At 55.7% G+C, this 120,449-nt stretch overlaps 26 protein-coding genes across 26 annotated transcripts; 15 read left to right on the forward strand and 11 right to left on the reverse strand.

Annotated features, from left to right (window-relative positions):
- Nucleotides 1-2,212: 2,212 nt before the first annotated feature.
- CMQ_2822 (DNA repair protein sae2/ctip) lies at nt 2,213-4,664 on the forward strand (the record flags this gene model as incomplete). Its single annotated transcript, XM_014316900.1, has 4 exons — nt 2,213-2,217; nt 2,288-2,388; nt 2,446-2,895; nt 3,184-4,664. 4 exons carry the CDS (start codon nt 2,213-2,215, stop codon nt 4,662-4,664), a joined length of 2,037 nt encoding a protein of 678 aa, XP_014172375.1.
- Nucleotides 4,665-5,525: 861 nt separating this feature from the next.
- Nucleotides 5,526-8,917, forward strand: CMQ_2530 (ubiquitin c-terminal hydrolase; the record flags this gene model as incomplete). Its single annotated transcript, XM_014316608.1, has 5 exons — nt 5,526-6,136; nt 6,419-6,542; nt 6,630-7,475; nt 7,656-7,745; nt 7,808-8,917. 5 exons carry the CDS (start codon nt 5,526-5,528, stop codon nt 8,915-8,917), a joined length of 2,781 nt encoding a protein of 926 aa, XP_014172083.1.
- Nucleotides 8,918-9,870: 953 nt separating this feature from the next.
- On the forward strand, nt 9,871-15,996 carry CMQ_2705 (vitamin h transporter 1; the record flags this gene model as incomplete). The annotated part of the gene is made up of 5 exons (XM_014316783.1): nt 9,871-13,653; nt 13,834-13,895; nt 13,970-13,992; nt 14,329-14,458; nt 14,508-15,996. 5 exons carry the CDS (start codon nt 9,871-9,873, stop codon nt 15,994-15,996), a joined length of 5,487 nt encoding a protein of 1,828 aa, XP_014172258.1.
- An 873-nt stretch (nt 15,997-16,869) lies between these two features.
- On the forward strand, nt 16,870-22,393 carry CMQ_2993 (miro-2-like, mitochondrial GTPase; the record flags this gene model as incomplete). Its single annotated transcript, XM_014317071.1, has 9 exons — nt 16,870-16,882; nt 16,939-19,027; nt 19,974-20,024; nt 20,103-20,907; nt 20,962-21,129; nt 21,180-21,538; nt 21,610-22,138; nt 22,198-22,273; nt 22,326-22,393. 9 exons carry the CDS (start codon nt 16,870-16,872, stop codon nt 22,391-22,393), a joined length of 4,158 nt encoding a protein of 1,385 aa, XP_014172546.1.
- Nucleotides 22,394-25,943: 3,550 nt separating this feature from the next.
- On the forward strand, nt 25,944-28,162 carry CMQ_2891 (carbon catabolite repression protein; the record flags this gene model as incomplete). The annotated part of the gene is made up of 4 exons (XM_014316969.1): nt 25,944-26,005; nt 26,081-26,224; nt 26,300-27,077; nt 27,143-28,162. The coding sequence occupies 4 exons, from the start codon at nt 25,944-25,946 to the stop codon at nt 28,160-28,162; spliced, it is 2,004 nt and encodes a 667-aa protein (XP_014172444.1).
- Nucleotides 28,163-29,189: 1,027 nt separating this feature from the next.
- On the forward strand, nt 29,190-30,832 carry CMQ_3254 (PH domain containing protein; the record flags this gene model as incomplete). The annotated part of the gene is made up of 2 exons (XM_014317332.1): nt 29,190-29,297; nt 29,411-30,832. The coding sequence occupies 2 exons, from the start codon at nt 29,190-29,192 to the stop codon at nt 30,830-30,832; spliced, it is 1,530 nt and encodes a 509-aa protein (XP_014172807.1).
- Nucleotides 30,833-36,195: 5,363 nt separating this feature from the next.
- CMQ_2513 (3-demethylubiquinone-9 3-methyltransferase) lies at nt 36,196-37,170 on the reverse strand (the record flags this gene model as incomplete). Its single annotated transcript, XM_014316591.1, has 1 exon — nt 36,196-37,170. The coding sequence occupies one exon, from the start codon at nt 37,168-37,170 to the stop codon at nt 36,196-36,198; it is 975 nt and encodes a 324-aa protein (XP_014172066.1).
- Nucleotides 37,171-38,141: 971 nt separating this feature from the next.
- Nucleotides 38,142-42,206, reverse strand: CMQ_2585 (kinesin light chain; the record flags this gene model as incomplete). Its single annotated transcript, XM_014316663.1, has 4 exons — nt 38,142-38,182; nt 39,691-39,759; nt 39,817-41,386; nt 42,048-42,206. 4 exons carry the CDS (start codon nt 42,204-42,206, stop codon nt 38,142-38,144), a joined length of 1,839 nt encoding a protein of 612 aa, XP_014172138.1.
- A 3,119-nt stretch (nt 42,207-45,325) lies between these two features.
- CMQ_3264 (dihydroxy-2-butanone 4-phosphate synthase) lies at nt 45,326-46,140 on the forward strand (the record flags this gene model as incomplete). Its single annotated transcript, XM_014317342.1, has 2 exons — nt 45,326-45,386; nt 45,473-46,140. The coding sequence occupies 2 exons, from the start codon at nt 45,326-45,328 to the stop codon at nt 46,138-46,140; spliced, it is 729 nt and encodes a 242-aa protein (XP_014172817.1).
- A 505-nt stretch (nt 46,141-46,645) lies between these two features.
- On the forward strand, nt 46,646-47,368 carry CMQ_3208 (pre-rRNA processing protein; the record flags this gene model as incomplete). Its single annotated transcript, XM_014317286.1, has 2 exons — nt 46,646-46,682; nt 46,755-47,368. 2 exons carry the CDS (start codon nt 46,646-46,648, stop codon nt 47,366-47,368), a joined length of 651 nt encoding a protein of 216 aa, XP_014172761.1.
- Nucleotides 47,369-47,683: 315 nt separating this feature from the next.
- Nucleotides 47,684-49,330, reverse strand: CMQ_3069 (bsd domain containing protein; the record flags this gene model as incomplete). Its single annotated transcript, XM_014317147.1, has 2 exons — nt 47,684-49,072; nt 49,139-49,330. 2 exons carry the CDS (start codon nt 49,328-49,330, stop codon nt 47,684-47,686), a joined length of 1,581 nt encoding a protein of 526 aa, XP_014172622.1.
- Nucleotides 49,331-51,018: 1,688 nt separating this feature from the next.
- CMQ_2600 (ap-1-like, bzip transcription factor) lies at nt 51,019-52,974 on the forward strand (the record flags this gene model as incomplete). Its single annotated transcript, XM_014316678.1, has 3 exons — nt 51,019-51,480; nt 51,553-52,697; nt 52,770-52,974. The coding sequence occupies 3 exons, from the start codon at nt 51,019-51,021 to the stop codon at nt 52,972-52,974; spliced, it is 1,812 nt and encodes a 603-aa protein (XP_014172153.1).
- A 1,170-nt stretch (nt 52,975-54,144) lies between these two features.
- CMQ_2750 (serine/threonine-protein kinase-like protein) lies at nt 54,145-56,335 on the reverse strand (the record flags this gene model as incomplete). Its single annotated transcript, XM_014316828.1, has 7 exons — nt 54,145-54,817; nt 54,887-55,338; nt 55,390-55,545; nt 55,740-55,815; nt 55,893-56,004; nt 56,090-56,212; nt 56,293-56,335. The coding sequence occupies 7 exons, from the start codon at nt 56,333-56,335 to the stop codon at nt 54,145-54,147; spliced, it is 1,635 nt and encodes a 544-aa protein (XP_014172303.1).
- A 2,857-nt stretch (nt 56,336-59,192) lies between these two features.
- On the reverse strand, nt 59,193-59,890 carry CMQ_3180 (uncharacterized protein; the record flags this gene model as incomplete). The annotated part of the gene is made up of 2 exons (XM_014317258.1): nt 59,193-59,779; nt 59,872-59,890. The coding sequence occupies 2 exons, from the start codon at nt 59,888-59,890 to the stop codon at nt 59,193-59,195; spliced, it is 606 nt and encodes a 201-aa protein (XP_014172733.1).
- Nucleotides 59,891-60,270: 380 nt separating this feature from the next.
- On the forward strand, nt 60,271-61,023 carry CMQ_2684 (NAD dependent epimerase dehydratase family protein; the record flags this gene model as incomplete). Its single annotated transcript, XM_014316762.1, has 1 exon — nt 60,271-61,023. One exon carries the CDS (start codon nt 60,271-60,273, stop codon nt 61,021-61,023), a length of 753 nt encoding a protein of 250 aa, XP_014172237.1.
- A 681-nt stretch (nt 61,024-61,704) lies between these two features.
- CMQ_2892 (uncharacterized protein) lies at nt 61,705-62,214 on the forward strand (the record flags this gene model as incomplete). Its single annotated transcript, XM_014316970.1, has 1 exon — nt 61,705-62,214. The coding sequence occupies one exon, from the start codon at nt 61,705-61,707 to the stop codon at nt 62,212-62,214; it is 510 nt and encodes a 169-aa protein (XP_014172445.1).
- Nucleotides 62,215-63,487: 1,273 nt separating this feature from the next.
- CMQ_2820 (fungal transcriptional regulatory protein) lies at nt 63,488-65,651 on the reverse strand (the record flags this gene model as incomplete). Its single annotated transcript, XM_014316898.1, has 5 exons — nt 63,488-63,916; nt 64,000-64,158; nt 64,225-64,383; nt 64,445-65,155; nt 65,592-65,651. 5 exons carry the CDS (start codon nt 65,649-65,651, stop codon nt 63,488-63,490), a joined length of 1,518 nt encoding a protein of 505 aa, XP_014172373.1.
- Nucleotides 65,652-69,145: 3,494 nt separating this feature from the next.
- CMQ_2553 (eukaryotic translation initiation factor subunit) lies at nt 69,146-74,275 on the forward strand (the record flags this gene model as incomplete). The annotated part of the gene is made up of 3 exons (XM_014316631.1): nt 69,146-69,781; nt 69,934-74,090; nt 74,170-74,275. The coding sequence occupies 3 exons, from the start codon at nt 69,146-69,148 to the stop codon at nt 74,273-74,275; spliced, it is 4,899 nt and encodes a 1,632-aa protein (XP_014172106.1).
- Nucleotides 74,276-75,117: 842 nt separating this feature from the next.
- CMQ_3036 (DNA polymerase alpha catalytic) lies at nt 75,118-79,846 on the reverse strand (the record flags this gene model as incomplete). The annotated part of the gene is made up of 4 exons (XM_014317114.1): nt 75,118-76,962; nt 77,030-79,318; nt 79,385-79,488; nt 79,552-79,846. 4 exons carry the CDS (start codon nt 79,844-79,846, stop codon nt 75,118-75,120), a joined length of 4,533 nt encoding a protein of 1,510 aa, XP_014172589.1.
- Nucleotides 79,847-80,317: 471 nt separating this feature from the next.
- Nucleotides 80,318-85,858, forward strand: CMQ_3132 (pentatricopeptide repeat protein; the record flags this gene model as incomplete). The annotated part of the gene is made up of 10 exons (XM_014317210.1): nt 80,318-80,395; nt 80,514-80,813; nt 80,882-82,536; nt 82,904-83,019; nt 83,101-83,234; nt 83,447-83,546; nt 83,662-84,122; nt 84,603-84,679; nt 85,013-85,382; nt 85,436-85,858. The coding sequence occupies 10 exons, from the start codon at nt 80,318-80,320 to the stop codon at nt 85,856-85,858; spliced, it is 3,714 nt and encodes a 1,237-aa protein (XP_014172685.1).
- A 569-nt stretch (nt 85,859-86,427) lies between these two features.
- On the reverse strand, nt 86,428-87,477 carry CMQ_2827 (small nuclear ribonucleoprotein a; the record flags this gene model as incomplete). The annotated part of the gene is made up of 5 exons (XM_014316905.1): nt 86,428-86,685; nt 86,819-86,878; nt 86,937-87,197; nt 87,257-87,297; nt 87,399-87,477. The coding sequence occupies 5 exons, from the start codon at nt 87,475-87,477 to the stop codon at nt 86,428-86,430; spliced, it is 699 nt and encodes a 232-aa protein (XP_014172380.1).
- A 553-nt stretch (nt 87,478-88,030) lies between these two features.
- Nucleotides 88,031-91,919, reverse strand: CMQ_3175 (homeobox and c2h2 transcription factor; the record flags this gene model as incomplete). The annotated part of the gene is made up of 3 exons (XM_014317253.1): nt 88,031-88,790; nt 88,858-88,969; nt 89,078-91,919. 3 exons carry the CDS (start codon nt 91,917-91,919, stop codon nt 88,031-88,033), a joined length of 3,714 nt encoding a protein of 1,237 aa, XP_014172728.1.
- A 1,878-nt stretch (nt 91,920-93,797) lies between these two features.
- Nucleotides 93,798-95,728, forward strand: CMQ_2635 (methylenetetrahydrofolate reductase 2; the record flags this gene model as incomplete). The annotated part of the gene is made up of 2 exons (XM_014316713.1): nt 93,798-95,511; nt 95,583-95,728. The coding sequence occupies 2 exons, from the start codon at nt 93,798-93,800 to the stop codon at nt 95,726-95,728; spliced, it is 1,860 nt and encodes a 619-aa protein (XP_014172188.1).
- Nucleotides 95,729-96,377: 649 nt separating this feature from the next.
- Nucleotides 96,378-102,969, reverse strand: CMQ_2911 (elongation factor 2; the record flags this gene model as incomplete). Its single annotated transcript, XM_014316989.1, has 6 exons — nt 96,378-96,896; nt 96,996-99,201; nt 99,283-99,368; nt 100,147-101,922; nt 101,984-102,716; nt 102,962-102,969. The coding sequence occupies 6 exons, from the start codon at nt 102,967-102,969 to the stop codon at nt 96,378-96,380; spliced, it is 5,328 nt and encodes a 1,775-aa protein (XP_014172464.1).
- Nucleotides 102,970-103,824: 855 nt separating this feature from the next.
- On the reverse strand, nt 103,825-114,270 carry CMQ_2540 (fermentation associated protein; the record flags this gene model as incomplete). Its single annotated transcript, XM_014316618.1, has 3 exons — nt 103,825-114,004; nt 114,102-114,137; nt 114,221-114,270. 3 exons carry the CDS (start codon nt 114,268-114,270, stop codon nt 103,825-103,827), a joined length of 10,266 nt encoding a protein of 3,421 aa, XP_014172093.1.
- A 747-nt stretch (nt 114,271-115,017) lies between these two features.
- Nucleotides 115,018-117,105, forward strand: CMQ_2884 (duf300 domain containing protein; the record flags this gene model as incomplete). The annotated part of the gene is made up of 6 exons (XM_014316962.1): nt 115,018-115,106; nt 115,179-115,196; nt 115,268-115,305; nt 115,424-115,458; nt 115,523-116,554; nt 116,614-117,105. 6 exons carry the CDS (start codon nt 115,018-115,020, stop codon nt 117,103-117,105), a joined length of 1,704 nt encoding a protein of 567 aa, XP_014172437.1.
- Between the last annotated feature and the right edge of the window lie 3,344 nt (nt 117,106-120,449).

The following is a 120,449-nucleotide window of genomic DNA, read 5'->3' on the forward strand; positions in this document are numbered from 1 at the left end:
GCGGGTGAAAAAAAAACAGTCAAGACTCACCAAAATCTGAAAATGTGAGTTTTGTTGGTGTGGGAAGTAAGTTGAGGACGAGTAGATCGAAAATGGGAAGTGTGATTTTGATGAGGGGCAGGTCCAGATTTTATTGTTTGGTAAGATATTTTATTTATCTTTTTTTTTTTCGGGGCTAGTGGCGGCTTTTCAGTTTTGTCTGGTCAAGACAACTTTTTAGGGCTTTCCTCTTTTGTTCAGTAGTGATCGTTCAGGTGGCAGGAGCGAGTGAGGGATTCTGCTGGTGAGATAGATAAGGATATGGGGAAAGGCTAGGAACTACGGAGTATCTTACGTCGTATGGAGAGACGGAGACAAGAGGAAGGAACAAGCCTGGGAGCTGGGGGTGGGCTTATAGGTCGATTCGTGCCTTGCCAAATAAGTGGATCCACCGTCGGTATGAAAACGAATGCGCCCGGCAAAATAAAAACCAAATAACGGATGTAGTAGACCCGAATTAGGACTTGGAATGTGGTCATATAAATCACTTGTATTTTCCGCTGGATACATACACAAGCATCGGCTTGCCAACAAACAAATGGCGCAGATCTCCATAAGAAAAACATATCGAGAGACGGGCTCGGAAAAAAGGGTGGCATAGGCATGGCCGATTAGAATGTGACTTAGGAGTTGCAGCATGTAAGCGTTCCCCTGGCACCGTCTTTCTGGGTACGCTCGTACCCGTATTCTAAAACAGTGCGTCTTGTGATCACTCTTACTTGGAGCCGCACCAACCTCTGTGACTCAGCTATGTAGTAAAAAGAAAAGAAGCCCTAGCAGGCAACATGCAGCTCCAGTATGAAGTCCGTCACAAACTCTGCGTCTATACGGAGTACCTGACCTCAGAAACTAGACAGGTGGTCAGCGGATGCATAGTCCTATCTTTTTTTTGTGCCTTGGTGTGATGGGTCGCTCCGGAGCCTGAGACTCTAACGGTTCCCAATTGTGTAAGATACTGTGCTCTGCTGCGAGAATTACGCTCGAGTACAGGTCATCGTTTCCGCCAGTGCAATGGTTATTTGGCATTCAAATCTTCTAAATTTGGACTCTTCCCCAAACGCTCGTCCCGAAACACTTCATTATCATCTTCTTCTATCCAAATAGGTCATCCCGGCTGTCTATTGTCGGGTATTTTCTCTGCTTGCACTGTCAACTTGTGACTCAAAACGTATGTCTTATTGAAGACAGTGATCATTGGTGGTTGAACAAGAACAGGTTACACAAGATTGTAGATATCACCGCCTTTCCCAATATACGAAACGAAGATCAAAGGCTCTCGAAGCCCGGGCAGTAATCACACTCGACAACACTTCGTCGGAAAGCGGTGATGAGCATGCAGTTTTAAAAAATTTACAACTGAAATAGTAAGGCGCTTCAAAGACTTATTTACGTTACCATTGTCTGTTGCTTGCCCTGGTTAGACCATAAGCTGGACCTGATCACCATAAATCGACTAGATCTTATTCTTGAACAAGAAAAATTCAATGTGTGACGTCGTTCACCCATAGCAGTATACTGGCTGCTTCTTTCATGTAGAGGCTAACGCAGCAATCTTCGTTGCTAGCAGCCTTGGAACTGCGGTTGGCTGGAACAGTCTTGCAGGGCTGCCCTTATATGCCACCACGAAGATATTATTTACGGTCGTTTCTTCCGGTTAGACACAATGCTACCGTATTTCTGTGCTTTGCGTTTATTCAGCCATCAGATCGCCCATTCAATTGCTCACCTTTCACAAGTTGTTTGTGGTATTAGTTTGAAGAGCTGAGTTGAAGAAGCCGACAAAGACGGCAAACGGGATGAAGATGAGCCAGAACTCGACCGACCTACTCTGCACGGTGTCTGCTAGGAGTGATACGTCGGGACGGGTCTACAGATGAAGGTGGCTACAAATTTCGTGGATTCAACCCGCTTTCGCCTGCTATCAGTCAACAAAAAAGAGCGCTAAAAATGGAGTGTTAGAGTGAGTTGTTGTATGAAGTACTCCTTATACAGAGTAGCATCACCAAAAGGCTGATGTGGAGAGCGATGAAAGAGAAACACGTGACGTGGCGCGTAAAGTCGCGCCGACGTCCGTGTATTGATATCGAACGCGTCAAAATCAATTTGACCCTGGACACCGATAACGAAGGCACATCTCATATTCAAGCCTTGCGAATCTACAAAGCCACCTGAAATGGCGTGAATCCGAAAACTGATACTTGAGAGACGGGACATTGGGAAGGCCAGGCTCCTGCCTATATGCTACCAGGGGCGACGACATGGCATACAATTGGTTCGCAGCGGAGCGGGCGTCAATGTTTCTGGCCCTTGACGAAGCTTGCGAACAGATGGAAAGGCGTGCTCGTGAAGGTGCGTAAGAATAACAACGGTATTCCCCGTTATTTATCCTGCGCACTTGTCTGATAGTCGTGACTGTAGATGCCACCAGACAGGGGCTGCTATTCAAGAAACAACTTGACGACTCTAAAGCCGAAGATGCCAAGAAACAGCTACAACTTCAGGCTGAAATCAGAGCGCTGAAAGACCAAGTAGTCTCCTTAACATCTGTCATCAAAAAAGCCGAGGCGGAACAGAATGTGCCTGCCGACGCGAATACTAAGCCGACGGGCATTAGTGGCGATGGGCAAGACATAGAGATTGATCCTGCCGAGCTTCAGCGTGACTTAGAGATCTCCCAGTCTCGATATCGAGCCGTCAAGAAGCAGTTTGAAATCGCAGTGGCGTTGGCTAGGAAGAGAAAAACCGAGGCGCTGAACTGGGTCAAATATGCGGACAGCTTGGAACTGAAAATCAAGAAGCTGGAGAAGAAAAAGGCAGTCAAAAGTCTTGCAAATCCCGCCACGGTGGATGCAGCGAGTAAGTCATCCACTCTTGCTGATGTCTCGGCGACCGAGCTGCCCGTCCCAGAAAGACCTCAACCAGAACGGCCATTGACAGATGCCCTGGCCGATGTCCTCAAAGACGTTGGGCATGGGTCCTCTCGGTCGAAATCTGGTGCAAGTTTTACGTCAGCCACTGCCTTTTTGGACAGTTTTGGTTCACATGGAGACAAGGGCATAGGAGACGCCAGTGACGCAGATGATGATGCACAACTACCTGTCAGGAAAGCAAAATCGTCACTACCCAATCAACTAAACGCTACAGATACGGCCAACGAGGCAATACTTGGCTCGACACAAGGTGACCCGTCTTCGGATGACGGGATTGAGCCGCAGCTTCCGGTAGTCTTTCCCTATGCTAAGGAGGCCAAAGACGATGTTGTCGTTAAGAAAGAACCATCGTCAGACGGCCCGGAGGTGGTCTGGGAGCGACCAGCGAAGAGAGCGAGGCGGGACGCTGAAGCTGAGAACACACGACCACACACACCAAAGTTGTACGCGACAATAAAAAAAGAATCGTCAGACTATATCTGTCATGGGTCTGGATTGCCTATTCCTGCGTCCCAAGAGAGCTTGGACCTTGACGAGGGCCAGCTTGCCATGCCAACTCCAAGAAAGCGACAGCTGGTGTATCACGATATTCCTTCCTCAGAGGCAGATGATACCCCGACACTGGACAGGAATACATTGCAGAGTCTAGACGAGACTGACAAAACCCCACGCCCAGCTGCCCAAGCTGCTGCCCTGACGCCGCTATCTGTTAATATGCGCCGCACTACGAAAGGTACTGGACAAGATAAGCAGCAGTTGAAGCGTGGAGTAGACACCATAACCGAAGACAACGGAGGACGACCTATGACTGGTGGGCAGATGAACCCACCCAGCACTTCAAAATCTGCCAAGCTACACTCGCTGCTTAATTCGCGGCCGGTTCAGCCAAGTCCGATTTTGTCGGTACCGCGGGCGGTAGTCCAGGCAAAAAACATGGACAGTCTTATATCAGGAGGCTTTGGGGAGCCGCCGCCGGTGCGCACCCTGCCACAGAAGCACGATGTGACACCTTCATCCAGGGCCCCCAAGGGCGTGAGAACGGACACTGGAACGACGAGCTCTGTTACGACGACGCCAAAAGCTCGCGAAGCCGGCCGGCGAATAATAACGCCATTGACAGAGGCTCTTAGAGCAGCAGCGGCTGAGCACGCAAGCAAGAAGGGCAGTCTACGAGGCCGAGGAGTTGACCGGCTACAATTGGACGACTTCAAAGTCAACCCCGCCTGGAACGACGGGGAGACCTTCGCCTTCAACGAAGTAGTGCGAAGTCGAACAGACCGTGGAAACTTGGCCGGTTGCACCGATCCACAGTGCTGCGGCAAAGCATTCCGTGCTATGGCCGAGTCAGAGCTGAATGCGTCTGGGCCCAGTCACATGTCACGACCGGACAGTGTGGCAATGATGGAGCGACATTTGGGCGATGAGGCATTTGTGCTGGCAAGAATGCCGCCCGACGAGAAGAAGGAGTTATGGCTGGAGGCCAAGACGAAGCAATTGGCAGACAAATACGGTAAGCATCGGCATCGGTATCACCGACGAGCGTCGCCACCTGGATTTTGGGATGCCGACTTCCCGACAACACAAGAGGAGGTGCACAACCGGGCAGAGTCCAAGAGAGCCGAGCGAACAGCCGTGCAAGAGCGGTATCGGGAAGCGATGCGACCAAACGGCCGCTGGCTTTTCCGTGATGAATGAGTCAGCATAGCGAAGCATAGGTTTGGGCAACAGGCGTTGAAACTCTTGTTTCTTCTGTTTTATTGTAGACGCAATATAATTCGATGGGACTTTTGTGCGCTGCAGAATGCTGCAGACCATGAGCTAAGCTTGAACTTGATGTATGGAACGAATTGCTATTTGCCGTTGGGAACTGTAAGCAATAAGCGGAGTAGAAGCCACATTGTGGCACGTGCGCGACTCAATTGTAATGACTACTATGTAGGCACTAGGCCCTTTTTTGTGGGGGGAAGAGTGACTGACAGAAGACCTGGAAAAAAAGTAGGCAAGTCATGACCATCGCAAATAGCATCTTCGCTTCCCGTCACCATCTCGGCTTCTTACTATCTGGCCTTTTTGCCTTCTGCCAACCGACGCCCCTTTCCCTTCAGTCTCTCCTTTGTATTGAAAATAAAAAGACGGAGAGAACGAGAGAATCGAGGAACTGGGAAGTTGACGAGAAACGACAAGCGGGCATAATTTTTTTATTAATTACTGCGCTCTCTTTTTCTTCGCTATCTCCTCCCCCCTTTTTTTCCCGCTTCGCCCTCAACCATCGTTTCCGCATCTATCAACAGGCTCCCCTTGCCATCACTCTGCGACGCGCTTTTTTCGCCTGCGCCAACCATTGTGTCTGTGTCGATAAAGTCCTACCGCGCTCAGCTTGGCTTGGATAACGCAACGCGTCCTGACGAGCCTGGCCACCGCACCGATCAGCGGTCCCTCGAGCACCCATCTGCTCTTATAGCTCAGACACGTTAGAAAGCTATCCGAAATTGCACTTGCTGCTTGCAGTCGCTGCAGATTGCGAGTAGCATCTCTCTATACATATCCTAAGCCGGCATGATGAGCAACGGTCATCTGCCGGCTGGGCGAGCTGCTCAAGGTGGAGGAGCAGTCGGCGCAAACGCTGTTGATGCTCCGGTCCATGACGACCGGGGTGGAGGCGGACCGGGTGGAGGAATGGGTCCCGGCGGCGGCGGTGGTGGCGGTGCTCGCAATGGCGGCGGACGGCGTGGACGGCAGTACGGCTCGCATTACCAGAACCCCCGGCACAACCAGAACGGGTTTCACAACCAGAACAACCACCACAACCAGTACGGCCACCAGCTCGGGCAGCAACTGGGACAGCAGCTTGGACAGCCAATGTACTCCAGCTACATGGGTCCCTATGTCAACAATCCTTACGCCTATGCCCCAATCCCGCCGCAATATGCACAGAATGGCGCAATGCCAAACGGTTTTGTGCCCTTCCAGCATGCCTATGGCCGACCGATGGCCGGAGGACCCGCCCAATATGCACCTCTGATTCCGCCCGGTGCCTTGCCGATGCCCCAGACGGCTGCTGTGCACCAACCGCCGCATCCGTCTCTTCCTCCGCACCCGCAGCATCTCCAGCACTCCCAGCATCCACAACACCCAGTCCAACACCACATACCACCACCGCCACATCTGTCTCCGTACTCTCGAAATGATCCCGTTATTGTGTCTACCTCCTTGGCTCAGCAGCCACTGCCGTCATCTCTGCCACCGTTACCACCTGCGCATGCTCCGCTACAACCACCCCAAACAGGTCTTCATCAACACATGCCTCTCCTAGCGCGCGCCGACATTCTTCAACCGCCTCCTCATATAATGCAACCGCCTCTACAGCCTCCTGTTCTATCTCCGACCCCTTCATCCACTCTTTCATCACATGCTATCCCCACCCCGCTGTCTCCTGAGACGGCGCAAAGAGATGGTGTCCCTCAAGCACCTAAGGTGGCCATCGACACTACAGCCGTGGGCTCTGAAGCAGCTTTTGCAGCTACGATGGGCATCGCTGCCGTCATCGTGCCCACCGCAGCGTTTCGGCCCCCTGTAAGCGGTTTTGTCAATGTTCAGGATATAACGAAATTCGGCGACATGGCCGTGGACCTGTCTGCTGACATACTCAATGACGTACAGCTTCCTTGGTTGTCCAGACCTGATGTCCCATTCCCTGCTAAGAGCCCAAAGCTGCGCAGGAGAAGGAAAACAATGGGAGATAACGTGGAGCTCCCACAGAACTCTTCCGATACTACTGCAACGACGGTGGCTTCAACCCTGGAAGAGTCTGGCACGACAGAGCCCATCACGCGGACGGAGACGCCTTCCACACAGGACATTCCATTTGAGGACGCGCCTTCCACCTCGCCGACAACGCCGAGCTCTGTTCAGCCCGCTGGACAGGTGCTTTCATCTGTGACCCCAACGCCAACAAAGTCAACCATTGTGAACCCGAAGTCCACCGGCAGCACAACGCGTACGGCTGTTCCTATAATCCCTGCCATTCCTATGCGGTCACCATCCGATAAGGCTTCCGCCACAGAAACAACGGAAGTTGCTATGGCGGTACCTGTGTCGTCGGCTGAAAATGGACAGAAGGCCAGCACTTCTGAGGAGCAATTGGAATCGGTGAAACCGTCTGCGGAACCTACCACAACCACTCCCTCGGTGCCACAGGGACCGAAACTTTGGTCGGGCTTGTTCAACAGAGCAGCGGCCGCGGCCGCAGCCAGCGCACAGGCTGTATCGAACGACTCAGCTGCTGGGGGTGACCAAGCCGCAAATGGCGCCAATAGCACCGGCGCATTCTCCAAGGCCAAGGCGAACTCTTTGGCAGAGGCTCTAGTCGCGTACCGCGTTGATACCTCGAGCAGCGTAGCATTTATTGAACCGCGTGGCCTGATCAACACTGGAAACATGTGTTACATGAATTCGGTTCTTCAAGTGCTTATTTTTTGTACCCCGTTTTACGATTTTCTGGACCAAGTAAGCCGAAAGGCTGCTTATAGCTTTAAGAGCGAGACGCCTCTGCTCGATGCCATGTAGGAATCCCCTTGTCTACGCTCCGAACGGCAAAATACTAATTTATGCTTTAGGATTATGTTTATCCGTGAGTTTAGAGTCATTGATACCGCGGATCCGGTTGATTTGCGCAGACGCTTAAAGAACGACGATTTGGAACGTTATGGTGATGCGTTTACTCCCGAGTTTGTGTACGAGGCGATCAAGCAACTATCTCGCTTCGAGAGCATGAGAGTGAGTGCCCGTATTGTCTGCGCTTCTGGTTGTAGCTGAATACTGACGATGTATTATTTTAGCGTGGCCACCAGCAGGATGCAGAGGAATTCCTTGGCTTTCTACTGGAGTGTCTGAACGAGGAGTGCACAAAAGTGGTACAGGATTCGTCTCGTGCTACAAACCCTTCATCGACACAAGTGACGACACCGACTGCCTCTGTCACGTCTGAAATCCCTGACCTTTCTGGCGGCGACGGTTGGCTCGAGGTTGGCCCGCGCCAACGTGCAGCCATCACTCGCTCCTCGGGCCACACGTCTAGCTCACCAGTCAATAGCATATTTAGTGGCAAACTGCGGTCCGAGTTACGTGTGCCTGGACTGAAAGACTCCGTGACCCTGGAGCCATACCAGTCTCTGCAGCTTGACATCGACTCACCCCAGGTACGAAACATCTTGGATGCCCTGCGTGGCCTCACAAAGCCTGAAGTTCTAAATGGCGACTTTGGCTCTCCGCATGGCAAAGATGTGTCTGTGACGAAGCAGGTGTTTATTGAGACTCTCCCACCGGTTCTCATTCTTCACCTGAAGCGGTTCCAATTTGACTGGCAGGGCAATGGGACTGTGAAAATCTGGAAGAAGATTGGCTATCCTCTGGAGCTGGAAATTCCACGCGAGATCTTTGGCCGCCAGAAACGCAACAAGCTTCTCACGGAACGTCTTCCCAAGTACCGGTTGAATGCGGTGGTGTACCACCACGGGAAACAAGCTAGCGGTGGCCATTACACTGTCGACGTGCTCCGTGAGGATGGACGTGAGTGGATTCGTCTCGACGACACTGTGATTCGTCGCATTCGCAGCGAGGATGTGGCCGAGTCGGGTGCTGAAGAGGCAGTTTCCGGACGCACGGAATCGAATGTGGTGAACGGCAATGGCACGAAGAACGAGGCGGCCTCCTCTGTGGTGGGCAACGGCGTGGGGTCTGCGAACCGATTCGCTGGGATGGGAGATGAAGACGCTGGTGACAACGAAAATGGCTGGCGGCAGGTGACGGCACCTGTGAACGGTGCCAACAAAAAATGGAGCAGCGTGGCCAACGGCTCTTCGAGCCCGGTCAACCAGGCCAAGCAACACAAGGACAGCATCAAAGACAATAAGGTTGCGTATCTGCTGTTTTATCAGCGCGTGAACTAGGCAGGAGGACTGGATTCTGGGACACAAGGCGATGGTGCCTGATCGGGAAAAAGAGGAGGTTGCCGGCAATAAAGTTGCCGATGCGATCACAAAAAAGGAGGAAATTCGGCGGGCTGGCCTGGACATATCGAAGACTCCACGCCTCTTAACGCGAACATGAGAGGTTGACCAGACATATCGGCATGTTCGATGCGATCACGTCTCCGAGCAAGGCTTTGAGCCGACGACACGAGCGGATAGGATAAAAACCGAGAAAATACTACGAGGATACCCGGCCTCTGCTGGATCCGTGCAGCGCGGCAGCGTCTGCTTGCATTGACACAATGCTTCCGTTCTCGGCATCTCGAGTGCTGCCGTGTGTATAATGTGAAGGATATTTCTATGACGGTTGTGTGATGCACACCTGACTGAATACTGGGCAAGGTGCTGTTGGCGTTCGGGAGCTGTCCGTCTCTTGATGCAGAAACTATCCCCCTCGTGTACGGGACAAGGAGGAAAGGAAAAGGCAGGACGATTGGGTTGGTATGGGCGGTTGGAGGTGATGTCTGGTAGGTGATAGAGGGCATCTGCTTTCCGACTGGTACCAGCTGTTCCAGTAGGAGGGGCATGAGAAGTTGATGTCACGTAGAGAAAGAAAAGTATCATATTTAAATTTGCTCGATGTAAAAAGTGGTATATGTTGCGATAGTGGCAAGCGAAAAGGCCGGTCACGTGTGCTGCGCGGTAACCGTGGGGACGTTGGAGTACTTCGTAGCTTAGCTCTTTCCAGGGGATGGGAAAAAATCGCGGTCGCGTTTTACAACTTCCATATCAGTAGCTTCAACCGCTATTTACGCGAAACAGCAAGTCAGCCTCTCCACGGTCAAATGTGCAAAGAGACGCTTCTTCATTCGAAAATCTGCATCTGATACTTTCCGCCTTGTTTGTAATTCGGCCTGTGCCAAGGTGAAGAGATGTCCAACCATTTTTCTTTCCCGGACGACGACGACGACGAGTTCTCATCACCGGCGACGCCGCAGCACAGAACTGGCCGAGGCGCCCGGAGTAAGAATCTCTTCAGCTTTGACGGTGAACACCCATCTACGACACCGGCAGGACCGCCGCCCTCATCGGCAGGCAGCTCGACGCCAGCGGGCGCGCCATCGGCATCGTACTTTGGCAGCTCTGTGATGCGAGGCGGTACGGAGACAGGCCGGTCGACGGTTGAGCCCCGGAATCTATTTACGGGCGGCCAACGCAACAATGGAGGCTTCAGCAATGCCCGCGGGCCCCTCGGGCAGTCGATTCAGGGTGGAAGATCATTTGGGACACGGCAACCGTCTCGGCTAAGCCAGGTTGTGCACGATGAAGGGGATGAAGAAGACGAAGAAGAGGAGGGGACGGAAGAAGGGACGGAGGAGGGGACAGAAGAAGGGACAGAAGAAGAAGAAGAGGAGGAGGAAGAGGAGGACGACGGCGACGAAGAAGAAGAAGAGGAGGGCTCGGAGGAAGACGCAGAAGGAGAAGACGAATACGACGACGACAAGATGCAGGGCAGCGATCCATGGCTCGATCTGGCCAATAGCGGGATGCAGTCGAGACGAACGTTCGGCGGCAGCACAGCGTCGCCGGTGAAGCGTGGGCCGTGGATGTCGACGTTTGGCGCAGACGCCGAGGCGGACGAGACGCTGGGCGACGAGTCGAATTTGCTCATGTTTGCGACGCCGGCAGTCAACAACCGGATTCGCAAAGAGGCCGAAGACATATTCCGGGCGTCGGTGGCGCGCAATGGAGGCCAACGGCCGCCGGGAGAGTGTCGGTACGCGTCAATCGCCAAGGGCATGTACACGCAAATGGGGTACGCGTTGCTTGTGGAGGCGCCAGAGCTGATCCGACAGACGGAGCTGCACATCAGCCGTCTGTACAGCGAGGGTGTGGGTGCAGAGGACGACGCGGGACGGCTGGACCAGGCACTGGCGGACGCATCAGGCCAGCTGGTGTCTCTGTGGCAGGCGTACGCAGACAGTCTGCCACAGGACGAGGAGCAGACGACAGGGATCGGGCCAGGGCCGGGGGCCAGCGCGTTTGAGAAGGCAGCATACGTGGCGACGCTGGCACTTCAGGTGCGACACACACGCAGCACGGCAAGCGATGGGACAAGTGAGCCGGAGCCGCTGACGGAGACGCTGTTCCGATGGATGTCGGAGTACCACAACATGTACCCGGACCAGGTGAACGAAGTGCTCCGGTGCCAGCCAGGGCCGGCATCGCACGGGATGTTCTGGCAGACAGTGTTTGTCAGCCTGCTGCAGGGACGGGTGGACTCGGCGATTGCGCTGCTGCGGGCGGGAGGATGGGAGACGGTGCGGCGGGCAGGCATGGCGGCCTACACGGGACGGGCGCTGGCCAACGTGCAGCGAGCAGTGGGCGAGACGATTGGGATGCTGGAGATGTGTCCGGGCAAAGCGGACAACTGGGACATCTGGAGCAGCGAGTGGACGATGTTCCGGATCCGGGCCAAGGGCACGCTGGATCAGCTGCGGCGATTTGCCGAGGGCCAGAGCAGGACGGAGGACGAGGAGGACGAGTACGAATACGAGGACGAAGACGGCGACAGCTTTGCGGGGTCGCAGCGCAGCGGTGGTGGTGGTGGTGGTGGTGGCAGTGGCAGCAAGCGAGGACGAGGGTCGATGGCCGGGCTGGCACGCAAGGCTGAGAGCCAGGTGCCATGGGACATCTACGAGAGCCTGAACATTGTGTTTGACATTGCGCTGGGATCGCGGGAGCGAATCCTGGCGGTGTCGCAGGACTGGTGTGAAGCAGTGCTGGGGCTGTTTGGCTGGTGGGACGAGACGAAGGTGACAGCAGCAGACCAACGGCTGCAGCAGGGCGGACTGCCGTCGTTCCGACAGAGCGGCGGTGGTGGCGGTCTGCGACCGGCGATGTCGCTGACGATGTCGATGGGGTTTGGGTCCGGTCATGGCTTCCGGACGGTGTCGACGTGGGAGAGCTACCTGGACCGACTGGCGCGAGCATTCCAGGCGACAGGCGAGGCAGGACTGGAGATCAACGCGAACAGCCCGCTGGAGGTGGCGGTGGCGTGCGTGCTGGAAGACAACGCACGTGGACTGGTGGGGATGCTGCGGGCGTGGTCGCTGCCGGTGGCGGCGGCGGTGGCAGAGATCGGGTCACTGGGGGGCTGGCTTCCGGCACAGACGACGGGAGCAGCAGCGATGGCAGCGATGGCCACGGGAATGGGGGCGGGCGGACTGGCGACGGCGTTGGGCGACCTCGACATGGAGGACTTGGAGGTGCTAGGAGTCGACCCGACAGACCCGGACGAGACAGACGGGCTGAAGGACAATACGCTAGTGCAGTATGCACAGGCACTAATCAACGACGTGGAGCTGGCACCGGGAAATGGAGGGATGGGGGAGAGCGGAAAGAGTGGAAAGAGTGGAAAGAGTGGAAAGAGCGGAAGGAATGGAGGGGATAACGACGACATGAGCGAAGACGACAGCAGGGAGGACAGCGACAGCAACGAAGAGACTTCCCCAAGTCAGATGGAGGGCTGGGAGCTGGCAGTGCGGGTGTTGGGCCGGATGAACTCGCCAGAGCGATCAGAGGACACGATTGGCGAGCTGGTGCAGACGATGCTGAAACGACTAGACGTGGACTGTGGCGTGACGATCGACAAGATCTGGCGGCTGCTCAGTGACCTGGACATGGGAACGTTTGCGAAAGAGGTGGCCGAGCACTACGGCGACCTGCTGGTGAACGAATCGCACCGATACGGCGAGTCGGTGTGGTATTACGCCGTGGCCCATCGAGCTGACAAAGTGCGCGAGGTGCTGAACCTGCTGATATCATACTCGCTGCTGCAGTCGGCGGCATATCCGGCCGAGGCGGAGCTGGACGACCGGCTGCGGCAGCTGCTGTGTCGGCGTCGGGCCACACTGGAGCAGTTGGCACGTCGCGATCTAGACGCAGCCGAAATGCTGGGCCGCATGCTGAGCGGCTATGCCACACTGCGCCGGTTCTACGAGCTGCGGGACGACGAGACGGTATCGCTGGCGCGACGGCGGCCGGCAGCAGCAGCTGCGCTGACGGCTGTCATTGCCAGTGCCGACGACAACGTCCGCGGCGGGTTGTACGACAGCTCGCGCGACTCGGTCGTGTCCGAGGACTTTTTGCTGGCGCTGCTAGGCGAGGCTCTGGTGTTTACAGAGGCGTCTTCGGTGTTGGCAGTGAGATCAGTCACGGGACCAGTCACGGGATCAAAATCGAAACCCCTCACCACTGCCGACTTGACGACAGCACCGCCCGTGATGGCAGCCGAGACGATCGATGTACTGCTCAAGGCGGTCGAGGACCTGCAGACGCTGGCGGGCTCGCGCGTGTACGCGGCCTGCGACGAGTTTTTCCAGGTCGTGCTGGCGAGCGTGCCGGGCGGGCTGTGGGGGGCGACGCCGGCCGACCTACTGCGCAAGAGCACGGCCAACCTGTCGGGCAGCGTGTCGTCGTCGTATGTGCTGGCGGGCAGCTCGATGGTGGCGAGCCAGCTGCATCGGGGCTTGGGGGGGGCAGCAGGCCCTGCATCATCCACGGCCGTCCGTCGTGGCTGGGACTGGCGCAGCGACCTGACCGCCAGCACGACGGCAACCGAAGTGCTGCAGCGCATGCGCCAGGGCCTCAGCCGGGCTCTGGCACGGCTATGGGTGGCCGAGGCCGACGGTGCCGCCATCCCGTCGCTGCTGGTGTCCTAGGAGGGCAGCCTCGGGGGGGGGAGGATAAGGCGTGAAGCCAGAGCCAAAAGGGACAGGACCAGGGAGAGGGTCAGAGAAAGAGCTAAGGAGAGAGCCAGGGACAGAGCTAGGAACAGAGCGAGAGCCACGGCCACAACCAGGAACAGGGCCACCCAACTGGACCGCAACCAGGAGAACCAGCACCCGACGGCCGAGCGGCTGCCGCTGTCGACAGGCGGCATCCTGATCGACGTGTAACAAACAGGGAGTTTGAGGCACATGTAGAATGAGAACAAGAACAGAACAAGACGACTGGAGACTGAAGTAGAGCCGAGGTCCACGGCTCACGGCGTAAGAGTGTTGATTACGTAATGCGTTCCAAAAAATTACAGCCACTTCAACGGTTCTCGTCCCGTTTGTTGAGGAAGGATCGGTCGTCCAGAGGGGAGCCACTAAATGAGAATGAGAAAAAAATGAGAAAAAATGAGCTGCCTTAGCTCCATATCTCTCCCCACCAGAGCTCCCTTCAGCCGATTAACAAGCATATATGGGCCGGACTTTTGTCCCCTCTCATTTCTTAGCAGATCGTGATTGCATCCGATTTCGCCGTCTCTTGCGCAGGACAGAGACCAGACTAGCAGGCACCTCCATTGCTCTTCTGGGTCTGGCTTAGCAGGTGTTGTACAGGAGCAGAAAGGATGACCATGGGCGACAACAAGGACGTGACTGTGAGCGGGACAGCCGAGACGGAGGCGTTGGGGACTGCTGAGCAGGAGATTGTCGAGTATGACATTGCCCGGGTCGAGCAGGTGTACCGGTGAGTTTGGCTGAAGGCGACGTGCATCATTCTTTGCTAAGGCCAGCAGGAAACTCGACAGACGGATCATTCCAGCCTTCTGGGTGCTCTACTTTCTCTGCTCGGCGATCCGGTCCAACATTGGGATCGCCCAGACGATGAACGAAAGCGCGGGCCACGATCTCAAGACGAAGCTCAAGCTGACGGCCAACGACACGTCGACGGCCCTGACGCTCTTCTACGTCTCGTACGTCCTCTTCGACTTCCCGTCCAACCTGGTGATGAGCCGGCTGAGCCCACGGATCTGGATGGCACGCATCGTCTTTGCCGTCGGCGTGATCGGCACCTGCTTCACAGCCGTGGGCGCCGCCTGGAGCCTCAAGCTGCTGCGCTTCCTGTTGGGCGTCGTCGTGGCCGGCATGTGGCCGGGCATGGCCTTTTACCTCACTCTCTTCTACCCGCCGTCACGCACGGGCAAGCGCATCGGCATGTACTTTACGGCTGCGCAGATGTCGGCCGCCGTCGTCGGACTCGTCTCGGCCGGCTTCCAGCAGATGGACGGCCGCTGCGGCCTGACCGGCTTCCAGTGGATGTTCCTCGTCTACGGCCTGCTGGCCGTTGTGCTGGGCGTCGCCCTGCTCTGGTGGCTGCCTGATCGACCGCTGGTTCCTGGCACCGTGCGACCACCTCCTGCGCACTGGCTTCTTGCTTGGGTGCCGAAGCCGGCCGAAGCACTCGTCGGCGACGACGCCGTCGTGCACTACCACGATCTCCGACGCGTCTACCACGCCCGACCTTGGACGCTGCGCGATCTAGGCCGCGTGCTGCTCGACTGGCGCCTCTGGCCGCTCGTGCTCATGTACTTTGGCGTCGTCGGCGTCGGCATCGGCACCCAGCTCTACGGCTCCGTCATCATCGCCGCCATGAACCCGCATTTTAGCGACATTGTCGTCAGCTTGCTGTTCGCCCCCATTTGGATCATGGACCTGATCGCCATCCTGCTGGTCACCCCCGTTTCCGACCGCTTCCACCGCTACCGCGCCGTCTTCTTCTCGGCCGCCGTGTGCATCCAGATCGCCGGTCTTCTCGTCGTCAGCTTCGCCCCCGCCTCCAAGCCCTACTCTCGCTACGGTGGCATGCTGATGCTCGGCTTCGGCCTCGGCCCCACCGTGCCCATCTGCATGACCTGGACCAACGAGATCTTCCAGCGCCGCCACGGCGAGGTCGGCGTGGCCGCTGCGTCTGCCCTCGTCTCTGGCCTCGGCAATCTTGGCAGCATCACCACCACCTATGCCCTCTACACCGGCTGGCCGGCCGACGCTGCTCCTGGACCCCATCAGTACCGCGACAGCAACCTGGCCATGATCGCGATTCTCTGCGTCAGCATCGCCAGCAGCTTCGCCATGGTCGTCCTGCTGCGCGTCTTTGACGGCAACGCCAACCTTGACCCTGTCGATGGTGCTGCCCGCCGCGAGACCCAGCAGCGTGGCTTCCAGCACATGTGGCGCTGGGGCCGCAAGCCGCAGCAGCCGTCGACGAGGTCGACGACAGTGGGCTAGTATCCCACAGAGCTCAGCCTGTCGCTTTTGGGGAGCCCAGCTTCCTGGCTCTGTCTGCTTCTTCACTACTCCACAACTCGACACGACCGTAACTTTCATTCGATATGCAACCGGCCAGCCACTTTTACCTGTTTCTCGTCGCCGGCGAGCAGAATTGCTTTTATACTTCGTTTGGGCTTCCGCCGTTCTGCTCTTCGCCTGTCATCGGTCCGTTGTGTCATGGTGACAATGCTTCTACGCTATCACTCGACACGTCTCGGATCATGCAGTCGAGAGGGCAGTTCGACTGGATTGGGAGGGCTACTTTGAATCATGGCTGGCCGGTCTTTTGGAGGACTTTTTTTTCTGTTTTTCCTTTGTGTCTTTGCTTTCAGATGATACCCCATTTGTGTTTAGATGCGCTGTCGATCCGAGTTGCGGTTTTGCACTTACTTTTACGACACACATACACTCGACGGCGACAGTGCTTTTACGCCATCGCTGGGACGGCGCATTCAGGCCTGAGACGTCGTGGAGCCTTGCGACAATGCCTTTAGCGCTATCGCAGGACGGTCTCGTGGGTTGGTTTGATATTGGATATTAAGTAGCTGGACTGTCAATCAAGCCGTCTTGCTCTGTACTCCGTACTTTGGTACTCGTGTAAAAGTGCCTGCTCCCGACTAGGAAGTAGGAAGTTCTCCACTTTGCGCCACCGCTTTCTGCTCGCCACCTGCCGTTCTGCCACCTGCCGTTGTGCCACCTGCTTTTCTTCCAACTAGCCCGGAGCTCCTGCCCTACGGCTCTACACCTCAGCTCGTCTGCCTGCATTCTCGCAGCTTGCATTAATCCTGGGCATATGGGTCTCGCCAGCGAAGCCGAAAGCAGCACAGCAAGATGGCTCAAGAAGGTGACACTCTGCTTGCGCGCCCGTCGACGGCGTTCTTACCCGCTAACATGGTACAGTGCGCGTCTGCGTCTGTGGCGACGAGGGCACGGGCAAGTCCAGCCTGATCGCTTCTCTGGTCAAGGACGTGTTCATCACAAACAAGATCCAGGCCGTGCTGCCACAGATTGCGATTCCGCCCAACATCGGCACGCCCGAGAACGTGACGACGACGATTGTGGACACGTCCGCGCGGCCGCAGGACCGGACAGCCCTGCGCAAAGAGATCCGCAAGTGCAACGTGATTCTGCTGGTGTATGCAGACCACTACAGCTACGAGCGGGTGGCACTCTTCTGGATGCCCTACTTCCGCTCCCTCGGCGTTAATGTCCCCGTGGTGCTGTGTGCAAACAAGTCGGACCTGGCAGGGCCAGGGGATGGCGGAGGCGGAGGCGGAGGCGGACGGCCTGGCAGTCCCGGGCGGCCCGGCAGTCCTGGAAGTCCCGGCAGCGGCGACGATGCGACGTTGGCACAGGTGCTGGACGAGGAGATGGTGCCGGTGATGCAGGAGTTTCGCGAGATCGACTCGTGCATCCGGGCCAGCGCGCGCAAGCACCACAACGTCAACGAGGTCTTCTTCCTGTGCCAAAAAGCAGTGACGCACCCAATTGCACCGCTGTTTGACTACAAGGAGGGCGACCTGAAGCCAGCCTGTGTGGCAGCGCTGCGGCGCATCTTTTATCTCTGCGACAAGGACCAGGACGGCTTTCTCAACGACCGCGAGATGCATGCGTTCCAGGAGACGACATTCAACCGGCCGCTGGCCCCTGAGGACCTGGCTAGCATCAAGCTGACGCTGGCCAAGACGGCTCGCAGTGGCGCCAACAATGGCAGCAGCAGCAACAACAGCACGGCTGCTTCCCATCGGCCACCATCCAGCCTCGGCCCGGCCGCAGCACAGCCGCCGCTCGACCGCGGCATCGACCTGGCCGGCTTCCTGCAGCTGAACCGGATCTACGCAGAAAAGGGCCGCCACGAGACGATCTGGGTGATCCTGCGCAAGTTTCGCTACACCGACAGCCTCAGCCTGGCCGACAACTTTCTGCACCCGCGCTTCGAGGTGCCCGAGTACGCGTCGGCCGAGCTGAGCCCAGCAGGCTACCGGTTCTTCATGGACCTGTTCCTGCTGTTCGACCAGGACAACGACGGGGGGCTGAACGACGCGGAGCTGGCGGCACTGTTTGCGCCAACACCCGGGCTGCCAGGCTCGTGGATCGAGGAGGGCTTCCCGGCGTCGACGGTGCGCAACGAGGCCGGCTACATCACGCTGCAGGGCTGGCTGGCGCAGTGGAGCATGACGACGTTCCTGGAGCCGAAGACGACGCTGGAGTATCTGGCCTACCTCGGCTTTGAGGCACCAGCAGGGGCCAAAGAGGCGGCGAGCCCAACGACGGCGGCGCTCAAGGTGACGCGGCCCCGGAAGCGACGGCTGCGGCGGACAGGCCGAGCCGGACGTGTGGACCGCAACGTAGTGCTGTGCTACATTGTGGGAGCGCCGGGTGCCGGCAAGTCGGCGCTGCTGGACGCGTTCCTGGGTCGGCCGTTTGATGGGCTGCACCGGCCGACGATCCGGCCGCGTCGGGCGGTCAACAGCGTCGAGCTGGAGGGGGGCAAGCAGTGCTACCTGATCCTGGAAGAGCTGGGCGAGCTGGAGCCGGCGGTGCTGGAGAACGCGGCCCGGCTGGACGCCTGCGACCTGCTCTGTCTGGCGTACGACTCGTCCGACCCGGACTCGTTTGGCCACCTGGTGGCGCTGCGGGAGCGCGAGCATGGTGGTGGCAGCAGCGGTGGCGACAACGGACTGCATGGCCGACGAATCCTCCTGGACGAGCTGCCGACGGTGTATGCGGCGCTCAAGGCGGACCGCGACAAGACGACGCAGCGCAGCCCGCTGCAGCCGGACGCGTACACGGCGGCGCTGCGGGTCAGCGCGCCGCTGCACGTCAGCGCGACCTGGGAGAGCATCGGCGAGCTGTTTGAGCACCTGGCCGAAGTGGCGACGAATCCCAGCCTCGGCTTCCCCAAAGGTGAGGAGCCGGCGGCCGACCGGACGAGCCTGTACGTGGCGCTGGGAGCAGTGGCCTGCGCAGCGGCAGCGGCATTTATGATGTGAGTTGTTGGGGTTGTTTCTTTTTTTTCTTTTTCTTCTTTCTTCTTTCTTCTTTTCTTCTTTCTTTCGATTCCCGTTTCTTTACCTTTTTCTCGTTCCTTTTCCCCTCCCCTCTTTCCCTCCCCACTAACATCTCAGCTGGCGTAGGTCCACCAGCCAGCCGTAGGACGACCGGCAATGATACCCAACACTAATTTACTGCTCGGCGTTGAGGCGTTGTCGTTTGACAAATTTGGTCTGTAGCATCCATATAGCATAGAGCGTGTAGGATACGAGCTGTATAATAAACGATAGTGTTCTCAAGGCTTCCCCGCTCAATGCCTACCCCACAAAAACCACCACTGGCCCACGCTATTAGCTAATAGCAGTGGAAGTCCCTTAAGCCCGCCACTAGCTCACAAAGCCTCACATTCCCCAGCATTATTGACTGAGCGTCCCGGCCGCCTGAGTCCGTCCATCCTCAAGACGATCTGAAGAAGCAGAACGAAACGCCGTCCAGCCGTGTCCGCCCCCACCGACAAGCACATACACACTCCGGCTCCCCAGCACCTCGCGCAGCGATCTTTCACATTGAGTTCCCCGACAGAGAGTCGGGCTCTCTGGCTGCATTGTCCTCTGGCCATCTTATCTTGGCATTGGATTGCGCGAGATAACAAGCGACCCGCCCTTGTCGTCTTCCCTTCCTCTCAATATTGGAGTCTTGGCCGGCAGCCAGAACGAGAGCTTGCGGGAAGGAGGAGTCTGCAGCAGTAGCAGCTAAGACCACCACCACACCCTCTTGCCTTTGGGCTGAGCGATCGACACGGACAGGCGATCGACCGGCGGAATCGAATCGCACTATAGAGCCAAGCAGAAGAGTAACAGCACAGAGAGAGAGAGAGAGGGAAGAAGATTGTGAGCAGGAGGAGGTGCGAACAGGGCAGGTGCAGACTTGCAAAAGTACAGACCGGCGATACTGCCGAGGACACAGACAAAGCAGAGCACAGCAGCCATGTTGTAAGACCGTCTTCTCCCCATCGTCTCATCGTCTGCCCATCGTGTTGCCATAGCTGACCAGCCACTCCCCCTTCGCAGCGTCCTTCCGCCCCCGCCGCGCTATCCGGTGCAGATGATGTATGGCGGCATGTATCCGGGCGGCCAGGCGATGCCGATGGTCGAGACCAACAACACGCTGACCCATCCGACGGGCCCTGACTGCCGCTTCCTCGTCGGCGAGGGTCTTTATGTTTTGCAGGAGGACCTCTTGCTGGCCACACCGCCGCCTCATCCGTCCGAGTCGCCCGTGGTGAACATCAACCCGCTCGCCACCACGCCGCTTCCCGCTACAGCTGGCACCCGCGTCTCTCTCACCAGCATCGTTGACCCGCCGTCTCCGCCGGCCCTCTCGCTCCTGCTGGCCAGCTCAGCCGCAACAGCAGCAGCAGCAGCAGATCCATCTCCGGCCGCTGCCTTCTCCCCCGTCGAGGAGCACCCGACCGAGAACGACTCGGCCGGGGCGGCTGCCACCGGGAGCAGCAGCCAGCACACCGACTCGGCCACCACCGGCCGGCTCAGCTTCAGCTTTCACACCTCCAGCGACTCGGCCCTGCCAGGACAGACCACTACAGATTCTCCGGCCCCTCCTCCCACCACAACGGCTACCGCCACTGCTGTCGGCCTCGTCGTGGCTGGTCTCGGCGGCGTCACCCCTCGGCCGGTCGGTGGCAAGCTGCGCAAGCCCAAGAACAACGTGACCAAGAGCAACTCGTCCTTCATCTCGCGCGTCATCGTGCACGACGGCCTCACTAAGCGGTTGCAGGAACGGCCGCCCGACGGCCTCTTCGGCTTTGCCAATGTCAACCGCGCCTTCCAGTGGCTCGACCTCGCGTCCGACAAGAAGGTGTGTGTGTGTGTCAAGGCGCTTCGAGGTGCTTCACGGTTGCTGACTGTCTAGGGCGACTACCTCACCAAGATCCTGTTCACAAAGGCTCACTGCCTGTGCCACGATATCAATATGCTGACTAAGTCCACGTCGCACATTGACGTAATCATGGGCTTCTCTACGGGCGAGATCATCTGGTGGGAGCCCATCTCCCAGCGGTACACGCGACTGAACAAGAACGTGCGTCTGTCCGTCTTTGTCTTTCTTTCTGCCCGTGCTGACAGCTGCAGGGCATCATTCGCGGCACGCCCGTATCGGAGATCCGCTGGGTGCCCGGGTCCGAGAACCTGTTCATGGCCGCCTTTATGGACGGCTCGCTCGTCGTCTTCGACAAGGAGAAGGAGGACGCCGCTTTTGCCGTGGACGAGGAAGAGGCCACGCGGCAGCGGGCGTCGCACCAGCACGACGCCCGTACGCACATCCAAGTCGAGCGGTCCATCCACTCGCGCGGCCACAAGGCGAACCCGGTAGCCTTTTGGAAGCTGTCCAACCAGCGGATCAACGCGTTTGCCTTTGCGCCGGGCCAGAGCCTGCTGGCCGTGGTGTCGGAGGACGGCTCGCTGCGCATCATTGACTATCTTCGGGAAGAGTGGGTTTTTTTCTGTTTGTTTTCTGTTTACTGGCTTTCATCCTCCCGCACGACTTACTCACACCAGACAGACTGCTCGGCCTCTTCTACTCATACTACGGTGGCCTTACGTGCGTCTGCTGGTCCCCCGACGACAAGTACGTCGTTACTGGCGGCCAGGACGACCTGTTGTCCATCTGGAGCGTTGCCGACGCCTCGCTCGCTGCCCGCTGTCAGGGCCACCACTCGTGGGTCACCTCGGTCGCCTTTGACCCCTGGCGCTGCGACGAGCGCAACTACCGCTTCGGCAGCGTCGGCGAGGACTGCCGCCTCTGTCTCTGGGACTTTAGCATGGGTATGCTGATCCGCCCCAAGGCTGCCGCCGCCGCTGCTGCTGCTGCTGCTGCTGTCTATGCGTCGTCCATCCGCTACGCGCGCAAGGGATCCGTGGCTTCTCGGCACCTCCGGGCAACGTCGTCCGGTGCTGGCGAGAATGGCGACGGCGCGGATGCGGAGGCTGATGCAGAGGCCGATGCAGACGGAGATGCAGGTGCAGACATGGACGAGCGCGTTCATCTCGTGGAGCCGCGAGCACGCACTGCATTGCTGCCACCAGTCTGCGTGCGTAACCGTCTTTCTTTTTGGTCTATGCGCGTTCCTATCGGACTAACACGTCGCAGTCCCAGGTGGTCAGCAAGGAGCCGCTCTGTTGGCTTGGATTCACGGAGAAGTCTGTTTTGACAGCCAACAAGAAAGGTGCGTTACGTCTAGCCCTAGCACGATCACAGCTTGCTGACATAATACTCAGGTCACATTCGGACGTGGATGAGGCCAACAGACAACACGGCACAGACGGACGAGGGAGCGTCGAGTTAGGCAATGTCAACGGAGTATGATGTGTGTAGATACGAGCGTCTGTACGAGTTGAGACTTCTTCACGTGATCTGATCAATATAAGTAAGGATTTATCGGTGTCATCTTAATACACGGCTTATATGCCTGCACCGTCTACCATGAACATCACTTTATCATGGAAGAAAAGCATGGGATTTTCTGAAAGGAAGCTAAAGCTAGTGGATGCACTGCGGCAGTGAAAAGTCTGCACGTGACCCACAAGGTCACGTGCAACACTTTAGCGTTGCCGTCCCGTTTTTAGACGGCACTGTGAGAATACGGCAGCGCCACACACGGCGCCGAGGTGTTTGTCGATCTCACGCGGACGCCGTTGGGACCCGATCTCGCCTAGCAGACTGGCATGTGAAAGCTGCTGTCTGGCCGCCTCGGAATCGAATCCAACAGCATCTGTTGGGACAGGAAGATGGCGTTGTCGCCAGCTTCGGCTGACGCAATCACTGGCAAATGGCACGGGCAACAAGCAAATGAGAACGCGAGATAAGAAGCGAGCGCACGGAGGACGGACTTCGCAGCGAGTCATTACGATCAAAGAAGAAAAAAACGAAAAAAAAAGCAAGTAAAAAAAACACAGGCCCAGTAAAGATAGAGGTGGAGTTGCTGCATGCAGGGAAAATCCGTAATGCAGTAATTCCGCGAGTCAGAAAAAGAGACTAGACGGGATTTGCCCTGGCTGCTTCATCCACTCAGAGTCGGAGCACATGGTGGGCTGAGCCGTCTGCTCTGTGCTCCATTTCTTGCACGTTTTTTGCGAGAATAGCCTGGAAAAGCAACGTCGCATCGGCCGGCAGCCAATGACGACAGACCACACAGGAATGGTTTAGGTATTGTCTCAGAGTTGCCAAATCGTATTATCTTATTGATTCGAGCATTTGGGCGAAGGTTGTGGAGATGGCGAGCTTACTTTTCTGCACGGAGTACAGAGTACGAGAACTTTGCATTGCTCCGTTGTCACCAAAAGTGGTCCTCTTCAGGAGCTCATACGAGGCTTTGGTGAGTACACATGTGCTATGTAGCACGATACAAGTGCGCATGTACGACGTACGTCGTAGATCCGCAGCCCATTTTGCGACGCAATCTGGAAATGATCTGTCCTGCGGCTGAAGGGGGGAGACCCAGATTTGTACATAGTAATGGCCCGATTAGCTTCGTCGCAGACAGTTACGCCAGTGCCTTGCGTGTCCGTCGGGTTGCCACTTCCTCGCTCGCTCTCGCTCTGGAAAGCTATGCTTGCCTGTACGAATCCTGACTCACTTACCTTGTGGCGACATGTCTCGCGTGCAAGAAAGACCAGAGGCAACAAGTGCAAAAAATACGCATGTCAACAACACACGACTGCAGCCGGTCGGCGAGATTCGGAACGGGCTGTGCTGCTTGCCGTCGCCATGTAACTCCGCCGATTTCCCGTCGTCGTCGGCTTATACCCGTCGCCTCGCCGCATTATTGCCGTGCGGCCAGGTTTTGTCTGTAGGGGTGGCTTTTTTTACTGGTGATAATTTAGGAGGGGAGGGGGGGTTTAAAAACCATTCGCCCGTTTTTGCCTGATCGTACTCCGTACGTGACGTCGCAGCGCAGGATGGCAGGCTGTGTTTTCCGGTTGTCGGAGTTCCGTATTACGAGTTCCGCAATATTGCTCGCTGCTCGCTGCTCGCTGCACCGAAAGACGCCGTCCTGCCCCTACTTAATACACTTCGATGAGGGCCCTTTTTGCCTGCACGTTTGCACCCACCGGCCTGCGTTGCCTCCCGTCTGGACCTGCATTATTACCAGACGCTGAAACAGGCTCCAAAGCCTGAGCAATGGTGTCCTTCTGAACCGTGCAAGAAATCGAACCAGACTGACAGATCAAGACCTGCCCCCCCTTGCTCGAAGCCGGCCTCGCTCGGTTGGCGACCTCCCTACGGAGTACGATTTATCCTATTATCGGAGTCCTCGTTTGTCAGCACTTGGAATGCACGGTCGAGGGGCTGCATGGCCATGGACGTTCTGGGCTTTGGTCCTTTGTTAGATATCCTTTGCTTGATCAAACACACGCCTGACATTGGCCGTCCAGCACTAGCTGCCTGATGTCTGTCTAGAGCAGAGAAGCCTAGGCGTAGTCGCTGCATTTGTCGCGCCTTTTACTATGTAAGATATGATAGGTCTGCTCACGGAAGGCTCTTGTGTAGTCAGTCTGCTAGGCTGCCTACTCGTAAACATATCCCCTCGTGGCTCTCGGAAGTGCCCTAAATGGCCTGACCCTCTCACCTCTGGCGCAACTTTCCCTCTGTTCCTATTGGACCGTGTCGCAGGACGCCAGCACACGCCGTCCCACTGTTGCTGGTCAGTCCACCGGCCGATGCCGACAGTAAGCGAGGCCAAGGCGGGAGAAGTTACGGCAGAATGTGCATAGGCAAGACAGCATGAGCACGCAAGGGGTTATGCCCCCACGCCCATCGTATCTCATACTGCTACTCCGTAATTACTATGTAAGATATCTTACAACCACTATCGCAAGGCAGGACTTTTGTGTCTAGGCCACTCTGAGCCTAAGCGGTCAGTGGTGTGAGACCATGCTCAGCACAGCAACTCCGACTCCAGACCTCCTTGCCGCGATTACTCCTGGCCGTGAAAGGAGGATCATCGCAATTCGGCGTCTGGCGGAGAATGTCCTTGTCCGGTACCCTTTGCTGCAAATTCCGCAGCGCAATGACAAGGCCTTGACAGAGTCCCTCTAGCGTCTCTCCGACCCTCTCCGATTTGGAAGCCCTGCCACGAAACGCCGTCCTGACCGGTATGAGAGGACCGCTTTGTCCTGTTCGTCACTGATAACCATGCTAAAAAATAGAAAGGCAAAAAAAAGAAAACCTTAAACTAAGAGGATCCCCTTTGTCTTTTTCTACTCGTACTCTTAGTCGCCGCCTAGTCGTAGACGTTACCGCCTATCGCCCCGCGATCCTGTCCTCAAAGCCTTCCTTTTTTACCCTTGCGTCGCCTCTCCTCTTCCTTCCCAACTGGGAGGCATCACGCAAAGCTGCACAGCTGCACCTTCTTCTCTGCCGTCTTCACCACTCACAGCACATCACGTTGTCATTCGCATGTCCACACCACCCCCGGCTAATCATTTAATCCAATTTATCCCGTCTGGCATGTGCCTGGCTCGCTCCTGCCCCTCGTACCCGCGGTGACGTTGGCAACCCGTCCCGACAAGTCGACCGCTTTCGCCCCAACAGCGCTGTCTTCCTCGGCGTAAACTCTGCCACCCATAGCCAACAGGCAACAGGCCAGCTTGGCTGCATTGCAGCACTGTGCAGAAACCTTCCACATCTTGACGCTCGTACAGATCCAGAGTAAAAACCGGGCCCCGATACCACTTCATGGCCAGCTAGACTGATTATCAGTCGCCGCTTCCTACACACCTTCTCTCCCGTCTCTCGTCTTCTCTTGCAAGGCCTTCTAGCTTTTTCCTTGCAAAACACATCCCCTTCCGTCGAATCGCAATTACGGCTACACATCTATTGCATCCGACAGAGACATGCCCTTCAACCCATTTACCTCGGTGACCGGTCGCAATGCCCTCACTCTCTTCGACATCCGGTAGGCTTGGAACGCTCGACAGCCCTGGGCGTCGCCTTTCTTGTCTGCCACACTTGCTAACCATGCTGCTGCCAGGCTGGAGACCGACTTCCTGGTATTCCGTGGAAACGAGCACGAGGCCAGCGGCCAGATGCTAAAGGGCGTCCTGGCCATCTGCGTCCCGGCACCGATCAAGATCGAAGACATCCACCTACGCCTGACAGGCGTGCAACGTTTGGCGTGAGTGTTACCCGAGATGCTATGCTGCGAGACAGACGAAGACTAGAAAAGCTGACTGTCAACTTATGCCTCCAGATGGAACGACCCGAGATCAACGCCTTCAACCGGTCTGTCCTCATCCAAAATAGACCGCTCAAACGTCATCTTGCAGCACCAATGGGCTCCGTTTTGGGGTACTCCTGGCAAGAGCGCCATTCTCGAAAAGGGCAACTATGAGTTTCCTTTTGACCTGTTACTCCCTGGCGACACGTCCGAGAGCGTTGAGGGTCTGCACGAGGCCAGCATCACGTATAAGCTTAAGGCCACCATCGCCCGCGGCAAGCTCGCCTACGACCTCCATGCGTACAAGCACGTCCGCTTCGTACGCACCATGGAGTCCTCGGCCCTAGAGTTCCTCCACGCTATGAGCGTCGAGAACGTCTGGCCCAACAAGATTGAGTACTCCATTGTCGTTCCCCGCAAAGCCATCGTCTTTGGCAGCGCCATTCCTCTCGAGACCCGCTTCAGCCCTTTGCTCAAGGGCCTCGAACTCGGCGATATCACCATCCGCCTTTTCGAGATCCACGAGTTCGTGTCCATGCCCATGGGCTCTTCCAACATTGTCATGACCGGCCTGCGCGAGTACAAGAACGAGCGCGTCGTTGCATCATGGGTGCTGAGCGTCAACAACGAGGACCACTGGAACGACATGATTGAGGACACCGGCCAGGAAGGCTGGGTGTTGAACACCTCCCTCGACCTCCCGCACAAGCTGGGCCCGTGCATCCAAGACGTCAACGTGCACGGCATCAAGGTTCGCCACAAGCTCAAGATGGTCGTTGCTCTCAAGAATCCTGACGGGCACGTCTCCGAGGTAAGTCTATCGCATAATGCGCCCGCCTGCATGCTTGGTTGGCATCGCTGACTCTCAACGCACAGCTGCGCGCCACCCTACCCCTGACCTTGTTCATCTCGCCAAACATCCCCCTCGACGAACAGGGCAACCTGACATGCCCGGCCCGAATCTCGGCGAGTCCGCAGGAAGCCGCCACACAGGCCACGATTGCACCGCCCGGCTACGGCGAGCACATCTTGGACCAGCTCTACGACGAGATGGACGTCCACAACCTGCAGACGCCGGCCCCCATGTCGGCGATGCACAGTCCGCTGTACGGGCTTTCGCGTGCCGGATCTAGCGAAAACTTGGCATCAATGGCCGCGGCCGCCAGCATACCGGTGCCACCCGCAGCTCTCACATCACGGCTGCAGGATGTCTCGTTGCGCGAGGCGACGATCCGGAGAAACCGCAGTTCCACGCATATCACTCCTCCCATCTCCGGTGTCAGCACGCCGTATTCGCCCGTCCACGGGCACCTCTACTACCAGCACATGCAGCAAGTGCAGAACCAACAGCTGCAGCAGGCTCTCAATAGCGCAGACAGCAACAGCGGGACAGACTCGCTGTCAAGACGCAACAGTGGCGAGTCGCACCACACCGAACACAGCGACCCTGAACACGTCGACTTTTCCGACATGTCAGAGCTCTGCAAGGTCCCATCCTACGGTACGGCCATGAAGAACACGCGGGTGGCAGCCATTGCCATTGGTGACAGCGCACTGCAGCTTCCCGACTACCGCACGGCAGCTGCCTCGGGTAGCATGTCGCTGTCGTCCTCCCCCGTCATGAGGCCCGCCTTGATGTCGTCTTATACCGGAACCTCTCTCATAAACGAGCCGCTTTCCCTGATCGCCGAGACACCGCAGGATGCTGCCGACAGTGTGGGCATGCGTCCGCGGAATGCCAGCTACCACAGCGAGACCAACCTTGTCGGCAGTCGGCGGCGCCATCAGTCGGGAAGTACCACGCCATCGAGCAGTCGGCAGAACACGCAGGGCGGCGACTCGGACGAGCGCAGCTGGCTGCACCTGCGGCAATCACGCAACCGTGTAGCCACATGAGGCCACCGACGTGCACTGGGCACGCGTACTATACGACGTACTCATACACCTCGGGAGTGCTCCACCGGGGCTGTGCCCGTTTCTGCTTCATTTGTTTTCGTTCACGCATGCACGCACGCATTCTCGTTATATACATAGACATGGGTTACAAGGACACAACGGCTTGGGATACTGGATGAGGCGTTTAGATGGATAGGACACAGATCAGGATAATGCCACATAGCACGCAGCAGAATACCCTCATTTTCTCTTTTCACACAGACACAAGTGAGATACGGACTTCATGTCGATGCATCCCAATGCCGTCCAAGTCAGGTGGCAGGCACTACGAGACAGATCGTATTCGGGCAGCTTGAGAACCGAATGTCCGTGTACCGGATAAGATGCGTCTTATAGCCCCCGCGTGATGACTGACGTCACTGCAGCCAGAAGCCTTGGACGCCTAAATCGTCAGATGATTTTTCCTTCGTGCCTGCCGTATTAATAGTCGGAGTTTCCCAACAGAGGAAGGAAGCATTGGCAATGACGACGATGGTCGATAAGGGGCAGCCGCACTCTGCAGGATTGCCCACTCTGGACAACGTGACTTTTGCGTACGTCCATACCTCTTCCTGATCTCAATATCTGATCCAAAGCAGTTTTGCCGATCAAGACAATCATCTGCCTGGCATCTCAAGCTGTTACGGTGATCAACTGCGGCTGCACCCACGCTAGCCCATACTGGCAAAGTTAGCTGCCCTTGCTGCTCGTTATTTTCTACTTCCAATCTTGCCATTGCTTCCAACCCCGCTCTTCCCAGCGGATCCGAGGTCCTGATCCCGAAGTCTGCTGCCTTCTTCTCTGCAGCGCCACACGCCCCCTTTTCGATCAAGCCTCCTGAGCCAGCGCTGATTAGCTCCATCGGCGGTTGTTGTGTGCCAAGCGATCTCCTTTTGCTCGCTTTCCTCTCTATCAATCTCCCACCTCCCTGCCAGACTGCCAACACCACCAAACGATCGGCCAGTATCAGTCTACCAGTCTACCAGTCATGGCTACACAGTTCTCCACCCAGCAGCTGCCGTCCCGACAGAGCACCAACCTGACGTCGGCCTCTACGTTCAGCGACGAGGCCGTTCCCGATGCGGACCCCACCAGCGTACGTTGTCGTCCCCCTTCCCTTCTCGATCCTTCTCGATCGTGATTGCGGTGCAGCGTGAGCGGAGCCGTTGGGCCGTTGATGTGACCCAGGCTGACAGCCTACCTCCCTAGACTGCCGGCCTGCTAGCCGAGAGATTGCAGGCATGGAAGCACGTGTGTGGGTTTCTGGAGGAGTACATTGGTGCGGTCGAGAAGTCGCACAAGGAGCAGGCGAAGGAGTATGAGAAGGTGCTCAAGACGATCTCGAAGCCGCTGCGCGAGGGCCAGCACTTCGATCCCAACCTCGGTGGCATCAGCGGGTTCTTTGAGAACATGCGTACTAACACGCAGGCGTTGATCAACACGAACCTGGAGACGGAGAAGAACATCAAGGGCTCTGTCCTGCCCGTTCTCGACCGGCTGCACAAGGAGATCAAGAACAAGGCCAAGGAGCTGCAGCAGGGTGCGCAGAAGGGTGCCAAGGAGGTGGAGAAGGCGCGGCAGACGACGCAGAAGCATATCGAGCTTCTGGGCCATCAGTCGGCCGCGTTCGAGGCCATGGGCGGCAAGATGGGTCCGCAGGAAGACCCGTACGTGCTGCACCGTGGCGTGCTGCACCGGCTGCACCACCAGGTGGTGGAGGAGAACAACCACCGCAACGACCTGCTGTCGGTGCAGTCGAACATGGAGACGTTTGAGGCACACGTGCTCCTGGTGCTGCAGCAAGCGATGGAGGCTTTCCACCAGTATGTGGGCGGCCAGGCTGAGCGGGTCAACGCGTTGTACAGCGACATGTTGAGCACGGTGCAGCAGATCCCGGCCGACTTTGAGTGGAAGGGCTTCTCTGAGCGCAACCGGGACATCCTGGTGGACGCTCGTGATGCGCCGCGCGACGTGGCCCAGATCACGTTCCCGAACCAGAACCACCAGAGCACGAGCCCGGTGATTGAGGGCAGCCTCGAGCGCAAGAGCCGCAACAAGCTCAGTTGGGGCTTCCAGGCCGGCTACTACGTCGTCACGCCGTCGCGCTATCTGCACGAGTTCCGCGACTCGGACAACGTGCGCAAGGATCCGGTGCCTGAACTCAGCATCTACCTCCCCGACGCCACCGTCAGCTCGCCGCAGGGCGACAAGTTCACCATCAAGGGCAAGGACCGCAGCAAGTCTGTCAGCAGCAAGCTGACCGGCACCTCGGAGCTTCACTTCAAGGCCCACAGTCCCGATGACGCCGAAAAGTGGTTCTACATCATCCGCGACATCGCCGCTGCCGGGCCTTCGCACGGCGTCGACAGCATGCCGACCTCGCCCACGCTGGCCTCGCCCACCCCCGGCAACATGTCGCGCATCGCCTCTGGCGGCTCCTTCAAGGCAGCCTCGCCCTCGCCTGCCTCGCCCGCTTCGGTCGTCTCGACGGGCGTCACCGGTGGTGCCCTCGCTTCCAAGGGCCAGGAGGCCGGCGTCACGTCAGGCAGTTCTGCCAAGGCCGCACTCCCGCCAGCCACCGTGGCTGCCCAGACGGCGGTCGAGAATGCAAGCAAAGCCACGTCAGCCTAGGAGTCTGTCTTGGCGTCGTCTGCAGAGCCGGACGGGCCGGCCGTCTTCCTGTCGCCGCGGCTGGGCTTCTGAGATGGAGCTAGCGAAGCCCTGCTTTTCATCGCAGTTGCTGTTTTTTTCTTCATTTTGCAGCGGGACCACGACGGAGGGATCAGGTTGGCACCGGACGGTACGAAAAGCAAGGCGAGTCGCCAAGAACGAGAGCGGAGACAGAAACCTGAGGCTCAATCGATCAGGAGGAGGGGCTGAGCTGGGTCAACTGCTCCTGCTTTCCTCTGCCTCTGCATGCGTTGGCCACTGGCATGTGGCAAGAGTGTTATTGGCCGAATGCAGACACCATTATAGAGCGAACGAGCGAGCAAGTGAGCGAGCGCGAGGTGGGAGATTTGGGATTCCATATCATGGACTTGTCGCTGTAATAGGTGTCTACTAATGTCTGTTTTGCTCTCTCGTTGGCTTCTAGGGGGTGACGAGTCTAGAGAGAAGCTAGAGCTCGTGTTCGTGATCGTTTCGTTCTTGTTTCACTACCTGTTTTATCTGATATTCAGTCGTCCTTCAACCCTGGTTTGGAGCCCATCTCTCATCTGCACTGATCCCATCGGGATCTACAGAGGGTACAGACGCGGTGTGCATGGCGTAGTCAAGGCTGAGGCTGTCAATGTAACATGCCGTCTGATAAAAAGACACAATTGCGTACTACTCACGCCCACCACGTGTCACCTCTCTGCTCTGTACGAAGGTATGTTGTTGGATCGGCCGGCATACATAGTACATCACATATGTCCCGTATGTTGCCTGACCTATTCGCAGAAACAAGCTTTCTTTCCCCCTCCCATTTAGGCTGTGCTTGCTGTCTACCATTCTTGCCTGGCTGCGCACACCGACTCTTGGTCTTGCAGGCCACGACCTCGCGTCTTTTCGGCCCCTTGTCGGTGGTGACAGCCATGGCAAGCCAGAGCAAAGATAGCTGGCCGGAAGTGCGGAGCGGCACAGCCGATCCAATTGTTGTCGCTCTTATGGGCTCGTATAACACGTGCACTAGTTGGGACTGCATGAGACGTTGCGTAGGCCAAGCTTCACCTCGGGAGGACAGATCGAGTATGGCGCGATTCTGTCGCAAGTCGGAAGTCGGCACTCGGCACTCGGTTCGGTAGTCGGCATAGACCGTTTGGCAAACAGGGACACGCAGCGCATTGGCAGCTCCGTAGATAAAACAAGGCGGCATGTAAGACTGGCGTTGGAGCTGAATAGGGCCGTTTCCCATGGCAATGGCAGTTGGCCTCTGTGAATGCGAATTGGGCATGCAGCAGCCACACAGATTTCCATCTGGGCGAAAGGGATTAAAGCAAGATACAACGTGACATGTTCTCTAGAAGACCAGAGCACAATGCTACCATGATCGCAGTCGTTGCATTGCGCGCATGTCATTGCCACCTGCCAACGCGATGGCATATTGCGCCTAAAGTTGTGCGGACATCATGCAGGCGTTTGCGGCCAGTCCAATCACCCGACAGCTGCCGTCGAGGAATTGTCCAGTCTGCGGCCAAGCTTGGCCCAGTCGACTTTATGTCGTAGGATTCGAGTCGGCGTGGCCAACCGTTCGCCTCGGGCGGCCCAAAGCTGCAGCGTTGGCTCGGTCTTGACCGAAGCACAAGGCCAGCGGTCTGTCACCGTAAGGCACACACACAAACAGGTGCCCCTGCATGGCGGCCACCTCAGGAAGATGTCCATCAGCGCCAGCGCATGTCCTGTTTGCTTTTGACATGCCACCACCACACAACGTAGGGTGCCTGTTGTCGCCAGCCAGGCATCTCACTGCATCGGGCATACGGGTTGCCTTATGCCTGTCAGCGTCTGCACGTCTGATTGGCCGGTCTCTATTGTCTTAGCCCACTCGGACTTACACAGTTTTCATCCCACACCAAGAAGGAGTTCAACTGAAGAGACCAGTCATGTCATGCCAGCGGTTGAGCCGCAACAGCTTCCCACGAGCACACGCTCCACAATCAGTGATCGGGTACAGCACCCGTGACGTGCTCTGCTGAATTCTGGCGCTCCTTCTGCTTGCTTTTCCGTGGCAATTGCGGTCGCGTGGGTTCTCAAGTTTGAGACTCAGCCTTGTGCTTTGTTTGTCCACTTATGACGACCACAGCTTTTCCCCGCCCCTTCAATGATGTCGACGCTGCTCTTCCGCGAAGTCAGCATGAGGTTACGCGTTGGTAGCAGCAGGGGTGAGGGGTAGCTGATGGCTGGCCAATGAAGCTGGAAATTGAAGAAACTGGGCACGCTTGACCGCCTCGCTCTCCTCTCACCGGTTGAGAAAGTTTTTTTCGCGGTATGCTGTTCTTATCTCATCACTGCCAGTATACATAGCTCGCTGGGTGTCTACCCTACAGCGCGCTTGACAGATGCATGCACCCAAGTCTGACTTTCTCGCCGCGTTTGCTGCCCTTTGACTGCCACACTTCGAGGCCCGAACTCGGCGTGCTGTTTCGAGTGCGTGTCAGCAAACGCGCCGTGAAGGCTCCCGGAAAAGCAAGGAGATATACAGACAGTAGGGCGTCAGTGCGGAACGTCCGTTTCCGTTTGGGGGGAGACGAGTGTCCGCCTGATTGGGCGCCTCACTTTGACGCCCCGTCAAGGGAAGATGCCCCATGTTCGTACAGATTCTTAAACTTTTCCAGACGAGAAACAGGGATTGACGGTGATAGAGATCTCTCCTACGAGAGAGCAGCCAGCTCCGTCCAGTCTCTCGGAAAAATGTACATAGAATTCCGCAAACAGATGATCACAAGAGAAGGGTAAAGAAGGTGGGATGGATGCCTGAAGGCTGTGCTCTCCTCTACATACTGCATTGCATATATTCAGTCCGCCTTCCGTATTCTTTCTGCCTTGCGCTCAAATAAGTCTTGCAGCCCGGTTGTTCTGCCCTCTTGGGTTAAAGACTGCACACCTTCCGCAGTTGCTTTAGTCCTTTCAACAATCGCTCCTTCCTTTTTCTACGCTCATTCATACTGGTTGTATTCTCACTTTCTGAAAAGTAGCATCCACAGTTGTGTACCTTTTCAACCTTTTCAGCCCTTACACCAGATCCCTTCAAACTTGCTACCGAGTGCCTCTCATTTCTTGGAGTCGTATCTACCATTATCGATCTAAGCGCCTTTTTCCCTCCTTTGCTTCTTCGTGTCTGTTTTCCGTTTGCTCGGCCTGGGCTGTATTCTGTTTTCACACCACTCCCTCCGTGAAGGGAGCGTTTTTCTTCGTACTTGGTTTCGAGCTTGACGCAACTGGAACATACCTTGTTGCCAAATTTGGATATCCCGGGGATCTGGTTTCGACATCCGTTTCATCGTGTATGCGTATTGACGAGTTGTCAAGATGACAAAAGACTGGTTACCACACAGGGACACTATCATCCGCCTCTACAAAACAGAGGGAAATGCACTAGACCGCGTACAGAAGATCATGCACGAGGATTACGCATTCGACGCATCGTGAGTCATTACTTCCGTCTGCTTAGAGCTCATGATTCCATGCTGCGTCTTCTTTACAATCAGCAGCAAGCATTAAACTGATTGGTTGAAAGAATCCGAGCGTTTCGAAGCTGGCTGAAAAAATGGGGTGTCACCAAGTACAATCGGAGTGCGCGAAAACGATGGGGAAGCATCGAGCCGCCCCCAAGACCCCCCTGCGAAGGGGCGAAGATGATAAAGACAGAAGAAGTTCCCGGTCCGATTCTTCACTCCCGTCCCCGGTCGGTCCCGGTGAAGCGTGAGCCAATGGAGCCTTGCCTGTATCCTCCATCACCCGATGCTCAGAAGTCCTTGCCGGGACACGGGGCGATGCCTTACCCACAGAACACGAATGGGCTACCAACACCTCCTGCGCGCTACATTGACCATCGTGAAAGCCCTTGCAGTGCCCCGGGCGACAGCAGCGGCGTGTATTATGGTCCGAATGGCGAGAACATTATCAGAGGCCATGGTTTATTTTCCGAAAGCCATCAGAAGTAAGCCAAATATTTCGCCTTGTGTCGATTGGCTTTCAAGCAAGCTTTGGTTCTCCTATGTCATGATAAGGATCATTGCATGCCTGCGCATCCTCTCGGGAAGTCCGCGTTGGCTGACTTTAACTAACATGCGACAAGTGGTGGGATGCAGACAGCACCTTTCCCCATAAGGTCGTCATTCGGAGGCCCGCCTCAATGCGCCTATCCCAACAGTCCCCTATTGATGCCACCCCAAAATGTATACCACAATTACGAGAGCCAATACACGCATAGGGAAAGAGGCCGGCCATATATGGACTGTTTTCCACAAGGACCTGTGACTCCTCCGAAGCAGAGTCAACATTTCACGGCCCAGAAGAAGTCTCCTACAATGCCGTCTATGATGCATTCGCACATGCCTAGCGGCTTCATCTCCAGCAGCTACCTATACTCCGGGCAGCTTTGAGAACTTTGGTGATTTTCCAAGAAGATGCCGCCAGGAGACCAATCATGAACAGAGGCTCTCCTACGAATGGCACCATGGCAGCATTCTCCGACAGAGCGACAGTCTCTGGTCTGGTACATGATCCTACACGTTGGAACCCAGGACTGCACGGAAATGGAAGTTCAGGTTCGCGAAGCCTTATGTCGCTTCCTCGAGTAAGCGAACAGTATTTGGCAAACAATCTATATACGAGCCAGTGCTTGCATCAACAACCCCATACCAGAACAGAAGGCCATTGGGCTATTACCTAAGAGAACTTGGGAGCCCCAACAAGAACAAAAGCAAGTGGTTCCAATACCAGCAACAGTTTCAATTTCTATCCAGGCACAGCAGCAATATGGTCTGCTTCTGGGGCGGGACATTTAGCCGTGCCGAGAAAGCCATTGCGGTCATCCCCAGGAGAGCCAGAATTAGACGCGCGAGGGGTTTCTTTTGTTGAACTAACGTCCAAATCTGGGGATCTGAGCGGAAGTTGATGTCGACGATTATATATGTGCATTTGGGAGAGATGGGCGTGCTTTGATTTCTACGAACTATCCGGCTGTTGTTTTCTTCTTCTTCTTTTCTTTAATGCGTCATGCACATTTATGTATTTTTCCTATTATGTTTTTTTGGATTCACCAGTCTATACTTCTGCCAGGAGCATATTTATTTTTTAGAGCCTTGGGTTTGTTCGGAATTTCTCGGTGCTGAATAATGCCCGGAATACAACAAGAAACAGGGAGAGCATACGAAGAAGGAATGTTGAAAAAGTGCAGATTCGCTTCTTTCAGCCAATGCCGCTTTTGGAAGGCCAGCGGGAGACGGATATTTATTGAATCATTATTTCACAGCTTCTCATTCTTACACATGTGTCTTTCTCTCGGGTCTTTAAGTGCTAGTCGACTCGCTCCGGCCCTTCCGGATGCCAAAGAAGTAGTTTCCAAGCTCCTCGCTGCCAGGGACCACCTGCCAGCCCAGGCCGGGAATATAGGCAACACCCTGGAACGTGAGGGTCTCCCAGGTGGTGCCCTGGGAGCAGGCAGCCCCTGTACCGGGAGCAAAATGGGCAGCAAGCTCGTCTGGGTTGACGTACTTTGCCCAATCGTGAGTGCCGTGGGGGACGATGCCCAAGACGTCCTCGGCGGCGACGATGGTTGTCAGCCAGCTGATCCAGGTGCGGGCCATTGTGCTGCCAATGAGCCAGCCACCAGGCCGCAAGAGCCGGCCACACTGAGCCAGAAAGGCGCCTGGATCTGTGGCGACGTGTTCGACGACCTCAAAGGTAGTGACCATGTCGAAGGGGCCGGTGGTAGAGGACAGAGATGCCGATGAGGGAGAGGCAGCATCTGGAGAGCCGTGGCTTCCCGCAGTCATGTTCTCGATCGAAGCCTGCACATAGTGCAGTTTGTGCTGCAGGACGGGATCGCGTCTGGCATGGGTCCGGGCCACGGCCAGTACCTCGGCCGAGGGGTCGATGGCCGTGACGGCTGTCGTCGACGTCAGCCGTGCGGCGCTCTCGGCAAAGATGCCGCCACCGCAGCCGACGTCGAGAATGCGACCCGGCAGCGGCTCTTCCTGTCCGAGGCAGTGCCGGATGAAGTCGTGCCGCAGCGGATTCATCTGGTGCAGCAGCCGAGAGGAGCCGTGTGGGTCCCACCAGGCCGCAGCGAGGCCGTTGAAGTGGGCCACCTCTTCCGGGCTGACCGATGAGGCTGTTGTCGAGCTCGATGAATGGCTGCGTCTGCTGTCCAGCTTGGCTGTTCTCGATGATTCCACGCAGGCGGCCGCCGTGGTGATGACGCCCGCACGCACGCACCGCTGTGCGCGGCGCAGCACCGGCACGGCTGCTCGCAGCGTCAGCATGGTGTATCGTCAGCGTGCAGCGTACAGCGTTGGCTCTGGCTCCGATTGAGCGGTTGCAGGATGGCCAAGCAGAATTCCCTGGCAGAGGAAGCTATCCTCCCACCTCGATGCCGTTTCTGCCGTTTCTGACCGCCCGGACATCGTAAAGTGGGGCCCGGCCACTAGGAGCTCTTATACGGCCTGGCATTGATTGTAAGGACCTTGTTACCATTTGTGTTAATATGGTTGTTGAAATTATTTTTTTTATATTTTTTTTTTTCAAAAAAGAAATTTCGATTGTCTATTTGTTTGGAACTCTGTAGCTCTTATGCTTCAAGTTAAAGCAGCCAAGTGAATGAGTTACAATCTACCCACTATACGACGAGCTAGATAGTCCATTCTGATCGTGTTGTAAAGGCGAGAGTTAATCAGGAATATAGATTGTCCAGCTTGTCGTAGGCTGAGCGGCTGGCCTCGTTGCTCAGACATGTCCACCTAACAGCTATCATTGGCGAGCGAGTCTGGTAATTGGAAGGCCAGAGCGGTTTATCAGAGGGAGTCAGTCCTCGCCGTGACGCTGGTGTAAGAGCCAAAAAGGGAAGAGGCCTAAAAAATAAACGTACGGCAGCGGGTATTCGCTGGTCGTCACCGACCCAAGTACTAATCCGCCGATTACGCTATTAAATCGTGTGCCGCTGTCCTGAAGGCTAATTCTGGCCTGCCCCGGCGCAAAGTTCCAGCCCCTAAGGCAGCCCCTTTAAGTACATATGGCGAAAATTACAAGTATCTTCAAAAGCGCTCAAAAGTATCTTACGACGTAGTTATCTCCCACGTAAACCAAGCAGAAAGCAAATTGAAAACTGAATCTTGTTTAATGTAAAATTGACGCAATTAACGCCTGGGTTGACTACGCCTGGAAGCTAGAGATTAAGAGAAGCAGCCCATCTTCGCCAGTCCATTATCGACACCCGAAGCAGCATTGCATACAGACGTTACTGATAGATCTCGCCTCTGTCGTGGTACCGGGCATAAACTCCGTGACTGTGCTTAGCCGTCCTGGGGAGGGCGAGCTCTGGGGGTTCTTTGAGCGTGTACTACAGGCCTCATTCTTTGTACGAAGGAAAAGCTTGTACTGGTGGCTTGACCACCAGTCTTCCGTAAACGCTCGGAAGGCTTTAGCCATAGCAGTTCGGACGCCGCTGTAGCTGGGCCCATCGGCCTCCTCCTTGGACCGGCCCAGCGTGGGGTCAGTCCGGCAGCCAGGGGAGAAGTGTGGGGGACTTGGTGTCAGCCGTGGGAAAGTGATGGGTACGCTGCCGGCCAGAAGTTGGATGGGAGTCCTTCTCTTCTCCGGTCGGCCGTGCCCTTTATCTCTCACGCTCAGCTGTATCTTGGTCCTGCGGGCCAGGGGATGAGTCCCCGGAAACTGTGAAAGCCGTAGTGCTTGTCTGATCCGGACTTGTTCCAGTGCAATGGCGGCACTGGATAGACTTACATCTCGAATGACCGCGAGGTTGGGCGTGGTCCTCCAGACTAGAGAGCCGCCCGGGCGGCACTATTGATGACTTTGTCGATCTGCTAGATGTGCCAGTTTTTGCGGGACGAGACTGTCTTGCCCTGACAGCTCCGTCCCCTGGAAGCAGGGGTTTTTTTGTGGTTGGTGTATCACACGTCTGTGCCGTACAGGAGTACCGGGAGGACGCACGTGATTACTGCCTTCAGCTACGTGAACCGTTACATCTTGTTCCTTAAGATTACTCATGTCGAATCAAATGAGCTTTTGGTGCGCCATCGCCAGCCTGAGCCGTTACAGAAGCCACGAAACGACAAGCCCGAGTCGATGATTTTTGTGTACTTCAATGACGTCTTGGCACTTTCCGACACAACGGACTCTTTGGTGGAAGTTTCCTTGTATACGCCGAAGCTGTCTGCACTGATTTATGTCCTCCGTCTCTTTCTCAAACGAGCCCTTCCACATAAGCCGTACGCTACTTGGCTGGCCGAAAAAGCCTACTAAAGACGTCATTTCATAACTTCAAAATATACCGCAGAAGTATGTGGTTCTTGGCATCGAGTCGGTGTTTAACGAGTTTATTAATGTTACGCGCTGTTCTTCGTAAGCATGTACAATGGTCCTAATGTAGTAAATAAGGTTCACAGAATAAAGGGAAATTCACAGGATGCGCAGTGCTTCCGAGATACGTGAAATTCTCGTACTAGAAGCTGGAACTGCACAATTAGTAACATGGGAAAATAGAAGATAAGTTGGTGGTTGTTGTCTAACCAATTCCCAAAGACTCAACTAGTTCTATTATAGGTCTTATGTTTCTAGGCGTAATATTCGGCTTTTCCTTATTTCTAAGCATCGGAGAGAAGAGAGTGTATCAGGATGCGTTAGACCAAGAGCTTGTTAACGACGTTAAACACAACTTTCCATCAGTGTGAAAGCCTCAACGTGTCTATTTTAATAAAACCACGTATAAGCCAGGTTGTTCATGCTAGTCAGCGTGTCGGGATGATCGGCTCCAAGCTTCGACTTACGAGTCTCCATCACCTGCACAAACAGCTTCTCAGCCTCCTCCCACCGGCCCTGGTTCCTGTACGTCGACGCTAGGTTGTTTATGCTAGTCAGCGTGTTAGGATGATCGGCTCCAAGCTTCGTCTTACGAGTCTCCATCACCTGCACAAACAGCTTCTTAGCCTCCTCCCACCGGCCCTGGTTCCTGTACGTCGACGCCAGGTTGTTTATGCTAGTCAGCGTATCGGGATGATCGGCTCCAAGCTTCGCCTTACTCGTCTCCATCACCTCTTTCCTTGCTGCTTCCGCGTCTCGGTATCGCCCATCGTAATAGAGGCATGTCCCGTAAGCCGATAACAGACGCTGTCTGTCTGTGCCATCGCTTTCACGAAGTCCTGTTGTGTGTGACGGTTTTGTCGGCATGGGCTCTGAGGAAATAGGCATCTTCGAAGAGACTAACAATCCATGAAGACACCTTGCATGCGTGGACATGTGGGGGGGTGCCTGAGCCACGTGTAGGCCTTGCGCCCGTGACATCGTGAGCGCATACTGTGCATGAGACATATGCGACCTCCAAATATCACGATGATGGTAATCGGGATTTTGCAAGACATTCGCGAGCCTCGTGACGGCCTTTTGGGTCCAGGGAAGTAGCAGCTGTTCTTTTTGGAGCCAGTTCCTCATTGCCAGGTGCACTAATCGATGCATAGTGAAAGTCGAGCTTGCGCGGTTTTGCGAGATAAAGGAGAAGGCCTTGAGTGTTCCGATCGCATCGGCCTCCTTCTTTCGCCCTAGATCTTGTGCCAGCAGTGACCGCGGAATGTCTTTGGCATCTATGCAAGCCATGAAAGAGAGGAGCTCGGACGCTAGACTATCACGCTTTCGTATTTGCTCAAAAGAGACAAGCCAAGTCGTGGCGATCGGGTTCTTTCCGTCAGAATACCGTCCGTAGTCTAAGAAGTCCTCGCTAAGGAGCTTAATGGCGCCTTCCTCTTGGTCATTCAAAAGCGACAAGTACTCGCTTAGGTCTAATCCAATTTCATTGATGTACATTGCTGCTTGAACGATGGCCAGTGGCAGGTATGTCAACCACTTGAGCAAAGCAGCCGTGTCTTCCTCGTTCTGAAGAAGCTCTTGCTCATGTATGTATTTTCGTAACAGCTTCTTGCCGCCAGCCTCGCCCACATCGGATACGTTCACATTGTTCGGACTAGCAAGTTGCACTGCTAGACCTGTGTCACGCGTCGTAAAGATGATGGACCCGCGGCTACTTTTTGGCAGATGATCGATGAGACGAGACGAGTGCGGATCATTCGCAGGCCTCTCAAGCCACAGAGTCCGGTCGTCGGCGTTGTCGAATACAAGAACCCATTGACCCGCATTTTCGTTGCTAAGATAGGCTTGCACCAGTTTTTTAACGTCGGCCTTTGGATCGTTCCAGCCAGGTATGCCCAGCTTCTCAGCAGCCGCGAGGTATGCTTGTGAGAGGGATTCCTCGCTTGTTGCCGGAATCCAGATGAACGAGCAATGTTTGTATTCAGCCCGCATGCGGTAAAGCAACTCGAGCACGATATTCGTTTTCCCGACGCCGCCAAGGCCCGTGATGGCGACCCTTGCCGTTCGGTCTTTGACGACGAGCATCTGACGGATGGCTTTGAGCTCATCATCGCGGCCGGTAAAGCAAGGATTTCGATCAAACGGCACCGTCCAAACACGTTTCTCTATAAGCAGCCGGGTGTTAGTACGCGGTAGAAGGAAAGGAAGACGGGATCGTACCTTGGTGCAGCAACAAGTCACCACGCTGTATGGACGCAGCAACCTCCTCCTTCAACCTACGAACAGCATTGTTCTTTGTCTCGCCGTAAAGGACCGGCATAGACACGCCAAAAATGCCCAAGAGACAGTACGCCGCATCTTCCTCGCGCGTCGTACGCCTAGACTCGGCCCATCGAAACCGCTCCTCGACGTCGTAACTCGAAAGATCGCTGTTTTGAAGAACCGAAATCGGAATTGTCGTGGTGTCGTGGATCAGTTGTTGGAGAGACCGCTTGTCGCCCAGTCGCCGGCCTTCCATTGTAAAGAACTCGACGGAGGCTGGGGCGATAAGCTCTTGGAGCGTCCAGCCGCGTCTGAACCATTCGTTTGCCCGAAGTGCCGGCTCCCATTCGCGGCGCTCGTTGAGGTTGTAGCGCGTAGCGTCGATGTCTGGCAAGTACACATAACAGCGGGCTGCACGTTTGTACCAGGAAAACATGGACATAATTGACTCTTGCAGCTCGACTTGGTTTGTTTTGTCGATGCAGCACGTGTCCACCCAGAAGTGTAGCAGGTTGTCCTGTTTCGTCTGCCGGGCGCAGAACCGTAGCTTTTCATAACCGACTTTGGTCTCCCCGACGTTGTTGACCAGATCGGCATGTGTGACCTCTTCGTCGTCTAGGCCCCATCTGTGCGACAAGATGGCGTACTCCGGCCACTCTTCGTGAGGACGAAAGTCCTTTGTCAGAGTGAACCCATCGTCGGTACAGCGCAGAAGCCTCATAGTGCTGGAGAGCGTTGTCGAACGGGGGGAAGATGACGGATTTCTTGTTATTAGCCACTGAAGTACGAGTGTTGTTATGTCGGCGATTGTTATAGGAGAAAAGTAAGGGAGGTGATAAAGAAAAAAAGTATTACTGTAGGAATGTAGTTTCGCAAGGCTGGAGCCGGGCTTAGGACTCCGCAGTCGGGCGGGATACTGTAGAAGGTGGCTTGGTACTCCGTAAGGCTGACGACCCCGCAGTCGGGCACCAAGAGCGGGGTCGCGCCCTATGGGTTGATTAACGCTGTAAAGCCGAGCTTTAAGAAGCGGCCCCTTAGTGGATAGTGTGAATTTGCTCTTTTCTGGGGAATTTGCAGCAAGCGTGGCGAACCTGTGAGTACGGTGGGCTCCTGCGGGCACGGGGGGGCATGTTTTCTATTTCCTTGGGGATATTTTACAGGCGTGGCAAACCTGTATTTACTGAGGGCTCCTGCGGATCTACTGAGGGCTCTTGTGTGCAGCAGGGGATATGTTTTCTATTTCTCGGGGACATCTTACAGGCGTGGCAAACCTGTAAAACTCGGGAACGGGCACTGGGGCATCTATTTTATTCGGCTAGATATATGGCGGGCAGTAGGAACAGACTGGGGAATCTATCTGGCACTGGGAGCGGAACAGGCAAAACACAAACACCAAGGGCGAACGACAAAGTAGCGGATGCGAGTAGTGCCTGAAAAGTAGGTCTGTATAAAGCATGTCTTCCACGACAGCTCATACTGGTCCGACTTCTTCATCTAGTGTACCGTACGCATGTTCTCCTGCATACTCAGCACGGACGGTGTACAGAAGTCACAATCGCCTACCAGGCAGCTGTAGCCAGGCTTGATGGGGAGCCCATCGATCGATTTGCAGCCTGCTCGATCGGGGTCTTTCTGCGGGAGTAGCTCGTCTTGCGACCGCAGATCGTACGTCAATACGAGGTCGATCGCAGCCTTTAGAAGTTTACCAGTCAAATAATGCGGCGACTTCCGGAAATGCCGCATTAGACCAGTCTGTGTAGGCACGATACAAGCCTTGCAAGCCCGGCAGAGAACGACGCGGTGCTCGCTGTTATACCGGAACTCGTCTTCTAGTTGCTGTATTTCTCGGGGAAGACAGACGCGCTTGGCTGCTGCTGGTCGAGGTGGCTCCTGTACCTGAACTGGCCCCGCCTCCCAATACACGTCGTCCCGGTCGGCTCGGTCTGTCCGCAGACGCTCTCTTGAAAAGCAAAGCTCGGTCGTTGCGGCAGCTGGTGTAGCCGCCGATGTTGGTCTCAGGTCTTTGCTTGGGAGACGAAAAAACTTATGCCATCGAGACGAGGCCCACTCGTAGTACTCGAGGAGCTGCGGCTGTAGTTCAATGGAAAAGCCTTGTCAAGGCCGTACGTCCTCGCACGCTCATCATTCAGCTTTTCCTGTAACGGTTCACGTAGCAAAGGCTTAGGATGACTCGAAGCGATGGTGCTATATTCAAATAAAAAATCAAGATTAAAGAGAAAGGAAAGAAAGAAAGAAGACACCCAAGTTCCCCTCCGCCATGACATATTACGGGGAAGGTGGATGGGGAGGTCGAGGAGGCTATGCTAGCACATATGCAAACCCACGGCTTTGGCAGCCTACCAAATGCGCGTCAGACAGACAGTACCCAACGCCGACTAAGGCGTCGTTAGATATGTATATACTTTACTTACTATAAATTTTTCTTTTACCAAAACATCGCGATAATCTCGCCTTCTTCTTCATTTCACATTCAACCTGCTTAGTCATAACTGACGCTGAACTGACCAATCACAATCACATATCTAAAATACATGGGTCTGCTGTCCGGACCCACACTTTATTATGCTTAGTTATCCATCCTTGTCAGACGTAATGATTCTATTGGACGTGTACGGAGTACTCCGAATGTGTATGTATGTGTGTACGCCAGAAAGGTCAGCCCAAACTAGGGGCTACTATAGGGGTCCCATATAGAGGGCATTTACGGACCTCTGATTAGTTCTCTGGACCTCATGAAATATAGGTCAGGGAGTCAGATCAAAAGTCCCTACTTCCGACAATCCTCGGGATGTTATAATAATCCCTTCCGTTTGGCGATGTTGCATTGCCGTTTCTGACCGCCTTTCGATAAGGTCTTTTTGGGCCGTTATTGGCCGTGGGGGATCACAGCAGTGGGCGAACTAGAAAACGGCCTCCGTGGCAGCGCATTCTAGTCCTCTCGCCGTAAAGGATGCATTAATGCAGCCGCTATGTAAGAAAAAAGGGGTGAGTTGACAGAAGGGGAAGGCTACACTGCGCAGTACTGCGAGGTACTTTGCGCTGGGCATGCCAGGTACTTGCAACAGCAGCGGCCATCGCACATGACGATGCAATTTGGGCGAATCAGGAACCGGCCTCCTCGGCAGCGGCACGCGAATTACTGGTTTACCTAGGGGAGAGCGGACGGGATCCCGTGCTTTCCAGTATCTATGGCCGTACGTGATAGAAACATCGCTGGCGGGTATTATGTATTGATGCTTGCAGTGCGCGTTCTGATCAAGCCAAAGAGCCAAGCCACTGGCTTCGACATTGTTCTCTTCCAGGACATAGCATCGTATCGGCGTCTTGAATGCGATAACACCGACCGTTGTGTTCAGGTTGACGATACCGGAGCAAGACCAAGACGGATAGTGGGCGATGGAAGCCCAGAGAAGCCCTCAAAGTGTGCTGTCCGGCTGACCTATTAGGGGGATGCGTATTGGTAAGCCCCGGTAAGCAAGCCTGAAAGACAGCGCTAGACAAACTGAGGGTCTAAAAAGAGGAGAGCGCACGCTTTGTATTTAACGGGGCGGCTTCTGTTGGCGGAGGAGAATTTTGTTACAGCGAATTTCCGAGTGGGCGCGTGGCCTATGACCCCATCTTCCGCGTTGCGAATCGTTGCTGCAAAGCCATTGCGCCCTGGACCATTGACAGCCCACGATCGCAAAACTGTATCTGGAGTTCTCGTCAGCGCTGTGTGTGTTTAGCAGCATTTCCGAAGCGACAGCAGTTGCCGTTCTTTTGCGCACGACTGAAGCGGTTTAGCCGACGATTAGTCATTCTTGACGATTCCCACACGCCATGGCCAGCCCGTCCGAGAGCAAGGGTTTCGACTCGATTCCCGAGGCGATCCAGGCGTTCCGTAAGTCGCGAGAGAGCGGAGAGAGGGAGCGAGCACGAGCGGGCAACCTGTCGTCTGTCGGCGTCGCTGACACAATCTGCCCGCAGGTGACGGCCAGTTCATCGTCGTGGTAGACGATCCGCGGCGGGAGAACGAGGGCGACCTGATCATCGCGGCCGAGGACGTGACGACCGAGCAGATGGCCTTTCTGGTGCGCCACTCGTCGGGCATCATCTGCGCGCCGCTGTTGCCGGCACGGGCAGCCCGCCTGGGCCTGCCGCCCATGGTGGCCGACAACGAGGATGTGCGGGGGACGGCCTACACCCTGACCGTGGACGCGGCCGACGACGTGGTGACGACGGGCATCAGCGCCCACGACCGCGCCCTGACATGCCGGCGGCTGGCTGACGACGACGCCGTGCTGGCTGCCGTGGCCGGCTCTGGCCCTTCGGCCTTCCGTCGGCCAGGTCACGTGCTTCCGCTACAGGCTCGTCTCGGTGGCGTTTGCGAGCGTCGCGGCCATACTGAGGCTGCCGTCGACTTCTGCCGGCTGGCCGGCAAGCGCCGTGTCGCCGTCATCTCCGAGCTTGTTGACGACGGTGACGCCGTGCCCGGCCAGGCTATCCGCACCGGCTCTGACATGCTTCGCGCCGACGGCTGCATCGCCTTTGCCCGCACCTGGGGGCTCAAGGCCTGCACCATCGCCGACCTCGTCGCCTACCTCGAGCAGACCCGGCCGCAGAAGTTTGCCGGGCCGCAGGAAGATGAGGCCTAGGAGAGAGGAACAGGCTTGTAGGAGGGAATACAGTGTACAGAATGAAGAAAAAAACTTCAAAGAAAACATAGGATCGGGAACAGGAAACATAAATGAAAAGAAAGGGGAAACCAGGCCGAACAGGAACATACAGCCGGTCCCTGCCGCAAGGCGCCTCGTGAATTCTTTTATTTATTACATTGGCTAGTCTAAAGATTCGGAATCATCCATGGTGCACGAAGATATTGCAGGTAACACTCTGTACAAGTCCCATATCTGCAGCCTCGTCGTCCTCTCCGCTGGTCAGAGCACTTCGGCTGGGGCTTATCTTATCGGGGCCTGCAACTTACCCCTCCTGGGGTACTGCTAGTCAGCTATAGGCGGTAAAAAAAAGCATGGCAGAAAAATACAGTTGGTCGTGCGCCCTAAATGGCGACTTTCGTCGCACAGCCGATATCTGTCTGTCTGTCTGCCTGCCTGTCTCGAGAGAGAGCTCCTCTGCACGCACACCTGAAAGCAACACATCATGGCACCCGATGTCGCCAGCGCGGCTCCCTCGCGGGGTGCGTATACTGAGCAGTACGACTGTCTCTGGTGGACGACGCGGCTTTGCTGACTGTCTCTCCTGCGAGCAGAAACCTGCCAGAACGAGTTCGAGTCGGCCATCGCCATGACGCTGCACCTGTGGCAGCCGCTCTCGTTTGCGGTGGAGAACCACCTGGGCGGTGGCGACGGCTCGGACAAGCGTGACTGGTTTGGTGGCGCGGTGGCCGAGCTGTTTGAGGAGTCCTGGATCTGGACTTTGGCCGCGCCGCCCAGCAGCGCCCAGGCCGAGGACCTGCTCATGGACGCCGAGGCCCGCCTGATCCAGATCATGGACGACGAGTTCGACACCGTCGTCGACGACGGCAGCGCCTACGACATTGCCAAGCAGATCGTCGACCTCTGGGCCCAGTGCCGCCGCGGCCAGTTTGCCAACGTTGCCGACCTGCGCCGCCGCTGGGAGGCTTCGCGAGGTCGCAGCGTCTCGGGTCTCTTCCAGGCCGCGCGGACGGGCAACGACGACGACGAGTGGGGCACCGACGACGACGATGACGACGATGATGATGAAGACGCCGATGAGGACGACAAGGACGGCGGGGCTGACGTCAACATGGACGAGGCGCCCGCGCTCGTCGATCGCGAGAAGAAGGCGGCGCCAGAGGTGGATGAGGACGGCTTCACAACGGTGACGCGTAAGAAGAGGTGAGGAGGAGAGTGAGAATGGGCTCGTATCCACCTCATCTGGGGCAATAAATAATAAAAACGCTTCATTTGTCTAGACACGGTCCGACATATACAAGGTTGTTCCTTCTTCATTCAAAAGCAAAAAAAAAAAAACAAGTATTCTGGCTCATTTATTCAGGAAGAGACAAGCGACATCCCGCAAGGGAAACAAACGATAAGCCAAACTGAGGGTTGGAGTGTGCAGCCAGGGAACGCCAAAGTAGACAGGAGGAAAGGCGAAATGGATGTGAAAAGGAGCCAAGACGTGACAAGACGTGACGAGATGATTAGTTGCCCCTCACTCCCAGTCCTCCTCCTCGCTGTCGTCGTCCGCCTTATGCGCCTCGCGAGGGCTGTTGGGCGCCTGGCTCGGCGCTCCCGATTTGGCTCCCACAATGTCGTAGCTGGCGTCGCTGTCCGCCTGCGACTTCTCGTCCGACTTGCGCGGTGCCAGCGGCGCCTTGAGCATCTTGGCTGGCGCCGCCTTGGCCGTCGGCGTCGTCGCCGCAGCAGTCTCTTTAGCAGGAGCCACGGCAGCCGTGGTGCTGGCTGCCTCGTTCTTTGCCGGAGGGTGGATCGTCATCGACGATTCTGTCGAACCGCGTCGCTGTATCGTCTTTGTTGTGTCCATCTTCTTCTGCTCGTCCTCTTCGTCCTCTTCGTCCGAGTCCTCCTCTTCCGAGTCTTCTTCCTCCTCCTCGTCTTCTTCCTCCTCCTCGTCTTCTTCCTCTTCCTCCTCGTCTTCCTCTTCTTCCTCTTCCTTCTTCGTCTCCTTCACCTCTTCCCCCTTCTTGCTCCCCGCCTTCTCCACCTTGGCCCCCTCCTTCTCTTTCCCCTTCCCCTTTGCCCCGTCCTCTTCGTCCGAGTCCTCGTCCCAGCCAATCTCCTCCGTAGTCGACACCGCCTTGAGGAGATCGCGTCTGCGCGCCTCAGCCGTCTCGATGCCGTTTCGCAAAAAGTAGTAGCGCGTCCAGAAGTCTGCGTACGGGATCACGTCCGGCACCAGCTTCTCCATCGTTGCCCGCAGCTCCGGATACTTGTTCAGATCGCCCGCAATGCTGTCCGTCTGAGCCGCCACGTTAAAGCCGGCTGCCCATGTCGCGAACTCGTCGCTCGCCGTCGGATCCCGCGCGAAGCTGTCCGTGTTCGTGTGGATGACGTGCAGCTGTGCATCGAACCGCGATGTGTGGATCACCCGCCGTCCCTGTGCATCCCTGCTCTCAAACAGGACACCGCCGCTGGCTCCGCCAGAGCCACCTGACGCTCCAGTGCCCGCTGCCGATCCTGCTGCACCGCCCTCGACCGGTGGAGCGATACTAATGGCCTCCCGCAGAAAGTCCCGCACGTTGGTGCCAAACTTGAGCAGCGCCTCGTCTGCCGCATCTTCTGCCCGCTGCAGGTCACGCAGCCTCTTGGCGGCCTCGCCCTTGAGCAGGGCCAACACATTCTTGTCGTCCTCACCGCCAGCAGCTGCCTCTGCAGCCGTTCCCGCCGTCGGCGTGATCGACCGGTCGGTCGATGCCGTCGTCGCCTCGCCGCCGCCGGCTGGAATGAAGGGGCCCCGAGTCGAGATCGACAGGTTTCGTGTACGGTTGACAATGTTGGTGCGCAGGTCCGACAGGCCTTTGGTGGCGTCCTGGCCGAGCGCTGTCACCTCCTGCTGTGCCTCGCGGTAGACTGATTCGCCCTGAACAAGAACAAGCACGGTCAGAAATCAACCCTGATGGTCAGGGGGAGGTGAACAAAAGAGTACCTGCTTGACCACATTGCCCAAGAATCCGCCAATCCGGCTGGCCCAAGGGTTTGCCGACAAAGCGCTGTAGGCCGCCTGCAGGTCTGCATTGAGAGTCGAGGTAGGCTCGGCAGTGCTGCCGCTAGCCGTCTCCTTGCTCTCCCCGTCCTTGGGGAGCGACTGCTCGGTGATATGGTCGTACGCGAGATCCATCGCTAGTCAACGAGGGACGGGGGGAAGAAGTCAATACGGGCAGGCTATTGTGAATTCCCAAGCGGACAAGATGCCGAAGCTAATGCGGAAAACCAAGCCGCGTCCTGCTGCTTGTCGTTCTGCCGTTCTATTGGATGCAGCCACTCTGTTGATGTCGGAGGGTCGAGCGGGCGGCAAAAGGAGGTTGTGACGTTGCCCATGTGATCGGTGCCTGCTTTCCCGCGGGGCGGATTCGATCCGTCAGGCAATGGCACGTGATCGGGACTTGGACTTACATCGCAGCCGTACCTGATAAAAACCGTATCGAACTATAGGCGCTAACGGGTGGGAAACTATCTTACTAATACTCCTTCTCAGGAAGGAGCTTTTCGGCGATGCAGCCTGTTGTGCACTCTCTTATTCGGCTTTCTTACTGGACCGGGACTTTGAGCAGGAGTGTCAGTATCTTATGTTCCTCAACACAATGTGGTTGAGGTGGGAACCCTACGGTAAGTGACGTTTATTACCGGTTATCCCCAAACAACGAGTCGGCGATTACTCATAATCGGCAGCCACAGACAGTATATCTGCTTTGAGACTAGCCGTTGAACCTTGTCTGGCCGTTACTACTCCATATGTATGCCGTCAATGGCGTCAGTACCTTACGTCCTATCTCCGTTTCCTTCTCCAACAGAGCCGCTCGGACAGCACTCGAGGCAGCTCCAGGCCATAACCTGTGACTCACCCTCATACTCTTTAGAATCTCTTCACGGACCGTAAGCATCCTGTATTATAGCTTAGTTCTCCGGGCTCCGCGCAATACGGCCGAGTTTTCTGACGGCTTATGGCCCTGGTGGCTGGGTGGAGCATCATGTACTCCGTACTCGTATTATTTCGCTACTATGTAAGATACGTTTTTTCTGCAGCTGACAAATTGCACATGGAGACCCTTCTAGAGCCCCTCTTTTTCATCGGCCTTCATCCATCGGATTCTCTCATGCCAACCTGCCTCACTACCACCACCTTTCCAAAGCCCCTGAAGCCTCATTCTCACCCTGTCCAGTGCCCTCCGCTGTCCCCAGAGATTTACTTGTGTGTACTCCGCACACGAGTAGACCGCGCATGAGACACGGACACATCCCACAGATCACATCAGCAGGCCTTTTCGACGCTACCCTTTTTGCCCACACCTGCAATCCATACGTCACCACTGACCACTGACCACTGACCACTGCTCATCTCCTGCTCCAGACATCCAATACCCAACCTCCAGGCAACAAGGCCCGTCGCATCAGGCCACAACTTTCTTTCTGCCTCACCTCGCTTCTCTTCTATCTGCTCACCCCCTCCTGTTGTCCATCGTATTTCGTCCCGATCTCCGCTCCGACTGCAGCACCTCATCGACTCTGTTTTATCTGCAATACTTCTTCCCCGAAGGCCTGCAGCATCAATCCCGTCCGTTTCTGTCCTGTTGTGGGCCAATCCCTGCTGCTGTTGTTGGGAGGCGATATTCCCCGTCGATCGCCTCCCTCTACTGGCTCTCTGTGTTCTTCTGCCCTTTCTTCGCATCGAAAACGGTGAACCGCACTCCACTACACTTATCTCGACGAGTTCAGGTCTCTCCATCCCCTCTGAACGCCGTCTCTCTTCATCATCTTCAGCCTCCTCTAAATATACCCGACTGCCACTACACCTCTGATCTACCCAAAATGTCGGCCAACCCGAACTTCCTCCTTACTCCCCAGCAACAGGAGCTTCTGTTCGCTGCTCTCAATGCCAATCGGCCAGCCAACTCGGCAAACACGCTGACCCTGTCGCCCACTTCTCTGGATGGATCCCCTGCTGTCTCCAAGGCTCTCGAGCTTGCCAGCGACAGCTACCAAGACAATTCGTTCCTGGACTACGACTATTCTTTCGATGCCGCCGACTCCAGTCTGAATTTCAGCCTTAACCACGGCGATAACACCAACATGGCTGACGCCTTGGGCGATGGCGCCAATGACGATAGCAAAACTGAATCTACACCCAGCACTACTGAGAACGACTCTCCTGACAAGAGAGTCCATCCCGAGGACGACGATGAAGAAGAGTCCTCGGCAAAGCGTCGCGAGGGTGGCGAGAAGGTCCCCAAGAAGCCTGGCCGCAAGCCGCTTACGTCAGAGCCAAGCTCGGTGCGTAAAGCAATCGATTGTCCGTGTTACAGTGGTGCAACATGACTGACTGACATGGCTATCGGCTTACAGAAGCGCAAAGCGCAAAACCGAGCTGCCCAGCGAGCCTTCCGCGAGCGGAAGGAGAAGCATGTAAGGGATCTCGAGTTAAAGGTTGAGGAGCTGGAGCGGACCTCGGCGATCACAAGCAGCGAGAACAGTCTGCTCCGATCAAAGGTGGAGAAGATGAGTGTCCAGCTGAATGAGTACAAGAAGCGCCTTGCCATTGTCGGCTCCTCCCGGGGTGGCTTTCTCGGATCTGGGCATCAACAATTTGGAAACAAAATCTTCAGCAACATTAACGATGTCAACTTTCAATTTGAGTTTCCAAAGTTTGGACAACTACCAGGGCCTTCGAACGGCTCAACAGCTACAGCAACAGCAGCCGCACGAAGCAACAGCCAGAGCAGCCCGACCGCTGTCGCCGCTGCTTCCACATATCGGTCGTCGACGATGGACATCTCATCCCCGGCTCTGGATGGGTCGACGACTAGTGTTGGCGCTTTTTCCAGCAACCAAACCAGTCCTCAGGACACGTCTCGTATCAGTCCAGCGAAGACGACCAAAGATGACTTGTCTAAGCTGTCCAATGCCTTCACGCCACCTCTCCCTAACAGCAGCATCGCGACTGCGGCGAGGTCAAGCCTGGATTCAGGCGCTACAAGCTCTCCTTCGGCTTCCTCCAACAGCAACACTGCCCCAAGCTCATCGTGTGGAACGTCGCCAGAGCCCTTTAATCAGTCTCCGTCTGCTTCCAAGCCTCTTGAAATGTTGACGACCATCGGGGAAGAACAGCTGACTGCGCTGACGGGCTCGAATGGCGTCCAAGACCATTCGCAGTTTGGTGGTGTCAATATCAACGACATTGCCTGGTCTGGCCCCCAGAACGGGTTCCGCTTCGACCCGCAGCTCTTCGGCGATTACCGCGAGTCGCAGGAGAACATTCTCTCCAATGGCGGCTTCGATGATAGTTTCTTCAACGATGCGCTTGACATTGACTTTGTCACCCCCTTCAACATAGCCCCAAGCCCTGTTGTGCCCCACAAGCCGGATATAATTGCTGAAATCGATGCTGCGAAGGGAGGAGCGAGTTTTCCTCGTCCTCTCTCAATGGCAAGCTGCCGGCCGGCCAAACTACCCCTCATGGAACTCTACTCACGTGCAACACAATATGGTATGTAGTACTGAGCATTAACGAAAAAAAGGAATACTCTCCCTATCGTAAACGTGTTTGCTTACCACCAATATAGGGAGCGGCTCCAAACATGTCCCAAGGTTCAGAACGGGGACTTTGATCTGGATGGTCTATGTTCTGATCTGCAGAAAAAGGCCAAGTGCTCTGGCTCTGGTGCTGTCGTTGACGAGACGGACTTCAAGGCTGTCATGAATAAGTATCTCGGCAACAAAGACGGCGATGATGCCTGCGTGCAGAATCTCGCGGCTTCAATGCATTGAGCTTATCCTTACGAGGAGGCTAGCTTGTACGATGGCACGACGATCTCCGCGCATGCGCGACGACCACCGACGCTGATTCTATCCTTTTGTACCAAAAAAAGATTCGAGACCAAATACCAAAATTATACGGAGGCCAAACCTGGGATAGTCACGTTCAGATCCACTGTTTTTTGGGCGGCTCAGGGTGTCATTGGCTTTATTTGAATTACAACACGGCTTGATGGCGTTTCCGTCACGGGTGGAAAGAATGGTATATGCTGCTTTTATTTGCTGCTAGTGTTGGCTATATTTCAAAGAGTGAACTCTAGGGACGACGGGGTTTTGATAGGTGCTCAGCCAGTTAAGAAGATCCTCCCTGATGAGCGCTTCGGCGGAGCATATGCGAGAGAAGGGGCGTTGTCGCTGCACCTGCTTTTATATACCATTCAACCTCTTGTTTGTGTGTCTTACAAATCTCCTCTATTTGCCTACAACAGGGCTGTTTTTGACGACTTTTATCATGTTCCACCCTTCTTGTTATGCTGGCTATGCTTGCTTATTTTCTCGGTCAGCCAATTTCTATTTCCTAGGTTCTACCTAACAGCAATGAGATGTATCGTACTGTCTGATCGTATCTATGCACTGCAAACCAGCTGTCGGAAAAAAAGTCGGTAAATTCGAAGGGTATCACATCATTGTCCTACCCCATCTCATGCTGTTTGTGTATGTGTGTGTGTGTGTCGCCCTTCCTCATGGTCATGCTATGTACGTATGCCGGTTGACTGAAATACAATGCGTAGTAGAGGAAAGCAAAATGAAGCAAAAATGAACAAACAGCAGAACTCGTGAGGGGAACAAGAGAACAAAAACATAACAAAAGACACAAAAAATACATCCAGAAAAAGCAAAACCAAATCGAAACATAAAAACACATCGCTCTCATCTCCTGAGAATTATTATGTGACGGCTTTCAGTCTTCAAACTGCCTTCACTTCAACGCAAACCTCGTATTGCTGTTGAAGATACCGGACGATCCTGGCCAAGATATGTAACTTTCCGTAAGGAGCTATCGGCCGTGGCTCGTTCCTAATGGCCGCCGTCTTGTTGGCCACAGAACACACAGACAGAGCGCTCTATAGCAGAAGAGACAGTCGACTTCAGTCTTTTCCTTTTATCAGGCCCTCTGACCTCTTATCCAATCACCACGCGGGCTCCCTCCTTGCCCAGTACGCCGCGCTCTTTTGGCTTGGGGCTATTCCCACGGCCCTTCTTGCGGCTCAAAAATCCGAACACGCCGCCGCTGCTGGAGCTTCCATCAGCTTTGCCCCCGCTACCATCATCGACACCTAGCAGGCCGCCGGCCGCGGCATCGGTGGGAAGTGTCGCATCCTGCCGGGCCAACTCCGACCAGGAGCTACCAACGGTGTTGTGCCCATCTAAGCGGACCTGCACGCCGCCTGTCGGGCTGCCTAGGACGACGCTGCCGTTTGGCACAGAGACGGAGCCCAGATTGCGTAGGGGGCGGTAGTTGCTGTTGCGAGCCGAGTTCGTGTATGGATTTGCGTAGGGTGCAAGCGGTGGCGGCACTGGAGGCGGGCGTCCTGGCGGAGCACCCGGCTGTCGTCGCGGCTGCTGGCTGCTGATGGACTGGCCATCACGATCAGCCCCTGATCTGATCGGCGGGGATGTCGAGGCGACACTCGCACCCGAGGTGTCTCCATCTGCGATCCCGCCGATCCGAGTCGCTGGCAACGCTTGGTCGGTCGTGATGGCTTGCGGTTGCGGCGTGGATGCAGAAGACCCATTTCCGGCGAATGGGCCGTTCTGCTGACCGTTCTGCTGTGCCGCCGCCTGTTCAGTCAACCTGCAGAAGGATGGGGTTAGTCGAGTTACATCAAGCGAGGAAAGACGACTAGAGAGCAGAAGTGCCTACTTCTTGTAAGCGGCCACAGTGTAGTCAAATGGCCGGAAGTCTCGATCAATCATGCGGTACAGCTCGTCCTCTCGGATCTCCTTATCGGTGGCATCGTCTTTTAGGCGCTCGCGCGGCTTCTGGCGACGGGCACGGGCCTCCAAAGGTGCCTCCTCCAAGAGCAATTCCTCCAGGTCGTATGTCGCATCGAAGTTCGTCTTGTCAGCCGACGGGATGAAGACAGGCTCGATTTCCTTTCGTTCCAAAGCCTCGAAGTCGATCATGGCAAAAAAATCATGGTATATAAAACTATCCCAAGTATTGCCGAGGCGATTGGACGGGTCCAGACTCAGGGCACTTCGTATGGCATAGAGGCAGGGAAGGGTGACAGGTGGCGAAGTAATGGGAAATCTGGGATTGGCGGCTTGAACAACATTGCCCAGTGACGATTCAGAGGTGCCTTCGAACGGGCGCTAAGAAGAGTAAGGACCCGTTCGCCGTTGCTAGGGACTGGCCAGACTTACCTTGTTGTAAATGCACTCGTAGAACAAGACGCCTAGTGACCACCAGTCGGCACGGATGTCGTATCCACGTCCAGAGTACACTTCTGGAGCAAGATAGGCGAGAGTACCGGACTTGCTGGTCATCACCCGGCCAGGAACAATGTCGGACGCAACATTCTGGAGTATAGTGTCAGTACGGTAGAGAGAAGGCCCTAGGGACACAGCTTGAGGGACTGGCGTACAAAGTCGGTAAGGTGGACATGGCCGTCAGCATCGAGGAGAACGTTGTCCGGCTTGACGTCGCGGTGGATGATGCCCTGGCGGTGGACATAACGCAGAGCGCAACCCAGCTCGGCGATCCAAAAGCGCACAGCATCCTCGGTAAAGGTCTTTCGGGAAATATGGAAACGCAAGTCGCCGCCGCTCATGAGATCGACAACAAGATACCTGGTCGCTGCCTGTCAGTTGTCTGTCAAGGAACGCAGAAGCTGCTGGGTGGGAGTTTTGGCATTTTTGGCACGCACATGTACTCAATGTCCTGGAAGCTGTACCGCAGGTTGCAGATGAAGGGGTGGTTCACATGCTCGAGCATACGACGCTCACGGATGATGTTCCGGACGCTTTCTGAGCGAACGACTATAAAACGAGGAGCGGCGTCAGCTTCTGGCCTGTCTGCCCATTATCGTGCCACCGTTCTTTCATATCTAGGACTTGGCCGCACCTTCATCTTTCCGTATATACTTTAGAGCAAAGGAAAGTCCGGTGTCTTTCCGCTCGACGATGCGTACCTTGCCGAAGGCACCGCGACCGACGACCCGGAGAAGGCGGAAGTGATTCAAATTTACTGCCAGTTCCAAGCCACGTTAGCCCATGTTTCCGCGTCGTATATGCCTCTCATGCACCCGACACCTCCAGCATTCTCACCTTCGCCGGTGACATCGGAGAGTTTTCCTTGGCCGTTGCCCATGGCCGCTTCGGGGAGGCAGCGGTGGGGACAGGTATGCGTGAAAAAAAGCAGAGATAGGGTTTAGACGATGCTGTTGCGAATTCGTCGAGATCAGGACGCAGACATTGTCGGATCGGCCAGGGCTCTGGTCGTCGCTCGCTCACGTGTCGTCTGTCTCGTTTTTGGCTAGATATGTGTTTGACTCTCTGATCGGCCGTGTGATCTGGACAGTGGAACGTGTGCGGCGTGGCACGAGATCTGCGGCAGTACCGGGAGAAGGACAGCTTGTGGTCGGAGAATGGTGAATAGGGGCGGTAAAGCGGCTGCCAGGTAGTGGCGATCGGTTTCCCTGCAGATTTGCGGTCGCGGCAGGAGGGGCGGTATGGCGGGTCGAAGCAAGTCGGTGTAACTGGCAATGTAAGAACAGGGGGCCCTTCCTCGTACTCGTACTATGTATGTACGGAGCAATGACGAAGAAAAAGATGGAAGACAGGAGATCGGACAGAGACAGCAGAGAGAAATGAATGCCGGGGCGATCGTCCGAATTAGGGAAGAAAAGGGGGGCAGGGCGCGACAGAGGGGCGCCTTCTCTGTGGGTCAATGGAACGAAAATGGAGCCAAGAAATAGAGCTTTGTTGATGGCACACAAAAAGTAGCCGTGTTAATTCCTTATATCTTTCACCTACGACGTGTTCCTCGTACAATCATCTTGCAGGCGGCTGCTTCATTAAACAAATCGCCCCTACTTGATTGACTGCCTTTGGCTATGGTGGGCTGAAAAGCGTCCTAACTCTAAGAGTCCATCCCCCTCAGTTTCATGAAAGGCTACGTGCGCTGGACGTGTTGGCGTGCATGCAGCCACCCCGAAAACAGGTGCAATTGCTTATCATTTCACGGGTGACGCCGTCAATACTCCGTAGAGAAAAAATAAGAGACAACCCACCGCCGAAGGGCGTCACCACTATGATTGAGAAGGCTCCACCCAGTTGTGTTGTAGGTGGTATGCGACGTGAAACATTTGGGGAAAATCACTCTAGCTGTCGCTAAAACGGGGTGGCAAGTGTCTTGGCCTCGTCGTTTCGCAATGTTCCGGCAGCGGCTTAGACAAACCAATCTTAGGGAAAGAAGGCTAGAAAACAAAGAAGGAATTGAGCCAGGGAAATAGGGCTGCAGGATTGGAGCAGAAGCAAATTGCCACGGTACGGAGTGGGTGACGAATAATGGTCAAGCAGCGTTTAGCGGGAAGAAGGCGAAGAAATCTTGGGAGTGACTGGCGTGTATCTGGCGCAGGAGGCGGGTGCGACCTGCGGCGGAACTGTAGAAAACGTGGTAATAGGAGGTGTTGTGGGGAGGGGTGCGTGCGTTCCTGCAGACTGTGAATTAGCGGCCAGCAAAGCAGCAAGCACGCTGCGGCGCACATGGCAAGGACGCGCGTGTCATGGCTGGCACGGTGTGCACAGTAGCGGGTCCAGCGAGTTCTCCTTCTCCTTCTCGTTGGCTGGCCCGGCTTGCCTAATGCGGCAGAAGAGAAGAAGCACGCAACGCCCCCTATTTAGGGGATGCCGAGTCAGGCTAGGGCTCAGCGGTGTGCACACCTGTGGCAAAGGGGCCTTCTGCCATGTGAGCGGATTTGTCTGCGGAGTACGGAGAAGCTGCAGAAGCCGTCTAGAATCATGCCATTTGGGGCTGAAATCCTGGTTCGCTGGCCGGCTGGTTCTGCTCATTTTCTCATTGCTCACTTGCTGATTCGTTGGCTCGCTGGCTCGCTGGGTAGCCAACTGGCCATCAAATATCGTGCTGCCAAGTCTGGTCTCGCCTTACCCGAGAGAGGCCGAGACGGAACAAAAGGTTTCGCACCAGGCTAATACGGGCACACACGGAGTACGCGTAGGAGACCTTTTCCGCTGGCCGATGCAGCCTCATCGCCTGCGACTCTCCGCCCTTTCCGTGTACGGGCACCTTATACACTATGTATGCGCAAGTACACGATAGTACAGAGTAGCGACGGAGTACGGAGTAGTGCATCCGTAGGCGAACGGAGTCCCCGAGAAGCAGGGCCCACTCTGGCTTCTTAAGGGGTCTGGCTGGGTGTTTCGTCGCGCTGCGCGTGCCAACAGCAAAAGCCCGGCGCCTCTAGCCCGGACAACCCCCTGCTCGCTACCACGTGTGAAAGAATCGCACATGTCCAGATCTCGCGGTCCAACGCGCGAAACTATATTTCCCGGCTTGGCTTACTATGTAAGCAGGTCCTACTCCGTAGGTTACATGGTAATGTATACGAATATTCCGTACTTGTCCTTGGGTACGTCGTAGAGACGCAGGAGCCAGGGGAAAGCGGTTCCTGTTGCGAGCGAGGCTATGTATGACCAGTTGCCCAGTCTTTCTTGCAAGATGAATGCTCGTACTATGTAGCCGAGCTCGTATGCCGCTCGTACCACCAAACAGGAATGTGAGTTGCTCCATATATGCACCTCTCCTGCATGACATTGACTCTTGCGAATCTATTTTCGGCTGCACTCCTTACGGAGTACTCTGGCGACAATGCAAATGTCTCTTACCGGCAGGGGCACAACCGGAAAACCCCTTCTTTCGTGTTCTGGAACACACCTCGGCAGCTGGGCGGCAGCGCCACGTGGAATTTGTTTTTTAAGCTGGAAACAGAGACATCTTGATGAGGCTAGCAAGAAAAAAGCCACAGTAAATATCTGCATCGAGACGGCGCTGCGAGAAAGTCTCTCCACGTATCGTAGATATTCGTACATGGCAGGCACTCCAGAGATAGCGCAATACCGCAATTGTGTGATAGTGCATCATGTACTCATAACTCAGATCCCCGCCACCCTCTCCACAGGGCCACCCAGGCTCTAATTGTACCTGCTCAGCCAAACATCCCCCCGACGTCGTCCTCGTCCTCGTCCTCGTCGTCCTTTGCCACCACCGTCTCCTTTTTCTTCGTCAGGTCTGTCCGGCACAGCGGACAGCTGCCCTTGGCCAGCAGCCACGGGCCCACGCACTCGAGATCGAACCGGTGGCTTGCGTGGCACGGCAGCTCCACCACCAGCGCGTACTCGTCGTCGAGATAGCGCTCTACGCAGATCGGACATGTCTCGTCGTGGCCCAACCGCCGCCGCGATACCCGGTCCAGCGCGTCCACATATGCCTGCGACACGCCCGCGATCTCACGCGGCGGATCGGCAATCTGCTGCTCCAGCTGCATCGCCAGTTGCTCGAGCAAATCCCGGTTGGCCGCATTGGGCGCGTCCGGCAACAGCGTCAGCATCTGGTCCTGCACCAGCCGGTAGACCGCCGCCACGTCGACCGGCGTCGCTGTCGCGTGCGGGTTGTTGTGGGTGTGCGCCGCCGTGTTCTCGCTGGTCGACACGTTGTTCAGATGCGCCGTGAACGTCGCCATGTCCACTTGCCGACGCCGCCGCGGTCCGCCGGCCGTCTTGATGTTGTGCTCAACTGCATGGCCCATCCGTCAGTTGCAACCAAAGAACAGAAGAACAGAGAAACGCCATTGCCGCAGAGCAAAGATACACAGACAACACACACACCTTCGTATTGCGTAGCCATGGTGGACTGCGGTAGGAGACACCGTCGCTGCTGCAGCCAAAAGCTCAAGAGTCCGCAGGAGAAAGGGCAGCGTCCCGATTTCGACAAACGGCTTTCCTGCTCTTTAGCGCCAATGGCCAGGCAGCTCGCATGTCGACGCAGCGAAGCCCCGCCTCAACCACTGCAAAAGTGCCCGTATCACATGTATGCCCCACTCTAAAAAGATGCTTACAGCAGCATTGCAGGCTGTCAAAGGTTCGTCATCAAGCTTTTTGATTCCATCACCTGCCGGAATTAAGTCGTCTGCAGCTCGCAGCACAAAAGCCTGCCTCTCCCGACATTGGCAGACCAACCACGCCTATTCTTAGACGAAACATTGCTCATACACTCTGAAAACAATCATGGCCGCCGCTCCCTCCTCAGCCTTCTTCGGCGCCACCGGTCTTGTCGGCGGACATCTGCTGACGGCTCTTCTCGCCCTGGACGGTTTTGGTCTCGTCCACACGATCACTCGCCGCGTCCCCGTCCAGGCCGCGTCTTCAGATGCCAAGAAGCTCGACGCGATCGTTGAGCCGGAAACGGCAAAGTGGGTGGACCGGTTGCAGGCTCTGGGCAACAAGGACGAGGCTTCCAAATCGACCTTCCCGTCTCTGGTCTTCTCGGCCCTCGGCACCACGCGGGCTCAAGCTGGCGGCCTCGCTAATCAGTGGAAGATTGACCACGACCTCAACGTCGACATTGCCCGCGCCGCCAAGGCCGCTGGCGCCACCACGTTCATCTTCGTGTCCAGCGCCGGCACCCGCGCCCCTCTCATACGCAACAGCCCGTATGCCAGCATGAAGAACGGCGTCGAGGACACGATCAAGGAGCTCGGCTTCGCCCAGACCATCATCATTCACCCCGGTATCATCATGGGCTCGCGCGAAAAGGGCCGCGAGCACACCGGCGGCGATGCCCTGGCAGGCATCGTGCGCGGCTTTGGCCGCTGGATCTCCACCGGCGTGCAAGATTCTCTGGGCCAGGAGGCCGATGTCATCGCGCGGGCCACCGCACACGCCGCACTTCTGGCCTCTCAAGGCAAGGCGCCGTCGCCGCACTGGGTGCTGGAGGCCAAGGATATTGTGCGTCTGGGCCGCGACGAGTGGAAGTTTTAAGACGGCGAGGAAGCTTCTATTCTCTCGTTTGCTTCTTTCTCTCTTGGTGCACTTGCTCATGATGCGGTAGAAATATGGATTTGTTTTGATACACAATTTATCTTGATCGTTTGGCTGTATATCCTGTTTTTCCCTTCTTTTCTGTGGTGCAGTTTACGGAGGCATTCCTTATCTTGAGCTAATAGATCGCACACAAGTATCTATCCCTGTCCTTGAAAGAGAAGCAGCTAGGCTTCAGGAATGCCTCTCGACGATGTAGTTGCACGGAAGCGAAACAAGAACCTGTTCGATTATGCGAAACCCATTCGAGTGACAAGCCCGATAAGTATGTCGACAATTGTCGGCAAGCGCCGTCATGAGCTGCAGCTTCCAAAAGCGGAAGACTGCTATGAATACGTTGGTTTACGAGATAGACTTCTCGCGTCACCTACCAGAAGGTCTAGTCATTCCAGACTTCTGCGACATGGCATAGACGTTCGCAAATAGCTTTACTGGGTCTGTCCAGCTCGCACCATATAAATAGCATACCGTCAACTTAATCATTTTTTGTTCTGCATATATTATTGAAAGCCGGAGCACGCGCACAACATCGCGATCAAGCTCACCTCTACTGTCACCCATTCCTTAAGCTACTATACGACAAAAAGAGACTCTGGACCTCAGAAGAGGACAGTTTCAGGCATGTGCCAAGCAATAGGCTTCAATGCTAAGTGCAGAGTATGCCGGCTCAACCGTGCCATATCTTTCCACCACTACGACCTCTGCACCCCCGCTCAAAAGACCGGGGATGTATGCGAAATAGCTGCGAAAGCCGCCCATGATCTTGGCCCTTTCACGCTTATCTGTGACAGCTGCAAACACTCTCTGGATCGCCTGGAACGTTATCGCGGTCATGATTGCCGTGTCATTGGTGTCCCGGCTGAAGAGTCGAAACGCCAGATCGAGACCTGGTTGGAACAATTGAAGAAAGAGGAACCCAACAACGAGAACCTTTACACAGCAGCGCGGGACCAGGCTGAGGAAAACAATGAGCTTCTGCTGCAACAAGAGTTTCACCCGACCAAGAACACCACGCCTCCAGAAGGTCTCATATTCTACAATATCCGCGAACAGCACCAGAAGCAGAAGCAACAGGACCGGCTGTCGGGAGAGCACCAAGCACAGCCGACTGGGCAACATCTGCAACCGTAGAAACGTCAAGCGATAAAGGGGCCACGTCCGGACAGCTGTGGCATCTGGCCGACCGCAGCACAGCAACTGAATTGCCCAGGGCCTCACTATTCTCGTGCAATGTTGCTGAGAATGCGCTATACAAACCCCATTGCTACAAACACTATCTTTCACCGGAGAAATATCATGCATAAACAGAGGCGTCTCTCAACGGACTCAATAAACGCTCTTCTGGGAAGGATAAGCACCGATTCAAAAAGTAGCCCTGAACAGAACTAGGCCGAAGGACGAGAAGTAACAAGGGTGGGTTTGGGCAAATTGCTGCCTATATGGCTCGGACAAATCAGGCGTCAATTAATGAACCTGGGAAGGCCTGGTGTTTTGAAATGCAGTAAGGCATTATCTTTAAACCAGAAAGTAGAGGCCTTGAATGAATTGACGCCGAACTACCACTTTCTTCTCATTAGAACACAGTTGCTGTGTAGTGAACTAATTTCACTACACAAGTTTGTCCTAGAAACAGCCTATACGAGTGTCAGAAGCACCGGCCGCATTATGTTACCAGAAACTAACGAGGCATTAAACATCCGTAACACATCCCCACTGCATCACGGTATTGCCCTGCCACACCCCAGTGTTGCTAAAGAGAGACAAACATGAGAAAGAGGAAACAACTCAAGTCTGTCCGAAATAGTGGTTACCATGACATAAAAACCCCGTAATCTCCATCGGATATGGAAACAATGACCTAAGCCGAACTGGGCCAAATCAGATGCAATTGACCACGCAAAAAGAATCAAAAGACCTAAAGTAGAGTCAAACAAAACAATCGGGAAATAAGAACGAGTAAGACGAGTATAATAGGAATTGCAAGACAAGAGTGTGCAGCACAAGGACAGAAAACGCCAGAAAACCTAGCAAGGGACGCCATGGACCGAGATGAGCTGTCTCCGAAAAAACGCCGCGTGTCGGTGAGATCACTCGCCCTTGATACCCCTGTCGTTGTGTGTGATGGTATGGTGGATGCGGGGTGCATCGCGTGTGTTTTCCTCCTTTGCCGTGGTATGCGGATACCGTGACCGTCTAAGATATTCCGTAAAGTCGTAGATGACAGAGTGGGGAGGGGAAGCGTGAGAAAAGAGTAATATGTGTGTGGAAAGGCATACAGAGGTGACGAGAGAGAAGCAGATACGAGGGGGGGGGGGGGGGGGGGGAGAGAGGGGGGGGAGATGGAGGAAGAGAAAAGGAGAGAGAGAGAAGGTACCACGGCTTATGGCTGTATAGGACACACACATTATACAGGAAAGGTCTTGAGCATGGTGCCGACAAACTCCATGATCTCGTGGCCACGGTCGGTCTCGGCGAGCTCCCGGAAGACGGCCTTTTCCTCTTCACAGTTGTCCGTGTTGTGAGGGTTGGAGTAGAGTGTCTGGAGGCAGATGCCGAACGGGAAGGCGATCATCTCGAGGCCGTACTGGCCGGTGCTGGGGTGGAAGAAGTAGCGGAGGTAGCGGCCGATCATGCGGACGCAAAGGACCAGGTTCGCGCGGGGTGGCAGGTCGGGGACGGCGAGGACGCGCATGGAAATGGATAGCAGCAAGCGGGCAGTATAAAATGTGATCATACTGTAGATGATGGACAGGTCCTCGGTCGACACCGGGCCGTCAGACCTGCTCTTCTCAAGGGCCTGCATGCGCTCAATCGGCACGTTTTCATCGTACCACTGGACCAATTGCCGGTCATAAATCCAGCAAGCGTTGACAATCTTGCGGCGGGACGCCTCGCGGACCTTGCTCTCGGTCAGACTCCGGCGAGCCCGTCGACGTCCTCGAGGACACCGGGGATGCCCGCCATGATGTCCATCAGCTGGTCCTTGGGCGTCTTGGGGATCTCCCGCCACGGGATCGTCATCCATGGCTGGCTGTTGAGGACCGTCTTCTTGCGGCTGCGAATAGCAGCGATGATCTGAGCAAGGTTAGTTGTCAGCATTGCTCAAAGAAAGGGGGGAAGGCTCTTCCGGGCGAGACATACTAGAGGTAGACGACAGTCGACAAACATTTGGTGACCGTCTCCCATGACGTGGGCTTCTGGTCCACGGGCCTGGAGCAGTGCAAGCACACCGAGGTTGTGCTCCCTCCAGCCGACGACGCGGGCTGTCCGGTCTCCCTCGTAGCGATCGGGGAAGAACATCTGAACGCATGATTAGTAAGCGAAATTAGCGTGAGAGCCCAGAAGCAAGGGATGAACGCACCGAAAAGACAATCATGAGGCGCAGCGCCGAGAAGACAGTATCGCTGCGAGCCTTTTGCGGCTGGTTGAGGGCGAGGCGCAGCTGGTGAAGGGCACGACCGTGGGCGCGGAGACTCTGCTCGGCCATGGCGCGGGAGCCGGTGATGCGGGACATGGCAGAAAAGCAGTTGGCCATGAGACTGTAGTGTAGGACGTGGTCCTTGCGGTAGAGTGCTTGGACGACGTTGGTCCAGCCGCCACTGGCATAGCCGGCCGCTTGCCTGGAGAAGCGCGTGCTGTTGGGCAGGTAGGACTGCCAGAAGGTGGCCAGCATGTTCTCCTCACGAGCCGAGCCGAGCAGAGCGCTGTCGGAGCGCGGTTCTGCCGTCAGCTGGACCTGGCCGGTACCGAAGCATACCGGCACAATGCGGTAGTCTGCCGGCCGCCGCACCGGACTGCTGCTGTAGCTGGAGATGGTGCCGGGGCTGGTGCTGGTTCTGCGGTACGCTCCTTTGTCTGCCTGGATGGCGGCGGTGGTGGCAGCGATCGAGGCAGCCAGGACATCGTCGACACCGTCGCTGCTGCTGCTGCAGCCGGGCGTCGAGGTTCTCTCGCGCGAGAAGCGAAGGGGATGGTTATGCGTCGAATGTACAAAGATGCGTCCACGCTCGTATCCGCCACACTCGAGGCCGGCTCGCCGGCATTGCGTACATGACGGCCGCTTGAGATCGCACTGGATGTTTGTGTCAGTGAGCTAGGCTGCTTCGGCTGGCCGAAAGAGGAGCGGAAAGGCCGATGAGGGGGATGAGGGGCGGACAGACGGAGCGATAAAGATGGATGTGGGAGAGGGGCAAAGACTAGGAGGTGGACGACGTGACGGTAGAAAAAGCAACAAAGTGAAAAAGAGGAGTGTGCGAATCTGACTCGACAAGCCAGTCCTGTCTATACGGCCTTTCGACGAACCGGCAAACCGGCCGATGTCCAACGACGATAAACTAAGGCTGCAGACTGCCGACTGTGCATGGAACGCGCGGTTGCTTGCCCCTGGTAGCGGGCATGCCTTTCTCTCCACATCGACGGAGCAGTTGTCGATACAGGTTTTAAGGGGGGGGGAAGACAGGGGGGCACGATAGAGAACAATGGGAATAATTGCACATTGGGAAACTCACGCCTTTCTTCCGGCGGCGGCAGGTCGCGCAAGCCTTTGATCGTCCTGGAACACCGACCATTGCGGTTCCCTTCACTTGGATGCGAACGCGGCTACCATTTGCTTCGGATGCCTCACCGGCCGCGTTGCGTCTCCTCTCGAGGGCTCTGCATCCGGCGGGGCAGACGTGCTATATGTAGAGTTGGGAGCCGTGTGCGAATGTGCGATGTGAGTATGTGTGCGAAGCGGTGCGTGCGTCCGTGTGGTTCGTCCTTTCTGGATTGGCGGCTGAATCGCTTTTTAGTAGCAGATCATTTACGGAGTAGGGGGCCATTCAGACGGAGTGGAATGGAAAGCGAGAAGAGAAGCCGGGAGTATTTCCACCCCCTTTGCTTGGGTGGGTTGCACGCTGGCCACGCTAGCGAACCAATTGGCAAGTGAGCAGCATCGCCCGTACAGCGTACATATCTTGCTCCTCCCCACAATCGATGCTTTGTGGGATACCATGTACGGATAGTCGGCGCTAGGGCACTGACCGAATTGCTCTTATTGTTGTCTTACGGCCCATTTAGTCGCATTGGCACCACTCTTTGTGCTCCTTTCTGGTCGCCTTTTCCCTGCTTCGGAGGGTCATGATTTGGTTTTTCTTCACTTGTATCCCTTTGCCTCTTCCTACGTCTAGACGGAGCAGATTAAGTATCTTATTCTACCCCATAAACCACTTCGTGTTCGCTGCTGTCTCCCGTCCCAATGTTTAGGGGCCCCACTGTCTGTCGATCACAACCTCGAGTTGCTTCAGCCAAGTCACGTGAGCGTTGCAACACTCATCCAACCAGGTTGCTGGTTCTGCTGCGATCGCGGGGTGTGCACATACCCTGAGCGACGTGTGTTCCGCCTTGCCTTAATTGATCTTCAACCTTTATTCGATGTTTTGCAGGGTGTGACTACCTGTCAACCTTGGCATGGCTGTTGGTTCGATAAGGCCTGACCGGGCCTACGGAGCACGTCGTATTTCCAGCTTCCAGGCTCGACCAGGTGTATCCGGGCCTAGCCGTTTTGTGTCTTACACGCCACTCCCCTCCTCCCTTCCTGGTCGGTGGTTCCAACCGGTTCCAACGTTGTGCTGTCGCCGACAGCCTGTCGGCGACTTACCATCCGCTAGCGCGGCCCCCCCATCTCATTGCTGTCCACGTGCGGAGCTACGTGAATGAAAAGCAGACTGTGAGCAGCATCTATATAGCCCTGTGCGTTTGACATTGCCACTCGAGGAGTGCTGCTACGGCTAGCTGGTTCGTGGCCTAGGGGCACCGTGTCGATAATGCTTTTATGAGATCAGCCTCAGCAACGGTTTCCTGCTTGTCAGCGTTGTGTCTGTCGCAATACGGAGGTATTACGGAGTACAACCGTTACGTCGTAGCCTTTTGACTAGAAATCTGTCTGTAGAGCGGAAAGGTTGTCCGCAAAGAGCGAGGTTATCTATCCCTTTGCTGGAACAGGTACGAGTATATGATAGGTCACGTGTCGCAACACGTGATTGCATAGTATTGTCAACGCTGTGGTTATTAAACTTATGTGCAGGGCGCTTATCTAATAACATTTAGGGCACTACGACGTAAGAACGCAATCCCATTTTGCCTATTGTGACCGCCATATAAGTCACGTGGTCTTGTCGCTCTATTTAATTCCCTAACACGGCGTAATTACGACGTACGGAGTACTCACTGCTACCAATACCGGGATGTATTCCTACTGCTCTTATATTAGACGCACAGTCTCCAAAGTACGATCTACTAGTACATACGAGTACGTGCTATACTACACCAAACTCGTACCGTACTCGTACGGGAGTATCTTGAAAAGCCAGACGCGGTTCGCCACTTCTCTGACTTCGTTCGGTTCTCTTCTACCGGCCTTCTGTGCCACTGCGCTACGGAACCAGCGACATGTCGTCTCTGACGACCGCTTAAGTGCATCCTCTGACTGCTCCGCGAGGTAGTTAGGCAGATATCAGATATTTTAGGACACCACTGCTCCATAATGACGAACGGTGGCTCCACCTGGTCTGTCCACTTTTCCTCGACTTCTTTCCCAAGTACTCCCCGTACGGAGGATTTTTGGGTTTCCAATTTTATTATCTTTATTTTCTCATTGTTTATCACCCCTCTTCGTATCGCACAGGCCAACGATAATACTTTTCTGTATCAAGCATATCCCACTTGCCTCACCTGGACATTATGTAATGACGCACGTTGCAGCGCGCAACATTATATATGGCACTCTTCGCTGACGTACACCGGTGTGTGCACGTCCTTGGACACTCGTACGTACGATATGTCCGTATACATTGTTCGCATGTGAGTCGCATATCTGCCGGGCAGCTTGCACGCACTCACCCTGCGCGCTCCACGCAAGATGCAAGCGACACTGCGTACTCGTATGCCATCGAGTGTTCGTATGCCTGCAATGACAGCCCGACACGGGCTCTGTACGAGGAGAAGCACGTAATTTTATTTCAAGTACCCGTAAATAGCTCGCAGATTACGGAGTAGAGAAGCTGGCAACCTAAAAGGCATTAGGTATTCAAAGCCCTGCTTACTCCGTAAGTCCGCCCGTTTGCAGGTCATTTACACATCATTTGTACTCGTCAATGAACCCACAAGTGGCCTATAGGACACAAGAGCAGCGAATTATCCTGGTTGCTATGGGCGGGCCGTGCATTTGGTGCGCGAGAAATGGGTACCTACCGTCTCAGTGATTCAGCGAAAAAAAAAAAAGTTGCCCTGTTCACCCGCACGCGCTATCAGCGACTTGGTTGGGTGGGTCCTCGCCTCCTTCTAAATTTTTTTGGTTTCCCTCTCTGTTCCTCCTCTCGCCTTTTTTTTTCTCCCTTTTCCCTCTACCCTTCACATCAAGTGAAATTCATCACAACCTCACCTCCCCCCTCCGAAAAAGTGTCACAGGAAGATTCTTAGGTCAGTCCTCTGGATCCGCTGTGATATCTCCTTTTCGTTTTACACCACACAGCACTCTCTAGAGTCGTGTGAGGGATAAGGCACCCAGGACGTCTTCGTCGTGCTGCCTATTTAATTACGAATTTTCTCTTCTTCGTTTGCTGCGCAACTTTGTGCGCAGTTGGAAGAGGGATCAGGACTGCACTGTTCTCCATCGTCAACGCGACATCCACTCATTCACTCTGACGCGGAACCTGCTTCGACAACCCTCGTTGCCGTCGACCTGTTTTATCCTGTTGTTCTCGCGCAAACGGACTCGAGTTGGCCATCGCCTCCCCGACTCTACGGACATACCCTGTGACGAAAAAAAGGCAGCTACAAACAGGATACCTCTGTATTCTGTTTCTGGTCCTCTATCACCGCTTCCTCCATCATCCTCAAATACCAGACCCGCTAGTTGGATTTGGACTCGAGACCTCTTAGTTGGGACCTCTTTTTTATTCGGGTTTCTCAGGCAACAAAGCGTAGAAGGCTATCGCCATTATTTGCGAACCCTTTGCGCCTCCACCCTCCCATCACGATATCTCGCTCCGATACGATTTCCGCTACATCATCAGCTTCCCTTATGACTTCTGCTGCGAACGCGCAGAACGTCCCGGCGCCGAACTCCTCCGCTCCCTCTGCCACTGCATCCTATGCTTCTGCTGTCGGTGCTTCTGGCAAGGCCGCTGCGACGCCGGTGATCGTGACGGGCTCCTCTGCTCCTGTCGTGGTCAGCTCCTCTACGTCTGCTCCTACCCAGCCGGGTCACCATGCCAAATCTTCGTCGGTGTCACCTCTGAACGGTAACGCCGCGAACAAATCCAACACCGCCACCATGGCTTCCGGAGCCACCAGCAAGCACATTGTGCCTGCTGTACCTGCTGTCATCAACGGCAGCTCTGCCGACCACGCCCGAAAGAGCTCTGTGACCATCAGTGCCGCGGGCCCCAGCGGCTATGTCGCCAATGGAGGTCCGGCTGGCGCTGGCCCAAAGGCTGGCATGCCCAAGTTCGGCTACGAATCGCCTGCTGTCGTTCACAGCACTCCTTCTCAGAACACTGCTGCGCCTATCCCTATTCCAGGCCACCAGCGGATACCCTCGCCTGTCCCGTCTCCGTCTCCCATCCCTCAGCCGTCTGCAAGTGGTGGCCGTCCGCCATCCACTATCTCCCAGGATGGCTCGTCCATGAAGTTTGGCAGCCTTGGCGGTGATGGCGATGTACGTCTTTTTTTGTTTACCCCCCTCCCCTCCCCCTCCCCCTCCCCCTCCCCCTCACCCTCACCCTCACCCCTCCTCACCCACAACTTTTTTTTTTGCTGTAACCCCTCTATTACAAACACCACCAGACTTGCTGACAACATGACTTATAGCGTCACATGAAGCACAACACACCCAACTTGGGCCAGAACAACCTGCCCGTTGGCAATCAGTCGCCACACTTCCGTCGCGGCTCGACGCACTCGATCCACAGCGACATTGGCAACCACGGCGGCCATGGCAACCACGGCAACCATGGACACGGCCACCATGGCGGCCCTGGCCCCAACCGAGGCGGCTATGGACCTCAGGCTGGTCGCGGCCGTGGCTATAACAATGGCCACCAGTTTGGCAACCAGTCTATGGGCTACCCACCCGCTGGTGGTCCGTACCCTCGTGGCCCATCCCAGGGTCGTGGCGGTATGCCACCACAGTTCCAGCCCCGCGGCATGCAGCCCGGCTTTGTTCAGAACTCGCCTCAGGCAGCACGTGCAAGCCCGGCTATGGCACCGGCCGTCCCGAACCCTGGAACGCCGATGATGCAGACTGCTATCCCCGCCAACACCGGTGTTAGCCCTGGATACATCAACTACGCTTACCAGCAAGCGGCCGGCTTCCCGCCGCAAGTAAACGTAAATACTCCACTTTCTTTTTCGTCTCAACAACCCAAAAAGTTTCACCACTCCAGCCGGAAGGGCCAGTCGTCCTTCCACAGGGGCGGAGGCAAGAAGAAGGGCCTAATTCGCGGCGAGAGATCGTTTTCGCAGCCAGCTCTGGAGTCTGAAGCTGTGCTCGGCAATGCTTACCCCCAGGACTTGAACAAAAAGGCATCTCGCCGGCCCATCAAGCGTTGGCCGGATTCCAGTGAAGAGCAGCCCAACCAGACACAGCAGTTCGAGGCAGCCTCGGCCATGGAGGCCTCGGCACCGTTTCAGCACTGGCAGGGGCCAGTGCCCCTACAGTATCAGCCTACGACCGGCAACAGTGTACTGGATGATCTATCGCCGACGAGTGGCAACTTCGAGCGCCTGCTAACTGCGAGAAAACAGACGTACCAGCCGTACCCAGGTCAGTATAACAACCAAGGCATGATGGGCTACGCTGGCTACGGACAGGTGTCCTACATGCCTGGACCGCAACAGTCTCCAGGGCCGGCATACGCGCCAGCCTACGTGCCGAACCCATACGCCCCACCTGGCCCACAGCCCATGTCCCGCAACTCGTCGCAGGTCTCGGAGCGGCCGAACTCTAGCACCGGCCAGGGCCAGGTCGTGTCTGCCGGTCCCGGCGTCGGCGCCTCTGTCGCAGGTGTGCCGAAGAGTGCTCCCAACGGACCTTCTTTTGTGATTCCCCGGAAAAGTGCTGCCATCATCATCAAGAACGCACAGGGTGAGATCCAGGATTTCAATGCCCTGAAGGCTCCTGCATCTCCTGGACCGAATGTCCCGGTTTCCAAGACGCCTCCGGTCATCGCGTCGACCCCGACACCACCACCCAAGTCGGTCACTCCGTCTCACAGCCGGGCTGAGAGCACTGCTGCGGCGGCAAAGACTGCTGAGCAGCTACGGAATGAGTTCAAGGAGCAGGTGCGGAAGACTGCCGAGGTCGAGGGCGAGAAGGCTCCTGAATCTGTCGAGCCTGCTGCTGCAAAGGCAGAGGAGACGGTCAAACCCGCAGAGAAGACGGACGCTGCTGTCGAGCCGAAGAAGACTGCACCGGTGGCCGCAAAGGAGACTGCCCCGGCTGCTGCACCAAAGGCGGTCGAGGAGAAGAAGGCCCCGGCCCCTGTAGTGGTGAAGACTGAGACGGCTGCGGCTGTGCCGGAGAAGAAGGCAGAGCCTGCTGCGCCTGCTGCTCCTGCTGCCGCCCCTGCCGCTGCTCCTGTTGTCGACGAAGAGGACGAGACAGAGCGGATGATTCGGGAGATGGAGGAGGCTGAGGCCAAGCGCGAGGCCGAGGAGGCTGCTTATGCTGTGAAGAAGAAGAAGCTGGACGAGGAGAAGAAGAAGAAGGCCGACGCAGATCGGATCGCATCGGCTGCCGAAAACGACCGGAAGCTGCGCGAGCAGGAACGCGAGATGGAGCGGGTCGAGGAGGAGCGCGAGCGCCAACGGCACGAGAACGAGGCGGCTGCGGCTGCTGGCGTCCGGGTCAAGAGCGTGGCGGAGGTGCTTGCGGAGAAGATCTCCGGTCTGACTCTGGGTGACCGCAAGGAGACGGCCGAGGCCAGCACCGAGACGGTGACGAGCAAGCTGAGCAACATGACGCTCCTGGGCGCATCGTCGGTGACATCGTCGGAGACGGCACCGGGCACGGTGAAGCAGCAGCGCACGAAGCCATCGGCCCTGAACCTGGCGCCGATCAACACCAAGTCAGTGGAGGCGCCGCAGCCGAGCGCAGCACTCCAGTCGCTCAAGACGGCGCGGTTCCTGCGGGATCCGACCAGCATCCTCTACCCCAAGGGTGTGATGTCGCCCAACCCTGCGCTGAACCCGGCGGTCAACAAGAAGGGCAATTTCAAGTACGACACGGGCTTCTTGCTGCAGTTCAAGGACGTCTTTGTCGAGAAGCCATCGATGGACTTTGACCAGCAGGTCAAGCAGCTGATCGGCGACGGCGAGAGCACGCCTCGGGCAGGCTCACGCACTCCGGCCTCGGGCTCGGTTCGACAGAACTCGCGCAGTGCCGGCGGGACGACTGGCTTCACGATGGGCGTGATGGGCGAGTTTGCGTCCAAGACGCTGCCTCCGGGCACGACGTCGGACCAGCGGTTTGCCATGTCGAACGGGTCGATGCAGCGGCCACCAACGGCGGGCATGGGTCCGTTCGGCCGTCCGGGCAGCTTTCCGGGCCCGGCACACATGTCGCGGACGCCGTCGGCCAGCATGGGTGGCGTGCCCAACTCGCCTCGGCAGAACAGCCGGTCGACGCGCGGCAACAGCCGGCGGGATAACTTTGGCGGGAAGAATGAGGCACAGGCAGCCAAGACGATGCCGCTGACGGCTGGTCAGGAACTGAAGCCGATCGCGGTGTCATCCAACGGCTGGAAGCCCACTAGCATTGGGAGCCGGGCGGTGCAGGCGCCGATGGTGACGGCGGCCGGAATGCTGGACCCGACAATGGTGCAGCGCAAGGTCAAGGCGGCGCTGAACAAGATGACGCCGGAGAAGTTCGACAAGATCTCGGACCAGATCCTGGAGATTGCGCTGCAGTCCAAGGACGAGGAGGACGGCCGGACGCTGCGGCAGGTGATTCAGCTGACGTTTGAGAAGGCGACGGACGAAGCGCACTGGGCGTCTATGTACGCGCGGTTCTGCAAGCGAATGCTCGACATGATGAGCCCGGAGATCCGGGACACGACGATCAAGGACAAGAAGGGCGACGTTATCAGCGGCGGCACTCTGTTCCGCAAGTATCTGCTCAACCGGTGTCAGGAGGAGTTTGAGCGAGGCTGGAAGGTGGACCTGCCGAAGCCGAAGGAGGGCGAGTCGACCGAGGCAGTGATGCTGTCGGACGAGTACTACGAGGCGATGGCGGCGAAGCGACGCGGCCTAGGCCTGGTGCAGTTCATTGGCGAGCTGTACAAGCTAGGGATGCTGACGGAGCGGATCATGCACGAGTGTGTGCGGAAGCTGGTGGACTACGAGTCGGTGCCAGACGAGGCCGAGATCGAGTCGCTGTCGAAGCTGCTGCGGACAGTCGGAGGCAATCTGGACCGGACAGAGAAGGGCCGTCCGATGATGGACGCCTACTTTGTGCGGATCAAGAACATGGTCGATTTTCCGGACCTGCCGAGCCGGCTCAAGTACATGTTGATGGACATTCTGGACTTGCGGTCGGGCAACTGGGCGGCGGCCGAGCTGAACAAGGGGCCGAAGACGCTGGAGGAAGTGCGACAGGAAGCCGAAGCGGCAGCAGCACAGAAGGCGGCCGAGGCAGCCCGGAGCACGAGCCAACGGGGACCGGGTGGCCGGTCGGGCATGGGAGGTCGCAACGACAACCGCAACTTCTCGTACAGCCAGCCGGTACAGAACCAGGTCGGCATGGACGATCTGCGGCGGTTGAAGGGGTCGGCGAGCCGGATTGCGAGCTCGAGCGTGCCGACGTTGGGGCCGACATCGATGTTTGCGTCTCGGAGCAACAGCGGTCGGCGAAACGGCCCTGGTGGCTCGTTTGGCCGTCCTGGCGACGACTCGGGCCCGGGATCGCGGGCAGGGACACCGCTGACGCGCAGCGACTCGAATTCGGTGTCGCATGCGAATGCGTTTTCGTGAGTTTCTCTGTCTTATGTTGTGTTTTTTTTTTTTTCCTTCTTTTTTTTTCGTTTTCACAAACGCTAACATCACCAGTGCCCTCGCCATGGATACGGACACGCCCACGTCGCCTCCTTCCACGGCCGCCTCGCCTGCCATTTCCAAGGCCAATTTGGACAAGGCCAAGAAGGACGGCAACTGAGCCAGCAGGCTTCGTCTCTACGACGCCCTCTTAATACGCTTTTTTCCGCTTTCCATACCAGTGTCCGCTGCATTCCACCGTCTTATGCATAGACCGGCGAGGGGGTTCTGAGTTGTGCATTTCGTGTCTGCGAGTTTGTCCTACGTCTCCTGTTGCTTCTGCTTGTTTTGCCTGACGCGCTCTGCATTCTACGGGGTTCTCAAAAAGTGTGCTTAAAAGTTGCCTTTCTGCATGATACCTCTCAAGATTTCTATTTTTCCTCGCCTCCCTCCCCATCCTTCTCTCCCTCTTCCGCTACCCACCCGCTTTCTGGCACGGACGCGCAGTCTCCCTGGTCATGACGCCGTCCGTCCAATGAAGATTTTTCATGTTACGCAGTGCCTCTTTGAGCACCAGTCCCGACTGTATGTGTTTATTTTATACCTGTTACGATCCGTTGTGGAGGAACTGCTATTTACGCCTAATGTTCTATGTGCTCGTCTATCTTTCTGTCTTGCTTTCCGGGCCCGTATGTAAGGAGAGGAACTTACGGGCTACTGTGACGTGCGACCGAGAGAGTTGCAGGCCCGGTTGTGGGGAGGACAAGGCGGGGGGGCGATGCGAGCCCAGGAGGAGGGAGGCCGCGGCGATCAAGAAACGGGACGGGAACGAAAACGGAGGAATCGACCGCTGCCCTATGAGGCCTGCTGCTGTTTACATTCGAAATGCAAGACACTTTTGATACTAGCTGGATGCACGTGATGTAATGTATCTAGGCCATTATGCGAATACGCCATGTAACCGAGTACGATGCATCCAAGTCGTTATCACTATAAGCAGTACATAGTATATGCTGAAATCCCTCACCGTGCAGGCACCGCAAAGCCCAGCTTGGCAAACAGCGTGTCCATGGCGACCCAGCGCCGGCCGCATTTGTCGAGATAGCGCTCGACGGCCGCCTTGACGTTGCCAAAGCGCACGCGGTTGTGCTCGGCCAGCGCCAGCACGCGATCTTGTTCGTCTTTGTCGGCTGCTGCTGCCAGGACGGCTGTTCGCGCCTTGTCGACGTCAAACAGGCCGGCATAGTACACCAGCTGGTTGTAGATGTCGCGCTCGCCCATCTCGTAGCGCATGCGGCCCAGACAGTCGCGAGCCAGTCCCTTGGGCCCCAGACACCGCGTCCCGTACACGCTCATCTGCCGTGTCCGCTGGCCGCATGACGGGTCGTCGCAGACCAGCCAGCCCTCGTAGTAGCGTGACGTCGCCATGCGCACTGCGTGCTCGACCTGCGCCACTACCGATAGCGTCGACAGCGCTGCGCCACACTTGCAAGCCACACCTGCCGGAGTCACGTGCATCGCCTTTTCAGCCTGGATCGTCTGTTCGCCGTCTTCACTCCACAGGCCCTCAAACTGGTCCGTGGCCTTGCACTTGCGACATCGCAGCTGTAGCCGCGCACAGTCGCGAAACCGCACTGCGTCCGGGATCTGCGACTCCAGCGGGTGCACCTCCATCAGCTCACCGTTGACCCCCATGCCGCCATTGCTACCGTGCTGTCCCTGTCCGCCGCCACCAGCCGCATATCGCCGCATATCCAGCCCCAAGTTCTCAGCCAGCTGTGCTGTCGATGTTCCCACAATGTTGGCGCACAGCCGCTCGACCGGCGGGAAGATCTGCTTGCCAATGTACCACTCCACGTCCGGCGTCAGGCCCGAGTCTTTGCGCTGCACGTCCGCCAGCGTATACGCCCGCTTGGCTGCCGGCTCCGATGTAGGTGCCGATGTGCCCGTCGCGATCAGGTAGCTGACCACGTCGCCTTTGCTGACCTTTCGGCCCTGAGATCGTTCACGCAGTGCAACCTGCACCTGTGGCATCGTTTCCGCGTTCGGGTAGTCGGTCGGTTCTTTGCCCAGCTGCGTAAAAATGATGTACTTGGCCGCTGGGATGCTGCTGGCTGTCGTCGTCGTCGTCGTCGTGCCGTTGTTGTCCTCCGTCTCGTCGCTGCTGGTTCCCCGCATCTTCGCTGCCATCTCCCGCAGATACGCGTGGATCCGCGTCACCGACACCTCCGTCTCCTCTCCCGACAGGATCTCGTTCAGGATCCGCGTCGACATCTCCTTGGACAGCGCGCAGTATTCGCGCCGCTTCATATCCAGTCCTTTTACTTCCATCTTCTCCACGTACTTGCCGCCCACCTCCACCATATTGATGGCCGCGTACTTTTTCTTCGCCTGCAGCAGAATCCGCCGGAAGACATTGTCAATGTCAAATCCTCCCAGCAGCCGGTATCGCTCGTTGACTGTCCGCTTGAATTCCTGTCCCACCCGCATTGCGTCCGCAACGTTGTCCACGTTCGCGTTGATCATGACCGAGTCCGTGTCGCCGTAAATCACCTGCAGCGACATGCTCTCCGCCAGCTCCTTGGTGCTCCGCAGAATCTCACGGCCTTTGTACGTCACCAACACTGCCAGCGGCCGTGCATAGAACCGCGACTGTGTGTATCCCAGACAGCCGTACATCGAGTTGGCCGTCAGCTTGAGTGCTAGCTGCTTGATGTCCCATGTCGCGAGCTCCTCGGCCGTCGCCGTCTTGTCCTTCATGAGACTCTTCACTTGTCGACGTCGGGACACCAGTGTCGCAATGAGTCTCGGCAACACGCCCTGTGATTGTTCCGTCGGCACTTCTGGAACAGCGTCCCCTTCGTCCGACTGCAAGTCCAAATGTCAGCAGGTGCGATGAGATATGGGAGAAAAGAGCCACGAAAAAAATACCCACCAGAGCGGCCCGCTCGACTGTCGTAAAACAGATGTTGAACTCCTGGATGATGGACGGATACAGCGAGTTAAAGTCCATGACCAGCACAAACTTGTCGTATAGGCCTCGTTCTGGCTCAAACACGAGACCACCCTTGTACTTGTCCTTCTTCTTGCCGTCCGCGTTGTCGTCCTCACCCTGTCCGCGCCCCCGGAACTTCTGCTTGTCCGGGCAGATGTACTTGTTGCGGTGGAACTCGTGCAGCAAAATGTACTCGTTGCGCTCTGCCCGCGTTCCCGTCAGCGTGCGCGCCCACGAGTTACCTGCCAGGTTCGTCAACACCTTTGTGAGCGGCAGGATCTGAACTCGCAGCCCCAGCGCTGCGATGAAGTACGTGTCCGCCTCCAGGTGGCCCACATAGTCCAGCAGGCCCTCCTTCGTCTTCGCCCACGTCTTCAGCGCCACCTCGTTGTCTAGCTCACGGCGCTGGTTGTCGCCGCCCAGATACAGGCTGCACATCTCCGTCAGCGTCCATGACTGGCACTTGAACATGACCGATCGCCCGGCATCGTTTGCGAGGTCACACAGCAGCCGGCCCGCGATCACCTGTCGCTCCGCAAATACGTCGCTGCCGCCTCGTCCCAGCGATCCGGGCCACTGGTTGAGCCGGAACCGCCCCAGTCGCGACCAATTTGGCGTCTTGAGAGTACGCATCCGACTCAGGAGAACACTGTAGTCGGCGCCCTCCAGCTTGTGACCCATAATCACATCTGGATCGACGCTCGAGACCTGTGCCAGGAAGAACGAAAGAACCTCAGCCTCCTGTCTCACTGGCCGCACCAGACCGCGATGCCGTGTCTTGTCGTGCGCCAAGGTTTCGAAGCCCAGAGGGAAGCCGTCGCTGCTCGGCCGGATCACAGTGAATGTCCGACATGGCAGCTTCTCAGCCGGTGTCGTGTCGCTCAAAGAAATGTTTTCGTATATCCGCGCGCTGATCGCCATCACCTCTTGTCGCTTTGCTTTATCATCGTACACCGTCCGCACCGCCATGCTCATCATCGTCAGCGGCGGTACTTCTGGAGCGTCGGCATCATTGAGCGTCGACACCATGTTGGGGTGCTCGACGAGCACCTCCAGCTTGCAGTGTGACGCATTTTTCAGCGCGCTGTAATTTGCATCCTCGATCTTGAGCCAGCAAGGGCCCATCACGTTCTTCCACAACACAAACTGCTCGAAAAGCGCAGTGTTCGTGCCAAAGACATGCGAATACGTCACGCCGCCTGCTTCGGCAATCACTGGTTTTGTGTACGGGTACAGTAGCTTCAAGTACCGGCCCTCCTTGGGAATGTTCGGTAACTCAAACGCATACTTTCGTGTACAAGGCTTCGTCTTATGCTGCGGTACGCCCATCTTCGTCATGAGAGCGTCCACTTCACCGTACACATCCGCCATGCTGACCTCATCCCCAGTCTCCTCGCCGTCTTGGCTGCGCCGTTGGCGCGGTAGGAAAAAGAGCTTCCGCTGGATGTTGTCGATCTTGAGAAAGCTGCTGACGTGCTTCTTGGTTTTTTTGTTGAGAACCTTTCCAAACAGACACAGGCTTCCATGGATCTCGGTGTAGTCTGTCCAATAAAAGTTGAGGCTGCCGTCCTGTTCGATGGCGTCCTTGTAGTCGACCTTGCCTCCCATCGTGTGTGATTCTGCTTCTGCTGTCTTTGGACTGCTCATCACGTTGAGCTTATCGTTCAGCTTGTTCCAGGCCGACGCGTCGACCTTGTCCTCGGCGACAGCAGCCTTGGTCGGCGATAGGAACAATTCCTCCTTGACCAGCTTTTTCAATGGCCGTGCCGCAGACAAGTTCACGCTCGCGGCAGTCACAGCACCGGCGTGGGCCACCTCCATCATGCCATCGTCTTCGTCTTCCTCCTCTTTGATAGTCGTGATCTGCTCCGCAACAGCCTGGGCAGGCTGAGCCTTGCGCCTGGCAACTTGGACGGTAGGCGATGAAGGCATCGGATCACTCATCGGGATGTCGTCACTGGCGGGAATGTTTTCGTCATGGAGGGCGGCAAAATCGTCGTCGTCGTCGTCGTCCGCGAAGCTGATGTTAGCCGGCGCTGGTGGTAGCTCAACTTTCGCTCTTTTGGGGAGAGGCTGTCGGATGCCCGCAGGGGGGGAAAAGTCTCGGGATTTGCGCTGGTCCACCGTCCGCTTCTTCTTCTTTATGACTGGCAGAGCAGTGGGGAGATTGGTGTCGACCTCATCTAGTAAGCTGGCCATGAAGCTGTCATCGTCTTTTGTAACTACAACCTGTCACGGTTAGCTTTGATAGCCCGAGAAGGAGCAAGAACGAAGGGGCTTCAGGCCTATACGTACTTTTGTCTTTGCCTGTGGTTTTGCAGCGCCCTTTGTGAAGTATTCGGCGATGTTCCGATCGTTGGCATCCCTCTTTGCCTGGTCCTCTTCGCGAGACTTCTTGGCTGCAGTCAGGTTAGCAGATGTGCGATGCATGGGGAGACAGGATTGAAGAAAAGACAGCTTACATGACTTGCGGTCCTTTGTCCGGGCAACCATGTTGTCGTCACTGTCGGACTCGTACACATGTGCACGATCCCATTCCTCTCGGCCATCGTCCGCATAGCCCTCTCCATTGTCGTCAACGACGAAGTCATCCTGGTTTAGGCGCGAGCGGACAATGTTCTTGTACTGATCATCGTCGACCAACTCGTACAGCTTGTCGGCATCCTCCACTTCGTACGAGTCGAAGGCCTTCTTGCCCGCTTTCCGCAGGGCCCGAAGCTCCTCGAACTTGCTCCGTCGGCCAGCCACTTTCGACATGGCGTCGCTATGCTGTGGTCACCGACGAGAGGAGACAAGGCCGAGAAAATAAATCAAATGCAGAAGTAAGCCAGAGACAGCAGCGTTTGAGGTATCGCTAAACAGAAGACGAACACATTTCCAGAAAATCGTGTGGCCAGAGTTGTATGCCAATGGATTGGTGGGTTATTAGTGGGCAATAGTGACAGGCAATTTGTTTAATGATCCCTATTTTTGGGACGCGCCATAACGCGTTTATGCGTCGTGTTTTAGTGCTTGAGACGCGCTTCGACCCGCTTTGCGGCAGCTTTAGAGGCAGTGCTAATTGTACTGATACTGTATATTATACTGTACGGCAGCCCACCTTATCGGCTTATCGGGATAAGGAAAAGACGTGAAAAAACCCAGACGAGCGGCAAGACAACGACGTCTTACACGACTCGATATGAGCTCTCAGCTGCGCATTGATCAAGCAATGTTTATTTGCAGGTCATGTTCGAGGAGGTGGCGCACGCTGCCTTGCATATCCCTTCAGGCTCAGCGGGCTTTTTGCAACCCTCGGCCGACTGCGTATGCTGCAACACGATCGCAAGCCGCACAACCATTTCCAAGATTTCCAAGACGAGTCTTGACCGTTGCAACCGCCACGCCAACAAGACGTACAGCTTCGGCACCTATAACGACCGAGGAATTCAACCGGGAGTTGGAGGGAGACGCTTCCGAGGCCTCTTCCACGCTATCTGCAGCAGCCAGCTCGCGCGTGGACGCCATCTCGAAGCGGCGCCTTCAATTCCTCAGGGACCCTTATACCATCGGCAAGCACGTCGAAGGTATTCTGCAGAAGGATGCAAGGGACGGATTTGAAAAGGCTCTGAGCATCACTCGGTTGGCAAGCAAAGACAAGCAGGTCACGGTCAGCTGGAATCATCTGATAGGGTACCTCATGCGCAAAGGGAAGCTTGTTGCCGCTGTCAAGCTCTTTAACGAAGTGAGAAGTCCAAACAGATCGTTGATGAGAGATGCAAGGACCGGCATTCTGACCCAGGTGGAAAATAGATGAAAAAACGGGCGCAGCTACCCAATGCACAGACGTACACTATCATATTCAAGGGTTGCGCGCAGTCGCCCCATGCCAGCCTTGCCGTCTACCAGGCAACGCGGCTCTACTACTCCATGCTCGACAACGAGCGGATCAAGCCCAACACTATTCATATGAATGCAGTCCTGCAGGTCTGTGCTCGTGCTAAGGATGTGGAGTCACTCTTCAGCGTGGCCAAGACAGCCAACGACCGCCTGCGCATGCCCAACAACCTCACCTACACCACCGTTTTCAATGGCCTGCGCTATTCCACAGCGCTCCCCCACCACCGGACGGTCAAAGAAGGCGAGGAAGAGGTTCATGTGGACAAGGAGAAGGTGTCTGTGTCGATCAAGAGGGCCAGAGCAGTGTGGGAGGAAGTGGTGACAAACTGGCGCCAGGGACGGATCATTATTGATGAGGAACTGGTGTGCGCCATGGGACGAGTTCTTCTTATGGGAGACTACCACGATAACGATGACGTCCTGTCTCTCGTCGAGCAAACCATGGGCATCCCACGATTCGACCGCCCAACAATGTTGGCGGCCACACCGAAGACAGCCCCGAAGGAGCCGGCTGCTACTCCAATCTCGTCAACTGATGAGAAAGCTGTGGCAGAGGACAAGACTGCAGCAGAAGACACAGCCGCAAAAAGGCCGCCTTCAGAGGGTCGGAAACCGCCGCCGCCTGTAGCAGTCGCGCACAAGACCCAGTTTGTACCATTACCAGCTGGCGTCATTGGTTCCAAAAACCACAACAGTATCGAGGGCAGCGAAGGCGGCAGCAGCAGGATCCTGTACTCGCAACCAGGCCGCAACGTGCTCTCGCTCGTCCTGACGTCTCTCGGCGCGACGCGGAAGACGAGCCTTGCGGCGCGGTACTGGGAAGTGTTCCAAAGCCCGCCGTACTACGTGGTGCCAGACTCGGAGAACTGGTTCCGGCTGCTGAAGGCGCTACGTCGGGGACACAACAGCGCCAAGACGGCGGAGCTGCTACAGAAGATGCCCAAGGAGCTCATCAACGAGCGGACGCTCCAGTTGGCGATGGCGACGTGTGCGGCAGACAACCTGAACGACGGTGCGTTTGCATCGGCAGGGAAGGTGTTGGACCTGATGAGCCGGACGCTCCTGGTGCCAGACCCACACACGATGCGTATGTACCTGCAGACGGCCATTACGAACAACCGGCAGTTCAAGGAGGTGGCGGACCCGAGAGAGCGAGAGGTGGCCAAGTTTGCGTTTGGGCGCCAGATTGTGCGGGCGTTGGGCCGACTGTGGGATCCTCTGCGACTGGCTGGAAACGCACTCACCTACCCGGAACAGCCGTACGCATCAGGGCCGGAGAAGCGGGAGCAGACGTACAACGGGCGGCGGGAGCTGGTGTCTCTGATACGACAGATGGTGTCGGCGGCCGACATGGTGGTGTCGGAGGGCATGGCGGACGAGGCGACGATAAAGGACGTGCGAACCAGCCGCAACCTGTTGAACCGACAGGTCACGCGGTTCTACGAGAACCGGGAGGAGATGGAGCCGAATCTGAAGAGCGCACGAGAAAGGCGGGAGAGAAGAGCCAGTTTTCCCAGAGCGCGCACGACAAAAGGATTCGCGACAGCGAGGCGGAATGCCGGCGAGCAGTAGGAGGACGGAATGGCGACCATCTCAATAGACAAATGAAGACAATACCCATTTGTACGGTGTATTTCGTACAAGAGTTCGGAGTAAGGCACGTGACGGGGCCGTTTTGGGGTGTTGCGAACGCTGGCGGAGCCGCCTGCTGAATAGGGGTACATAGCACTGGTCAAGAAGGCTGCGCGCGCCAAAGAAGAGCTGCCACGTTCGATAGGCACCGCCACGTTAGTCCGGTCCGCGTCCATTTTTCTTCGCTCTGTCCAGTAGACCGAACTATTTGATTTTCTGTCGCCGTGCATCGCCCGTCCATCATCCATCTCAGAGGCCAGCCATTGTTGGCCGGATAGTCCTTCGCCACGGCCGTTTGAGCAGACTTCTCTTCGAGGACGCCTTCGTCTCCAACAGGACGCGACCAAAACGCGTCAACCCGCAGCAAATCGCAGCCATGGCGAAAGTTGCATCTGATTTCGAGAAGATGATCCACGCCGGTACGTTATCGAGACGCATTTTTAATTTTGGCCTCGGGTTTGTGTGACCGAAAACTGACTGTTGCCCGTCTTCTCTCGCAGATCGCAATCGCAAGAAGAACGAAGCCCTTGCGGCCCGGATCTTCAACAAAGACCGTCGATCCAGCGCGCCGATCAAGGCCACCGGTAGCGGAGCCGGTGCCGGCTTGCTCACGAGTCGTGCCGGCGTGAAAAAGGTACGTTGCCATGACGCTCACGGCTTGCAGCCAGGCTTGCTGACCGCCGCTCAGCGCGTCTCCCTGTCGTCTGTCCCTCGGCCGACGGGCAACATCAACAGCGAATGGACCCATGACCTGCACAACGGAGGCGCTGGCAGCATCCCACGAGGGCCACGGGCAGCAGCAGCAGCAGCGGCAGCAGCAGCCTTGCCGGCGGGTTCGCTCGCCAGTCGGATCTCGCGGCCGGGCCAGCAGCCCCTTCGGACAGGCAGGGCAGCAGCCCCGACAACGGTGGTGGCGGCACGGGGTCAGCAGCGACGCGCCGCGCAGGTGGCCCGGGCGCTGTTCCGAGAGGAGCTGACGGGCGGCAAGAGGCAGACGCGACAGCAGCAGCAGCAGCAGCAGCAGCCGGCTGCGGGTTTGTCGATTCGCGGCATCGCAACAGCCGTCAACGAGCCGCTCGTGGTGATGGCCCAGAACTTTGCGCCCGGCACGACGGCAGCAGACATTGAGAGTGCGATGACGCCAGTGGGCGGGTTGGTGAGCAGCTGCCGCATCCTCAAGACGGCGCCGCTGGTGATTGCCGAGATTGTGTTTGAGACGCGCGAGGGCGCGCTGCGCGTGATCGAGACATTCAACAACCAGACGGCCGACGGCCGGCTGCTGCACGTGTATCCCAAAGCGGGCCAGCAGATGGCGATGGGGGCCAGCAGCAGCAGTCAGCCGGCGATGGCGGTACCGCGGGCGCTGGCAGTGGCCAACAGCAACGGCAGCAGCAGCAACGGCCTCGTCGTGGACGGCTCGCTCGGCTTCGACGACCCCATGGACACGGACGGGCTCAGCAGCAGCAAGCTGTACAGTGACGATCTGGTCGGGTCCAAACCACCAACAGGACCCGCGGCCGGCGTGCGTCGCGGCGGCCGTGGTGGCCGAGGTGGCCGCGGTGGCCGAGGCGGTCGACGATAGACGATAGTGGTAGCAGTGGCACTCGACAGCAGCTGGCAGCGGCTGGCACCAGCCAGACGGCAGACGGCAGAGGGGCTTCAGGCGGATTCAACTGGCACATGTCCGTCTTCATTCATTCACGTTTTCGCTTGGTCTTCTTGGTGTTCTGGGATTTCTTCTGTAGGTGTGCTGGATTACGTGGAGGCATGACAGTCCTGTGGGGGCTCATAGACAGGAGGCAACGTGGACAAGTGCTCTGTAGGGATAAAACTGGGACACTGGTACTCCGTAAGATTTCAAGATTTATGTCTGGCCGGCTCAAGACTGAGGCTGCTCGGATTATTAAGACAAGCATGTGCTTGGTCTGTGCGCCAGCACGGAGGATTAGCTCGACAACCTTACAAAGTTGCCCCACCTTGCTAATCTACGGAGTACGTGTAGGCCAACGTGCAAACACTCTCTTTTCGACCTCTTCCCATACGGGCACTAGCAACGCACTTTGCTCGACGTCACTACACGTAAGGGTTGTCTGCCAATTCTGCGGCCGGTTCCGCTTGGGCAGCTCTCTCTAACTGACTTTTCCTTCATTCGCAGCTATTCCGGGCCTCGTCTGAGCCTCGTGCCGTCCCCTCTCGAATGTGATCCCCGGAGCACGTCTTTTATGTCTCACGACCGCCCACTCTGTGACCCATCAGCCTTGTCCGAGATTCGGCGGTAAAATCCCGTGTCGCCTATTGGAGTCTTTGGCCGCCATTTCTGTCCTATCCTTGAGACCAGACGCTGCAGGCCACGTGATACGAAACCGGCGAGAACAGAGGATCGGATCGGCAGGAAAGCCATACAGAACGCAGAACAGAGAACAGCAAGCAGCAGATATATCGGGGGGAAGCCATGGCCAACGACGAGATCAACGTGCCGTCACTGGTGCTGATCCTGGTTGTCTCCGGCCTCCTGTTGCGCCACTTCTTCTTCCGGGGACCGGCTCCGTCCTCTGCTGCAGGAGGAGCTGCGGCTGCGACGAGGACGTCGTCCCGACAGCCATCGACCCTCCAGGACCAGCGGCGAGCCGAGGCGCTGGACCGCCGCACCGAGGCTGCCGTCGACCAGATCCAGCAGATCTTTCCCACCGCAGACCGCCGCGCCATCTGGTGGGATCTACGACGTGGCAACCTCAACGTGGCCGCAACAACGGAGCGGATCCTCGCCGGTCGTCTAGAAACGGTGAGTCTCGTCGGTCTTTCCCGCTGGCCTAACACTGCTGACCCGATCGATAGCCGCCCGTCTCGTTCCAGCCTCCTGCACGGCCGACACCGCCTGCCACCGGAGCTGCCGCCGGCAACAGCAGCAGCAGCAGCAGCAGCAGTGGCGCTGCCATCATCGCTTCCCGAGGCAGCAGCAGCTCCTCGTCGGCCCTGGCCTTGTCGCGGTCTACACAGCCGAACCTGATCCAGCGCTACCACCTGCAGGACCGTGTGGCTTCCACAGACACGCCAGACGTCATCACGCCACCGCCGTCGCCCTTGCCAAACACTGTAGCTCCTGCGGGCAACAGCAAGTCCAAGAGCTGGAGCTCCAACAAGGACGAGCGCCAGGCCCTGCTGAAGAAGCGGCGGGACGACATGATCCTCGAGGCTCGACGCAAGATGGAGGCTAAGCTGGCCGCCGAAAGGGCCGCCACTGCCGGCCAGAGGTCGTGAGTGGAGGAGAAAAAGGACTTTTCTATCCTTGATCACGTGCACATGATGCTGATGCATCTTGTCTTTCTTTCAGCCTTTCTGTAAATACACTATTTATTTGCTTTTACCTTTGCCTTCCATCTTTCCCTTGCCATTCCCACTTGCGTCTTCAGTCCTTTCCTTGACCGTTTCTTGTCATATGATCTTTTTGTCTGCTTGGAGTAATTCCCCTCTGCTTGGCGTTTTGTGGTCAATCTGCGCTGGGCTATATATATATATTCATGTTGTGTCTCTCTCCCCCTCCCCCCACCTCCCTATATATCAGTATGTTCCTCTCGTGCAAGCATGTACATTTCGCATTGCTATGTCGCAGAGACACCCTGATCACCGAATGGAGGATGGCTGGCTGCAGTTCTCTGAGTCCTCATGCAGAAAAAAAAGTAGTTTGATTCTCTTCGCCAAGCTCAACTTTTTTGTATCCCATCCTAAAGACCCAAACGCCAGGATATCGCGCCAACCACGTCTGTGCTGAGCATGTCGCCCTCGATATTGAAGCAAGCCTCCTCCCGCTGCAACCGCTGCCTTCACGTCTACTCCTCCATGGAATCGCCCTCTGCGTAGATGCCCGTCGGCAGCCGGCCCTCGGACAGCTCCTTTTCCAGCCGGGCAATCTCCTCCAGGCTGCTGGCCTTCTTGATCCGCTCCTGCAGACGCTTGCGCTCGGCGTCCGTCAGCTTGATGCGTGACAGCCTGGACGTGCCGTCGGAACCGCCGGCAGCACCGCCGGCAGCCCGGCGTCCACCGACACCCGTCACCACATCAAACTTTCTCGACTTGGTGCTCATGATCTGCATGGCTCGTTAGAGACAGAATCTGTCGTGTACGAAGATCCGCGGAAATGCTTGCCTTCTTTGCCAGCTCGGTCGGCAATGCGTGTGTCCCGAAAAACTCCTCGGCCTTGCGCCGCTCGGCGTCCTTGACCTTTTGGAAGTCGAGGAAGCGCACGGTCGGACACCGCCAGACGACCCAGTACCGGTAGTGCTGTCATCCGGTCAGTCCGTGCCTGTGCAGTAAGTTACCAAGACGGCCCAGATCTCACCTCTCGCTTGGTCACCGGGTTCTCCAACAGCACCAGGTGCGTCAGCCGGCCGAGCCGGGCCAGCGGATCCAGGTCGCCCAGCTCGGACAGCTGGTTCGACGCCAACGTCAGGTTCGTCAGATTGGGCAGCGCGTCCGCCAGGCCCGGCTGGATGGCCGCGATCCGGTTGTGGGCCAGCAGCAGCGAGCGCAGCCGCGGCGTCAGAGGGAAGTTGCCGAGCACCTGGATGTCATTGTCCGTGAGATCGATTGCATCTTGGGGCTGTCAAGGCAAGACGGTCAGAATGGACTAAATGCCGGCACGGGAAAGGAGAAGCTTACCCCTGCTACACCCAGATTCTCGATTTGCGGAATCCGGTGTCCTATACATCAAGCTCTGGGTCAACATTTCCAATCGAACATGGCTCTGCACTGTCTCTCCTGTATTTCTTCTCCCCTTCCCCCCAACAACCCGACAACCCACCTCGCAGGTCGAGCTCGCGCTCCTTGAGCGGGTTCAGGTATGACAATGACGCGTTGATCAGGTCTGCGGTGAGACGCATCTTGAGTACACAGCCGCAGGCGTTGGTTGATACGTGTATTTGTGGTTACGAGTCGCGAACGAAAGAGGCCAGTGTCCTGTGCCTCGTCTGCTTGGATGTTCGCTCTGCAAAGCTCCAAGTCCCGTCGAAAAGCGTCCCGAAGAAGCACCCAGCCGCAGCGTGTCGTCAACTCCGAAAGATCAAGTCTCGCTGTGTTCTACCGTCTCGGTGGCTTCTCTAGTCCCCCGTCGCCGTTGTCGTTCGCCGTTCGTCTCGTGTTGTCCTTGTTGTGTGGTCTCCCGTCGCAACAGTTTTTTACAAACAGACGTCGGCGGTATACAAATTCCAGCCCCGCGATAACGATGCAATTGCGGCGCTAAAGATTGGCACCGTTCAAGACGGGTCCTACTGGTACTGTGTATTATACGCATTCTCACACTGTAGCTGGCTCTTCATTTTGCACTTCACTCATTCTTGCATAACGGGGTACTCCATGATTTTTCATGTATTTCATGATATCACTATCTAAGAAAAACTACCCAAGAGTAATAATAAATCCACCTGCATCTGTTTATCACTGCGCACTCGTATATTCTGTTCCCATCTCAAAGTCAAAATTCATGTCCTGCAGCATGGTATCAATGTCCGTCTGTGTCACTGAAGACAAGTTGAGATCCATGGCGGTGTCGTCAAAACTAAAGTCCAAGTTCGTTTCTATGTTCGTGTCCACAGGTATCGCAGTTTCGGACGTGGAGGCTTCCTGCCTCTCTTCTGACAGATTCGTGCGCATCATTTCCTTGAACTTTGCCAATAGTACGCCGTCGTCTGCAGGTGTAATCCCACTGCTCGAGCTGCAGCCCAGGATCTCGCGAGCTTTGTTCCTCAGGGCCATGTCATCCGGGAAGGTATCGCCGTTGTGCACAGCTGTATGCACAAAGTACGTCAGGCCGTTTTCCAGCTCACGCGAGCAGAACACAGTAGCTGGCTTGGCATAGCGCGTCTTGAACGACTGCAAGAACTTGTTGGCTGCGGAAGACGCCAGCTCGTACTGCACACCACGATGAACATCTCCATCCTGTAGCTGCAAGACGATCATCTTGTGGTCACTGTCGCCGGAGCTGTTCTCTGCACCGGGCGGCGTTTTGAAGGGCGCCATCGGCATGTTGGGGAAGCAGTATGGTGGCGCAAAGCCCGTGCCGCCCTGCTTGACATTCCAGGCTTGGCTCTCGACCATGAGGCCCGGACCACTGGAGGTTGGCAAAATGCCGGAGTCGCGCTTGAATCGCATCAGCCATTCTGCGTTGTCGGCTGCCGTTTGGTTCCAAGGGTCATCGCTGGACAGGTCAGTAAAGAGGAACCCCAGAACAAACAAAAGGCGATTAATAGCGGAAAATGCCTCACTCGTCATATAAGATCCACCGCGCCTGGTGCTGCAGCTCCTCATCGGTGGGCACATGACAATTGGGGTTGTTTGGTGACATGGCCGCCGTGACATAGCGGGTGAGTTCTCTGGCTAGTCGGCGGTAGCAGTTTGTGTCGTTTAGAAAAAATGGCGAAGGCTTGAGGAATCCGAGACCGTTCTCGCTTGACGGGCTGATTGAAGTACCTGGACCTCGCATACCTAACTGTGGGATATGCTTCGACTTGAAGGATGTGAGCCACTCAGGGCCATCAGCTGCAGTCTGGTTCCACCCATCGTCAAGCTCGTAGATGATAAGTCGTGCTTGACGCTGTAGAGCGGCGTCATCTGGAGCTGGCTTGCCAGCTTCCATCTGCTGACGCACAAAATCGCTTAGCTCTGCCTCCAGGCGAGCCTCGTTATGAACAGCGGCATCGATGCTCTTGGGATCGTCGACCGGCCGTCGAGTTTCGTCTGCAATGGCCTCGGCCCGGGGTAGGTGAGCTCGCTGTCGGAACGCAGTGAGCCAGCTTGTGGTTTTCTCGACTAGTCGGAGAATAAAATCTACCACACATTTGTCAAAGGGTGCACGACGGAAGCCCGCATCTGCTGACTTGCCGGCCTCGTCCACCAACTGGGCCTCCAGTTCACCTACGATCCGTGTTGCTTCTGCCCTCAGCTCTGCGTTCATTGGCGTCAAGCCCAGCTGAGCCCGACGTACCACAAAATCCTGCAAGCCTGCTTCCAGCGGGCAGGAGTCAAATATATTCCCCTTTCCGTTAATGCGTATTGTGGCCATCTGACTGTCGAGTGCTGATCGGATGGGGCTGAGGCGGGCATGTTGTTTGCAATCCTCATTTGACATCAGAAGGTCACGGAGCCACGACGGACTATTGATGTTGTTACTGTTCCTAGCCAGCATGTCGGCTCCGAAGATCACCCGACATGCCTCAACCAGCATCTCGGTCTCCGTTGGTGTTTTACCTTCCTCGGCTCGCATCTGCAGCCAGTAGGATAGCTCGCCCGTCAGTAGTTCATACGAATTCCGAGGGCTGTGTGGCGGTATCGCATTGGCCGTGAAAGGCAGGGGCGTATTGCGTTCATTGTGAATGAGATACGGCGGAATGGAGTTTTCCACCATCTGCAGTACCGGGTCTTCGAAACCCCAATCGCCCTTCCAGTCAGCCATAGTACGACCAGTCTTGAAGTGATCAGCCAGATGGTCTACTCGGAAGGACCATGTGTCCATGACTATGCCACAGAAACCGCATCGAGAGCGGATCTCGGGCGTGGCTATCTTCCAGGGGTCCATTGCCCAGCCGACAAAGTTCACTCCGTGAACCAGCTTAAGATGCTGGCGAAGGTGGTCCTTCCGGTAAAAGGTCCGATCGCCCATGGAGCGCTCCTGGCAGGCGGTAAAGTTATGGGACTCGACATGTCCTTCATTTGGACTGGCTTCTCCGCAGAACACGCAGCTCGGCAGCTTTGTGTCTGGATGCACGGCCACTGCTCCCTGTGGTGCGCAGACCCATCTTTCCAAGGAAAGATGCAATGACTTCTCGTGTCTCTGCCAATCGTGCTTGGTCTTAAACGTTTCCGTGCAGAAAGTGCACTGGTAAGTCTTAAGGAGTGGCTGGAGTGTCGTCGGTCTCGTTCTGCCTTTGTCGCCGCCCAATCCCTTACCAGAAGATGCGCTCCCGGGCTCCCTTTCTTCACCACTTCCACCTCCGAACCCGAGTCCAGAAAGAGGTGCCGACCGCCGACGACGACGCCGACGGCCACGGCCGAGCGAGCCAAAGGAATTCAGAGACCCGCGCGACCCGTGAGAGAAGGCAGACGCAAAGGAGCCGCCACCACTGGAATGCGATGTGCCGGCGCTGCTGGCCGAGGAGCCATTGAAGAGCGAGCGACCAGAACCGTCATCGGTGAAGTTGTAGCTGTAAGGGCTGTTCAGGCCGGAGGACACGGCCGAGGATGATGAGGTGATGGCTCGAGCAATATCCGTCACAGAGGCAGGCTCGTTTTCGGGGGGGGAATTAGCCCATCGCTGCAGCAGGATGTTGTCCAGCTGCTGTAGCTTCCGGTCAAACGGAGAGGGTGTTCCGCTCCGGCGGTTTTGGGGAATATCAACAGCGCCGGTGCCAGACCAACTGTTTCTGACGTGCGGCGAGGTTGATCGGGTGGTCGGGATCTTTCCCCGCCGCCGAGCATTTGCCAGCCAGTTCGAGATCTGAGTCTTGTTGAGTCCGGTAAGGTGCTGGAGCGATTCCTTTTCCTCCTCGGTCGGATAGGGGTGGCGGCTGTGCGTGGACACCCAGTTCTTCAGAATTTTCACGGAATCTCTCGAGAAGCGGGCACCCAACTTGGGCTGTGCGGCCGTATCGCTGGGCTGCGAGCCAGTCTGGCCGGCCCAGCCAGCGTTGTCCGGTGCAGACGAGCTGTGGACGGCAAGAGATACATGGTCATGGGGGATGGGGTCAGGATGATCGCCGAGGGTCGGCCACGGGTTGGGAGGGAAAGAGATGGAAGTGGGTAGAGGGCCGCCCGAGGCCAGACCAAAGCTGCATTCGCAGCGGAGGGCAACACAGCTGGTGCAGTAGCCCTTGTAGCTACCCTCCTGGATCGTCTTGCACTGGTAGCCGCCCGTTTTGCAGTGGGTGCATGGCTCGCCGGGGACGTCCCAGACCTCGATAGGGCAGAAGTCGTGTGCTTCTTCCGGAATGGCAGATGCGCCGCCATCGGCGTGAGCACAGTCGGCAGCGGCGATGCCGTCATCGAGAAGGCCGACCGGCTTAGCTGCGCCTGGGGAATTGCTCTGGTCGTAGTGCTCCAAGGCCCAGAAGGAAAAGTCGTCAGCGTCGGGGTTTTCGAACATCAGGGCAGCCCTGTCGTCAGACGGCTGAGACGCGACAGCGACAGCGACCAACTCTGGGGGGATGCCAGCACAAAAAGTAGCAGAGCCACCATCATCGGCCATCATGGCATCAGCAGGCGAGCCCGCATTGTCCCAATTGACAAAGTCGTCCATGTTGGGCGAGACATGTTCCTCGGGAATGACGGGCATGCTGAGACTGAGACTGAGACTGAAGGGCGCAGCACCTTGTCAATGGCAACGTGCTGGATTTGGGCTAGCGAATTGCAAGAAGGGCGCACACGACACTCAAGATGGCGAGTATACGTTTTTGCCAGATCACGCCCTGTGACAGAAGTGCGAGAGAGGTTCTTCCGAAAAGAGATATTAGAGGGTTCCCCAGATTGCAGGATTCCCCACAGTTCGAAGATAGTGTCTCTGAAATTGGTGCAAAAAACGCCGGCAGTTGAAGCAAGTCTATGTTGAAGAAGAAAGAGCAGGACGGAAGGCGAGAGATATCTTCGGCAGGGTAACAAGAAGACAGGTAATACTAATAGACAGGTACTCCGTAGAGACGGAAAGAGAGCAATACACACGGCCGTGCCTTCCTGCGGCGTGGTTCCTAGGCCAGAGGAGGTGTGAGTGTGTGGATCCACCGAGGAAATGTCAATCGAAGGGCGTGCTGCCCCACCGCAAAGTGACTCTTACTTGCTCCGCAATCCGGACGAGAAGAAAATTATTGGTGGCCCAAGACTTTGATAGCAGACATGTAGTTGCCCAATGCCTCCAAGCCATTCGGAGGAACACTGACAATTATCAATAGCAATGTTTTAGCTTCCATCGGTCGGCCCCGCATACACTTCCTATCTTTGCTGCCCGCATCCCCAGTTTTGGACCAAGGCTGTTGGATGTTTCTAGAAGATCACGTGATATCGGACATCCACCGTCCCGTCTGACCAGCTCCGAGAGGCCGCAGTCATCATTTCGCAATCCGAGGAGATGGAGGAATGCTGAGCTGGCGGCCGAGTATAACGTCAGACCGGGGTAGCAGCTCAATACTTGTTTTTACGGCTGGCCGGCCAGTTCCCGATGGATTGGCCAGGCTAAGCTCGTTTGTCTTCCCGTGCAGTCGCAATACTCCGTACCTTTTCCGCTGCAGAAAATCGGTGATTGGCCTGGACGTCGGCAGTCTACAATCTTACGATACTTCCAGCTGCAGCTTCAGGCCACGGGCCACCAGACCCAAGATCAGTTACTGCACTGGTCTAATCACTGCACATGCCTCTTTCGACGTGCATTACCGCCATTGCATGTCCATGCGAATTTCCACTTTAGCCTTCTACAGTGGCTGACAGTCTGGCGGCACTGTAAAGAAGAAAGGAGAAAGAAGAAAATTGCAGGCGTTTGATTCGCCAGCCCGATGTCAATTGAGTGCCTGTCGGCCGCCCCGTCTTAGTGCATTTGACCCCTCCATGGGGCCTGCATCGCAACCATTGGCATTTTCTCCGCAAATTTTATCTCTCTACCGTTTTCCCTGACTGCGTTCTCATCCTTTCCGTTTGGCCGTCTCCCCCTCCTCCAGTTGGCCTCTTCTCCTCGCCTTAGGATTCTGCACACCGTACACGCAAGAACAGCTCTCGAATACGGACAGAGGCCAAGGGGTTGTGCGAACCAAGGCAGTGGAGAGAGAGAGAGAGCGCGCAGTTCTGAGGAGGATGTGCCTGCAGGAACGGCCGACACGAAGAAGCTGTTAGACGGTGCAGCGGCCAGAACTCTTGCAATTTCTTGCGTGAATCTCGCCTCCAGTTCGAGCATACGGCGGCTATATTCCTTGCCATTCGGGTATCTGCATTGGCAGACTGCTGTTCGGGTAGGTTCTCCAATTGTTGTTGATTTCGAGGTGGCACAGGTGATGATGCGGTGTTGACAACGTCTGCATGTGCCGACGTCTGCTAACTCGTTCCAGATCAGTTCTCCTGCATCTTGAGCTTCCGCTGACCCAATTCGCGTCGGTTTCCTCTCCTGTTTCTCTACCTACTCATTCTTCTCCCCTTTCGTCCTGGTCTCCCCTTTTTCTGTCCGGCATCCAAGATGCATATCCGGGACATGGTGGCCGAGGCCGAGCGGTCGAAACAGCCGTCGTTCTCGTTCGAATACTTCCCGCCCAAGACGGCACAGGGCGTGCAGAACCTGTATGAGCGGATGGAGCGGATGCACCTGTTCGGACCCAAGTTCATCGACATCACCTGGGGCGCCGGCGGGCGGATCGCGGAGCTGACGACGGAGATGGTGGCCCAGGCACAGACGTACTTTGGGCTGGAGACGTGCATGCACCTGACGTGCACGGATATGGGCGAGGACGGGATCAACGACGCGCTGCGGCGGGCGTACCAGGCCGGCTGCACGAACATATTGGCGCTGCGCGGAGATCCGCCGCGGGATGCCGACAGCGACGGCTGGGTGGCGGCCGACAGCAAGTTCCGCTACGCCAAGGATCTGGTGGCGCACATCCAGAGGCACTACGGCGACCATTTTGACATTGGCGTGGCCGGCTATCCGGAGGGCAGCGACGACAACAGCAACGAAGACGAGCTGCTGGAGCACCTGAAGCAAAAGGTCGACGCCGGCGCCTCCTTCATCGTCACGCAGATGTTCTACGACGCCGACAACTTCTTGCGCTGGTTGGCGCGCGTGCGAGCTGCTGGCATCACCGTGCCGGTGCTGCCGGGCATCATGCCGATTGCGACATACGCAAGCTTCTGGCGGCGGGTCAACCACATGGGCTGCCGCGTGCCGGCTGACTGGCTGGCCGCCCTGGAGCCGGTCAAGAACAACGACGACGCGGTGCGTGAGATCGGCAAGACGCTCGTGGCCGGGCTCTGCCGCGCGATTCTGGCCGGCGGCGACATTGTCCACCTGCACTTTTACACCATGAACCTGGCCCAGGCAACACGCATGGTTCTCGACGATCTTGGCTGGCTGCCATCGGCCGATCGGCCACGGCCTCCACCGGCGCTGCCATGGCGCCAGTCGCTGGCTCTCGGCCGCCGCGACGAGGACGTGCGGCCCATCTTCTGGCGCCACCGCGGCAAGTCGTATGTCGCCCGCACAGCTGACTGGGACGAGTTTCCGAACGGCCGCTGGGGCGACTCGCGCTCGCCGGCTTTTGGCGATCTCGGCAGCGCCTACGGCGCCGGTCTGCCTGGGTCCAGCGCCCAGAACCGCGCTCGCTGGGGTGCGCCTCGCTGCATCGCCGACGTTGCCGCCCTCTTTGTGCGCTATCTCCTCGGCGATCTCGCCTCGCTGCCCTGGAGCGACTCTCCCCTCACTGGCGAGGCCGACTTGATCCAGCCCGACCTCGTCGCCCTCAATCGCCGCGGCCTGCTCACCGTCAACTCCCAGCCTGCCGTCGACGGCGTTCCCTCGTCCGATCCTGTTCATGGCTGGGGCCCCCCCAACGGCTTCGTCTACCAGAAGTCCTACCTCGAGCTTCTCGTCCCACCCGCTCTCTACCCGGCTCTCGCCGACCGCGTTCGCGCTCATCCCCATCTCACATTCCACGCCGGCTCCCGTCATGGACCTCTCGAGACCAACGCCCCCGCTGATGGCCCCAATGCTGTCACCTGGGGCGTCTTTCCCGGCAAGGAGATCGTCCAGCCCACCATCGTCGAGAGCATCAGCTTTCTCGCCTGGAAGGATGAGGCCTTTCAGCTTGGCGCTGAATGGGCCCGCTGCTACGACGTCGGCAGCCCCAGCCGTGCCCTGATCAGCCAGATGATGGACGAGTGGCATCTGGTCACAATCGGTAGGCCGTCCATCCCTTTCTCTTGCCGTGTGATACCGGGTCCACTTTTATATGCTTACTAATCAATCCAGTCAACAACAACTTCCACCAGCCACGGACTATCTTCACCGTCCTCGACGGACTCGCACTGCCTGACATCGACAAAGAGGTCGAGGGCACCGCCGATACTACCGCCTCGGCTGTCAAGGTCAACGGTGCCGCCACCGTCGCCATCTAGACAGCCCACCCCCCTTTCCTTTTGATTTCTTTGCGCTTCGCTCTTCTTCTCTCTCTGTCTCATTCGCATCTACTCTATTTAACGACACTTCAACATACACAGGATGGACTCTGCTTTAACACGTCTTCCTTTTTTCATCATGACTTTTCAGCCTACATGGCGTTTGAACAGGCAGCATCTGGAGCTCTTGGTTCTTTCCTGGTCTTTTTTATTTCGGAATATCTTGGTGTTGCCGGATTCTCGGGCGCGAGAATAAAAGTACCTTTTTCAACAAAATCGGGAACCACTAAAATCGGAGCACTATATGTATTGGCTGCTTTCACTTCACATAGAAGCAGCAGGGATCTCATGCATGGAACAAGACACAGACGTCTGAGGGAGCCTTTCGAAACACACTTTCCAAAAACATCTCAACGATACCCCATAGGGAAGCAGGACACTTCAGATAGGACCTAAAAAAACAACAGATAAAGCAATATAAGAATTTGCATCGAGGCCGTAAGAGCCCGCAGAACCAACCAGCCTGGCATTGTTCTCGTGCCCAATCGCCTATGCAAAAAACTCTGCCGTAACCCTTTCTGACAAACAATGCCGTAACCCTTTCTGACAAACAATGCGGAATGGCTGGGTATCCCTTTTCTTCGCCAGCTCATTGTATGTCCCAGTCTCCTTCGTCTGCCACGTCAAAGTCCATCTGCTGCTGCTTCTGCGGAAAGCCGTGGCGGCTGTGCTTCTGCTCCTGCTCTTGTTCCTGGTCCTGCTGCTGGTCTATCCCATCCACGTCCTCGTCCAGGTTCTCGTCTGCATTGTCCTCATCGCCGTTGGCCGTTCCGCCATCTATTGCCGCATCCAGCTCGCCTTCCTCGTCCGGCTGCCACGACCCGTTCTTTTCGGCCGCGCCATTACCAGACAGCGTATTGTTAGATGTCAACGGCCCAGATAATCCGCCAGATGTCGTCCCTGCACCATTGCTCCCGACGGCGCTGCACGCCACCCAGGCCAGCTCCACCGGATCCGCCACGCCCGGGACAATCCTTCGTGTCGGCTTGTCCGATTGATCTGTGGCCAAGGCTAGGCCATAGTAAAACTTTTCTGCCGTCCGTCGGTCCGTGAACGAAATGGTAGTCGTCTCTGCTGTCGTGTCAAGGGCCACGTAGTCACCAACGCCCTGACGAAGTTAGTAAGCAGTTAAAATAAAATAAAAGAAAAAGGAAGAAGGAAAAGATATATAAATACAAGACAAGACAAAAAGAACAGAAAAACTTACCAATAAATACTGCCGCAGCGCCTCGTCATGCCCAGGCGCCGTAAAGTCGGCCCCCGTCAGAGCGATCCGCCGCGGTCGGTTGTCGAGCGAGTATGCCGCATAAGCCAAGGCCACGCTGCTGCTGACGCTGCCATGAAGCCCACCGCGTGCTGCATAACCACCGCGGCCTCGGCCCCGAGGCGTATAGGAACTGTACCGTCCACCACGTCCGCGTCCGCGGCCTCGCCACGATGGCAGCGGTGCTGAGAGAGCGTCACCACCAACGATCAAATCTGGGTCCAGTCCCAGCTGTCTGGCCTCTTCCTCAAGCGCTGCCAGCTGAGCCCGGATCATCTCTGTCTGTGAGATCGCCGCGGCTGACCGCGACGATGACGACGCCGCTCTGCTCCCGCTGTCACCGTCACCTCCGCCTCCACCTCCGCCTCCCGACTCCGATGGCGTGCCCGACTCGCTCCCCTGTCGCGCCCGCGTCGCCACCGCTGCCATCTTGGCAATCAGCCGCTGTCTCTCTTCCCGCTGCCGCGCTTGTAGTGATCGTTGCCGCTGCTCCAGCTCTTGCCGCTTGCGCTCGAGTTCCTGCTTCAACTGCTCCCTCTCCTCGTGACGCTTCTGCGCCTCTTCTTGTCGCCGCAAGAAGTCCTCCATGTCCATCTCTGGCATCTCGCCGTCCTCTCCCTCCACCACTTCGCCTTCCTCCACCCCTGCAGCACTGCTGCCGTTTTTCTTGGCGCCCGAGCCGCTTGTCTCGTCTCCCGCACCGCCTCCTCCACTCCCTCGCTCCTTGTGCCAGAACACCTTGACAAAACGGTTGTCAAAGATCACCTTAGGCGAGTGGTACGCCGCGTTGGCCGCCGCCCACTCGTCAAACTTTACCACTGCCAGCTTCCGCTTCGCCTGCATCGAGACGCTCACAATGGGACCAAACTGTGAGAAAAACTCCTGCACTGCTGCCTCGTTGAGATTCTCGTCCGGGATGCCCTCCACTACCACTGTCGAGTTGCTCTTGTCGTACACCGGCCCGTCTGCAGAGAACGGCGCCCGCCCGCCCTTCCGTGCCCGCCTTGTCGCCCCTTGTGCTCCTGGCATCTCTGTCGGTGCTTCGTCCCTCTGCTGTGGTGGTAGAGGCATCATATGCTGGAACATGGCTGCCGCTACCGCTGGTGGTGGCATCATGGAAAACACCCCGCCGTGCCCGTCTGCCGCCGCGTCCTCGCTCTCTTGGGCTTCGCCGTGGTCGAACAGGCAGTTGGGCCGTGTGCAGAAGCCTTTCTTCTCGTAATAGCGACAGCGACGTCGCCGGCGTCTGCCACCATCATCGCCGTTGCCGTTGCCGTTGCCGTTGCCGTTCCAAGGACCCACAACGCCCTGCGGGAAGCCGTACATTGGAACGGGCATCCCCATCTGGTGCATCTGCATCAAAGCCTCCATAGAGAGCCCCGCAGATGGGTCGTAAGGGGACGCGCCGTTGGGCGGCACCAGGGACATGGATCCAGGTGTGGGGCTGTTCGTTGTGCCTGGGCCAAGCGCGCCGAATGGTGGTGGCGGCAGCATCATAGGCCCCATCGCCAGGTCAGCATCAGGAACATGGCCCATCGTCTCCCCAGCGCCGCCATAGCCGCCTCCTCGTCCTCCTCGGGTGCCGCCACCACGACGTGCCTGCTTGAACGCCCGTCCACCGCCTTGCTGGTAGTATGGCATACCCGGTGGCACTGATGCAGCGCCCATCTCTGGAATCGAAGACTCGTTGTAGGAACGTTTTCGTGAGTTGCTGGGCTGGTACTGAAACTGCTGCTGTTGATATGACCAAGGGAGTCCCGGGACCGGTCCATCAATTGCCCCTTGCAGCGAGGCAGATCCTTTTGATGCTATCTGTGTGGGTGCTGCTGCTGGTGGCGGCGGCGGCGGTAGCTTCGGAGGCGGTCGTGAGCCTGGTATGTAGGACTTGTAGGTCACAGTCTGGAAGACGTCGTCGACAAAGGGCTTTGCTTCTATTCGCACGAGGTCCGTCAGCTGGGTGTCCACTCGTAGAAAGGGATGCTGTCCATGTGACAAGAGAGAGGTGTGGCTGTTCATACCATCCTTGAGAAAGTCATACAGCTCCGTCTCGCAGAGTTGGCGCACATCGTTCGCTTCACCATCGTGTCGGAGCAGCGCAAGAACGTAATCCGCGAGCACATCCGCATCGACGTCACTGTCCGTGCGTGCTCTGTGTATCACACCCGCTTGTTAGAGAACGGCTCAGGGGGTTGGCAAGCGTCCACCTCCACATGGAGCCTCCGTAACTCACGGCGTCTCGAGGCGCTTCACGATCCACGTTTTCAGTGTCGGCGCGTCTTGCTCGGGGAACAACATCGTGCCCGCTGCGGCGACCGCCTGGACAGCGCCTAATCTAACAATACCATTCAAGAGCAAATAAATAATCGAATACGCCTATTGTCTGATATCCGGACCAGGTAATTGCAGTGGCTGGGTTGTTGGCGAATAGCAAATAGGCGATCCAGAATTGACTACTCGTATATCACAGCTTACAATTACTTCCAAGTAACTTTTTCGAGAGCTTCCTGTAGGCACCCGAATGCCCCACTTATGCTACATAAATCTTATCTCCACGTGATACCTGAGCTGTATTTCCGATACGGTTTGTAACTTTTATTCTAACGAGTAACATTGCAGGCAATGCACGTGGAACAATGCTTTAGACGCCTCGTGCTCATAAGACAACTCAGCTTGCCCCAATCTTTATTCATGTTACGACGGAAAGGCATCAAAAAAAGAACCATACATGTTGCCGTAGCAGCTAAGGGAAATAATGCGTTAAACCAGTACAAACTACTAACATGCAGAGAAAAGCACCCGCTTTTCCTGCTCATTGTCTGACCACCAGCACCTTCTTTTCTTTTATCGACCCATTTTGGTCGCCTCGAAAAAAACCTCTGCAATGATCGATGCCCGCCTCTTAAACTAAAGACGCTCGTCCGCAGCAGCAGTTCTTCCGTGAGGGATATGCCACCGAGCGGCAGAGGAAACCGCGAATTAGCTCGGGGAGAGGAAGAAAAGGGTGATGGCGTTTATAGCTTGTCGTAGTACTGTTGACAGAGTTAGCAATCATCGTCCTCTCTTTGGTCTGTCTAATGTTTTCAGCTTGACTTACGTTCTCGTAGCCCGGAACCTCAACCTTAATGCTCTTGCGCTTCCGCATCTCCTGGACGATCTGGCCGACCTTGGAGGAGGAGTCGAGCGGCGAGCCACCGGGCAGAATCTGCCAGTGGTCGAAGACCATCGTAGGGAAAGCCTGGCCAGAGGTAGCAGCGCGCAGGTCGCCGTTGAAGCCGAACGACTCCATGACGGGGAGGTACGCCTTGATGGTGAACAGGGGGGTACCCGGGCGCTGCTCCTCGTTGAAGACGTGACCTCTGCGGCGAGTCAGGACACCGTAGACACCACCCATGGCCTGCTCAGGCACCTGGATCTCAACCAGGAAGACAGGCTCCTGGAGAGCCGGCTCAGCCAGAAGGGCCGAGGCGAACAGCACACGACGAGCGGTCGAGATGATCTGGCCGCCACCACGGTGAATGGCATCAGCGTGCAGGGTGACATCGAGGATGTTGAAGCGAATAGAGCGCATCGGCTCCTCGGCAACCGGACCCTCGCGGGTTGCCCACTGGAAACCGGACACGACAGAGTCCTTGATTTCGTTCAGGTACTGCACAGCCTTGGTCTGGTCAACCAGCAGGTTGGCACCGGTGGTGTCGGGACCAAACGCCCAGATCTTGCGGGCATCGGTGACATCCCAGCCAAACTCGTCAGCCAGGACACGGCCACGGGCCTTGAAGTCGTCACGGGGACCAATCTTGCCGGACTCGATCTGGCCAGCCAGCTCCTCGTCCATGGGCTCAGCAACCATGTACAGACGGTTGTGCTTGTTGGGCGACTTGGACAGAGCAGTCATGCTCGACTTGGCCGTGACAGTCTCGCGGTACTGCACAACAGGGTCGGAGATGATCAGGGGAACACCGGCGTGGTCCTCCTCGAGGTCCTTCAGGCAGATCTCCAAGTGCAGCTCACCGGCGCCGGCAACGACGTGCTCGCCAGACTCGGTGGTCATGGTCAGGACGCAAGGGTCAGACTTGGAAAGACGCTTCAGACCCTCGACGAGCTTGGGCAAGTCCTGGGCGTTCTTGACCTGGACGGAGCGCTGCACGACAGGCGAGACAGAGAACTTCATGATCTTCATGTTGTGGGCCGTCTCGCTGGTGGTGAGGGTACCAGACTTCAGCAGGAACTGGTCAATGCCGACCAGGCCGACAATGTTACCGGCAGGCATGTCGTCGATGGGCTCGACGCGGCCGCCCATCATCAGGACTGTGCGCTGGATAGCCTTGATGGTGAGGTCCTCCTTCTTGCCCGGGACGTAGTTGGGGCCCTGGATGCGCACGCGCAGACCAGACTTGACGGTACCAGAGAAGACACGGCCGAAGGCGTAGAAGCGGCCCTTGTCAGAGGTGGGCACCATCTTCGACACGTACAGCATCAGCGGACCCTTGGGGTCGCAGTCGCGGATACCGATGGCGGACTCGTCGTCTTGCGGGCCCTCGTACAGGGTCTCCACGCGGTAGCGCTGAGCTGTGACGGGGGACGGCAGGTGGAGGATCATCATCTCCAGCAGGCAGTCAGCAGCGGGCAGGAAAGTGCGCATGACGATCTTCAGCAGCTGCTTGCCCTCCTTGGACTTGTCATCCGTGGACAGCTTCAGCTGGAGCTTGTCCAGCAAGCTGGCAACGTCGTCCTTCTTGAAGTTCATGACGGCAGCGAAGATCTTGAAGATGGGGTCCAGGATAAACTGGTTGAAGGCACGCTCCAGCTGCTTGCCCTGGTAGTCGCCGTTCTTCGTCCACTTCTTAGTGGCCGGGTTGAAGTAGTTGTCGCCCTATAGTAGATGGTCAGCACCTGGGACAAAAATTGTCTGTCAGGGATGGGACGCTGCCTACCCAAAGACGCTCCATCATCTTGTTGCGGTCAACACCGAACTTCTTGGCGTAGCGGGTGGCGAACTGGCGGATGGTGAAAGCCCAGCCGTGCAGACCAGAGCCGAAGGCAACGGTACCCTTGTAAGGGTAGACCTGGACGTCACCGAGAGCCTCGTCCAGATAGGTCGAGATGATGACGTTGACGGACTCAATGGTACGCGAGAAGGACTGGTACAGATCCTCCTTGGACACCTGCAGCTCCAAGAGGGCGCGGTCGACCTTGTTGATGATGACAACAGGCTTGATACGCTCACCAAGAGCCTGACGCAGCACAGTCTCGGTCTGCACGCACACACCCTCAACGGTGTCGACGACGACGAGGGCACCATCAGTGACACGGAGAGCGGCCGTGACCTCAGATGAGAAATCAACGTGACCGGGCGAGTCGATGAGGTTGATCAGGAAGTCCTTGCCGTCAGTCTTCTGGCCGACAATGTCCTTGATGTCGTCCTCGTCGTCCAGAGTGCCGAACAGGGAAATGGCAGTGGATTTGATCGTGATACCACGCTCCTGCTCGTCGGCCCGTGTGTCTGTGGCACGAGCGTCTCCAGCACGTGCGGTGGAGATGATACCGGCCTTGGCCAGCAGGGAGTCGGTAAGGGTAGACTTGCCGTGATCAACGTGCGCAATGACGGACATGTTGCGCACGTTGGTCGGCTTGTCCATGAGATGACGGATCTCGTCGATCGTGAAGCTGCAGAGAAGATACCGTTAGTAGCGGCTCCGTCTCATTGCTCAAGCAACCTCAGCAGGCGTCCAAGCCAGCTCTATCCTCTTCCACATCCTGGCACCCGGACAAACTGGTGTTAAGTCCGGGTGGTAATGTGGGCAGATTTGGATCTCATGGTGGACGAAAAAGTCACGATAATCACAAAGGCAGTGACATCAAATAGTGAGGAGCATCGTGACGAAGAGGAAAGAGAGTATGAAGGCACTTACGCAACCATCTTGGCGGTATTTTACTCGATCCCGTCTAAATAGTAAACAAGGGGAGAGAGGGTTGATGATGGAGAGGGGAGGAAAAAAAGGAAGGAGGGAGGAGGAAGAAAAAGAGGGTTGGGTTGGGTGAAGGGCGGGTAAAGTGTGAAAAGGTTTTTTTTTGGCGGCGGGGTATTTTTGCGGTCTCTTTTTTTTCACCAATTGCTGCGCTTTATCTTTCCAGATGCTGTAATCCCGGTCCTCAGACAGGGAAGGAGCATATCATACGTCGTACATATATTTTTCCACAGCCAGTGGGGCAAAATCTGTTACATAGTAGATATCTTACAAACAAGCGTGTATAGCCGACGCTGACAAACTAGGAAAGTCTTTCAGACCGGCGTGTTACTGCACCGGGCAGAAACAATATGTATCGTTAGCTTCTTTCTCGCCACCTTGCAAACGAGCATGTCACAAAGACGAGCGGGAGGAAGATAGTATGAGCGGCAATTGGCATGGTTTACGATCTTTCCCAAGGGTTTTGCTATTAATTGGAAACCAGTTGGTGATCGATCGATACATTAGGAAGGCGGGGGTGGGGCGTACAGATGAGAGGGTCTTCTTTACTGGCTGCCGCAGTATCGCAGTCCTCCTTCCAGGGTTTAGAGCACTTGAGCCCTGAGGAAGCTGTTGGTCCACTTATTCTGCAGCTATTTCGACGCTAACTCAGTTTGACTCGCACCGGCCGGATGACTCGAAGCGGGCTCAGTCAAATAAAATAGATCGCTGTTCACAACACCAGCAAGCTATATGAGACACGGAAGAATCATACACAGTAAACACCTCCAGTCTTTGTATCGCTACCATTCCTGGGTCTGATCGCCTCAGTGCGACCCCAAAATTCGAGCATACGCATCCTCCACCTCGCCGGCCAGCTCCAACAATGACACTATCACGATTTGATGCGTCAGGTTCGGCAGCCGATCGCGATGCAGGCCTATCCATTCAAGTGGAGGTGTCGCCTCGCCCATGTCGCGCAGTTGGGGCGTCTCGATGACTGCTGGCTCCAGCGCTCTGTAATCGTACTTGGACTGCGGCATCGTGACCTCTGCCGTGATCTTGGCCTGCTGTTCCGCTTCGCCTCCCTTCTTCCCCTTACCGACACCAGCATCAGTGTTGTCCATCACGCCCGTAAGCCTGATGGCCGTCAGCGGCAGTTCGCGGCCACATGTCTGCTCCAGAGCCCGCGAGTGGTTAGCCCACATGCCTCGGATGTAGCTGATCCGCGAGTAGTTCCAGCCCACTTCCACCTTTCCTTCCAGAGCAGACTTGAAGATGTAGTCGATCTGGCGCGAGTTTGGACTCTGCCAGGTCTGCATGCCGGCTTCGACGCGAGGCACCTTCAGAATCGTTCCGCCTCGCGATCCCGTCACACTCAGCACCACATCCTCGACTGACAGGTCATTGACTGTTTTTGGTGGTCCGTCGGGCTGCCTTGTCGTCGTATGTATATGACGCACGCCGGCGAGCCCAATGCGTAGCTGTCCCAGAGTCAGACCGAGATTGCTGTGGATCCGCTTGTTTTCCATGTTTGCTGTGAACCGCGCCTGCGCATTCATCGCCTCCATCTTGAGCACCTGGTGTTCAGTGAATGAGTTTGGGAAAACGCCCAAATTCAGTGTTTTGAGTGTCACGACCACATCTGTGTCCAAAGATATGGGCGATTTGGTCATGATATCGTCGCTGCTGTGGTCCTCAGCCGTGATTCCTAGTGGGATGCTTTCTTTTGAAGAGTCAAGCTCCACGGACGTCGAGGGAGCTAGCTTGTTCGCATCTCCCATCTCTGCTAGAGCAGCAGATACTAGTGGTGCTGATGACCGTCTTCGAATGAACCTTTCGATCTCCCGCAGCGAAGCCTCGAAGTTGGCCTTGCGTTCTTGGACCAGCCGCAGGATTGCCTGGTACAGTGCCACGCCTTGAGCCGCCGATGCTGTCGTGCCGACTACCTGAACAGAGTCGCAGTCAAAGATCGCCACAAGGCGGTCTCCTCTGCCCATTTTGCGCCGGCGCACATTGTACATGAGGAATTCCAGTTTTGTAATGTCCGCCACTAGGAAGGCCTGATAATCAAAGGACACCTTCAACCGTAGCTGGCTGATATTCACAGATGCCTGAACTAGTGGTGTCTCGTTGAGGGCCTGTACTCGGGCCGGCCATTCGATCGATGTCCGCAGCTTTAGGTCGTCCAGAGAGACAAACCCGCTCATTCTTCCTGTGTTCTCGACGTTGACTTTCTCAATGCCTAGACAGAGGTTTTGCTCCCAATCAGACGTCTTCTTTGAGGATACCCACAGATTCGAAATGGAAAAGACCGATTTGCCCAAAGCCTGTCCTAGATCGACATTGATCTCCAGCGCAGAGATGGCAAGCGTTGCTGTCCACGGGAATGCCGCAGTGGCCGCCACCTGCTGGTAGCGCTGCACCAGATGAGTCTGCTGTTGGGAGCTGGAAGACAGGGAGGCGGTCTCGGGCAACCGCTCGGCCACATCTGGAGCAACGTGGACATTGCGGAGGTCGCGCGTTGTCCAGATCTCCCGGAAGAGCAGGAAATCCTGTAGCTGTTTTGCATTTATGGAAACCTTCATCGGGCTGACTTTCAACAATGCTGACATGCCCTTAACACCACTGACGTGTCTGCTGTTCATGAGAGAGAGAACCATGGACTGGACCTCAAAGCTGCCTGTCGACTCGCGCGAGTAGACATGCTGCACTGAAGCGCGGAGGCCGCTGAGATTCCCAGAGACTGCGAAAAACGTGCCCTGCTCTGCTGACTGGACCGTGTTTGCAGTGAGGTAGAAGTCGTCGAAACTTGCCGTAGCAGCGACGCGTGCAATCGGCTGACAGCTGAGCGAAAATTGCTGTCTGCAAACTCGGAGGCCGAGGTTCAACTTCAGACGCCCAAGCATCGATTTGCGGTTGGCCGCTGACGACAGAATGCTCTCCTCCTGCTCCGCTTTTTTGATCACTGGGGGTTCGTCAGGGGACTCCACAGGCCCACCTTGCTTGTCAACTTCCTCCTGTTCGTCTAGTCGAAATCTTGCACTGTCCGAGTTTTTGACGACCTCCTTTATGCTCGCAGTCATATCCATCGCCAACGGTACAACAGACGGGTAGAGGACATTGCTTGAAGCGTCAACACGGACTTCGGCGTATAGCGAAGGATCTTCCCGGCCGTTGTCCTGATATCTTGCCTTCCATACAAGGCCAGGAGAGCGCAACACCGTGCTGCCGCCAGACTCGTCTGGATTGAATTGGCCATATTTTCCGGCAACAGAAGGTCGACGCGATGTTCGAGACCTACTGGCATCTTCAGGCGAAGCATGCGCAAAATGCGAAGGCAGATAATTGCCATGCTTCTTTCCACTAATGTGAACCACAGCACCGGCGAAATCCATATCAACCAGAAACGATTCCAGCCTCTTGCCGCTGGTGGCTGGCTGCTTTGGGGCTTCGGCCCGCTTCACGGGAAATGAGGCCCCATTCGGCGATGCTGCTGGCTTCCACTGGTGCGATGCCTGTCTCACGTTCTTGATCGAGAGCTGGATGGATTCCTTCAGATGGGTTACCGGGACGATGAACTCGGAAGAAAGCCGTACGTCAAGCGATTTTCCGATGGCTTGGAATGCAAATCGACGAGTTTTATGGGTAGAGAAATATGCAACGCTGAAGATAACCTCGGGAAGAAGCGCTGAGATGGGAGACCGAGCTCGCTTATCTTGTGTCGGGGGAACCATTTGTAGTTGGAAATTCTCGATTGTCAGCCGTGCCGAATTCCTGTTCCGAGTGCCCAGTTCAATACGTCCCAGTAGCAGCACCAGGTCCTCCTTTCCGGCGGCAGACGGTGACAAGCATTTCTTTGCACCGTTGAAGTATGCCGGCAAAGGTCTCTCGATAGCAGTCAGTGCACAAAGCCAATTGACCTGAATGTTCTTGACTTCAAAGGAGTAAGCCATTGATGAAAGGAACGCGTCGATGATATCCGGCTCGACTCCCTCCTCGGGCTCTTCCTGGGCATTGATTGTAATTCGAGGCTTCGATTGTCTCAGCTTGCGGAGATATTCAATCTCCCGCGACGTGTCAAGATCTTTGATTTTGTCTCCCATGTAGCCGAGCACGTCTACCACCGTCGAAACGGTTTCTGGAGAAAAACTGGCATCGAATCCATCGCTCTTCACAGCAAGGGACCGCCGTTCTGTGCCATCATCCATCAGCCTGGACGTTGCGGTTATCAGAGCTGCAAACACGACGCTTCCACAGGACGACATGGACTCCTCAGTCCCCTTCATAATTTCAAATGCGATGCGACGAAGGTTGATATAGAGCTCGGGGTACGGCAGGACCGGACCGCCGTTTTCAAGTCGATTGGACACTTCCAGCTTCACACTGTCCAGACAGAATGAGAGATGAGCTAGAGGTGCTACATCGGTTTTCAGCGGACTGTTTCCAAAGATTTCCAGGCCGGCAAATGTTGAATGCACAGAGTATATAAGCTGGCGATGCGTCTTGCTAGCTGATGACCTGCGAGAGTTAACTTGCACGGGCTGCTCGTCAGTCCTGAGAATCTCTGTTAGGTGATTTTGAATTATCTTCAGTTGCTGCTGCATGTCCGTGACCGTGTTGGAGATCTCTGGGCGATTCAGAGCCGAAAGCAGACTGTAGACGGCGGAGGCATCCAGCTGCACCAGCTCCAAAGACGAAAACACCGTGATTATCTGCTCCACGTCACTTATCTGTGTCGTTATGCGCCCGTTGGTAGGAGGGATTTGAAGCAATGAAACGCTGCGCGGCGCATTATTGACAGAGACCTGCATATCATGGGAGTTCTCTTTGACGTCGAAATCAAAGATAAACTCTCTGCCAAAGTCGGCCGTTGTAGACACTCTGGCCACAACACCAGATATGATGTACGTCAGGGAACGCAGAAGCGGCAAGCTGATCACGTAGTGATCCAAAAAGAGCGCTATCTTTACATAGAATGTCGGGAAGCGGTCCGTCATGCTTGTCTTGGCATCAGAAACCAATGCCTCGGTACGAGCATCTGCTGCTGCTGCTACCACTGGGAGCTGTGCCTTCAACCGGTAAATCTGCGCAAACTCGTCTCTCACGAGCAGATCTAGGATTTCCATCAAGACGATCGGGTCCTGCATCACATCAAGGAAAAAGTCTCGGCTGCTAGCCGTAGCTTTGAAAGCAGGGGTGCATTTGCCGTTTGTTGTTGGCGTGTCATAGGAAACAAAAATGCTAGGGCCGCGCCATTCGGAAGACATCAACAGCTCCGAATGGCTCTTAATCCGGGAAGTGATGGAATCCCCGCTCATGACGACGTTTGTGTCCATTGCTCCCAGCCTGTTCTGTCGAAGAAGCAGAGACGCCTTGAGATCCCCGCTGAACATACGGATGTTAAGATTGATCGTGTCCAAAATGATAGCAGCGCGGTCCATGGCAAGCACAATGTGGAATGTCTGCTCGTTTGACGCGGGAGCAGACGCCGGATTCTTCGTCAAGTCATTTTTGCCTCTGGATTTGGCTTTGGTCTTGCTGGCAAACAGCTGATCCATCTCTTGCATCCTCAAATTATAAAGCTTCAAGATGTCTTCGACAAGCTCGCAGATCTCCCAGTTCAGTCTGATTGCAGAATCTGCACAGTAGATGTTGAGTACGGAGATCGACTTAGAGCTTGCCTTGCCAGCCACAAGAGTGGGAATTCCCGTAGCTGACCCAACCGACGTCGGTGCATTGTTTTCGAATCTGACTGTGAGGTCTAGGAATTGTATTTCGTTCTGTTTCAGCCCTGGATCCAATATCATCTGTAGTCTTTGCAACCTGGTGACAGCCATGAAAGGCAGTGGGACTGGCTGGGTCTTGGCAGCTTTGCTTGGGTTTCCTGCGAGGTCACCGAACAGCTTTCGCAGCAGAATCGACCGGCCAACATCGGTCAAATCCCAGCCTCTCCATCGATCAAGGCTAGAGAGAACATCGTGAATGCTGGTCGGAGCAGATTCTGATGAGCATGGTCCTCCACTCGACGGAGATTCTTCGCAGCCGATACAGTCGCGGATCAACTGAACCTTGTCGGTATGTTTCATTAAAGACCAGATCTGCCGGAGCCGCACCGCTAACTTCCACGAGTCGAAAGTTCGCAAGTGTTCGTTGGCCGAGCGAAGAACTGCAGAGGGTCGAACGAGAAAGCTCGGGTCGGGAACCCCCTTGCCAGCGGCAATCAATCGCCGTGCCAGGAGGGGACGGACTCGATCACCGTAAGAGAGGGGGCCTGAAAAGTATTCTGCAATGGTAGCAGTGAGAGCGCCGGTCCGGTCGACCAGAGATGCGATATATCCGATTCTCTCCGAGCTCAGTTGCGCTTCTATAGCACCGACATCTGCGTCGAGATAAGTAAGATCTCTGTTGCCTAGAGAAATCAGCACGTCTGAAAGCTCTGCCGTGAATGCAGCTTGGGATCCCGTCATATCGGCAAACCGTTCTGACGCAGATAGTCCTAGCGAGCCCAGTCGGAGTTGGAACGAGTTCTTCGTCTTCACACGATCAAGCCCGAACGTGGCGTCCCAAGTTGTTGTGGCCCGAGACATGAAAGTGACTCTGGAAACAGATACGTCATATTGGTCTTTCTCGTCTCTCGAAGAACTGGCGGAGTCCGAATTTGAGCAGTTGAGCAGGCGAAGATGGGCCTCTGGGAGCTGAATGGCAAAGTCTGCAATCTGCCCTTTCATATTTCTATGATTGATGGCACTGGCGATGTCGCCCACCGAGCTCATCTGTACTGCATCCAAAATATCTTCAGGTCCATGAGGCTCAAGGACAGAGATCAAGGAGGCGATATGCTTCACTGAAGTTGGGTTGAGGAAAGCGCTCACACCTTCGCGGACTCGGATCAAAACACTAGAATGAAGCCTGTCTTCACTCAGCATATCTGGGTCGACATCCCCCAAGTTGAAGTCAGTGGGTAGGCTGTCAAAACTGTCTCCGCTGCTACACCTTCTGCCAGCACCCCCATAGACGGGCTGCTCATCTTTCTCCAGGCTCAGCAAAGTCGCTTCTCTCATATCGGGGTTGATGTCGTCTAGTGGAAAATTTGGAGCAGAGAATTGGCTGTGCAATGCTGACATGTTCCGACACGGGCTTTTGTGAGATCCGCCATCGGCAAAGTCCCCGGTCGCCCTGTAGAATCCAGAATGGCGGGTCGATGATGAAACGTCACGCCTATGCGAAGCTGACAGATGTCCACTTTGATCAGTGGCTTGCGGCTCTATCAGCGGAAGGGGATTAAACTCGTGCTGATCTTGAGCCGAATGCTTTGACTTTGAGGAGGACAGTATCGAGCCTTGTGCCCGAATAACGCTGCGCTGGCTGGTTGCGGACACCGAAAGAAACGAGCTTCGTGATTTTTGATGCCGCATACGTCGTTGGGACTGGTTGGCCATGCTCTCAGTTGACAGAGAGATTCCGTCTTCCTCGATGTCAGCCGAGGTGACAGGCTGCGGCACCAATGGTACAGGTTGCGCAGGAGGTTCAATCTTGTCGGGAACGAATCCATGCTCCAAGAAAGCTGGCAACAAGAGAAATCCAACACGGTTAGTCCGCTGATCCTCATGTTGTAAAAGCTTCTGCTGCATTCGCCTCTCGCTTGAGAAATCAAACTTGCGGCTGATGATGGCAATGCTAAGTCCAGTCTTTAAATGAGCATCTGTCTCAACAGGTATATGAAGTCTTGATCTATGGCGCATCGCAGACTCTAAGTTGACGCAGGACAATTGCAAGTCTGGAATCGAGATGTCGGCACGCTTCGAATAATGAGTTCGAGCCCAGTCATTGTACTTGACATCGACGCCCTCTGAAAGGGACAACAAGAATGCTGCCTCGTCGAGATGGAGCCACAGCTTCACAGATTTGACGTTGGCGCGAAGAAACGTGACATCGTACATCACAACGGACGAAAACGCTACCAACGCATTTTCGTCATCATCAAAGGTGAACCCAAAGGACTTGCCACCGTTCATTAGAGCCGTTAGAAAATCTGTTGTGCACTCCCCGGAGACGGCCCCAACAGAAATATCCCAGTTACAGAGATAGGTTGGCTCGGTAGGTGGCAGGCCAAATAGACGGTTACCATACACGTGAATTCCATCAATGAAGAGCTGGGTGTTAGGCATGGCGTCAATAGAAGCATCGGGCGCATACTTGTCATCGTCACTGTCGCTGCCCTGGGACATGCTCAAGGGACTCAGCACAAAATCCAAGTCCATGTAATAATTTGTGAAGCGCAGATCAGCAGCGACATATGCAGCCGTGAGCTGAACATGACGAGAAGCAGAATAAAGATTGGCAGGCAGGAAAAGCTTCGGATCATCTGTATGGACGCTCAGGACGACATCCATGTCATTGGAACTTTTGTGGGGAGGCCGAGTAGCCAGCTCAGCTTCGGGGTTTGCCTCTTTCAGGAGAAGACTGTCCTGATATTCCTCCAAGGTCTTGAAGTGGACGTCGTCCCCAAAGTAGTTGTCCTTGAGCTTGAGGAAGTAGCGCACCACGAACCCATGTGCCCAGAATGTTGGCTCCCGGCCAGATACATTGAGAATCAGGGTATCAGTGTTGCCAGCCGAAGTGGTCGCGCAGTAGTGATACTTTCCATCCACAAGAAGATCCTTCAAGTGGCCCACGTCTTTGCAAGGACAGAACATTGTCTGTGTGTTCCAGGTTGGGACGTGGAGTCCGATAGATGCAGAGGCAGTCTGGACAGTGAAAGGAATCGCGTTACTCGGAGGTCGATATCGGTCCAGGGGGATACACAAAGCTGCTTCTAAAAGAGGACTGGAGATGATGATGAAGGCGTTGTCGTCCAGGCTTGTCGGATTGTTGATGATGTTTGCATCGTTGACATTCAGATAGATCTTGACGTTCAGGAAACAGAGGTTAACGGAGTACTTGAATGGTGTGAATACCAAGTAAGGAGATGGGGGGCCGCTGCCCCAATCATCGATCAGGTCTGTTATCAGGTAGACGTGATCGCGAAGCAAAAACAGCTCCAGTTCATGGCTAGAGATGTGGAAATGCCAATGTCTCAAATCGTTCCATTTCAAGGGTGTCGATAGGTCACAAGAAACCTGTAGACCTGCAGACCGCCACAGAACCTGTTGATTGACGCTGCTAGAGATTTCGACCTTCGGCAAATCAAGATTAAGAATCGAGGAGAATCCGGTACTGCTAGCCGCCATGTCCATGGAGTACGATATGGTGGCGTTTGCAGCGATTTTTATATCAAGCCAGCCATATGGCCGCTGACTTGGTGCGGCACCAGCAGGTTCCGATTTTTTAAACCGTGAACGAGCTCGGCGTTTGTCTCGCGCCGGACGAAACTTTGTGTTCGTATCCTTGTTCTTGAAACGCCAGTTCTTTGACGACTCGCGGAGAGGAACGCGCAGGGTCACCTCTTCGTCCAGCTCCACGTACATCTTGAATTGTGTTGGAACCCGCAGGGCGCCGACTGGAAGATTTTTTGCTGGCTCTGCATCTTTGCTCAAACCTGGGAAGAAAACACGCTGCAGCTCGGCTCGTTTCCGATCAGCCCAGGGCCCGTAATTTATACTGCCCCCGCGGACTGACAAGGCCATTCCCCATGCTGGCGGGGGCTCAAAGCCGTTGATGTTGTGCTCATGATCTTTTGGTAGTAGTTTCTCCTCTATCTTTGCTGGGCCACTGGGGATGGCTTCAACAGCGACCGCAGTAGAAGTCACTTTACCCACAGAGTCCCAGTACATCGTGAAAACAGCCTCCGGGCTCTCGAGAATGGGATTTAGTATTGCGTACTCGGTACTAGCCCAGCGCGTTTTCTCATCGCCGTCAGGTCCATCAAGATATCTAGACAAGCCTTGCCAATGGCCAGAACCTGGCATGTGGGCAGAGGCTGAAGTCTCCTGTGCAGAACCGGGACTCGTTGAATTGAAGGATTCGACTGATCTCCGAAAATATGGAAGTATATTGCGAAGCTGGTTAACAGCAGCACGACGTTGGTGGTGGAAAAAAGACCGCCGTGGAAGCGGCCTAGATTCTTTAGCAATATCCTTTTCCCTCGCCGCCTTTTCCCTCACTGCCCTGCTGACTTGATCCTCGCGGTAATCATCATTATCCTTCATTTCAATGACAGGTTGTATAAATCGAATCTTGAAAAGTTGCCGGTAGGGATCGGGCGTCTGGGTCTCAACGGCGTCAATCTCGCCAGACAATGACTGGGCTTTGACAATCAGGATTGCGGACGTATTTTCATTGCCCATCACAACAGCCGCCTTGTCACATGTAAAATGAATAGGAAACAGTTGCAGAACCACCGGCAGCGCATCTTTGTCGGCATCATCGGTTCCGGGCTTCCTTCGGTCGCCGTCTGCACCGCCATGCTCATAGCTGTCTGCCGATGAGAAGCGAAGATCAGGCTCTTCAGAAAGACCAGTCGCTTTCTCATCTGATTTCCCTTTTCTAGAACTATCTCCGTTGTCGTGCTCTTTTGTGTGGCGTTTTCGCAGTTTGTGCATTCCATTGTTGTCATGGTCCAGGTGGTCATGCTCTGCGATGTTGTATTCCTCTCCACTATCTACAGGTGTAGTAGTCAACCCTGCAATGATGCTGTCGTATGCCGCACTGCGATTGTAGACAAACCACTCCAAGCCTGCAATAGCCAGGTTCACGCGACAAGGCAGCTGAGGTTCGGCTTTGCTGTGGCCATGGGCGTTCGCCCCTTTCACATCGTCTGTACGCACGTCCTTTCCGCTCGTTGGCTTGCCGATGTTAATATGCCGGACTCTCCGAATCCAGTACGACCATGTGACGTGGCCGTTCTGTATGAGGATGGTCTCGTTGTTTCCGTGGTAGCGAAGTCCGACGAAGAATATGCGGCCACCCAGCAGCGAGAACTGAATTGCTTGTACGTCGATGTATATGCCATAGCGGCGCCAGGTCCATTGTCGCAATGCCCAGAAAACCAAGGAAGCAATTGCTCTGTTGAAGTATAACAAGAAAAATAACCCCCTAAAATCATAGCAGATGTCTGTTAGTTCTCGATCAGGACGTTGCGCCAAAAGTGCAGTAGACGTACAAAAATGATGCAACGACCATGTACGTCAAGAAAAGTCTAAATTTCAAAAAGAAGGTTGTCAGTAGAGTTCATCGTGAGAAGTGCGTGAACGTCGAGAAAGGGGGAAGTCGAGTGCTTACCCACTGAAATGAGGACCATTGTCCAGGTCAAACGTGGTATCGTCAGCCATACTGTCACGCTCCGAGCACTGCTCCAAGATTCATCTGTTTCTATAAGTCGCCGCGGAGTCTATTCTCCATAGTTTGGATAAGTGGCCGTCATATCCCGGTATAGGTGTGCTCGTAATGCGATATGTCATGTGTTCCAGTGCAACCCTGCTGCCGGCTTGACTGTAGCAGACGATGCGCTCAGATTCAAATAGTTTTGCTAGATGTGGTCTCGAGGGCTGGCTGGTCCCTGGTGCAGCTGATTTGCGAGTCGCGTATTCGAGAGATTAGATAGACAGGAGGAAGGTGAAGCTTTGCAACGGGCTCGTTCCACGAAAGGGGCGCTGTACATCTGCTGCTGACTTTACACCTCGAAAGCGCGTTGATTGTGGCTGAAAAGGAGCTCTAGCTGCTAGTTGGGGTTTTTTTCAAGGCTTATTAGCTTGGCCTATCGGAGCGCACCGATAAATACTTATCTATGGGTCTCTACGCAGACACGCTAATACTTGTCAAAGCACCAAACAACCTAAATGCTCGTCATCACTGATATCAACGACAATTCTGCTGCCTTGCCGGCAAGCATGATTAAATCTAATCCTGGGGATTTACCGCTCTTGTTTTATATTCCCTCTGCTATGGCCGCTTGATAGGGAACAAAGCGAAGAGCCGCTAGCAGCTTCTCCATCTCTCTGTATCTCCTCCTATCTAGTCTCTCCGAGACGCGATCCTCTCCGAACCCGACACTATCGAGCTCAAGCTCAGCCATCACGATGGTTGAAGGGACGGGGCAGAAGTTTGCGGAGGCCACCACGATTGTGGCCGGGGTTGGGTCTCTCACAGCTACTCTCATGTCGATTGTGTATGTCGGCTGAATCGCACCTAAGGACACTTGATTGATTGCTAATCTCTTACCTTTGTGCTTCGACATCAGTTCAATATGGCTTCAGCTGTGAGTTGATTTGGGCTTTCGTCTCCCCATGCGCCACGTGCTGACAAGCTTTCAGGAAAAACTACCGCAAGCCGTTACTTCAACGATACGTCGTTCGAATCCTCCTCATGTATGTTATTCGACCTATATATACATATTTTGGCCACCATATGCGCCGGTTGTTGACTGTTAAAGGGTTCCTATTTACTCCATAGCATCTTGGGCGAGTATGGTATCAACAATTGCAGCCCAGTGCCTCGACCCCATCCGTGACATATACGAGGTTTGTGCTACACCCAGTCTTCCGGTTCTACCGAATCTAACTAGCCGACCTGCCTTATGTTCAGGCCTTCACAATCTTCACGTTTTTTCAACTCCTTATCAACTACCTCGACGGTGAACGGGCCCTCATCATAATGACCCACGGCCGTGAGCCCAAACCACTGTTGTTCCCCTTGAACCACTGTCTCCCTCCAATCGACATCTCAGATCCACACTCCTTTCTGGCGGTTAAGCGGGGCATTCTTCAGTACGCATGGCTGAAGCCGATTCTTGGTCTGTCGGCCGTCATCATGAAGGCTACAGGCACATATCATGAAGGGAAACTTGAGCTGAAGTCGGGATACTTTTGGAGCACCATCATCTACAACTTCAGTGTCACCATCAGCCTATACTCGCTCGGCCTCTTCTGGGTTATAATGCACGAGGACCTGAAGCCGTTTCGCCCAGTACCGAAATTTTTGTGCGTGAAGCTCATCATCTTTGCGTCGTACTGGCAAGGATTTTTGCTCTCCGTCCTGGTCTGGCTTGGTGCTCTCCCGACCGACATGGATGGGTACACACCGGATAATCTGGCGCTTGCTATTCAGGATGCACTGATTTGTATCGAAATGCCAGCATTTGCAGTGGGTCATTGGTATGCGTTCTCGTGGCATGACTTTGCCGATGATACGGTGGCAGCCGCCCGGATGCCGGTGAAATATGCTCTCCGCGACGCCTTCGGCATTCGTGATCTTATCGAAGACTCGAAGCTGACGTTTCACGGTAACAACTACGCGTATCGTGATTTCGACTCAAATGACAAGATATTGGCTCATGAAACATCTCGCTCGAGAATGGCACGGCTTAGAGCCGGCATGCGGTACGAACGCGGTGGCAAAGGAAAATACTGGATCGCAAGTCCTGACAAGGCGAATGCGAGTGATGTGGATCCGTATACTCCTTTGCTTGGGGGCAACAGCCGTGATCAGTGCGTTTCTGGACCGAGCCGTAACAACTCCCAGTCTTTTGAAAGCAGCACGTTTGAAGACCCCACGCTAGATCCGGATATGGAGAACCTCTATGCCAAGGCGCGGCAACTCGAGTATGGTGACTGGAATGTATGTGATAAGCTGTTCTATAACGTGTTTGGTTGCTTCATTTCTGACATTACTCGCAGTATCCTGTTGTCCCTGCGAACGGCCTATCACGAGAGGACCGCTGGAGGGCGGCGACTCCCATCTCGTATGGCCAAGTGCCGAGTTGGGTGCCAAGCTACGATGCGCCAATGTCTCCAACAGTAGCCAGCGATAGAGGCACAACGCAAGAACAGCCACCAACGGTCACAGTGACGAAGAAAAAAAGCAAACCAAAGCCCAAGAATGCGCCAGCTCGAAAACGAACACTGTCACACGACCAGAAAGCACCAGTAAAACCCAGTGACGATGTCAATGATGTAAGCAGAGATGCAACCGGGCCAGTTTCTCCCAAAAGTCCGGAAACAGACAACATCAAGGCCGACGACGAGGCAACGCGGCTATGGCAGCAGACTGGAGGGAACTCTGGAGCCGCAACAGAGCCTGAGGACACAATCGCATCGCCGGCATATGACTTTCAGGGGGAAGCTTTTCAGAATGTATGGGGTAGCGGCGACAGCCCGGCAGGACACTAGAGAATGCGGAAGCATGATTTGCTTTTAATTTGCCACACGGTACTTGTTGCCATCTACGTATTGATTCCCATAGCACGGCGTTTGCTTTACTTGCTCACATGGAGGTATGTTTCAGATGAGGCCAGCAGGCATTTACAGCAAATTTAGATCAATGAGAGAGATATACACATGCAAGAAGTTGGTAGTGGCAGAAAGACTATATACACAAATGGTGGCCACGTCTGTCAGGGCTCCGATCTATGAAGGATATGCTCATTCGCTGCCTGGACTAGACAGTCGTCCCTAGACATAGTCCAATTAGCCAGACTTGAATCCAGAAAAATTTGAAGGTTGCCACCCTTCGCACAAATGGCGTCGTAAGCAAGCCACGTACGAGTCCACTTTTTGCCGCTGAATATCTGTGATTGGGTGTATATAGACTGTTGAAGTGCTGTCTGCTTAGATGCTCAGCGTCTTGCAATCTGCCAGGTCAGTCGCGAGGTCGTTAGATGAAGGGTACCCAATCAAGAACGTCGTATGTCCCGTCATGGGGTACAATCCAATCACGACTCAGAACAGCCATGACTCTATGGCACCGGCGTCATTTCCCAGGTAGACCGGTCTTCGTTGCGCTGTAGTAGGTGCCAGCAACAAAGTGGCTGTGCTTCACGGTGGGCTTTGACGCCCGACGTAGTTGAACAGGAAGAGAGCCATGAAACTGGGCTTGTTTTACGAGGTTTGACATAATAGACAGGCGGTCCGAAAAGGTACTTTTTGCCGCCCGAGTACTCGACTACGTCTAAGGCAGTGGCTCATAGTTGATGGTTCCTATCAGCAACGTGGGCCAGAAAGGATCATCTGCTAAATCGGCATATGCAGTCATTTTCCCTGTAGCAACCATCACAGGACAAGGTGTCCTGAGTGATAATAGGTGTGTTGCGCGGCACCAGAAATTCAAAGAATCCGAGAGACGTGGCATTTGGGTTCTATCGGTTCCGCCAACTGCGTGACCGGTTCGAATAGGTGGCCGCAACCTCAATTTTGCCCAGGCCACTTGCAGCCTGTTAGAAACCAATACCTGCTATTCGTTGACGGCAAAAGGCCCGAGGTGAGAGGATTGATTCGTTAAAAGAAGACCAGTGCGAGGGCTTAAGATAACATAGTACTTTATAGCGCAGCTTGCGGATCGACCGTAGTTCAGCCAGTCGGGTCGGGCACCGCGATCATCTTCGACAGGCTAGTCAGATCTCAAGTGTCTGTTCTGTTGGTCGGTCTGTTTGTCGGGACCACATCGGCGTCCGTTTCATTGCAGCATAAGCATATTTCCAGTCTACGCTCTCCCTGACGCCCTTTGAATGGGCATCAGCTAGAACGTTGTTGGTACTGAAGCCGCTCTGGGCGGTGCCATTGGAAAAGAATGATTGACCATAGTACAGGAAGCCAGCATGGTGCCAGGCGTGGACTAAAGACCCCAAATATGGTATTCATGCATAGTCGACTATTAAAAACGATCCGAGGGTTTGCAAGCAACTATAGTTGTTTGACAATACAAAAGGTGGGATACGGGAGACAGAAATAATTTCTTACCGGATTCCAGAGAGTGAAAGAATCATAACACGGTTCTGACGATGCCCAGATCGGGTTTCGCCGGTTTCAGTGTTCGGAAGTAGAAACGAGTGGTACATGATTGTGTACATTAACTATAGCCGAATGGTCTCTGTCGGTTGCCGTGATTGAACTTAGCACATTGCCGTTCTAAAGAGCACATGCCTAGTCCACAAAATTAGTCCGCGTCATGCTCGCGGGTACGAGTGTGTCTGACGTTGCTGTATGCTTGATCAGAAAAAAAAACGAAACGCTAACACGAGACGTTTCTATGTCTGCGTTGTCAAAGGTGAAGACGGCTCTGAGTAGTTCCGTTGATTTCAACAGATCTCCTGCTGGGTACCTTTTGAGCTTGGAGCTGGAGCTGTTGTTGTCCAAGAAGGTTTGTACCGTTCCAGGGCTGTCAAAATAACCACAGAAATGAATGGACCATGCAGGAGCATTGTTCCGGCCCTGTCGTAATTTTGAACCCCCCCATATTTTAGGACGTCGCATTAAACTTGGGTATACTGATACTGCCTCTGATGCGATTTTGAGTAAGAGCAGATCTGCTTTGATAGCAGGAAGTAGAACACGTCAACAATACCACATTTAGTTTCATCAGACGGAAATGTGCAACCAGCTCGAGACACAGCAGCCAGCTCGCCAGTAACTCCTGTGTCAGTTACAGCTTTTAAGAACCTGGGCTCTCTTCGTCGGAAGCAGAGCCACGGATATCGGCATGCTGGTCCAGTAAATTAGAAATAGACCCATCTACGGGCATTTGTGATACTACTCCATTTTAGCACGCCTATAGTGGCACTATCGTGAAGCCTGCTAAAGTCATTGAAGTTAGCAGAACCGCATAGGTAGCCTGAAGTAGTTGTCGACGTCATCACAGGCTCCTTTGTCCACGTCTGGCCGAGCTTCATTATGATGACTCACTCGCTACTGGGAAAATGGTTCCTCCCTTTTCCGAGCCGGTCTAGATATGTTAGCTCAGGACATACGCATATATAGAGGGCAAACTAAAGTGGTCAGACATAGCTGGAAAGGTTGGTGGAACTGGAGCTCTGACTCTTTCAGGCCTACCACGGCTGAGAAGAAAACAGTTCCGGAGACATCATTAACAGACAGACAGACAGACAACGGTATAGCACAAAGGCTCGAAAGTCGGCAACAAGACGAAGACATAGCCATGAAAGTTCGAGCGGATGTGCTGTTCTTTCGCGTTCTCCCCGACCCACTTCCCCAGGTCTTACCCCTGCACATGAAGGATCGCCCCTGCATCTGTGAAGTCACTTTAGTTGTGGGTGTAGTATGTAGCCTTTCTTTGGGAGGGATGGGGCGCGAAAGATGCAGGATGCATGAGGCCCTGGCAGAAGCAGGTGTTACAAATTTAGCTTGAACCATCACCGATAGATACAATAGGCGTAGATATCTCTATGTGAATGTATGAATACGGCAAAGCATCTGGTTTTGCCAAGCATATCGAACTATGCTGAGACGTGCAGAGAGGCACCATGACTACGCCGAGGAGTCTGCAGCATACAACATACTCAGCAGAACTTGCCGGATATATGCCCGTTAAAAACACCCAAAAACGACCTGCCTTTTGACAAGATGCAAAGTAAGAGGAGCACTTGCCACCATGATGTCTTAAAATTTGTTGAAATCGCCATAGCATCTAGTGCTTTCAGGAATGGAGGATGCAGGAAGAGGGTATTGCAAATCTGAATAGTATGTCAGGAGGCTAAATACAGAGTACCAAGGTGTGAGGG

The sequence above is a fragment of the Grosmannia clavigera genome (genome assembly GCF_000143105.1).
Source record: "Grosmannia clavigera kw1407 unplaced genomic scaffold GCSC_144, whole genome shotgun sequence".
Lineage (NCBI taxonomy): Eukaryota > Fungi > Ascomycota > Sordariomycetes > Ophiostomatales > Ophiostomataceae > Leptographium > Leptographium clavigerum.